This window comes from Aptenodytes patagonicus, chromosome 3, assembly GCF_965638725.1.
Source record: "Aptenodytes patagonicus chromosome 3, bAptPat1.pri.cur, whole genome shotgun sequence".
Classification (NCBI taxonomy): domain Eukaryota; kingdom Metazoa; phylum Chordata; class Aves; order Sphenisciformes; family Spheniscidae; genus Aptenodytes; species Aptenodytes patagonicus.
The window spans coordinates 116,998,622-117,142,787 of record NC_134951.1 but is presented as its reverse complement, the minus strand read 5'-3'; the positions used below and the strand labels follow the sequence as shown (position 1 = coordinate 117,142,787).

Genomic DNA, 144,166 nt, shown 5'->3' with positions numbered 1-144,166 from the left:
GGTGCACGGCGAGGGTCCTCCTGTCCCGGGCAGGATGGGCCAGGCCAACTGCTGCTGCGGCTCCAGGTGGGCTCTCCCTGGGGGTCGGGGAGAGGCGGGCTGGGCCGGGTGCCGCAGCAGTTGCCTTCCTCATTCCCGCCGCTCTCTGCTCTGCAGGGAGGCTCTCACCGATGCCGAGGCGGTGCTGAGCACGGACGTGCGGCTGAGCCGGGGCCGCAAGAGGAGCGAGAGGCGCCTTCTCCTCCTCCAGGAGGAGCTGGTCATCGCCAAGTTGCAGTAAGACCCCCAGAGCCCAGCTGCCTTTCCCCCAGCCCTGGCCCTGGGCCCAGGGCAGGGACAGCCTGGCACCAGCCCCAGGCCCCGGCACCTTGGTGCTGGATGCCCCTGTGTCCGTCCCAAGGGCAGGTGGGGGACAGGGCTCTGCCCGGGGGGACACCAAGGAGGCCACCTCCAGCTCTCTGCCTGCCTCTCCTCTCTGCAGACGTGGCGGCACCACCGTGCGCCCACAGCTCCGCCTGGCCCTGGATCAGCTGTGGGTGCTGAGCGGCGGGAAGGAGGCAGCGGGGGACGAAGAAGAGGAGGAGGAGGAGGAGGAGGAAGGCTGCGATGAGGGCAGGACCTCCATCATCCTCACCTGGCCCACCGGCTCCTGTGTTGCCACTTTCGGGTGAGTCGTGGTGCCACGTCCCACGGCAGGGCAGGAGAGGTTCCCAAGCCTGCCCAGGCCAGGCTGTGAATGGCCTCCGCCCTGCGTGCAGAGCCTGGGCAGGGAGCGGGCAGCACGCCGGCAGGGAGGGACAGGGCCATTTCCACGTCCGGCATGCCCTGGTCACCTTGTGGTCCCCAGAAGGGAAGGGCAAAAGCAGCTGCTCTGGCAGGGCAGAGGGAGCCAGGGCTTGGGCAGCGCCTCTGTCCTGCCCCAGGGGGCTTCGTCCTGCCCCTGTGTCCTTCCCCACGGGGCAGGGCTGTGCAGGCGCCCGCCTCTGCCCATGGGCTGCGGGGCAGCGGGGCCTGACGCTCTTTCTCTTCTCTTTCTGCAGCTCCCGGGCGCTGAAGGAGCTGTGGGTGGGCACACTGCTGGGGTAAGCCGGGGGGATGCTCCAGGCACAGCCGGATGGGGGATGACAGCTCCCCAGTGTGGGGAGAGGTGGCCCTGTGCCTGCGGGCAGCTCTCAGGCAGAGCTGCCTGAGAGGAGCGAAGAGGCAGCCTGGGGCTCACCCAGCTCTCTCCCTGTCCCTTCCCGCTGTACAGGACACCAGAAGGAGCAAAGACAGCCCGCGTGACCCGTCTCCCATCGATCAAGCCACTGGAGAAGGAGTTGAGCCGCCGCCATGCCGTGAGTGTCTCTCTGGCCTGGGCTCTGTCCCCCAGCACTGCTCCTCCAGCCGAGCAGCAGAGGCACGGCTGCTCACCTTCTTCCACTCCTTCCCTCTTGCCCAGTGGAGGACATTCAGCGCCCGGAGCCTGGAGAGGCTGATGGAGGGCCAGGCAGAGGTGAGAATGGCTGCCTTTCACCTGCCTCTGGCTGTGCCGGGGTGCCAGGGAGGTGCAGCGAGTGGGGTGAGCTTGTGCAGGAGGGAGGGAGGGAGGGTCCCGCGGTGCCACTCGGGGAGCGGAGAGGGTTGGGGAGCCAGCAGGAATGCCGGCACGTCCTCGCTGGCAGCGCTGGGAGGAAACCTGCCCCGCGGGGCAGAGAGCCCGCGAGGGCAGAGGCTCCCAGCTCTGCCGCGCTCAGGCTGCTGGTGCTGTGTGGCAGCTCGCCGGTGGCCCTTTGTGCGGCGGGGCTGCTCTCTAAATGCAGCCTGGTTCTTGCAGGATGGTCCCAAGCCAGGGCCTGCGACGGCCCCATCTAGCAACGGAGGGGGACTTTGCCGCTCACCAGGTGAGTTTTGGAGAGAAAGGCAACGTCCTGCAACCGGTTGAGCTGTGCTCACTTGTCCCTTGAGTGTCGCCATGCAGGTGTGGCACCGCAAGGGAGGACGTCCCCTGGAGAAGCAAGGACACCCGCTGGGCAGCGGCCGCTGGACGTGGTTCTGCGGGGACACGGAGCCTCTGCTGCTGCTCACGGCTTGGAGGAGGGCAGGGCGAGGGCTGGGCCAGGCTGTCCCGGTGGCACGCCGGCTCTCAGGAGCCTCCGAGCCCGAGCCGCTGAGCCGCAGCTGCTGGCTCCCTGCCCGTCCCGCCGCACTGCTCAGCACCGCGCTGCAGGCAGGGCAGGGCAGGCCAGGCCAGGGCAGGGCAGGGCAGGGCAGGCTCCGGGAGCGCTGGGCTGGCGGTCTCCATTGACAGGCTCTTGCTCTGTTTTCCTTTGCAGCAGGAGGGAGCAGCAGCAGGAGGAGGAGGAGGAGGAGGGGGCTGCCCTGGCCCTTTGCTCTGCGGCGGGGCCCGGCCGCTGCCCAGGCGCCAGGGCAGGCGGGCTCCGGCTGCAGCAGGGCGCTCTTTGGCCAGCCCCTGGCAGCCCTCTGCGGGGAGGACGGCACGCTGCCCCAGCCCATCGAGGTAAGCCAGCCTGGACAGGGGGTCCCCAGCCCTCCGGCTGCTCCAGAGGCAGCGTCCCCAGGGGCTGCGGGGATGGGGGATTGGGCTCTTCACCCCTGGCTCACGGTTCTAGTGCCGGCCCCTTGGCGGGGGACAGCAGCTGGTTCTTGGGCAGAGCGTTGGCCCTGGCCACCGCTGTCAGAAGGCAGCTCTTCAGCCAAGCAACTGTCTCCTGTGTCTCCTGCAGGAGCTGCTGGATATCCTGCACCAGCAAGGACCAACGACGGAGGGGATATTCCGCAGAGCTGCCAGCGGGACATCGCTCCGGGAGCTGAAGGAGGCCCTCAACAGCGGCATGGACGTCGACCTGGGAAGCCAGCCTGCGCTCCTGCTGGCCGTCATCTTGAAGGTGAGCGCTTCTGACCTGCAGCTGGAAGAGCTGCCGGCTGGGCTGGAGTGTTCCGAGGCTCACCTGGAGGCCTTGGCGTTGCAGGACTTCCTCCGAAGCATCCCCGCCAAGCTCCTTGTGACAGACCTCTACGAGGACTGGATGGCAGCGATGCAGAAGACCAGCAAGGAGGAGAAGATTGAAGAGCTGAAAGCGTGAGTGTGGGCAGCAGCCTGCCTGTTGAGCAGGAGCCCTGACCGCTGGCTGAGGGCACCTGGAAAGCTGCGCAACACAGCCGCTGGCTCCCACCTGCCCTCCTGGGTAAGCCTGGGGACGGCTGTGGGCAGCAGCTGCTTTATGAACCTTGTGCTCCTGTTCCCTCAGGGTGGCCGAGAAGTTGCCTGCAGCCAACCTCCTCCTGCTGAAGCGGCTGCTGTCCCTCCTCCAGCACATCGGCCACAACGCGTCCGCCAGCAGGATGAGCTGCAGCAACCTGGCCATCTGCGTGGGGCCTAACCTGCTGAGCCCGGCCAACGAGGACCTGCTCCCTCTGGAGGCCATGCTGGAGGTGGCTGAGAAGGTACGCTCTAGTGAGCAGCCGGCTGCAGCCTTCCCGGCCCCTCAGAGCGTGGCTGTTCAGAGGTCCCTGGCTGCCTCCTCTCTTGAGCAAATGCTGCTGGGGTGGGGTGGGCTGCCTGGAAGAGCAGCCCCACAGCCACAGCCTTCTGCGCAGAGGGAAGGGTCAGCAGTGGGAAAGGCTGCTTGACACCTTTTCAGCCACCTGCGCTGAAACCAAGGACGTGATGTGTGCAGGTGAAGGTGCTGGTGGAGTTTCTGATGGAGAACCACTGTGAAATCTTTGGGGAGGAGATGGCTGGCCTTTCCAGTCCCTCGGCTGCGGAGCGGCCAGCGCCCGTGGACAGATCCGCAGGTATGAGGAGGAGGGACTGAGGGTTGTCACAGCCTGAGCAGAATGCTGGCGCAGGGCTTCGGGTGGGCTTTGCTTTAGCTGTTGTCCGCTTCCAAGAAGTCACTTGGCTGCACGTGCTTTTGCTTTCCAGAGCTGCCTTTGGAAGAGCAACGTGGCCCTGCAGGCGGAGCAGAGGTGGAGCACCAGGCAAAAGCCCTCCTGGACGCACCACCCTCTCTGCTCCTCCTCCAGAAAGCAGCAGGGGCCGACACGGTGGCGGGATCGCAAAGGGCAGAGGTATGGCAGCTCCACAAACACTGGGACAACATGCCTCGTGGAGGAGGGTAGTTCCTCGTGAGCCCACGTAGCTGCTGTGCCTCTTCCTGGCATTCGAGCTCTTGTGGATTTGTGTGGGCTCTTTTTACCCCCCCCACCCCCCACCCCGGAAGGATCCATTGCAAGGAAAACTGGACAGGCTGTTTCTCAAATGCCTTAGGCACGTGCTTCATCAAGGGAAGTACCTACAAAATCCCTTTTCAAAAGCAAAGCCTCCCGCCGCAGAAGGTGGGATTGCACCAAAGGGATCTCCGCAGGCTCCCTGCTGCATGGCCCCCCCCAAATGAACCGAGTGTCACACAGCCGTGTGAACACTGTGTTCCAAAGTGAGGCCCTTGGAAGAAAGATCCAAAGGGATCTTCTCTGGAGAGCTAAGGTAGCAGTTTGGCAACCAGTCGCTTCCTCCTCCAGGGCGTCCCTTGCCACCTGCTAACGCCAACATTTCTCTCTTAGGCACCCGTTGCTTTGCCTCCAAGCACCCCAGAGACCACGGCAGCCTCCCTGGGATGCGCACGAGAACTACAGAGCCTTTCGGAGGAAAGAAGGTAACGTGAGTCAGCTTTGGTTCAGTCAAGAACTGCTTCCCGTGGGTCCTGGCTTTACCTATCTAACCGCACTGTGGGACGGAAAGGTTTGCAGGCTCCCCCCAGGAAACGGAAAACGGACGCAAGAAAAGAAAGAGCACAGAGGCCTGGGCAGAGGAGAGGGATTGCCAGCCAGAAAAGAAAAGAAGGAAGAGAGAGAGAGAAAGACGGGGCCTGAAAAAAAGCAGGAAGGTGCAGAAGGTCAGGAAGGCCAGGTGTGTACCAGGCTCTGCTGCCCATCTTTCCCGGCTCTGAAGACTGCTCCAAGTCAGTCCAACGCGCTGGCAAGGGACGGCGAGGGCCGGTGCTGCGCAGGGTTTGGAAACAGCTCCCCGGCAGCTCCGCAGGGGCTCCCCACGGAGCCCTGCTGCGTGGCACAGGGGCACTGTGCATCTCTGCACGCGCGCAGGTCTCTAAGGGCATCACCCATGGGGATAAGGCGCCCGAGCCACCCCGTAGTCAATGCCAGCACCAGCTCTCTCCTCTGGGCCATAAACAACTCCTCGTAAACGGTGTTCCCCAAAGAAAGGGGAACAAAATCCTGCCTCTCCCTGCCTTGATGGATTTACGCGAGCTTTCCGACTCTGTCGTTGCAGGTGCTGATTCCTTTTGAGCGGCTGAACCGCTGTGACTCCTGGGCCCCCACCGTTGCTGGCCACAATAAAAGGATCTTTTCTCTCTTCTGACTGCGTCTGCCATAGGATATTCTGGAGTGGGGAGCTGTTGTTTTGTGCTGAATCCTCGGGGAGGAGTTTGGGATCGTCCCTTGTCCCAGCATCCTTGCCAGCGGGCATCAGGCCTGAGTTCAGGTGCCTTAGGAGTGAAAGCAAAGCAGAGAGTCACGCAGGAGGGTGGAGGTTGGAAGGGACCTGTGGAGGTCATCTGGTCCAAGCCCTCTGCTCAAGCAGGCTCGCCTAGAGCAGGTTGCCCGGGACCGTGTCCCCTTGGGTGTTGAATATCTCCAAGGACAGAGACTCCACAAGGTCCCTGGGCAATATGTGACAGCGTTTGACCCTCCCGACCGTAAAATTTTTTTTCTCATGTGCAGCTGAAATATGACGTCTTATATTTTGTGCCTGTTACCTTTGGTCTATCAGTGCACGCTTGAGAGGAACCTGGGTCCCTCATTTTCATCCCCTCCCAGCAGGTTTTTATATATATTGAGAAGACACACTCCCCCCGCAAGCCTGCAGGTTTTCTCTTCCCCCAGCTGATGCATGCCAGCTTAGAAGCACCAGGGAAAATTGGGCTGTCTTGAGGCTCGTTGTCTTTTGTGTAATGTATGAGTCGGTGGTGAGTCCACTATCTTACATAGTGCCTGCAATGCTGCTCCCCTCTCTGGAAACGGCTCAGAAATGGAAACGAAACTACAGACCAGCTTGTGCATAAAGAATAAGCTAACTGGCCTAGACCTCTTCAGCTGGGAAAAAAATGGCTGAGGGAAGACATGCCAGGGATATGAAGAATGATGAATGGCAAGGAGAGGCCATAAAGGGACTGGCTTGCATTTCTGCTTCCAGCAAAAGACCCAGCTGTCTGACTCTAGGTCAGAGTGAACACAAAGAGGTGGTTCTTCATAGACCATGTAGTTAAATTATTTGCTGGTAGACACTGTAGAACTTAAATGGTGTACAATCACAGCTTTTCTTGTTAAAAATCCTTCCAGAAATAAGGAAGGTTACCTTCTTAAAGGTAACCACACCTGGGAACTGTGAGCCCCGTTCCTCCACCTGATTTGGGAGGACTACCCATCTTTCACTGTGCAACAGCCTGGAGCAACAGCTTTTTTCTCCTCCAAGCTTGGCAGCTCATACAACTGAAAATAGAAAATGTGCTCATGTTAAAATGTGAACATTTTAATTTATGCATCTGATTGATATTATGCTGTAATTAAATTATATTCCCATGGTGCGTATAACATTAGGGTTGTAGTAATACAAATAATTAGTAATTAACTCTAATCAGATCAGTTAGTAAATGGCAGATTCCAGATGAATAAGCTGGCCAACAATGTGTGTGGTGAGGAAAGCCAGGAAAAAATGAAGAAAAGCTAATTTGTGCTGATGGATAAGGGAAGAAATGAAAATAGCTGGAAATTAATTTCAAGAGAACTCCCCTGGCAAAGAAAACAAGAATGCAATCTTAAAAGATCATTTAGGCAATAGTCATCACCCTGCAGCTCAGTTCTTGGAAGATACTCCACTTTGACTTATGACACCTTGCCCTGAGTCCCTCCCAAATGCTCATGCCTCTCACTATGCTTTGGTGCCGAATTAAATGAAGGGCCAGTACAGCAGCATGCACAGAGTACCTTCAGCCAAAGGGACCTTCCTAAGCTGCCTCCCAGCTGACAAGCCCTTGATGATGACAAGTGATGATGGCACTTCAGTGCCTTCCTCAGCATGCCAGCAGGACCTTGGCATGGGAATTTGGGAATGGGTTCCTAACCTCCCACTAATCTCCAGGTAACTGCAGTGCTGCAGAGGCAACTTTGAGCTGCAGAAATGGCTGGAATAGGAAGGCCCAGGCATATGTGGTGGGAAGAGCAGTCTGAAAACGCACCTGGGCATGGGACTCAGGAAGGACTACAACACAGGTCATAGGAAATGAAAGTAAGTAATAATCTTGATGGTGCTGCAGATGCACCGAGCCCAACTTGAGCACACTAGAGTATGTCTCCCAAGGCTTCCTCTCTAGCCAGCAGAGAATCACAGCCCTCCAACACGTAACTCAGAGCATTAATCTCTTGCTCTGAATTGCCCTCAGGAGGCACTGTTTTCTCTCTATTAGCTACTGCAGGAGTCAGCAGAGACTAGCCCTCCTGGGCTGAAGCTGGTTGTCAGAAATCCCTTTCCATGAATGAGTCCAACAGAAGTTCAGTGTTCTGCTGCAGTACAGGCCCCAGAGATACAGACATAATCTTCATCTCAGCTCTAAGAGTGCTGAACTAGCTCCTGAGCAACATGAGAGCTTAGCAAATATTTGCAAGTGTTTGGAGTTCAGGGTCTGGCGAGATCCCAAAGGCAGGAAAAATGCTGCTGCCTGTTGACCTTGCAGAGCCACATCAGCTGAAGACATCGTGTCTAACCTTCAGAAGAAGATTGGTGTCAGGACTGGATGGGAGCCAGCGGCTTGGGCAGCCTGGGCTGCACACAGGGAGTGTGTGCCTTGGTGCCTGCAGCTTCTCTTCTGAGAACACCACTGTGGAGCTGCCCCGCTGTGTTCTCGGTGCTATGAGGCCCCAGCTCTGTCCAGCACAAGCCCCATCAACCAGCACTGAGGTTTGGTTTCTCTGAGCTTTTGTTTTTGCTCCAGATGTGTGGGAGCAGCCTCTGTGAGGGGATACCAGGGAATGAGAAGAGTAGATGAGGAGAAGGACATAACCAAAAGATTCAGCTTAGGGCCTTTTCCCCATACAGATCGCTCTCAGGCCCCTGCTGGCAGGGCTAGGTCCTCCACTTCAAACTTGGGGAGTCTTTAGGGTAGGGGAAATTTGTGGAAGCCATATGATAGCAAGCAAAGAGGCTCTGCCATTGCACACACTGGGGAGTCTTTCCCAGGCAGAAGTAAATACTCCTGGAGACATAGGTAGCAGAGGCCAAATCGTGGCAGGGGGAGCCTTCTCAGTGCTTCCCTCACACTGTTGCTGAATGGGTCAGCTGATGATACCTCAAGATGTGTTTTGGGTTGGAAGTAGCCTGATTCCCCCTTTACATCTTCCACTGACCGAGAAGCTCATCTTGTTGCTCTTTCTTTCCCTCCCTAGTCCCTGCCTGTCTCTCCACCAGGTGCAGGCTGAGCCTGGGCAATGTGGCTTGGCCCCACTGCCAGCTGTGCTGTCTTTGCTTCCCTTCCACAGTTTAATGCACAACACAAGGTGTTAGGGGACCGTCCTGCGGTCTGTGCCACGGTGGCACAGGGAAGGTAAAAGCAGCCAGGTCTGCCTTTGCAGCTGGCCATAGCAGAAACCCAGCTCCGTGACCCTCCTGAACAGGGGCACACAGCACACGCAGGATCTGACATAGATGATTCAGGACATTTGCTGCTTTCTTCTTGGTGCAACCGTGTCTGTGTTGGTTCAACATGTTTTACCTGTCCTCTTTCTGCCTGACTATATCAGGAGGGTATCTGTGCATCCGTCTGCTACAGTGTCTAACCATTCAGCTCCAGGATCATGATCTTCACTGCAGAAAAAGAGGATTATGTGAATCCAAGGATAGATTACTCAGTGCAGAGAGCTTAGTACAACTATTCTTCACGGGGCCAGGGAGAATTTATCTACAGACCAATGACGTATAAAAGATCTAGAAATGGGACTTCCTATGTGACAGGTAATACTACAAGCTGAACATCTGTTTCTGGCTCAAAACAGAGCAAAATATTGCATTTTCACAGTGCCTTCAAAAAACATAAACAACCAAAATATTTTTAACAATTTCAGTTTGGATCTGTCAAACAAAGTTTCAATTAAAAGAAAATTCAAGATGTGCTCTTGCCAGCTGGACTGCAGTTTGATCAGTATCAAATATTTTAGAGACAAATAATTTCAAAATAAAATAGTCTGTGTTCCATCTCAAAAAGGTCAGTGTGAAATATTCTGCCATTGTGAAAGGGGTTTGCTTTTTATTTTCTCAATTATAAAATGTCCTTGAAACCGACATCTTCCTGCAGCCAAGCTTTCCTTTTGATTAAGTGGCATTTTCTGATGGAAAATGTTCTAAGCAAACAAAATGATTAGAAAATGTGACCAGCTCTAATTGCTGCTGTGTGCCAAGAATATGCCAACAGGTCCTTTCTTGGAGGGCAGCAGGAAAAGGGAGGTTGCCTGGGCTTTTTTTAATTTGATGATTCAACAAGTCACTGGCTGCTTGAAAGTTACTGGTAAGAGTTCACAGACAAGGCTCCAGAAATGGTCAAATGGACTACTTAATCAAATGAAATAATAAAGGAAGGTGAGGACAGGTCGTAATGGGTAGACTCATTTCAGCTCCTTTCCAGAATCCTACAAAAATATGAATAAATGGGAGAAACAGATATATTTGTGTGTAGCATTTAGGGTGGGAGCAATGCTCTACAGGTCCATATAACATAATAGGCAGTGGTTTATCACAGTGTTTGCTGACACTCCAGAATGGAAAGGAGCCTTGCAAAAATGTGTATATGTGCATCGCTCCACCTGAACATGTAAAAGTTTATTGACCAATTTGCTGAACCAAGGACTGCCTGCATTTTCATGTCTGTCTCCTTTCTTGGTTAGAGAGGGTCTCCATAGCTTTGATGTAATGAGGGAAGTTGGTATAACAAGAATTTGCAGTACCCCAGTCTGCTACCAGACTCAATGTCAATCATTGTTCTCAAGGCTCAGGTCACCTAATTACTTTCAGATATGGCTTTTTCTACAGCTTCTACTTAACCGACTGTTTCCAGAAGTGCCACTGTTAGGTGTTATCTTAAAAGTTCTTTTCCTTTTGCATGCAAGCAAGTGTTCAGCCTTCATGAGATGTTTTGGGTTACTTATTTAATGGTTCAGTTTTGTGGGTTGCCATTGGCTACCAACAACATTTGTCTCTTGCATACCTGTGGCATGGGAGTTTCTTGGGGCTACTGAAGCCCATTGTCCCTGGGACCACTCCTCAGGGGCACAGGGGACTGGGACTTGGGATTCTCAGCCTTCGGACTGAAATCCAACAGGTCAACCCCTTCTGGCTTTCCAGTGTTTCACAGAGAAGAAACCAACAGTAGTGACAGAAAATTCCTGGAAGCATCCTTCCCAAAGGGATGCTGGTAGTCTTCTGCCTTAACCACACATGCCAGAAGATCGTGGGGAAAGAGAATGGTGCAGTAGTTCATACTCATTTTTCCTCAGGGATGGACCACCAAGCACTGGAATAAAAGTTTTGCTCCCATCCCTAATCTACACAAGGGTTGTAACCGTCACCCAGGGGATGGAGTGGGGCACACAGCAACTGGTGAGGTCCCAGAGACATGCCATGGGGTTTGGCTATGGGTGACCCAGGTGACAGGACACTGGCTCTAGGATGCTTCTCATCACGCCCAGATTGGCAGGTTAGCATCTGTGGCTGATGATATCCACTGTTCCTCAAAAGGGCTTGGGAGCAGGAGGGAAATACCCTTTTTAATGTGCCATGGGCCGAGGAATTTGTACCTTCCATGACAGCAACAGAGCACTGCACAGCTGGGGAACAGCCTACGACCTGCAGCCAACCCAAATGAAGACGCAACTAAAGAGAAGGAGGGAGGGATGTGCAGAGCCAGACCTTCATTGTGGGAGACAAGAGGAGAATTTTCTACCAACCTCAAGGGACTGTAACAAGTCTTTGCTGCAACACAGAAAGCTGTTGGATGGAGGCCAAGAGGAACAGGAAGGTCCTGCCCTACCTAAACATTGGGAATGGGGGAGATTTTTCTACAGACCATTTTATTTTAACCTCTCATGGGAGATTTTCTTGTTTAACTATCCAACTCTGCTAGTCACAGCTGGCGACACGCCCAAAACTGCTTCTTGTGGCCCAAGGAGGTGGTTGAGCACAATGCTGTGTGACCATATCCGTGCTTTAGAGACCTCTGAAAGACCCCCTTTGAGACCTGGTTGCTTACTGACTGTCCAGCAGTACTTTTGCATGCATGCTGCTTCCTTTATGTCAGTGTAGCAGTTGTACCTATGTCCCTTCTGGTCTCCAGGATGGCTCACTTCCTTGATGAGGCTGTTATTCTGTCATGGCTGTTAAGTTGCTCATAACCAAAGCACTTTAGTAATAATACAAGCTGTTGCTTCATGAATCTGTTTTTGAAAGAAAATCTATGTTAGCCTGCGTATTGGCTCATTTGAGCATTTATTTATTTATTGTGATCAGTCTTGCCTCTTGGTTATGTCTCAAATGAGTAGAGAATAATGAATATGCCAAGACTACAGTAGGTGTTCTTAAAATATAATGTATAAACCAATTATAGGACAGAATGAAGAAATGTGGCCCCAGTTCTAAATGTGAGTCAATCACAATCCCCAGGGTGCTCAAATTGTCCTTCAGTCTGGGGGAAATTTAAAGAGAAGAGTTACAACTTTTTCTGGAAAAGCATCTGCAAAAATGGTGGTCAACCTATGTGCTTTTTGTCTTTTGGCTTTGATTTGCACAGGGAAAATGTAGTTTCTGTGGGACATGCAGCAGGTTTGTGGAAGAGGTTGGGGGAGCAGGCAGTACATTGGAGGGCAGAGCTGCCTTTCAAAGGGACCTGGACAGGCTGGAGAAATGGATTGATATGAACATCATGAAGGTCAGTGAAAGCAAATGTGAAGTCCCACCTCTGGGACATAATGACCCAGTCTTGTGAAGTGTGTGAGGGAGTTAACCAGGAGTCAGCAGGTGCCCCTGCAAGACAGGAGGCCAAATGGCCGTATCCACAATAGTGTAGCTAGCAGTGTGAGGGGAGTGACTATAGTGATAATAGTGATTATAGTACCCTCTACTTGGAACTGGTGAGATCCCGCCCAGTCTGAGGCTCCCCAGTACAAGAGACAGAGGAATAAACTGGAGTGAGTCCAGTGGAGGCCACCAAGCTGGTTGGGGACTGAAGCACAGGGCATTTGTGGAGAGGCTGAGGAAACTGATCTGTTCAGCCAGAGGATGAGCAGGTGAAGGGTAGGTCTTATCACTGCCTATGGCTACCTAATAGGACAGTGCTGAGGAGATGGAGCTAGACTCTTCTCAGAGGTGCACAGTGGAAGGACAAGATGCAACAGAAACAACTTACATCAAGGGAAATTCTGATTAGATGTAAGGAAAACATTTTTCACCATGGGGGTGGTCAAACAGTGTGGGATCTCTGTCCCTGGAAATATTCAAAATTCAACTGGACAACCTGATCTATTTGGCCCTGCCTTGAACAGGAGTTTGGAGTGGAGACCTTCAAAAGTCCCTGTCAACCTGAGTTATTCTACGGTTCTGTATGCAGACCACCATCTCTAATTCCTAGAGATTTCAGATGACAGGATGACTCCAGAGAGTTGGTAGACAGCTCAGGTGAGCTGCCAGTCCCTGGAGGGCAGTACAGGTTCTATTTAGGCTTATCTAAACACATAGAGGAAATCCATGGCCAAGCTAGATCAAGCCATGGCTTCCTAGGGGCCAGGCCCTTTCTGCTGAAAAAATAGTGGGCAGCATGCTGCTAAAGATGTGTCAGTACCACTTCCATGCACGACCATCAGCTTGCCCCCACCCAGTGCTAGCAAAAGATGCATTGGGCAAAGGTGGCAGGGAGAAAAAAGCAGCAAACAGCTGACTCAAAAGCATATAGCAGGGAAGCAGCAAAGCCTAGCTCTCATGATCTGTTGTCCGTTTTGTAGATGATTATTGATCAGTATTGTTGGGTTTTTTCTGTTGAAATCCATTGCAGCATTCTCCTTGATGGAGAACAAGCCAACTGATGTCTCTGTGTCTTTCTGTTCGGTATCTTACATATACATATATGTGAGATAGGTATAGTATGTGTATGTATATGTGTATATATGTATGTATATGTATGCGTACATATATGGCACTGTCTAAGAAATGCTTTAAAGGCTTTACTAAAGCCTTTGACATCGTTTCCCACAGCATTCTCCTAGAGAAGCTGGTGGCTCATGACTTAGACAGGTGTACTCTTCATTGGGCAAAAAACTGGCTGGACGGCCGGACCCAAAGAGTTGTGGTGAATGGAGTTACATCCAGTTAGCGGCCGGTCACGAGCGGTGTTCCTCAGGGCTCAGTATTGGGGCCGGTCTTGTTCAATATCTTTATCAATGATCTGGACGAGGGCATCGAGTGCACCCTCAGTAAGTTTGCAGACGACACCAAGTTGGGCGGGAGTGTTGTTCTGTTTGAGGGTAAGAAGGCTCTGCAGGGGGACCTGGACAGGCTGGATCGATGGGCCGAGGCCAACTGTATGAGGTTCAACAAGGGTAAGTGCCAGGTCCTGCACTTCGGCCACAACAACCCCACGCAACGCTACAGGCTTGGGGAAGAGTGTCTGGAAAGCTGCCCAGCAGAAAAAGACCTGGGGGTGTTGGTCGACAGCCGGCTGAACATGAGCCGGCAGTGTGCCCAGGCGGCCAAGAAGGCCAATAGCATCCTGGCTTGAATCAGAAACAGTGTGGCCAGCAGGACTAGGGAAGGGATCGTGCCCCTGTACTCGGCACTGGTGAGGCCGCACCTCGAATACTGTGTTCAGTTTTGGGCCCCTCACTACAAGAAGGACGTTGAGGTGCTGGAGCGTGTCCAGAGAAGGGCAACGAAGCTGGTGAAGGGTTTGGAGAACAAGTCTTATGAGGAGCAGTTGAGGGAACTGGGGTTGTTTAGCCTGGAGAAAAGGAAGCTCAGGGGAGACCTCATCACTCTCTACAACTACCTGAAAGGAGGTTGTATCGAGGTGGGTGTCGGTCTCTTCTCCCAAGTAACAAGTGACAGGACAAGAAGAAATGGCCTCAAGTTGCACCAGGGAGGTTTAGATTGGATATTAGGAAAAATTTCTTGACCGAAATTGTTGTCAAGCATTGGAACAGGCTGCCCAGGGAAGTGGTTGAGTCCCCATCCCTGGAGGTATTTAAAAGACGTGTAGATGTGGTGCTTAGGGACATGGTTTAGTCATGGACTTGGCAATGCTAAGTTAATGGTTGGACTTGATGATCTTAAAGGACTTTTCCAACCTAAACGATTCTATGATTCTATGGCATGAGTCTGAAAGAGGGGGAACATCTCTTGAGTTTTCTGGAAGGACAAATTGAATCTGAGAGGTATGCAAATACCTTCCTGCTGGGAAGGGAAGGCTACTGTAACCCATCTGGTGCATCATTTCAGATGCCTTACCTTCGCACAAGCACAGTCTGTTATTGGTCAGAAAAGTCTGTAGAGGGAGGGGTTTGACCACAGAAAAATAGCCCACTGTAGAGTTATCAAGAGAAGGTGGCTTTTCTCCCCAGGCACATGGCATTGTGGTTGTGTGCAATCGTAGTTTGGATGTAGTAAATTACAGAGTCTCTCCTACCTACCACCTCATAAAATCTGTCTCCTAGAGGCCTTTCGCACCCCTCTGCTTCCTTCCACAGACAGCTCTACCCTGAAATAGCTAGAGCAGCCTGTCATAAGTACACTTGGACATGTCCAAGAAGCAAATTTAAATGTGATGGCACGAAGGACTAGCACCTACCTTCTGACCATTGAATGCAGCAGGGGCACCAGAGCTGGCTCATGATTGATAAATATGAGACATGTTGTCCTCACCATATCACCATAAACCACAACAGTGTTGGCAGCTCCTGCTTTCATTCCCTTGACATGGCTGTGATCCTGGTGTCTGCAACACTTAGTCCTGCCCATGATGTCTGAAGCAAAACCCAGTGTTCTGTGTTGCTCAAGAGAAGTCAGACCATGGGCTGTGGTGACCAGACTGCCGGAGGAACCATGCCGTGTTGGTAATGCAGCTGTGAGCAAAGCCACGCAGCTGCCAAAGAGCATCCTTTGTGCTGGACTGATACAGAAAGCAGAGCTGGTGCAGGATGTTGAAAAGGGCTGGGTTTGTTTACTTGAGAAAACTGCCACTGTTCTTCTCGTTCATCTCCATTTCTGCCTCTTGTCTTGGATTTGAAGTTGTCTGAGCCCAGGACTAGCTACTGCATCTTGCCCTGAAGAAACTAGGCATGTAACAAGGTCTCCTAGGTACAGCCCTTCTGCAGATATTCACCCTGTGGTCTTGTGTTGCTAACAAGCAAGTGTAACAAACTCTGAGACTAATGAAACCTGTTCTCCTGCAGACTGTGTGTATCATGGCCTGTTGTGCACTCTGACAGAAGCTCTACCACTGGTTGGGGCTTTTAGCAGCCTGAGTGTGGGTTCTCTGATGTCTAATACACAGTGCACTCTCTTTGTGCCCTTTCTCTGGGGGCAATGATTGAGTGCATCTCTTCTGTTGCACTGCTCCTTATTGTGAAGTTTATAGGCACTTAATTATATTAAAGGCGTCCACACCCTCTGTCAAGTTCCATTGAAAATGATTACTAAATTAAAAAGTCACCAAGTCACCAAGCCCACAGGTCCCTCAGGTTAGAAACACCCTCTGGCCAGCCATCTGATGCAGGAAGAAATTAAGGGGAGATTACGGAGGACCCACTGGTTGTTGGCTGTCTGTGAATTTCCTTTGCAGCTCACCAGGTGGCATTTCCCAAGCCGTGATGGGTGCATGGCAGCCAGCCCAGAGAAGGTGGTTGCCACTGCCACAGGCAGGCAGGCTGGTGTCTGCCCCCTATCTGTTCCAGCCTCGGTGTACAGTGATGCTCCCAAGCAGCCCCGCTATGCCTTCTTCTTGCCTCAGCAGGGAGCTCTTGCAAGCTAGCCATATGGTGGCTTGTTGCATGGAAGATGGGAGAAATTCATTTCAGACTGACAGAACAAAAAAAAATGCTCAAGGCTAGCAAGATTCCCAAATGAAGGCACCGAGAATCAATGTAGGTATCAGGGGGTTATGAAATCCCATCAGATGGCAGGTGTAATGTGTAATTAGTCCCTGACCCAGCACACTATTTGCTGAGAGTCTCTCTGTTCCCTTGAGCTCTGAGACTTTCACAAAGAGGATTTTTTTTCTTCCCTCTCAGTGAGTCTCCAGCACTCCCCATGCATCTTTTGAGGTTAATCCACAATGACATCCTACATTATACAATTAAGTTGGAGCCTTCCAACCCTGGACTTTACAGCTTGATATTTTTCCTTGTAGTAAATCTTAGCTATCGCTACAGCTTGTCATCTGGTAAAGATATCAGTGCCACTTCTTTGACACCTCCTGATTGAACCACTATGGGATGAAGATCTCACTTCAGAAAGGGAGGGAAGCAATGAGGCAGCTGTAGTCTTTGGGAAACTGGCTTCTCTCTTCTCTCTCTGGGATGGCAGAGCTCTTCTGTAAACTAAACAGGATCTCCCTGTGTCCAACCACAGGAGGGCAGAGCACGCTGCTACCCCAAAAGTGATGTTTATTAAAATACAAAGTTGCCTTTAAGCCTGGAGAGAGCATAAAAGGAGCAATGGCTTCTGAATAACAGGTAAGTTTAAGGGGCAAGTTCAACCTGAAATGAATGACAGGTACATTAACTCAGTTTCAAAATGCGGCTTTGGAAAAGGAAAGCACCCAGAGCAATTTTCTTAGTGTCCCTCTATAGATAAGTAAGCTTTCAAGGGTCTATCTTTACCTGTCAGTACTTCCTCCTGACTTCTTCCAATTCATCATTCACAGCAGATGTAGGATCTCTGTCTCTCCTTCCTGGTCACACAACCCTTCCTTTCCCAAAGGAGTGGTTACAAACAGAGAATAACCATCAGCAACAAGCAGCCAACAATGAATAATGATCATCTGCAGAGTGCTTTCTTAGTTCAACAATTGCTGACAACATTTCATAGCCAGTCTTGAATGGTATGGCTCTAAACAGCAGGAGTAATTGCTATAGCAATTTATGAAGATACTCCTCTATCTGACTGTGATTTCCCAATTCATACAGGTTTGTACACTGTGGCATCACTCAGAAATACCAGAGTCATCTGGGTAAGGCAGATGCACATACTGGTCTTTCTGCCAAATTTGCCTGAGCACACAATAGGAAGTTCATGCCAGATTTATTCTGGCTGGGGGAAAACAGGTGGGACCTGCTCTGACACAGAACTTATATGTGGAAAGATAACACAACAGCTTATTTTTTAATACATCTGAACCAGTGGTGTGCTTGTCAGCCCATGGTCTGTAGCAGTTTGGAGCTGGTACTCAGAAAGCAAAAGCTGGAGGTGTGGTTTCACACAGTTGCAGTGTGGGTCACACAGGCTGTTCTCCATGAATAAAAGGACATGAATCTCACATGGCTGCCCAGTTTCAGAGCTGTGTTTCCAGCTTAAGCAACAGAGACTTGTGATTTCATTTGCACACAGACCCTCCTCCCTTCTGCTGCTGAAAAAGGCTAAAAATCCCCCCATGTGTGTTTGAAAAGCTGTTTCCTGACTTTGCCAGCCTACCATTTTCATCAACATCAAACAACGTCACAGGCAGCCCAAGGCATCACTTTAACCTTTGGTTCTTGCTGTTCCTCTTGCTCTCAGGTATCTTATGAGAGCCTAAACCACATTTCTCTCAGCTCTTTCTAGCTGGGCCCATCAGGATGGCAGGACTTCACACATCTCCCAGGTTGATGCGGAAAGAGGTATTGGTATGCAGTAGAAAAATTTATTTCCACAGCTGGCATCTTCCAGGAGTATCACTGCAGATAGTGAGATATATAGCACATCCAAAATCAGGGTGAGCCTCTCTTTCTTCAGAGAGGCCATGGACGCATGCAAACCTGGAAGTGTTTGATGTTCCCTCTGTGTGTGTGTGTGAATGTGCACTGACTTCTTGTGAAACCATGTCTTTGCAAGGTCACCCCAGTCACCCGCTCTGCTCCTCCAGCTCTGTGAGGGTCAAGCCCCTCTCTGCCAGGATGGCCCCACTGGTGTGTTGCCCTGAGGCTGCTGGCCCAGGACACACCACAAACCTACAAGAAATTTTGTTTCAGGTGCACAGGTAAAGCAAAGATAGATCCTAAAGTCTGTCTCTGCAACAGTCTGCTTCAGTGTCTCAGATAGGTGGTAGTTTATAGCTGCCTCCTCAGTCCGGTATGGCGAGGTGATGTGGACAGTGTTTTGAGAACCAACGTTTAGAAAGGCAGCAGCTGAAATGGTGTATCAGCTCCTCACAGCCCACTGCAGACTGAGCAGAAGAAGATACTCTTGCAGGAAAAGAATCCTCTGAGGCAAATGCATCCTCCTGCAAGCTGTGAGACAGCACCAGCACACCCCATGTGGTCCTTCTCCAATGGTCCTTCTTGCTCTTCCACCAGCTGCCCCTGCTGAGGCGGTTCCTCTGCTTCAGCCACATCACAGCATGTGGCAACCCCAAAGCCTGAGCTGAGGAAACCCCAAGTCAGATGCTAACTCTGCAGCATTTCCTTCAAATTTATCTTTCCTTCATCAGAACCTTCCTGATGTTGAGGAGCAAACTTGTCCCACCCAGCTTCAGCTCAGCAGAAGCTCAGACTGTAGCACTGGTGTCAGTGGTACTTTCTAGTCTTAATGCCATAGATTTTTCTTTAGAGGATTATATCTGTTCTGCCAGCCAGAGATGCTGCAGTGGGCCATGCCAACATCACTTACCTTAAGAACAGGCAGGTCCCTGTTCAGCTCCTGGATGACCCACAGCCCTGGGTGAATACCCGTGCTGCAGATATTCAGCAAGCTGGACCCATACTAAGGCATGAAAGCTATCAATGGGAGCTTTATCCCCACTTTGGGCTGCAGTGAGGCCTAGGTCCACCTCCCCAGGACGCAAGACTCCTTTAAGTTCCCTGCTCACCCCCCTGGACTGCCATGCCAAGTGCCAGCCCCAAGTTGCATGGTGGGTTGCTCCAGCATGTGCAGCACAGAGGCACATCCTCAACTTTCAGCCAGGCAATGCTCTCAGGAGTGCTCTTGCTAGGCAGGTCTTTCCCACAGCGCTGCTCCTGTTTACTGTCCCTCAGGGGTTCCTGGAGACATGCAAGACTGCACTCCCCAGTTTGGGATGCTATTTTTAAGGCTAGGTGCAAAGGCTTCCAAGGCATTTTCAGACTGCCCATCTGGGAAGGTTTCTTCTAGCTCCAGAGCTGGCTTTTGCTTCTCAGGTCAATATTCAGCCTGTACAACCATCATCAAAAATCATAAGGCAGATCCCTCAACCACAAGATTGGTTCAAAAAATGACATTATTATTATCATTATTATTATTAGGCATGTATAATGACCTTGGAGTCTCCGTATTTGCTTTCTAATTTTTTGAACTCCCAGTTAAATTCAGATCGTGGCTAGGAAATATTAGTTCCTTTCTTTTTAAATGAAAAATCTGAGTTTCAATACCATATGCCCCAAAGTTCAGACTTTGAGAGAAAGAGCTAATTCCCCACAAATCATGCTGACATAATGGAAGAGCACGTTACATACAGCAATCCACTTCCTTGGCTGCGTGGTTCTTCAGGCTGATCTGTGTGTCAGGGGCAAAGCCCAGGAGCCCGTGGTGAAAGCCAAGTCCTAAACGAAATGTGTTACCTTGCCCAAATTAAAGCTCACTGGGCACCTGCGTGTTGCAAAAGCGAACATGTGCTCACAGGTCTCACTGCATCTCTCACACACTGCAGCATTCAGGGCCTTCACACAGCGGTAGGGTAGTGTCCTGGGAGTGCTAGCTTGAACCCCAATCATCACTCTCCTTTCTTGTGATGAGCCATACCCAAACACACGTAAATCTGAGTTATTTAGCAAATGGATTAGTTGTTGACATGTGGTGCTCAGCTTTGGGGTCTTGGATGGGGCTTATATGGCCCCCAAAGACTCCCAAGGTGGTGATGGATGAACAGGAGCCCATGCTACCCAGCCTGGATGTCATCCATGGGCTGAGTGAGACAAGAGCTCTGCTGGCAAAGCATGGGGCTTTTGCTGCAAGTTAATCCCTCCCACCGATATGTAGCTCCCAAGGACCTCCAGCCATGCACATCACCTACGCAGCTGACTAGCAGAGGAGTCACCATGTGGAAGGGCTGCGACTCTGCCCCATAACACTGCGAGACCTTGGCCTGGCTGCTGCAGAGCGTGAGGCAGAGGGAGATACCTACACCTGAATGTACAGGACCAGCCAGCTCTGCCGAAGCATGCCAGACCCTGAAGGGCTCCTGTGCTGTACCTCAGATGAGACAGCCATGGCAGTACTGCTAGGAGTGCAGCTGAGGGTGATGTGCCCCATTCTGCTGCACCTCTTTCCCCCCCCCAGTCTCCGTGCTTATTTTAGATTAAAAACAAATGGGAAAAGGTTCAGATGGAAATCTCTTCATTTAAGTTAAATAAATAATCAGTATTTCCAGTCCTTGTCTTTGCTTGTTAAATAAAGGCTTTCCTAGCCCTAGATAAGGGCTTTCCTAGCCTCAGACAAGGTTTTCTCTCACACATGGCATTACTGCATTATGAACTGAGGCAAAATAAGATCTTGACTGTGATATATGTTTGACATAAGTCCAGGCTTAGCATACATGACCTTCTTGTCATCCAAGTCTAGCAATACTTCACCCTTAAAAACAACCAAGAAAGAAATTTCCCGTTCTTCCTTAATGGGAAGAATAGTTTGAAATGGGGCGAATGTGAACCAAAGCAGTCACAACCACCTGATCTCCAGAGGGAAGTGCGGCAAGGACTGCAACACACATCCCAGGTTGGTTTTTAAAGCCATGACACACTGCTTTGGAGAGCCTGCTGTAAGCACCGGGGCTGGAAACCCTGTGCATCCTCCTGGAAGGATAAAGAGGCAGCAAACTGTGCCTTTGTCCCTCACCTACCCAAACCCAGGTACCACCCACTGGGGCAAATACAGCATGGGGATTCTAACTTGCCCACTCACTACTGCCTTGCTTCAAAGGGAAGGGGTCTCCATGGCAGTTGCTAGGAAAAAAAGTTGAAGGGGAAGAACCACAGAATTAACTTCACCTTAATAGGGCAACCTGGCCAAAGACCTGCATTTACTGGGCCCTCAGCTTTAGCGCGGGCTGAGAACAGATGAAGATGACTACGAGTACGTTGCTAGTCTCCAGGCTTAGTTTGAAGCCCAACAAATCAATGCAAAAGAAGAATTGTCAGTGACTGCAAAAGGCTTTGGGGTCCAGGTATAGTATGGGATGGTCCACACGGGTACTTCTCCGGGTAGCTGAACGCAGGGTACTGGGGTAATTTTCACTCAGTCTAACGCTTCACATCCGTCCAAAGAAAGTGTCACACGGAGCATCAGCAGCTGTATACCATGTGTTTTAATAAACTGTATAACTAGCAGAAAAATAGTTTTGGATGTGTTTATCCTCCTCCCCCCTAAAATAAAAAAACTCAAGTTAAAACCAGAATAGCGCCAACCCCAAAACAGAAGAAAAAAATTGTCCCGGAGCAAAGCTGACACACAATACAGAGTTGGAAAAAAAGGTCTTTGATGACATTATGTTTATAAAACACAAGGTAGTGAATAATAAAATGCTTATTGTTTTGATCAGTTTCTCTCTCTCTCTGTATATATATATATGTAGATACATATATATATGCTGATACACCCTTAGTGGGATGAAATGGTACATCTGTAAGACAAAAAAATAAAAGGGTGACTGTGGGGAAGGAGTAAAGAAGAAAAGAAATGTATTATTTCAGTCAGTGAAGTAAGGACAATGCTCAATTCCCTTACAATGTACCATTGCACTGCTTATCAAGGGACATGCTTGTCTCTCCATGGCTATGCTGTGTCCCTGGTCCATGGATGAGCTGTGAGCTTGTAATCTGAGTGGTCTCCTTCACTGCTCTGTGTATGAGCAGTACCTCAGAAATGTATGAAGCGTTCCTTCCCCTGGTTAATTCCCATGCTTTACCATGATTTTTAATTTAAAATTGATTAGTATTTCAGTTTGCATTTTTTCCCCCAGGTTTCTTGCATTGACTGCTGTGCAGGTCTCCACAGTAAGGCGGAGCAACCCAGATGAGCAATATGCCACAGGAATGTGCCATTATCACAATGTGACTGGATGGAGGAATTCATTTTACATCGGATCCCATGCTACTTTGACCTCACGCTCAGTCTGCGGAGCTATGTCATACAGTCACCTCAGCTGTTCTGCATTGGGTGGGCCTGTGGGCCACATCTTAATCCAAAAACAAGGATAGGAAAGAAAAAATATTTTTTATTTCCTTTTCTCCTTCCACGGAAACCTACCCACACAAGAAGAGTAGGCAATACCATTCTACGCTGAGGTCTCTGCTTCACTCTTAGGCAAATGAGTCCTGCATTCAAAAAAAAGAAAACATATTCTTCCTCCTGTTGTTATATTGCTCTTTCAGAGAACCAGCCACTGTCCATGCTTTCCCAGATCTCAGTGCCGTGCTTAACAAGCAAACTAAGCACAAGCTCATGCTGGCTGCAAAGTTCAGGTGACCAAGAAGATATTAAGAGAACAGCTCAGTTTGCCAGCTTCTTGTAAACACCATATTGCAAAGAAGGCAAAGGCAAAACACCCCTCTCCACACCTCCCCCAATTGCCTTCCTTGTGTTTTTTTTTTTTTTCTTTCTCTCTCTTTCTTTTCTCTTTATTTCTCTCCTCCTCTCTTTCTCTCCTTCTTTCTTTCTTGTATGGGGGTTCATGAAGAGAAGCAAGACTTGTGCATCACAAATGATGGAACTATCCCCACCTCAGCCAGCTTCCCACCCTACAATAATGCACAAGCCCATCTTATCCTGTACCTGCCCGCAGAAGGTGTTTGTTTGTCTCTTGATCTTTTGGAAAATCATGCAGTCTGATCTGCTGGGGAGTTCTGCAGTGCAGGCGCCAGGTGGCTGGTTCTCCCCCTTTCCTGAGGCTCATAAGTGATTGTTTTTGGACAGATAGGCAATAAGAGCCACGGCAACCCCAACGTAGATGCCAGTTCCGATTGTGATGGACAGGACAGCCAGGAAGAGTGCTCGCCGGGAGCTGGAGCTTGCATGGTGGAAGTCCCCCTTGGCTACTGCTTTGTTTGTCTGCAAGATATACAACAACAACAATGCAATATATTTATTTGTTTCATCTGGAAATGAAGATGTGATGCTCATTTCTTGGCTGAAACATGATCGTGGGGTATGACAGTAAACTGGTTGGAAATCAAATACTTTTTTAGTCGAATGAGGTTATTTGCACAATTAGGATGATGATGGACCCAATGGCATCTCAAGTGGTACTTTTAAGTGCCTTTAAGCTTAAACGTATCCTAGGATTTAATGCTATGCATCACGATGACTCCTGAGATGGCTCAGCCTCCCTTGAGAACATGGACAGATGGGCTGTGAGCCAAGGGTCTGCCCTGTCCCCTCCAGACACAGCTACAATTCTGCTTCTGTGAGGTGGCTGGATTCCAGCCTGGCTGGGAAAGGTAACAAGGGAAAAGCCCTTTAAACGTGCCACTTGCACAAAAACATTCTTCCAAGTCATCTGAAAAGGTCGATCTGTTCTTACCTGGACAAGGACAAGAGGGGCTGAATTTTCCCTTCCATTGCAGTGTTTTTGAGCATACTGACTAGGTGGAATGACTGGCCCAGGTTGACCACCACAGAGAGGCGAGACACCACCAGTTACCTTGCATCCACCTTAGGCCTGAGCTTCAGTGCAGGAGAAACACCTAGGAAACCAGAGCCAGCAGACACTCTTTCAGCCTTGATTCAGATGAACACTTACGCATACAAGCAGGGCAGCTCCCTTGATTATCAGAGGGATGACACACATGCTTAGTGGGGCCATTGGTGTTGGAGGTATGGTCTTCTCTCTTCGGGGTGGTGCATTCAGCTGGATGTGTCAGCTGGAGGAGGAGTTTCCATTTTGATGGTTTTAAAGTGGCTTTCGTGTCTCTTGCTATGGTTCCCAGCAGCTCAGAAGACTAATCCAAAGCTCTGGTAACTGTATCACATCTTCTATGTAGCTCTGAGTACCCAAGCAGATGCCTTGAATTCAACCTGATCAGCTGGCATTCCCAAAGTTATATGCAAGGCATTTATGCTTGAGCACAATGAACCTCACAAAGTTACAGCTTATTAGTACAGCTGTCAATAATGAACACAGAAAGCAGAATCGCAGCTGAGTGGGGATTGTCTCCTGTGATGATCCCACAGTCACACTGACATCAACGGGATGGCCACTGCAGAAATCTACATCTGGAGTTTGAGAAGTATTCAAGTATCTGTTCTTCTAACACACCTTCCAGGCACCTTCGAGCTCAGGAGCCAAGACAAAGCAAAATCCCTGCTCAAAACAGGCAAAGGAAAGCTAAAATTGGACAGGATTGATCTACCCATTGACAAGACCGCCTAATGCCATTTCAGTGGGTCTCAGTCTTGCAGCGTGATGGAAGGAGGACGACATTTTTATAGACCGTGGTGTGGTATCAGCAGGGTCACCCGACAGCCAGTAACAGATCTGTCACCTACAAGAAAGGTCTTGTAGAAGCATATGAGCTCCGTAAGTTCTGAGACAGCCTTTGTTCCCTTGTTACAATGAGTGAGGAATTCATAATGCTTTAATTGTATTTCTCCACAAATGCTCGATTTGCTGGGACACTTTCTGCTTCAGTGTCATCTGTTGCTCTATTTTTGTCTTTTTTTTACTACCTTGTTACCCAGAGCAATTTACAGCAGCCAAATGACAAGCTTCCACGCTGAAAAAAAGGCTTCTGGCCTTTCTGTCAATGACTTTATTAGGAGAACTGTCTCTTCTCATTCATCAACCTGATTTTTTAAGCATAATGCCTTATAAATGTTTCAGGCAGAAACAATGTCAAACAATACATATGAAAAGAGAGAGAGACTAGGCTGCAGGCTGGAGGAAAATTATAATTTCAAAACAGCAACATATAAACAACTCACAGGTTTACACCTAGTGTCATGTCCTTTAGTTTAGATGGGGAAGGCATCCTACTCACTTTGCAAAGGATGTCCGGCCAGACCTCTCAGCAGGGTGACCAGGGATTTCATGAGCTTCTTGTCTGGGACCTCCAAACACTCAAAAGAAGACCCCTTTCCAGAAGAATGCCAGGGGCTTTGGGGATCATGGAAATATTTCTTAGGGTCACTTAAAAGTCTTGGCAAGGAAAGCAGAGAAAGCTTTAGAAAGAATTGGTCATTCAGCTCTCCTCAAAGATTTTCTTCAAGCATCTGCTACCCATCACGGCTTTAATAAAAGGCTCGAACAGAGAGGCTTGTATTCACAGAAGTTAGGTCGGACTTGTCAGGTGAAGGTAAATGCACAGCACTGAAGCTATTTGAGCCTTTGAATAAACTGAGGTAAACAGTTTCAACCCCCAAAATGGAGGGAAAGTTTGAAAATGCTGGAACATTTCAATTTGACATTTCTGAAATGTCATGTTATGTCATGGAAAATTTTGCAACATTTTGGGCTGACCTCTTTTAAATGAAACTTTGTACAGTTTCAAAACAGTATTTTTTCACTTAAAAATAGATGGGAAACTCAAAGGGAAAAGAAACCATTAACCAAAATGTCAAATAACCTGTAAACCTGACAGTATATCTTGATTGAACTCAATAAAAGAGGTTGGATCTACCCAAAATGATGCGCTAAGTGACCCAAAGGGATTCAGAGGGCTGATTTGTCGAGCACTAATAGCCTTTTTTCTGATAGGATCTTCAACCTAGCGAAAAACCTGCTCACAAAGAACAGCTTTTTTTCTTGATGAGCTCTTTGAGGACAGCCCTGACCTTTGTGAAAGGATTGCACCTATGGTGAAAATCCAGTTTACCGCTAAAATTTTCAGCCCAGCCAAAACCAGATGTCTTGTATTAGCCACATGCTGCCATAGAGTCGCTGAATTTTGCAGCTCCTGTCATTATGATATAGCTTGATTTTGCTTGGGGAATAGGCACGCACTTTCACAGAAGTCCTAGTTTTCAACTAATTACCTAATCTGAGTGGGTTTTGTTCTTTTAACATAATGTTTAACCTTTGTGACTTAACAAAATCAAATCCTTCCTATATCAAATTCTGAATGCAGAGTGCATAGGTAAGGGCACATGGGAAGGACAACCTTATGTTCCTCCTTTAATACATTCAGAAAGGTTTCCATTGAGATGGAGAAATCACCAACATAGAAACCATCCTCCATTGGTGTAAGACTAGTCTGAAAGAATTTGCTTACCACTAAAAAAATTCTTTGTTGCTATTTTGTAATTAGCAAAACAATCCCATTACTCCCCAATGTCACTATATGCAAATTACAGCATTTATGCAGGTTTAAGCTAAACAGATCTGGAAAACAGTTATTACACAAAATGCAACTGAGGCCAATTTTAATAGGTTAGCATCTGGCAACTAATACACAGTTTTTCCTGAACTTTTTTTTAAACATGGATCAGGTCTTTGGTATCTCTGTGCGTTTTGAGGAATTCCCTTGGTTTTGGTACCCATCCAACAGCTTATGACCCAGACCCTTTGATGCCTGACACGGAGAAGTGATACTCTGTTTGCAGGTTTCCACACCAGGGATGCCTGTGCTCTAGCAAACTCCACGTGGGAAATGAGGACAAGAAATGTCTCATGTAGATCAGAGAGCCAAGTCAGACCCAGTCTCACCACCTTTTCCTTATTGTGGTAGAAAAGGTGAAAACAATGGTCATTAAACCTGAAAAGAAACCAAGACATCTAAATGCAGGCAGTGGTCAGGCTGTTCACTTGTCTTCACAGTGTCTGTGTCTTGGGTACTGCTAGCTGAAAGATAAAACTTGCCTACTTAGACAAGTCCAGTCCTCTACTTAGGACTGGCCATCTAAGCCCATGATCAAACACCACAGACAGAGAAGCAGATGCAGCGATTCAAGTCTCCAGAGCCAAAATAAGTGCAAGTACAGAGAGCGGTATCTGTCGCAGACCCTTCTTGGTAATTGCTGCCAGCCACAACACTGGGACCTCAGGCATCAAAACAAACTCAGCCTTCCTTTCCGACACGTTTTTGGGTCAAACGATAAATGTTTTCACAATGCCACTGTGGTTAAAATTGCTCAGAAAAAGAAAAAAAATCTATTTTAGCTAATTTAAAAAAAAAAAAAGTATTTCAGATAAAAATATTGAGTAAGGAAAATATCCCACCAAATTTTGGTTAAAAATGAGGTCACATTTATGGCGTGCTAGTCTGAGAACTAGTGCAAGGCAGGATGTGTTAGACTGGTGTGGTCTCCACTTTCACTAAACAGGCCCATCCTGGATGCCCACAGTGCCTGTAATGGACATGCTCTGTGCACCCCTGGGTGCCACAGGCACCCCAGTCTACTCAGAAGCCTGGCCTGAAATGACAAAGCCCTGCCTCCATCCAGGCATTTCTGCTCAATTAGAGGTGGGGATGGGGTAACGTGCACCACCAGGGCCTTTGCCAAGCCCCTGGGGCTGACGTGCCAAATGGTACAAAGGCACCGTTTGTCCAGTCATTCATACCCAGCCTGGAAATGGATTTCTGTGACCTCCTCTTAGCAGACTCAGCTCCGGCCTCACTAAAGCAATATTTGCTTTTGTTACTTCTATCCCCTGAAAAGCAAAGCCCCAGCTATGAATATTACTGTGCTGAATACTTAGCTGGTATTAATTGGTCCTTTGTGCTTGACTCTGAGGGTAATGCAGCCAGGACTGGTGCAAAAATGAAGATCCAAATGCCCTACTAACAAAGGGCTTGATTCACTACAGCCTCTTCAAGCTAAGTGCCTTAATTTAAGTAGTAAGGAATACAAACAGCTATTCTAATGGGCTTAAAAGTGGCTGCAGAAGTAAGCACTTTTCCTAATCAGAATTATGTTATCTGTGGAGTTTTACAGTACTTCTATCCATTCGTTTCTTCCCTTCCCTGGCAAGACTGTGGCTGGCAGCCAGATGATTGATGAACCAATTTAATACAGTCTTTGGGCAGCAGTGAAACCAACAGGTTTGATAAACAGAGCAGGGGACGAGTGCAAGACACGCGATGAATTATGAGTGGGGGATAATTAATCACATAGCACCAGGCAAGTTCCCTCACTGCACAGCCAGAAGATGAGATACTTTTCTTGCACAGGGTTTGTATCACTGGACTACCCCTGCCTCTTGATGTTCCTTTGGTCTGTCCCCTCTGGATGCCTAGACATGACTATCAACTTGCCAGCTACTGGCACAGGTTGTGATGAAGGCTGGGTACTCCAAAGCTGAAAACAGGGGCTTGAGCAAATACCAGCCCACAATCAATCCTCCCTTTAGAGGCTTTGGAAGTAAGCCAGGAAAGTGAGGAGGGGCGAGGGAAGAAGGGTTAAGGAGATCTGGAAGGTTTATCTTACTTTGTTTAACTAACAAAATGAATGCCTTGTTGTTTAGAAACACTTTCAAGGAACTTCCCTGGAGTTTCCACTTGAGCTTCTGCAAAACATATTCATCATGTCTCTGGGCTGCATGTTTTATAGGCTGAGAGAAGATGAATACTGCACCTCCACAGCTGCAAGGCCAAAAATTTCTGCTGCATCCCACAGTGGCTCATATATCATACTCACAAAATATGGTACGCTGTATCTGCAAACAAGAAACACATTGATCACAATTATTAATCCTGCCTCATCTCCCTGAGGCTGGAGAGCAGGAATGGCTCCATGTAGGAGGAGAAGAGTGTATCCTGACCCCTTTGGTCAGGTGATGGGAGGATTTCTTTTCACTTCATGAGAAGAAATGGGCAGCAGGGAGCAGGGATGCACAGCCTCCCTGCAGCCACTGGCCAGACCCTGAGTCTTACTTCTTCAAGTGGCATGCAAAAAATTGCCACAGAATGAGCAGTAACTCAGACAGAAAATGCTTCTGCTCCCGTATCTTCTCCTATCTCTCTTCTAGTCCAAAGCCCTGGCTATGGTTTTTAACTTGCCCAACTTGTACTTCTGCTGATCTCAAATTTCTGGGCAATATCGTCCACCTTCGGGCTCACACCACTTATTTTCACCGGCGGTGAGAAAAAGGCTCCAGAGTCTTTGCTAAGCATACAGATGGGAAAAGGGTGAACTCAGGATTTGCCTCTGAACCATGAATGACAGCAGGGAGGTGCCAGTCAGCAGGGGAAAGCATGGGGCTGGCAGACACCCAGCGCAGAGGTTGGGATGTGGCAGGAGAGTTTTCAGTCCTGATGAGAGCATCAAAGGGACTATGGAGTCCCGTCAAACACCTCCACAGGCAGAAATGGTGATCTAAATAAATGACAAATGGTTCTTTGCTCTGTCAGGCATTTGCAAATTCCATTATGCCCCTAGTATAACAGAAACTTCAGCCTGTGGCAACTTGCCTTTCAGGTACCGAAGAGCTCTTCTGGAGGTTTCCATCATTTCTGCTGGGAAGTTGGCCCAGGAAATGGACATGAGTCTCAACCAGCCATTCCCTGTCTGGAACGTACTGTGGAAACAGTGGGGAGCAGGTGTCACCTGAAATGCAGGCACTTCTCAACAGATACACAAATCTTCTACACTCAATGCTGGACTTAATCTCTACTGATGCTTAAGTTTCTTTTCCTCTTCAAAGGAAGGCATCCAACCTAGCCTTATCTAGCCTTCAGATTGCAGTGTCCAAAACCAATTGCTGTATCATCTTCAGGAAATTCCCATCCACACTCCAGTGTTGATGGGTAGAGAGTAGATAACTTGCTTGGGGTTGATGTCTTTCCTTCAGTGAGGGATCAATCCCACCCTCGAGCATTTTGAAGATAAAAAGCATAAGATCTTCACCATAACCTGCTCTCTCACTGTGCAGTGTTGAGATCCAGTTGAGATGGCTGATAAGGACCTTGAGACACTAAATGCCTAGCCCACATGGAACTTCCCCTGGGGCAATGCTGAGGTACTATGAGTACTTGGGTAGCAGTGACAAAAGGATGATACAGGGATGTCACCAGAGTTTCATTAAAACACAGAGAGGGGATAAACTGGCATATGCAGCTGCTGCTGCTGCTTTGCTCGAGGCTTTGCCAGATGTCCTAAGTGCTCTGCTGCACCTCAGAGTGACAGAACAAAACCCAGCGTGAAAACTTACCCCTGAAGGATTTCTTTCAACAATGAATCCTCATTCCAGTAAATAGGCTTGTGCCCTCAGTGGCCAGAGCATAGCACTGTGCAATGTGAGTGCATTACAGCAGACACTTGCTGCTTCCCGTCAGCAGCCCCTCTGACCTGCCTCACCCCCTTCCTTACCATGACTGTTCAGCAAGGCAATGAAACAAACAACAGGCTCATCACAGTGGAGGCAGGCATCACCTGTGTGCGGGCAGTGAAAAGGACAGGCTGGTGGCCATCCGGTGTCTGGAGCAGTCTCTTGTATTGCACTTCAAGGACAAGCGTAGTTTAACCAAATGTTACTCCCGCAAGCCCTTCAAGTGGCATTTCCTTCTTTGTGAGCGTCACCTTCTTTGCTCTGCAGCAGCACAGGAACTTCCAGCCTGGCCAAAATCCCACCAAGCTCCTGAACAGTGATGGGGCAGATGAAAACAAGTGGCCCAAGTAAAGGGATTTCTACTGCCACCGAATTAAATGATGCTGTGTTGATGGAAGGAGATGTACTGGGAACAATATTTATTCCTGTAAACCCATGAAAGGCTCAGGAGAGAGTGTGAAGGGGGAGAAGAGGGTGAAAATGGAGACCAGCATGAGTCTGCCTCTTCTGCATGATCTACTTTCATAACATCTGGGTTTGAGCCATTGGATCATTTTGGTATCAGTGTTTTCTGCTGGAATTTGAAAATATGACGTAGACAAGGACGTGATTCAGCCCCCGGCTGGTGCTGCCTGTGGCGTTTGATTGTGTATTCAAGTGCAGATAAAACTATAAATGTTCAAGTGAGATTTCAGCACTCAGAAAAACAAGAGCATAATAATGAGAACAGCAGGCATAAAAGGCCTGAATGAGCAGAATGCAGAGAGATGTTTTTAGACAAGCTCCACAGCAACAGCAGTTCACTTGATTGCACTTGAGAGAATGAGACCTCAGCCTGCGATATGAGGGCAATTCTGTTTTCCTGGCATATACAGGAATTTGGATGTTTATGGTAAAGAAGATGATTTCGCCCCTCCACTTTGCTTCCAGCTCTCCAGCAGATGTTGCTGTTTCGTGATGAAAGAGGAGAAAGGGAAAGGTGACATGTGGTGAAGCATAGTTTACACACACAGACATGTGCCCACACAGACTTACACACAGCTGACATGGGTTTGTGTCCACACACATAGACATATACATGATCTGCCCAGAGGTTGGATGCAGCTACCTAGGTACCACTTAAGTTTATCAACTAATTATTAGTGACCAATTCAGTCCCAAGGGGCTCCTTTATTTTTCCCATTTAGATGCTGTTTGTTTCTTCTTTGTTTGAAGACAGAGTTTAAAATGTGAGCATTACTCAGGAAGGGAAATCTGGAAGTGATTCCTAGTTTTCAGATTCCATTTTGTGAGCGGCAAGAAGTTGCCCTCAGCTCAGGGGACATCATGAGGTACGTTTTGCCCATGGTGCCCCTACCCCTGGTCGCAGGATCTGGATTGGGACTGATTGGACAGTGCCACAGATGAGTCTGCATTTCAGGACTGTCAGAGTCTCTTGATATTGCATCTGGTGTGTGTGGTCAGCAACAGAGGTCACCAAGAGGCTGCAGAGTCTCAATACTTGGAGATATTCAAAACTCCACTGGACATGGTCCTGTGCAACCTGCTCTACCTGACCCTGCTTGAGCAGGGAGGATGGTCTAGATGACCTCCAGAGGTCACTTCCAACCTCAACCGTTCTGTGATTTTGTGATGACTTGACAGTTGTACAAAGTTGTGCAAGGTGTTATTCAACTGTCAATTTGTTCATACACAAATATGCCTGGAGAAATGCCTCTCTTTTTCACAGGCAAAAGCAGGGCTTTTAAAGCCCTGTGATGACTTTGTTAGGGCTCTGCTGAAGGACCTGCTGGAGATACAGGTTTTGGAAAAAGCTGCATTCATATCTTTCTACCTCTATCTTGTTATGCAAGGTTGGTGTAGAGAGTGGATTCCCTCTGTCCACATCCAACCCTACTGCTCCGTGACCCTCCAACTCCATTTGTATTAAGATGCAGTGCGTGGTCCCAACCTGGGTAGTTGTGGATCTTAGACCTCACAGTTGGGACCTTTTCTGTCCATGAGGATGGCCACATGACCCCACACCAAGCCATGTGGGTATGTGTCTCATGTGGAGCGGTGGCATCAATCCCCAGCTACAAGTTGGGGGCTCATCATTTTGGCCCAATTTGCTATCCCTTGGGGTAGATGAGCAGGCCACTATGTGGTATCGTTGCAATTCAAAATGTCCACAGTACAAAGCAAGAGGAACATAGTGAGGCACCAGCTCTATGCCATTTGGCGTGACCTGTCTTTGTTTTGCTCTGGTTCCTTCTGTCTGCTTCTGGTCCTCTTCCTCATTTGTGATGGGAGGAAGACCATGTCAGTGGGTACTTTACATTCACTGCAGTGGCCCTGATCTCTCTTCCCTCCAACACAAGTCACGCAGCAGAGGAAAGGGTAGAAGATGCTACCCACTGTTGCCAGAGAGGATCTCAGCCCGGGACCCCCACCTCCTGCCCTGGGAACAGACAAGAAAGGGGTGGTGGGACAGGGAAGTGGTGGGGGTTTCTGCCTTGGGCACCCCGAGCCACACTTGGGGGAGGACAAGAATGGGGAAAGAGAGTCAGAGTCACTGCAGGTTTGAAAGTGTCTCTGGGGTGGTTTGTCCTCCTGACAGGAACAGATTTCATCAGAGAATGAGTTCCGCCAGTTCTGAACTCTCAATTTTCTCACCTGCAGGTGCCCCTATTTGAGTTGAAATCTCTGGGTTTTAAGTGAATTATACAATCTCCTATCTAATAGGTCATTAATGACTTTTTGAGGTAAGATTAAGAACTCTTGAGGTAAGATTCACCCTTGTTTGTTGATATCAGTAGCTTTCTCAGCTTTGTGTCAAAATCACCCATGATTTATCTGTATGTAATTTGTGTTACACTGTTCTTTATCTACTCCCAATTTCATGTCTTGAGGACATTCAGAGTAGCTCTTTCTGATCTGTTGTTGGCAGAGCCTGGCTTCCTTAGGACAGGCTTTTTTCCCAGCATGTGGGGTGGGTACCACATCAGTTATATGGAAGTGTCTCCCAAGGATTGTTCCTTGGGGTACCATTTGCCAGACCAGCCTGCAAACTCTGCAATCCTCTGATCCCCACCGATGCTGTGGTGGCATCTTTCTAGGCAGGAGACCCAACCCAAGCTATTTCTGAGAAATATTTTGTCATTTGATATGTTAACTAGAAGGGTAAGAAGTTATCAGGCACTGTGGACCATCTGACAGTGAACGTGAGGTAATTTACTCCTCTTTCTTCAAGAAGCATGTTTACCTTGAATGAGCTCAACTTTTTGATAGGGCACTTCGGGCACATCCATAAAGTCACCAGAGATCAAATGATGAATACTACCTCTTTCATGTGACAAGACCCTTTCTCCCCTTTCCATTCCTTCTACTTTCTTGAAGCCCACAAGAAACACAGCACTGGGAACAAAACCCGAAAAATGTATTTTTTCTTGTATCACTTCTTTGTTCTCTTTAAACCTTAATGCTCTTTTCTCCTCCTCTCCTGGAGAGGCAACATAAGTGATGCAACTGGCTTTAGCAGACAGACACAAGGGACCGTGTGACCAGAGGGGTGATTAATATGGAGCAAGAACCCTGCTGCTCCGAGGTGCTCCATGGATTGTGTTGAGTGGGATATGAGGAAAATGCCTGACAAGCACGTGCTGGGAGAAAGCTCTTCTTGGGTTCCCAGCACATTTAATCCAACAGAAAAAATCCTGGGGGCAACCAGGGTCACAGGCTGTGTGTGTTTTAAGATACCATCTCTTCAGTATGTCAGAAAGTTTAGTGGATTTGCTTTATAACTGGAGACAACAGCAAGTAATTAAGAGCCTGGTGATCTTGCAGCACTCTTGCAAGGAGAATAACTTTAGTGGGGACATACCCCTCTTAGAGTCCGGTCTGAATAAAGCATCAGGAGTTTGCCTTTAACTTCCATGTGGACAGGAATGGGGCCAAACTGAAGGAAAGTTTCCTGCCAATGCCAATAGGCCAGGTTCTCAGCCCTTTGGAGACACTGGAAGGATTCACGTTGATCCAATGTGGCTACAGAACAGGGCTCAAAATTACAGCGCTTCTGAGCTTGCAAGATCCTCTGGAGAGATATCTGTGTCTTTTACATACTTCTCATTGGCCGAGGATTTGCATCTGAATAGGTAGGCGGTAAGACTTGATATCAAGGAGACTCGGAAGTTTAGCCTTGCTCATGCTGGGGAGTGCTGCAGATGAGCAGAGACAAAGCGTACCGCTGCACGGAGCCTGGATCACTTGCCGACATTAACCAATGTCTCTCCAACCTCTCCATTCTTCACTCTGGTCCTTTGGTTTGATTTAAATTAAAGAATAATGCCCAGTTTTTATTCAGATTTTTACATCAGCCAAACCACCTTCATGTAAAAACAGGGAAATGGAGGCAGGGAGGGAGAAGTGAGGTGATCCTGCACGGAAAGGCAGAAGCTGCAGCAAACTCAGGCTTTTGAAAGGTATCCCGATGCCACTAAACTTCTTTTATTTTAACATTAATCAGAAAGAAATCTAACTAAATCGCAAAGGCTTCAGAGAGTGTCTACACAGAATATTTGCTGGTTTAATTGTATTGCTTTAAGAGGCAAATCAGTTTACACTCCCAGAGCTTTTTGTATCAGTCAGCTCTGCAATAAGTTAACTTCCAGAGTATGAAGGAGGCTGTTCTTCCCTGTGAAGAAAGACTTTGTTTTTGAAAGGAGGCAAGGAGCTTCGTTTAGGAGCCCCCAGAGGAAAGTGACTCTGAATTAATTTGGGGTCTGCTGTTAGAAGGGTGCATCTCACACAGCGGGAAACCCTGAAGGGACCCCCCCTTGCAGGAATGCCAGATAGCTTGTGTGCCTGTGCAGCTTGGATGGTGGGAGAGAGCTGCCCAGCATGAGGAATGGGATGGGCTAAGCATCCCCCACCTTCCCCCCCTGCTTATCTGGACAACGAATGGACCTCATCATCTACAGGAGCCCTACTGTTCTGCTTACCTGATGAGCAAAATTGGCCAATGGATTGAAAAGTTATCAGTGAGGGCTGATGGACAGATGGACAGGCAGACAGACAATTAAAAAGGCCACAAAAAAATAATACAAGCTGCAAATTTCCCTCATGTATGGGTTATGCATGTATGGTACCAGCAAGGAAATGCCTAGCCTTGATTTGCTGTTGATTGCATCGGGAATGCCCTCGCAGATGATAGAGCTGCAAGATAGCTAAATAGCAGCGAGCCGTAAATTCAATTCCTGCAAACCACTGATGGTTTGCTTTCCCAAGGGCAAGTAGGAAGTGCCAGGCATGGCCCTACAGAGCCCAGGGGGAAAAAGCTGGGTCCAAACTTCAGTCCCTTCTCTTTCTACCCGCCACCGTTCCCCGACACCAGCAGCAGCTCCCTACTTTCATAGTCAGCACTCTCCTGTCTCCTGACTTTGGCTCCAAGCCCAGAAGACAGCAGCAAACCCAGTGGGGTATCATGAAAGTCTTGTTTCAGGTGTCTCAAAGCTCTGGGATCCCCTATAAGCAGTGACAGAGAACAGCCCTGGGCAAAATTAACTCTTTCTGGCAGACACTTAGGTGTCTTGCTTTGATTTTAAAAATTTGATGTGTTACCTTTCTCTTCTGATTAAAATGATTAACATCTTCTCCCTACATAAAACAAAATGTCTTGGTTTGGTCAAGTAAAACATTTCATTTAATTGCATATACTTTTTTTTTTTTTTTTATGCTTGATTCCCTGAAATACGTTGAAGAAGAGCATAAAGGACTGTGTCATCTCCATATACTGCTACCTCTGACACTGGAGATGTGAAACTGGGGGGTTTTTTTGCCTTTTGAACTCAGCAGCAAAGTGTTTTCTTTCAAGGGACTGTCTCAAAGGAGAAATTCTATTAGAAGCTGTACTTCTGAATTCATCATTGAAATTTTACCAATGCACATATCATGGATATTATTTGGAATAACATCATGAAAGTATTACAGAAGTATATGCTTGCTCCGTTCTTAAAACCCTCTCTTCCTATCTGCTTACGGCACCACCGGAGACAGGTTATTGGGTTGGATGGACCCCTGGTCTGACTCAGAATTTTCATCTATTCTTAGGAGGGTTCAGCATTGTTGGTTTATAATGCAGGGTGATACGCTGAGTTAATCCATTATGCTAATATGCTATTCCTATATTTATTTAACAAAGGACTGTTGCTTTTGCTGACATAAAAATTGCACTTATTTAGTGTAAGAGCTAAAGTCACCACATTTTGATCAAAAAAACCTGTTTATTCTTGAAGTACACAAAAAGCACTGTGAACTACTGGCTCCCTTAAGCTTTCTCCTCAGATTTCTGTTCCCATTTTTACCGGAAACTTCTGAGCTGGTAACAAGTATGGAAATACAGCAGTGGATTTTTGCCTTTCTCAGATATAATTCTTTTAAAACAGAATTTAATTAATTTTCTCTCTCCTTCTCTTCTCTCCTCCATTTTTTTAAATGTTATCACTGCTTTTACAATAGGTTCTATATTTACACAGAAAAAAAATATTGACTGAAGTCTCACGAAAACTACAACTGTGACATTCCAGAAGATAGAAACTCAGGAGGAAGGTTTTAAAAGCTCTAGAGGAGAAGAAAAGAAGAAGGAGGACATCTTTTAATAATTTTAAAACCACTCAAACTGCATTCAAGATTAACCAGAGATACAGGCAAGGGACTGAGCACGAAAAGTGACATTTCTTTCTGACCAGGGGCAGAAAACAGTGTCAAACAATGTGTTGAACACAATGTGTGCTATCAGAATTTTTTTAAAATAATGTAAATTAATTTAAGCACTTTATATAGATAGTTTTTAAATATTTCACGTTGCTTTTGAGCTTTTCTTTGTTTTTTTTTCCTATATATATACATTAACCAAACCTTTCAGATGGAAAATCTCTTTCCAACTGAAAAAAGGGATTTGTTTTATTCTGCTTGAAAAATGTATTGCTATGGGATGCTCCAACCTTTTCAAAATGTTTTTGAAAACCTTCTGAGACAAGAAATTTCTCAAAACAGCTCTTTTCTGAAATGCATACTCTATATATATGCACACACAATCTTAACAAATCAACAAAACTTTGGTGCATAAATTCTCATCTGGCTCCAATATTGGTCATTATGCATTCAATTTTTAATTGTTTTTCAGTAACCAAGACATGTTGCTTCTTCATAAATGTGACCCTTTCTGAGAAAGCTGCTCCTCTTGTTGGGTCTGGGATAGCCTCAAGTGAACAAACTCCTGTGGAGTAGTGACCCTCCTGAGAAGAGATGGTCTGGACCTATGCAGCATTTTGCGCCTGCTGCTGGATGCAGACCTGAAGCTACCTTCGAAAACACCTAGAAGGGGGATACTAAGGAAATTATTCCTGGCTAGGCTGTTCATATTGTGGGAGAGACCTGGAAACTGCAGTTGGTAGGTGGTGTGATCACTGCAGTACAAAGAAGATATTCTCCATCCTTTGTGCCTAGCTCCCAAAACCGTCCATGGATGGGAAAAGAATGAATAAGGAGAAAAAAATGTGCTGTAAGACAGGCATCCTACCCAGACACCCACCAGCATCAACTAATGCCAACAACACTTCAGCACAGGCTGAAGAAACTGGGGGGCATGCTCATCTCTTGACTCAACTCCATACTCCGTAGAGGAGGACTCAACAAGATCTCATTTTTCACTACAGGGAAAGTTCATCAGCTGACCTGGAACAATTCATTTGTATTTGTCACCATTGCTGTTGGCTTGGAAATGGAAGGTCTAACCTTGTATTAAGCTGTCAACACCCTCAAATGACTGCTCTGTCTTTCCTATGACTCAGCGTCTGCAAGACAAGAACTCCATGTTCTCCAGCAGTAACACATCACAGTGTTGTCATGTCAGCAGATACCAGCCCCTAATCTCTTGTGTACAAAAGTCCTCTCTCCTACAACTATAGTACTCCCAGGCAGATGGTCCTGTGTTTCAATGGTGCAGGGCTTGCATGTGTGGGGAGTCTATCAAAGGGCTTTATCTCAGCCCTTGCTCTTCTCCTGTAGATGTCTTCCCCTTTGATCTCCTGTAACTCATTTCTGCTCCCCCTGTTGCCCTTCTGCTCCTAGTTCACCCTCTTTTTCTTCTATCCAAACAGCAACCCTGCCTTTGCGTTTTGTGGACATTATCTCCACCCTTTAAAAGGGTGCAGGCTGTCTGAAGGGTGGGAGGTGTGGTATGTTGCATTCTCATGCTGAGTGTTTCAGCAGGAAGAGAGCTCTCTGCAGAGCTGGGGCGTGGGTGTATAGAAGACATCCAGGAAGCAGCACTACCTTCCCAGGGGTGGGCAGCTGGAAGGAGCCCAGCAGCAGCCAGAGTGAGCTGGAAAGGCTTTGTTCATCCTTCTGCTGCACGGTGAGCAGGGCAGAAAGAGAGATCAGGGGAGCTCTCCAGAAAAGCTGCTGCTGAGGAGTGAGTCACCTGCCTGAGCAATAATAACAGCCTCTCCCAACCCAGTTTGCCTGCTGGCATCACAGAAAGACCAGCGAGCCCCCACACCTGCCGTGCCTTAAGCAAAGGATTAAGTGAGGGACCCCTGCAGGTCTTGCAGCACAGAGCTGCTGGTTTCACCTCCATGATGGCAAGAACATCCTGCTAATGTGCCTTCATCATGCCCGAGTCAGCTCTTATTCCTGCCCTCAGGAAGAAAGCAAACTGGCTTGAGACATGTATTCCCAAGGATTCTCTAGCTTTGGCACTCTCTCTTCATGCAGCATCTTACTAACGCCTGCAATAACCACCTTATAATATTGTTTTATTGCTGCAGGCTTGCTCCCTGAATCTCCTATTGCCATACTAAGAGAAAGGAGCAGGATGGAGCAGAGCTGCAGCAATTCTTACATTGGTGTGCTGGGACCACTTTATTTTTGATTCATGGGGCCCCCAGTCAGAGTATTTGCTGCTTTGATGATAACTGGTGGAAGGAAGAGGCCATCGCAAATGTCTCTTCTCCCTTTTAACAAACTGCTCCACAGGGGTAGGGCTCTTCCTCAGTGGAAACCCATTAGCACACAAACAAGTTCTGATTGTCCAACAGGGAGAGCACAGATTGCTAATAAGGATCCTTCTTAGTGGCTCTGAGGGGTCATCAACAACCTGGCCAAGTTTTTTAGTATCAAATTATTCCAGAGTGTACAAACAAGAACACAAAGTCTGCTTCTTCTCTCTTTCCCTCTCCTTCATTCTGTTGCATACATACAGCAAATATCTTGCTCCACGCGATTTAATTGGCATTGCTGTGTCTGCCAAAAGTAATGAAAAATGAAAATCAAAAGCTCCCCTCCCCAGCCAGTTGGCTTGTCTAGCAGCAGACGGGTCAAGCCTGAACAGCGGCTGCTGCAGACACCAGGTCCCTGTCAGCAGGAAGGTGGTGTATTTGTGTGCGTGTCCCTGTCTGCATGTCCTGCGCCGAGCAGGACCACTGTGGAGATGTAGGGAATGCACAAACACATTCACTGCGGGAGGATGCGACCAATATGCCACACTCTTTCTGTGAAGGGGGACAAAAGCCTCGGCAGGACGCCCTGGTTGAACAGCGGACTTGTTCTGTGAAATGCAAACCTCAGGAGTCAGAGCAGGCTCCCTTTGATTTGAAAGGACTTTGCTTCTTGCTCTCCAGTCCCCTCCCTTTAAGGTACTGGGAGCAGAGGGTACTACCCTGGGCATCTGGCAGGATGACAGCCGCTACGGAGAAAATCCCTTTCACATGTAAGTCCCTTTAGTTTGGCCACCTCATGTCCAGAACTACTCCATCACATACAGGCAGGCAGAGGAATGCTATAAGCCTGCCTTTGCTTTTACTGCAAAACCCAGCTGAAAACCCTTCATGCCTGTTAAATACAGGATGCCATTTTTCGTGGCAGGGATCAGCATGCCACACTACTACAGCATGAGCTGCCATCCATCAGCTGAGCTGCTGACAGTACACGAGTCCTGTCAGTGCCCTCTGCCTGTCCCAGCCTGCAATAACGAGTGCACAGGGACAACAGCCTGCAGCGCGGGCTGAGCTAATGGGCTTTACCTCAGCCTGGGGCAGGCTAGGAACCAGCGTGCCTTGGGATCTGACAGCTCATGGGCCACGTATCTTGAGTTTACTGGTGCCAGGGTCTTCCCAAGAGCTCAGCCAGCTGGGGACAGAGGGAGGGGTGCAGGCAATGCCAGACTGTTGTTAAAACCTGCCTCCTAGGTGGGTCCCTGAGTAAGAGTAGAGTAGTGAAAAAGATCTGGTCTGCCCCTGGGGACCAAGTCTTCAGAACGCACTCAGAGCCTTTGTGTGGTGAGGGGAGAGGAGGAGCAACAGACCCATCGCATTCATGCAGCAGCAGCTTTACACAAAAGGATATGGAGAGGACGGGCCACGTCCAGAGGTGGTAGCAAGTGAGCAGGGTGAAAGTCTGGATGCAGATATAAACTGGGTGGATGCTTAAACATCTTCCAGACTGCAACAGTGGAGCTACAGAAGGAGGGCTGTTCTAGTGAGGCACAAAGCCTATCCTGGTCTGGTATCTTTGTTGCATTTGTCCATCAGAAGATTTCAGCAGGAAGTCATTCACATGGGGAGGGGTTTGATAATTAATTATTTCAGAGCTCGCTCACTCTCTTCTCCTCCTCCCCCTTCTCTCTGTTTCATCTCTCTGCCCCACTGGGCTAATACATGCTTCATGATTGAAATACATCCTTTCTGAAAATATTCCACTAAAATATTCATGAACAACTGTTTTCATTATTTGCTCAGTGCTAAATGACTTCATGATAGCTATGCAGCCAGAGGTCTAAAGCAACCGTCTGCCATGGTGACCAGTGCTCCCCCACTGTCTCCTTCTGCTCCCTCTCTGTCTCTCTCTCACTTTTTCTAAGCTGTAAGCCCTTGGGGACAGGCTCATGTGTTTTTCTTATCATTTCCAAGGTGTTAGCTTTGATTTGTAGAGCACCTAGCACAATAGGGATCCTTGTCCTGGACAAGTGCTGGTGGCAGTAAAAAAGATACTGACGTTATCAAGAGCATCCTAGCAACACTAAGTTAGTTAATGGTCCACACTTTTCTCCTCCACTAGAAAACAGCACAAGGCCAGGCTCTAACCCTTTTTGGAACAGAATACAAATGTTACTACAGGGTGCTCTCTGAGCCTTTGTTCCCTTTCAATTCAGAGACGAGGTTCTCACAGTAGCAAGGATGCTAACCACAAAAACACTGAGTATCAGGTAAGATATATTGCACTTTTGCTTACATTTCTATCTCCCACTACAGAAAAGCTGTCTGCTGATGGAGGAAATATTTCTTTCTCGTATAAATATAGGTAAAGCTATTCCTGCTCAGTGGAGTTACCTTGTGGTTCCTCATGCAAACAGCAGCACCATATGCAAAACTTTCAGAGATGGGAGATCACTCTCGCAGGGCACAGCTCCACCACTCCTGATGGAAGTGAGTGCTACATGACTTTGTCCCTGACTCCCTCAACAAATGCCTCCGTGACATTTCAAACCTCCACCTGAAATGAATTTAAGACATGCTCTGTGGTGTCCGCATGCCAGAGGGAGAACAGCAGTTGAGAGAAGTATCCATTTGAAGGAACCCTTTCAGGGGATGTGAGCAAATACGTCCCACAGGCTGGTACTGGGCAGAAGGAGGGACTTCAAGTGTCCAGAGACATCTGGGATGATGGGGATGGACTGGAGTGCCAGGAAACTGGAGGTTTTGAAGCCAGAAGGCCTCCTGACATCTCTGGAAGGTGGTGTGGAACAGCCACAACTGTCTGCGATTTTGGCAGCCTTGGGCAGCAGGACAGATTGCTAGTGGTGTGCACACCACTAGAGATGCCTTGGTCTGTATTGGACTCCAGAGTGGGCTGGATGTGGCCCCTGCCTCTCCACTGTGCTGCCTCCCCTCTTGGGCAGGACCGCAGATTGAAATTTCCCTTCTGCAGTTCAGTGTTAGGTAACGTGGCAAAGAGCCCTGGGCAGGGGAAAGGGGATGTTGCGGAGACTGGTGACGGTAACCTGCAGAAAAAAATATTCTGTGTAGCTGTCTCTTCAGTGCCTAACACAAGGGGGTCCTAAGCCCAGCAGTGAGATACTAGTGAGGTCAGGTCCCTACTGCCAGCAGATGACTTTCATGTGCCCATACTTGGCCCAGGTACACAAGGATGATGAGGGGCCACCAGTTCATTTGAGGGGAAATGAACAATCACAGTCAAGCAGGGGCTGCCCCGCTCACCCCTGAGGAGGGAGATACGTGTCTGCGAATGTGGTTTCCCTGCACAGTGCAGGAGGAGCTGGGTAAAGGAGCACAGCATCGTGCTTTGGGGCACATCTTTGGAAGGAAGGGAACTTGGTCTCTCTCCCAGCGCTGTGTCCTGACTCAGACCCACCAAAACTCCTAGCTCAAGTTCTGTGGTGCTTTTAACTTGGGCTAGCTACTGGAGCTGCCGAACTATCCACGGGAGGCTGCTAACAACATTTCTATCGTTTCTTCTCCTGAGAAGGCCTGGGGGGCAATATGTTCCCCTAGTGGGAAAGACACACCTGGAGGTTCACCTTAGTGGAGCACAAAGGACTGAAGGAAGTGCTCTCCAGGCTCCTGGGAATGCAGACAGGAGACTCAGCCCCAGACAAGGCCAGGGATGTAGCAATGGGCATAAGTGATCAAGGTTCATACAATAATGTCTTCTGCTGGATGAAAAACTAGAGGAGATATTGGGCGTGCAGGATCTTCACGGGGAATGAGGGAACACGTGCATGGTTTGTGGATCAGCCAGGCAGCAAAGGTACATTGCTAAGCTGTTCACTGGGTGACGAGCGATGAACAGGGCACCTTTAACCCCACATACGTACCAAAGCAGGGGAGCTGCTTTCTGGCACATCTAGGTGGGCACTTCTCTGGCCATCAGCTGGACAGTGTGTGAACTGTGAACCAGCTGAGACACAGGCAGTGACATGGCTCCACAGAAAGAAAAACATCAGTACTGGAAATAGAAGAAGCTGTGTCACCAGGCTGGAATGAGTCCCCTTTCAAATGAGCCCTTCACTAGGGAGAAAGAGTGGTTTTATTATTTGCAAGCATGTGGCTTGGAGCAAAGCACCAGGTCACGACAGCAATCTTGAGTGTGTTTCAGTTGCGATCGCTGCTGTTGGAGCAATTAGGCTGAGTCACTTCAGTGCTCTTTAAAAATCATCTTGCTTTCTCTTTAACTTCATGTGAGAGAGAACCAAGCTTCTGGCCTTTGCCCACAGTAAGGAAAGTAATGAAAGGGATGTCTACAGCAATTTGAGGCTACTTTACTCTCTTCTTTCAGATTCCCATGCTTTTGGAGAGCCTTAAATTATTTCCAGAGGAAAACGCTGGCTTTCTGAAACACTGGAGTGCTAGTGCAAGGGTGTATCTTCTCAGACAGTCTTGCTTTGTTTCTCCCTCTCTCTTTGGTCCCTAAAGGTTTTGATTTTGCAGAAATGCCATTGGCAGGGTAGAGCAAGGGAGCTGTGCTTATTTGAGTGGAACAAGGCTGATTTACATTCATCATTGTGTTGCTTCCCTGCCTCTCATGCAGCAGCATCCTGACACCCCTATGACATTGTGGCCCTGCACACAAGTTGGATGGAGGGGTGAGAATTTACATCACCAGTCTCACAGTCTTTGAGGGATGGTTGCTCTTTGGTACTTGCCAGCAACAGGGCTTGTGAGGTCTACTGCCTGGCTCAAAGTGGGGTCCTGAGCTCAGGCCCTTTCCCCAAGATGTCCTGTTCAGTTCTGGCTTTTCTGGAGTCTGATCTGAAGCTAGGTGAAATGGATGGGACACTTCCCAGTGGCTTGAGAAACTTTAAACAGGTTCCTTAGAGAAGCCCTTTAAATCTGATTCCTTAGAGAAGCCCTTTAGATCTGAATTCCTTCGTAGGTTTGTGCCCATTCTGGGGCCAGCTCTTTTGATATCTCCCAGCTTCAGTCTGGAAAATCACTGTTAAATCTGCCTGGGGTGGCAGAGAGGAGCTGGCTGAGTGTACATAGGAAATGATGATGCTTCCACTCTTGAAGCTGTCCAGGATTACATGTTAATGAGAATGCCTTTGGTCTTCAGTATTAATGCTAATTTCTTCCTTCTTCAGTTCAGCTGCTCCTTTCTAACACTGGATTTCCTACTTCAGCAACTGCAAAGGCAGACTGACTAAGTCAATTACAGCCAAGAGTAGCACCCAATTTTCCCCTTTCTACTAAAGAAGTGCTTTCCTTTCATAGTAGCAAGGCCAATGTGAAGCTTACCCATAATTGAGCCTTGCTGGAAAGGTTATTCCAACAGGTTATCAACCTCTTTATGTCATAAGGATATTCACCTAGCGACAGCATTACTCATGCCCAAATTCTTTCTTTACTTCCATTAATATTTTACTGTGATATATTGTTGTGTTTGCATTTCCAATAAAAATTCTGACATTTTCAATGCCTTGTCCAAAGAACAGAGATGTTTGGGGGAATATCGGGGGCTGGGGAGGGGGGACCTGACACGTTTGCATGAACACCTCCACCTACTGAGTCCCACTGAGTACTTCTTCTGTGATGTACAGGCAGATGAGGTGGGACATGCACGTGGTATTGCCAAGGGTGGGAAGCAAGGTGGAGTGATGCCTACAGCAAAGCATAAAAGCTGAAATGCATCTCATGAGACTATGTGCCACGAGGTCCTGTTAGCACTTAGAAAACAAATATATATTTAAAAGGGAATGTAATGACTATAAAAAATTGGACATGGGCATTGCTGAAATTGAAATCCAAGCAAACAAGGGTATGAAGACATGTGCAAACCCAAAAGAGGTAGGTGACAGTAGTGATCTTTATGGCCCAGGGTCCCCCCCACTGGCATCCCTGTCCCTCTTGTACTAGGTACTCTGCAAAGCAGAGAGATTCTCACCCCTTGGAGCACTTCCTATCAACAGCCATGAGTTTAATTTTGCTGCAAGAAAGCCAGGAAGGAGTTCATGCCTGAACTTCCAAGGGCAGGAGCCATTTCACATTTGGAAGAAAGCCCTGGAGTTATCCAGATCTGATGCAAAGCTTGGTTTCTTTGTGATGCAAATGCAGGAGACCAGTAGCACACCCAACATGGCCTAATGGCAGGTGAAAGGTGAACCAGGTTTAGTGAGACAATTATAGAAGCTAATTTTCAAACAATGTGCACTGAAATGTGCCACTCTTGACCTTGAATAAAACATCCATATTCACATTCTGCATCAGTGCAAGTCTATGTGCTTATAATGTGGTTTAAGTTAAACAGGGAAAACTCCTGTAAGAAAATAAGCTACCCTCTCAGTCCTGCCATCTTAAAGCTGAGTGGCAAAACATAATTTTCCACATGTTGGAGAATGGGGATGGACTTGGAAAAAGCATCTGCACAATAGTTTATTGAAACATACTGAACAGCCAAAATATGGCCACTAATACCTGACAATATTTAAATATATGTTGTGGTTTAACCCCAGCCAGCAGCTAAGCTGAATATTTGCAAAATCAAGACTTGTTTATGTGTTTTATTAACTGTTACCACCATTCTGTGGCTGGCTGAAAGTTAAGACCATTTCTGCAGTTTTGACATACAGACCGATCACCGTGTAGAAACACCAGTTTTAAAAGCAGCATTTTTTAAGAAGAGAGCTCATGATTCAAATTATGGTGAGTGGATGGAATTTCAATAATTTATCTTTTTTTCCAGTTTTTACAAAATATGTGCATTTGTATCGTTGTGGTTTTCAAGGGTAGAAAGCATTTTAAACTTTTATTCATAGAGTATTGAATTCAGGCCAGCTACATGTAAGAGTAATGTTAGGAACATTCCTAGGTCTGTACCTTAATTAAGGGTCTCAGTTTTTATACTCACTTGCATTACATTGAAATTAATAATATATCTATGGAAAGATGTCACTGTTGGGCAGTGACATATATTGGGCAATAGCTTTAATAATACAGTTGGTTAATAATACATATTGGTTTCCTTCTTGAAAAGGATATAGTTATTTAAGTTGCAACTGCTGCTAAAACTTTTAATTATTCTAATTGCCTTATTAATTCCAGGCAAGCTCTCTTCTAGCTTATAAAGGGCCAAAGCACAATATGTACTTTTCTTTACATGCTACAGGAGCACAGGTGAGCAAGCAAGAAAGCTCTTGGAAGGGTTCCCCAGGGTCTAAGGATACACAATCTGCCAGCTTTCAACGTTTCTGCTATTAAAAGTAATGCTAAATTGCCTCAGTAATAACATTTTTTTTGCATGCCAGGTGCCACAAGATTGCTGAGGAATATAAAGCAAGTGGCATTTTTGGAAGATGCATGCCCTCCTCCTCTCTCGCCAAGTCAGGCTTTTCATCAGCTTCTGAGAGCAGGGCTGTATGACAGCTACAAAGTCATGCTTCAGCAACACAGTCTACCCATGTGGAGCCAGCCTGAGCGTCCAGGACATATGTCTGCAAACCAAAATCATGTGAAGGTCCTCCAAGGAAGTTCAGGGATATATAGGCTAGAAATCAAGGATGATATCCTGACGTAAGAAAGCAGAGTCTTCTTCTATTACCAAAAGTTCTACTTTTGAAATCAGATGGACGAGTTAATATGGTGGATGGGTCGTAGTTACTGCATTGGATCATGGGCTTTAACCCAAATATGTTTAAAACCTGTTGCCTTGCAGGCATGTGAAGCTTATTCTGCTGTATAGGGATACCTGTCTAGCTCTAAAGCAGAAAGATGGGGGACTGAAGAGCAGCCTGTTCATGACAACGTGGAAAATCTGTCAGAGAGATCTCTTCATTGCCAGTCCCTGAGTGGATCTGGGTTTCCCTGTTTCCATGTGCCAAACCTGGATATCGCTCCTTGCAAGAAAAGAGTGGAAAGGAGAGGTTGGAAATCTTGCCGACAGACATCCCACTAACTTGTTGGTTGGCTTGTGCTGTTTACTCCACTCTTCTGGGACAAACAGGGACTGGAGTTGAGTCTCTGGGAGGAGAAGAGCCACCAAGCAAGAAAAGTCAAGGATGTTCCCTGAAGACCAAGCCTGCTTTTATACCAATCATTCAGGAGGTCAATGATACTTCCCCTTCACATGCAGACAGTTAGGATAGCATTGATATTTTCATTTTACATGTAGCTGCTTATCTGGGAGTTGAACAGTGTCAAATGCAGAGAGGACAGAGGTGGGTAATTGCTTTTGCCAGTCAAGATTTTAGCGAAGGAGAGAAAGTGAAAGAGAAGGAGGGAGAGAAAGAGATAAATCAGTTTATGAACCGATTGGGGAAGTACTCTGTAATTACAAGAGACTGAAAAAAAATAAAAAGTCCTGCTGAAATTAAGGGCCCAGAATAAATAGCAGGAGAGTGCAAGCAGCTCTCTTTGGTGCTCCTTAACTTCTCTGGAATTTGAAATTTATTGTCATTTGTATGCTATACCCAAAAATCTCCTACCAGCAAATTCAAGAGAATGGGAAGGTCGTCATATCACACAGCGGACTGGCAAGAGCGCTTTGTTCCAGAGAAGCACTTGGTCAACTCTGACTTCTCTCTTGCCCTATGGCCACCTTCTCAAACCCATGGGAATGCCAGCACTGAGTCTGTCTCACCAGCACCAGTAGCCAGTGGCAGGGCTGTTACCCTCCCCTTGCCTTGTTCCTCCTTCATTGATGCATCTGAAGGCAGAGGAAAGAAAAGGAGAGTCATATGTGCAACTGGATAAGAGCACACAGACAAGCAGGGGGAACACACAGTGATGATGAACTGCTCTAAGAACTACCCATTGACCAGCAAGAGACTCAGGCACCTTCAAACAAGAGCAACAGCAGCCAGAAACCCAATGGTCTGCACCTGTCTGCATTAGAAAGTCCTTGTTAATGTTCTGGCACTGGAACTTGACTGTTCACACTTTTAGATAGTTAGAAAAGTCCTTGGTATGGTTTATGGTTGTGCCAGATATCAGTGTCCCAGACGATGCCTCTGCATGGTGAAGGAGTTAGAGCACAGCACAGCACAGGTCATCTTTGATGCAATGACCCTGATAGAAGGTAGGAGAGCAGAATGGGCATAGACCATTCCTGCCCACAGACTTCAGCGCCAGAGAACAGCCCATGGCACATTCAATTTATTAGCAAGGATGTAGTCAGTGTGGTCTAATACACTGGTTCCCTCTTCACTGAGTCACTGACCACCACCCATCCTCAGAGTTTCTGGGAAAGTGCCACGCCAGACTCAACAGTTTGGTCATCACTGGTCTCATGGGCAGAATGATCTGGGATACTGGACATGGCCTGCATACCAGGTTCAGCAACCACGTCACAGTTTTAAGTGTGGATAACTCCCTTCAGCTCTTCCTGTGCTTGACTGCTGAGACTGGGCCATGGGACATATCCAACCCTTGCTTGAATTAATTGCAAGGGGACATCTTGGGTGCATACAAACCTATGTGCACTTGGGCATACATATATATAAAATATCTGATGTAAATAAAATCACTGTAAATCGGATGCCAGCTTTGAAAAGAGTTCAAAACCCTTTGGATCAAGTTTTGAGTGAGGATCATTCTTGTTTTTAGGGAAGAAATTACAGTTTTCCTGCCATTGTCAGCTGATCTCTGTGTGTCAGATGATCTGAACGGGGGTGGCATTCGTGTTTTGCAAATGGGCCTGGGCTATTTACATGGAGCTGCAGCTCTTCCCACTGTTGTTAAGCTTCCTTTGAAACTTTATGAAACAGTTTTTTTACACCCGCCCACACAGAGAATGACACACTCCCAGGGCTGTTTGGGGAACTTAGCAACACACTTCTGCTGGGAAGCCACACAGGCAGCAGCAGCCAGATCTGAGACACCTCTCGCTGCCTGCACCAGCTCTTCCCCCCACCTTCCCTTAGACAACTGCAAGGACACTAATGCACCTTGTTAGGGGTCTTGCCTCAAAGAACAGGATCTATCTTTTGCATCAGTCATCTCAGAGTGCACTGCATGGAGGGAGGGGAAAGCAAAATCTTAGATCACACAGCAGAATCAAGAACAGCCTTGGGTCCCTTAGTCCCAGCCTTGAGCTGGGGTGGCCTGCTCTTGCTCTGACTGGTGTTTGAGCATAAACGGGTGGAAATGGCAGCTCCTCAGAGCAAGGATACTTGATAATGAGGCACAGCTGCAGCTGGGACAGGACACAAATGTGGTAAAGCACCAGCCTAAACTGCACTGGCGTTTGTCCATGTCTTTGGTGCGCAATGCTACCTACCTCTGCTTGCTGCAGAGGCACGTGGAGGGTTTCTCAAGCTCCTTCCATGCACACAGAGGTCAGGACAGGCTTCTGCAGGAGGGAAAGGGAGGTGGAGGGCCAGTGTGCGTCAAGTCTTTCAAGAGGTCTCGCAAAGTGTGATTCAAAAAACCTAAGATCCCCTATGTGCTTAAGCAACATTGGCAGCCACATACCAGCGAGGTCCCTATCATAGTCCCTGCTAAGGGAAAGCAATAGATGAGTCCTTGTGGGATAACAGAAAACCTACAGGAGGTTTGGGGAAGAGAAAGGCAGGAGAGGCAGGCAGACTTCGCAGGTGCACCAACCATAACAAACTTCACTCTTTCCCCAGGCCCTCTCCCAGGCTCTCCTCTGGCATCCCCTCACCTAGTCTGCACAGCTGGAGGAGTCAGTGCCTGCCTCTTCGAAGCAGCAATCTCGCAGAGACCACTGCCAGTGCTCCCCCTGTTTCCCCAGTGGTACAACAGAGATGTGCCATCTGTGGGGCAGACCTGGGGTGGCCCAAGGACAGGATACCTCCAGGCAAGTTTGATTCTGTGGTTCCATCTTACAAAACAAACCCCAAACGGTGTTCAGGCTGCTTTTTTGGTACCCGAGAACCCAAGTGAGCTCTCATTTCATATGCATTGATCTGAATCCTTGGACATCTCATCTCTAATGCTGCCAGGCTTGGAGGAGAGACCGCTCTTTGAGATACCAAAAAGCTGGAGATCACTGCTTACTCTTTCAGCAGTACTGCTGTCCCTCAGCAAGTCTGAACTGGGAACAACTAAGAGCTTGCATAACATGAAAGAACAGACACAACAAGTGAGGCAAGGCTCCCCTATACTGGGTCTCCAGCAGTGGGAAACAAGTGATGCCCTAGGAAGTGTAAAAGGGCAGGGCAAGGACATCATGCTATTTCCCCTAAACAGTCATCTAATCTTCAAGGAAGGTTGCCATGAAACAGGATTTAGAGATCTCAGATCCCTTTGTTCGTTTTGTTCCTTTATTCATTTCTTTTTGCACTGAAGATCTCAGCAGAAACATCAGCCTGGCTAATATAGTCACTGACAGATCTTAAATATTAATAAACATATCTGCCTTCTGTAATTTGAAGCAATGTTCCAGATAGGGGTGCTGCGAAAGCAGCTGTTTGCTTGCATGATCGGGTTGAAGAGCACATGCACGTCAAAGGGGGGATGTGCAGAATGCAGAATTTGCAAAAGAGGGTGATGAAAACAGCTATGACTGCTAGTGGAGCACACAGTCAAAGTGCTCCTGTTGTAAGTGGGTAAGTTGCAATAGAGGAAATAGCTGTCAGCTGGCATAGCCCCAACAGCCCAGAAAAACAGACCCCCGAGGGGGAATTTGTCATAGCCCTTTCTTCACCAGTAAACTTGCAAGGCAGAAGCCTAGATTTACAGAGCCAAACAGCAGGGCCTGGCTGGGAATTTTCTCTCAATGCGTTTTATGTTTGTTTGCCTGTATATGGAATCTGACAGAACATGGCTGCTGTCTGTGAAGATTTTCCTGGGGATGTGTAAAAAAGTGCCAAGAAAAGGAAAATACTTCAGTTTCAATACTCTGCTGCATTGCTGCTCCAAGGCAGCTGCAGTTTGCCTGCCAAATGTCTCCCTCTCATCTGAGGACCAGTGTCCCCACTGGGACTACCTCTCCACCATGATGCACCATGGCCAGGGAGCCCCAGGATGCTCCCGCAGGGAGTCCTGTCAACACTCAAGAACATGAATATAAAGCAGGATAGTAATTCTATATGGAGACATGTAGCCTTTTAGCTGCAAACTTGGGTTTTCTTTTGTTTTGCTTTGCCTAGTGCATTCTCACCAAAGCATTTTTTCTTGTTGTTGAACTCTTTTTTGCAGGGAGCTAAAAAAAATGAAAAAAACTCTGCTTTTAGATAAGCTGTCAAACCCTTTTTGATGGCCATAAATATATCAACACAGCCTGCTGATATGAATTGATAACTATTCTTAGTCATTCAGTATGGGTTTACTGAATATTAAGAAACCCACATGACGAACAGTTTACCTCCTGCTGGAGGAAACTACCTTTTATTTTCAGAGTATAGGGGGTTAATACAATAAAGCACCAAATGAGTAAATGTTACTCCAAAAATACACAGTCTTGAAGTCAGCAACCCTACAAAAGCAGTTAGCTCACCATCTAGGAAAGTTGCCAAAATAGTACATTATATACAGTTTCCATATGACATCAGACAAAGATGAACACTATACCTGAAAAGCAAGGGAATCGAACAAAGCCTGACTGTGTAGATGGCACAAAAAGCAGCTCACAGATAACAAGAATAATTCAGAAGGAACCAACCCAGAGTCCTAATCTGTTCCACTACTCAGAAACAGAGTATAGAACTTATGTTGAAAACTAAACCCTCGAGTCTTAAATGCATTTTTTTTATGGCAAATGGAGAACTGTCGCCTGGTAAGGCAGGGTCTTCAGATCTGCAAATTGATTCTTAATCATCAAACCCACCTCTTTCCCATCTCTTCATGAAAAGCACTGAAAGTTCAGAACTGGAATTTCATCCTAAGCAAATTTTTGAAGTCTGGAAAGACCTTTCAGGATGGAAAATTATTTTTTTTCTCCAGATGATGGAGAAACTAATGATGGGAGGAAACAGGCACCAGGTCTTTACAGCAAACTCTACCCTGGTCCTTGAAGAAATGAGCTACTTTTCAATCCCATCCACCTGCCCCTGTGGCTTGAAAGAGTGCTGGCATTATGCTTTCTAACAAAGTTGAGTGGTAATCTACAGGAGAGAAAGTAGTCGCGCACTCCAAGATTTGTAAATAGGCTAGTTCGGAAAAGGCTGCAAACGCACTAATTATCAAGTAGCCAGAAAACGAATTCAGGTCTGAGATAGATTGCTGCTGTGTGAAATTAAACATTATTAAGCTTTTTTTTGGCTAAAATTACTTACAGAGCACAGAGCAGAGGCATGTTAATAAATCAGTTCCAGTGTATATCAAACTGGCATCAGAAAGGATTTCAGCAAAACCTATGATAACCTTGTAGAAATCTTAAGCTCTGCCTATAAAAGCTGCAAAGCCATTCCTGGCTGTTTATCTAAACTGTTCTCCATCCTTTGCCCAGGTAAAGGGATATTGCATTTCCCCTTCTTTACTTCTAGAAAGCTTTTTCTAAAGCCGAACCGAGACCCACCTCACAGCAATCTAGGTCTGAGGTTTTTTAGCCATCCTGGAGTGGATGTGAAGAAGAATATATTCCTTCCCTGTTTGCATCTGCCTTTCACATACTTGGAGAGTGTTCCTGCATTTCTCCCTGTTGACCTCTTCTCCAGACTTCTTCTCTGCTCTGATCTGCAGCAGCAAGGAGTCTTAGCTGGCGTTCAGGAGCTGGTAACACTGCCACACACTGAAAATGTAGGCAACAGCAAGAAGGAAGGGCTGGCACAGGCAGAGATAATAATATGTATTATGCGGAATTTTATGTCAGGACCAGAAGGCTCTTTATTGCATGATTTTCTTCTTTACAGCTCCCAGCAGAGCAGCAAATGCATATATTAGACTGTAAACCTCTACAATGCAATCTATGTAAATCACAAATATAAAGCCATGAAATGTTCCCTCATGGTGATCCAACATCAGCATCATCAGCACTGTCAAAGCCAAGGGGGACCCATTATTGCCTTTGCTGGCATGCCTTCACTAGCAGAGATAACAGAAAGGACTTCTTTGCTTGGGTTGCACCCCACAACTCAGCCTAGACAGCCCCTGCTGGCTAAGGGACCAGCAGCTCATTTTGTTGCAGATATGCTGGCATGAAAGCTGACCCACAGAGACTGTGTAAACAAAGCCCCGCAAAGTCATCCCAAAAAGTTCCTCTGTTGTCTCCTTCTGGATGTACCTGGGAGCTGGAGGCTGAGCTAAGCCCTGGAAAGCAGGAACCCCCCCCAGTGCTCATATAATGGCTAGTCAGTGGTTCCTGCTTGGAGATTTCCTTGTGGTCAGGAGAAACTGAAAGGGAGTCAGTGAAAAGGATTTTCTGAGGATGGGACATAGCTAGTGGAAGGGACCAGGGGTATCTCTAGGCACAGCCATTCCCAACATAAGGAGACTTCCTCAAGAAATTTTAGAAGATAAACAAGGGAAGTGCTACAAGTGTTACCCTGGACTTGAAGAAGAATCACGCCATGACAAAATGGGTTTAGTGGTCCCAGAGGACTTGCCTTTCTTCCTAGCTGGGGTTTTGCACCAGAAATGAGTTCCCTGGTCCTAACCTGTACACAAACTGCCCAGCACTGCTGTGTCAACACCACCATGGAGCAGCAGCTGGTGGAGTTTGTCACTGCACCATTGGCTTCCCCTCTGAGGTGGCAGGTCATCATAACCCCATCTTGAGTTTTAGGGGGACCCTAAGGTGGCCTTCAGCCCATTTGTTGCCCATTTTCCCACCTGGGGCTTGAAAGGAGCTGTGAAGGAGGCAAAACAGAGGTACATAGACCATTGCATGGGAATGCTTGCAATCCAGGATGCAGGTGGCATTTTTCCAGCATTGGGGATGTTTGTGCCTCTTGCAGCACCTGCAGGGAAACTGCCCACAGACAGCTCTTCGTTTCACGCTTGCCTCTGAGGAAGCAGATTCACTTGCTGTGAAAGATGCTGTCTGAAGATGTTTCACTAGAGGAAAACTGGATTGTGAACCAATCAGGAGCCCTGGCTGCTGAAATGATCAGTGGCACATAATTTCATCTTAAGAGGCATTTGCCTCCTGAGGGCCATGTTAATGGAGTCTGACTGGGTGTTGATTTGGTTATCCTTCACTGCTAGGTATACAGATGTCATTTTCCACAGGCAGGCAGGCAGGCTGCATGTTAATGATCCTTCCTTGCGGGGGCTCCAAGGTAGCGAGCTCTCACAGAGAACCCTGACACAGACTGCTAATCAGAGAATTCAGGGCATCCCCATGGGGAAGGCTCAGTGGGAGGGCGGCTGTCCCAGTCACTCGTGCTACAGAGGGAAGGCTTAGCCCATGTCCACATGCTGCTGAGGCCACAGCAAAAGTGATCCTGGGAACTGAGGAGTGAACTCGTCAAGTGGCCTGAGAGCAGAACAGATGCAGATCATCAGAGATGTATTAGGCTTTCACATGTTGCCCTGTAGATAACAATTTCCAGTGGGTTCTCATGACGTTAGAGAACACATGCGGACAGAAAACAAGCGAGTTGAAAAGGTAACTGTCCAAATGGACGTGCTGGCATTTGCTGATGCAAAGCTCTATTGCCAGCTCCTGCAAAAATGCTCTGAGGACAGCAGCCAGAGGACCTAGGCTTGCAGTCAGTAGCGACAGCGTAGATGTCAGAACAGCAGTAATGAATGAGTAAGGAGGAGAGGCACTGGTGCCATGCACCTGCTGAATAAATATACCACTTGCCTGTACTGCACTTAGGAGCCCCAGATGTGAGTTGGTATGCCACAAGCCCATAGCCCTGAAGGATGGTCCCTGCCCCACAGAAAGGCAGTGGTCTGACATGCGTCCCTCACCCTTGTGTCAGGGGCATCAGGATCCAGGTATGCCAGGTTCTGTACAAAGGTGCAATAACAGACCCTTTCTCCTCCGCCAGCTTTTGTTTCGAGGCCTGCCTCTTATACTCTGGATTTCCAGCAGATCACCTTTCTTTCTAGCAGCCATATTTTTGACTGTTCAACCTGAGGCGTTTCCAGTTACAGATGCCCCCCATCAGGGATGCTCTAGGGCTTTATTGTTCCCAGCGAGTTCAACCAGTGGTTCATGAAAACCAGTAGCTCTGAAGAGTAATCCATTAAATCTAAAAGGAAGTCACGAGAAGTGACACATGACAAAGCAGTTGTGGGAAATGATGTAAGCAAGAAGAAATGGGGGGTTATCGGTAGGGGTGGAAACAAGCTCTTTCCCTGTGGAAGGACTCTTTCAGCCCAGAAAGGCGAGATCTGTTTCAGCCTCATTTGATGCCACGTGGCATTGACTTCATTTGCATTGACTTCACAGTCCCTGGTCTCAGACCCAGGATGATATACATAAATGACTAAAGAATATCTTAGTACTCCCCATTCTTTAAGAGAACATTGTGTCTGTCTGTAACGTGGTTTTCTTGTTTACCGTTCTAAATAACAACCCGGTGGTGGCAGACAGATGAGCACGATGAACTTAAAGGTCTTTGCCATGCCTAATGTCTATGATTTTATGAGTCATTTCAGTCAGAAAAAGAGGAGATGAAATGTTTGGAGCTAAAAAGACATGACATCATGGTTCTGTTTCCTTTCTTTGGAATTAGTAATAAACTGAATTATGCTCAGCCACTTATCATTAACAAAAAAACTTCAACTTGCTTTCTCCAAAATACGTTTCCCCTCTCTCCTAAATCAATTCACCAGAGAAAAGCAAGAGGCTTTCTCTTGTATACGCAAAGCAGAACAATTTGGTCTTTGAGCAAGTAATAAAATTTCAGGCATCACAAACGAATCAGCAATGTCTTGGCCATACGTACATCCAAACAGCAACTAAAATACTTAACTGCAGCCTTTAGCAGTGCTTTTCATTCTGGCTGCTTAGTTGAACATCCTGTCCTGCTGGGCTGTCTAAAATGCCCTGGTGAGATCCTCTTGGCATGGCTGTTCATGCCTTTCAGAGTACTGCTCTTGCTAGCCTATTTCATTTTAAGGTGAGAAGTCAGGATTTTCCTCAGCGGACTTTATGGCACAGTGAAACTCACAGTGACACATAATTTCACACGAAGTGGTATTCACCCGCAAAGGGGCCTGAGCTGGTTCAAGGACTCCACATCATTCACGAGCCTTTCATGGATAGGGGCTCATGCCCCTCCCCGCACGTGCCTCTCCTTTCTCCACTGCCTTGGGTAGCACAGGAGCCCTTCCTCCCAGCACAGCCCTCTCCCTCCTGACACCTCCTGACCTCAGCCCTGCTCCAGGTCTTTGCTGCAGAAAAGGAGGATCACAACCTGCCAAGAGAGATGGAAGGAGGAGCACTGCCCATCTTCTGCTTCTCCCACGCTCCGACGCTGGTTGAAGCACTGCCTGGTTACAAGAAGGGGTTTGAGACAAAGACACAGATGGCAACCAGCTATGAGCTGCAGTTTCATCTGTAAGTGCTAGCTGTGGCAGTACAGGGATATTGGAGTATAACTCACCTCCTTTTGAAAGCCTACCCCTTCACTTCTTACAGCTCAGTGACCCTTGAGACTTTACATGAGGAGAGAGGAGATGGAGCCTCCTAATGCAAGCACAGGTTGTGTTAGTTGACTTGCCCCTTTTATAGTGATTAAAAATGCTGGCAATGAGGAAAGAACTTCCCAGCTCGTGTCAAGGTTGCTGCTTTGATTTTTCTTCTCTGTTTGTCTCCCAAAACAGACTCCATAGTTCTGCTATGCACATGGTGCAGAGAATAAATAAAAATAGTTACTATATATAACACAGTATTTGCTTCAATAGCTGCAGGGCTGTAAAACCAACCCCAGAGATATCATACCTAAACATTACATCTTACCTGGGCTTCTTGTCTTCCCTACATTGCCAGAGCTTCCTAATCAAAATGGACAGAAATCCTTTCCCCACACATGGCCAGATTTTCCTTTTTCTCCTTAGAGAAGTCTCCCTTTGTCCTTGCTGCTTTGCACCACTAACACCAAAGCCCTTCACAGCGCTGTCCCTCATCCATTAGTTGTTGCACAGCCTGACCCCATCTCCTCCAGGTTTTCTACCACAAACTCTCCCACTCAAGCTAAAAAAGCGATTTGTTTTCAGGTGTTCACAAGCACAGGCTGAAAGTAAAAAACAGACACCAGACACCAAATTCTGCAAGGCACCATCTTAATCTACCTCCGTGGCCAAGTATGAGGATATTCTAAAATGGCAATATAGCAAGCAGGTCTCCTGTTTAAAGGAGTAGATGGCCATTTGCTCCTGCTGCTGAATAACTCTTCTGAACTATTAATGGCCAAGTGGGTTTCAGGTCTTATGATATGTGTCATCTTGTAAAAGTCCAGACTTTACAACTCACCTTATCTGTACCCCCTACACACAGGCATGCCTTCCTAAATCAGTTATCCATGTCTCCAGGAGACCTCATACTCCAAATATCATTTCTCCAGTCTCTGCAAAGGTAGAAGGGTAGGTACGTGTTGTGAGGGCTTTGAGTGTAGCAATGGGCTCTACAGTCAGGTGCTGTGGGACTGCTCCCTGTGATGATGAGGACACTGCCCTGCCTTACTGTCACCCCTGGCTCCCTGTTCCCCCTTCCCTTGTGGGGTGGCCCTGATCTTGCTGCTCCCTGATGCCTCTGAGCAAGGGAGATCACCAAGAAACTATTTTCATGGGATGAATGGAAATTTGTGTGGAAAAAAGGTATTATACAGCCTACCAAAGTTTTACCCTCAGATTTACCTATGCTTGTGGCAATAATTTGAGGTTATTCTCAGTGTTGATATTAGTATAGTTCCGTGCTCCATCTGGTCACCCGAAAATGGAGGCTCTGGGATCCCTAACCTGGATGCCCGAGAAAGACCTGAACTAGACAACGTTTCCATCTCTGTTCAGCAAAAGAAATACCAGGCAGGGTATCTAGTCGTCACCACTTGTAGTAGCACCACTGCCTTCAACCTCTCAATTCTCTCCTGATTAATGACGCAGTCACACAGTGCAAAAGCGGTGTTCCCAGCAACCCATGCAGTGGTACAGAGCCACGTCCCTGCAGGAGCAGGGAAAACACGCATCCTCCTGACTGTTACAACAAATGTCCCCAGACTGGACACCTAATAGGATAAGCAGCTCACATATTTGCCAGGGTTTACAAATGGTGGCATTTCTACATTTTATCTTTGATCCTCCACATAGCAATTGCTAGGAAGAATGATCTTACTTGCTTTGCTAACAGATGCAAGCACATACGGTGAAGACTCCAGGTTGGTGAGGTATGGGCTGGTAGATTAAAAGAGAAGCTGAACATACTGGAAGGGTGATTTAATGCCGACAATACTGTCACCACCCTGTGTTTATACTGGAGATAGCAGGTGATGCACATTCTGCCAAAGAGATTTCACAGAGGTTGTGATTTTCCTTTGCAGAGAGCTATGACAGCAATCTCTCAGATTAATTAGCAATTGCTGAAATATGTCACACTTGGTAGGAGGTAAATTATTTTGGCCTTATCAAATAATTTTCAAACATGCTGTTTCCTTTGTGGTCACAGAAACATTGCAGCCTCAAATCCGCAAGGGAGCTGTTACAGAGGGGGAAAAAAAGGTTTTGTGATAATAGCAGCACTCTGTAACGAAACAGTGAATGCAGGGAAACAGGAATCTCTGTTCCAGGTTTCACTGTGACATTGCTCACTGTGAGATTGTTCAGGTCTGGCTGACTTCCCAAAATGAGCGGAAGCAGCTATTTCTTCCAAATCACGTTATGACAAACAGCAAGAAAACATAATCTTCACACATATCCTATTTCAAAAGCAAAACAGAACCCCTGCAGCTCCAACTGGAGCTGCAAGTCTGATCTGCAACGTTGAGAGAAGTTCAGATTCCCACCGCTTGACCCTTTTTTTCCTAAAGACAACCTGAACTTATAGGCTTGATGCCAAATGGTGGCATCTTTAACATGTAAAGCTAGAAACCTCAGATATGACTCTGGTGCCTGCATCGGCAAGCTTGGCCTGTACAGAGGAGATGGTTGTTTCTCTTCCTTCCCACTGTTCACGCCCTTGGCTTTTTTAAGAACTAGCCTGGACTTCCAGTTGTTGCACTCCGACAAAGGACCTGTTCGAAGGCCTTGATGGCCTTTGCTGTGCGGAAACCTTCCTGAATCCCTACTAAACACCACACCGCCGACTGACTCTTTCCTGCCTCTTTTCTAGGGGGCCCCTCTCTGATGTGCCAGGTGACCAGAGAGAACAAAAGTCTCTCGTCTTCAGTGGGTTTGCTTTTGACCCTTTTGGCCTATGAAGTGGCTAATTAATACAAGGTTGCTTTTTCAATGCTGATGAATAACTCAGCAGCTTGAATCCCACTGGCTTTCAAGATGATCTCTGTTCCTGTGCTTCTCTGGGGTTTAAAGATAAGCAGGAAGGCCGCTGGCACCAAATGACAGGCGCTGGTCTCAGCACTCCAAGTGGCATACTTCCATCGGCGTGTCCTGCCATGTCTGCTCTTCACAGGGCTCCTCTGCTCCACAGGGCTGGTCTGCTCATTTCCCCTAAGAAAAACATCTTCCTGTGTGCAACACATCATCAAAGGCAGATTTATTTCCCCTCTGACACAGCCACACTCTGGTGTCCCCGTTTCAGCTCCTCCAGCACTGTCATTTATATGGTTCTCACCCATCACCCCAGCAGCATTCAGGACGGCACAAGAGGAAAGTGAGTTCAACCTACAGATTGGCAGTGGTATAACTGCACCCAGCAGGACGCTGTTTTCTCTTTCAAGCTAATTGTAGCAGAGCATGCCAGTATATTTGTGCTTCCTGCAGGACAGATTACTCCCTTCTACACATATCTGGGAAGATCTTTTCTGGTATAAAGGACATTGATACTAAGCCTGCATTACAGGGATGGGCTGCCTGAAGTATGCTGCTTTAATTAAAACAGTATAACTTCTGCTTGTAATTAATCCCTAATGGGTTTTGAAGATTGGATTGTTCATTTATCCTGGGCCACAGTAAATGGGAAATTTCCAATTCAAGGAACGCTGGACCCAAGGGGCAGAGAGAGCAACACCAAAGCGTTCAGAGCCTGACTGCAACGATAGCAACACAGGGAAAGCGAGGCTGTACCATGGCCAGAGTGTCTTAGTCATGGTCCCCTTCCAAAGTCATCCTGTAGATGCCCCTCCTTTTGTGCTCTGCAAATGAAGAGGAAGCAAGACTCAGGCTCAGCCCTTTTTGAGGCAAAGCTGTACCACAAGCCACCTCCGTGTCAAATCTAGCAGAGGCACAGGCAGCCTTCAGAGGTACTTACTGCTACTTTAAGTACTGACAGATAAAAGAAACGCAACTGAAACCTGTGCATTAAATGCATTAGAGGTCAAATCACCATATAAATCCAGGGGAGTACAGGTACTTCCAAGAGCAAGCAAGTGCTGTTATTGCAGTATTCCTACCACAGCTTGTTCCTGCTACCAGGAGGAACAATGTCCCCTCTCAGCGTATTGGCAAAACTGCTTGATGAGGTAAGGAACCTCCAGTAATAATGAACATTGCAGAAATTCACTGGTTTTACTCAACTCCCTTTTCTTGAATACTGGAAGTGGTCATCTGCCCAAGCATGGGGTGTCCTGGGTACCCAGTGGTTATGGACGCAAGGGATCCTAGAGAAAGGCATCATCTGCAGAGAGCTGCATCATCAGGAGATGCAGGAGTGCTCTTATAACCTTTCCAAGATGAAGGCCTTTCTGCTCCTGAGACCCTGGTTCCCTCAACGAAGGTGAGCCACTGTTTAGCCCCATTTAGACATAGTGTGTATGGAGCAAGGGCTGAGTTGGGTCTCATGTTCACACAGGAATACAGGAACCCTGAACTGAGACACTCATCCTATGCCACAATGAAAAGTTGCTCCTTGAGCTTACCTAATGCCACTTCATTCTTTGTTTTCAACATTTCTGCTAAGTAACTTTAAGAAATGTATGGAGAACATAAACCTCCACTTGCAGTTCATGAGCAAAAAACAGGCAAATAATGTTACCAATTCCCCAGGCTGAATCCAACGCCCTGAAATAAAAACTTTGAGATTCCTTGCTGTTAATAAAGAAATGAAGGGGAACTAATGCTGCTCATTCCTTTTCCAGCCAGAATGCATACATGTGCTGGAAACCTCTATGATGATCTGTTTTCCAATCAGCAGATATATAAAGTGTGTATTATGGTTTTGTTGTTATTCTACAACACAGAAGTTATTAGAAATGGGGGAGGGAGTCATAAGGCATCACTTTGACACAATTAGAATCAGAATATCTGAAGGCTTGAAACAAGGTTGACAGGTGGAAGAATGCTGAAGTGTTGACAGAACAAAGTGAGATACGGAAGAATAAAAGCCAATGCCCATGTGATTTAAATACTCATTATCATTATGGGAATACTGAAAACCCTGGGAAACAAGAAATTTGTGTTCACCACAATTTAGGAATAGCTCCTGAATGTCACAGGACAAGGTGGTCTTCATCAGGAAGGAAGGAAAGCTTTCAAATATAAGTGAGACATCCTGAAGACACGTCAGGAAAGGCTCAGATGATGCTCAGGGGAGTCCAGCTTAAGCTGAGCCAACCTGTCACAGCTGTTGTTCAAACTGAAACTAGGTGGATACACTGAAACTTTAGCAAAGACAATCTGTACAGTCTTTGGACCAATGCTGTGGCAAGGTCCCATAAGGTCACTGAAGTTACTGCTTTACAATAGCTTCTGTGTAAGTGCAAGCTCCTAATTAATTGCTTAATTAGTTGTAGTCTGTAGAAACCTGCTTAGAACAACGCCATCTGTGCGACAAGGTCAAGGAATGAGAACACATTCAGCACAATTACTGAGTGTGGTGTCTTGAATGAAATCCAGAAATCCCAGTCTGGGACAATTACTATTTAAATTAGTTCAAAGGCCCACATGTCTCTGGACACCAAATCCCATTTCTTGGGTTATCACACCCGGGAGGATTTGGAAGTTACTCTGTCTGCCATTATCAGCCCAAGGACCAGCTTAAGCCTTTGTAGCATGTCCTTGCCATAGCAAAGGGAAGTGCTGGGAGCAGCTACTAGGCTCTGAACCGTGGACAGGAAATTCTCCACCAACTTTTGGTCCCCATTGTGAAGAGAGGACGTGATTCCTTCCAGAGATCCCCCATCAGATGACTGAGCAACAAAAAGTCCAAATCCCAGCCAGAGGTGGCTCCCTGAACAGACCTGGGAAGAAAAGATTTGGTCTTTCCTGCTCCCACCATCACATTTCTACACCTCTTGCTAGAGACAGTAGCCGTAAGGAGAGGTCCCTCATGGTGATACACCTTATGATACTGGGATGGACACTAACATCCATTCGCCATCTTCGAGCCTGGGAATTCTGGGTAACAGATGGTTTGAATCGCATCCTTTCTCCTTGTCTTCATGATGGCAAAGTACTCACTCCAAGGAAGGCAGGATGAGGAACGTGGTCGAGCAGGGATTGCCAATTCCATCTCTCCAGCTCAATGCTGTGACCTCTCTTCTTTCATCCCTGGCCTCCCTCACCCTCTTGGAGGAAGCTGAGTCCCTCTGTGAACATGCATGGACTTGTATTCACCCAAGCAACCATGACTCTTTCACACTTCTTGGAAATAATACAAGAAATGCCAAGATGTGGAAATGTGATTCATAACTCATTGCTCATCGTGCCCCATAATGAGAGTATTTTAATACTAAACTGGCACAGGGGAAGGGAGAAGAAAAATTTTCACAATATGAAAAAGTTGGTGTTTTTCCCCCCAAGCACATAAAATACTTACATTAGTTTTATTACCAACAGAACATTAAGATCATGTGTCTTGATAGGTGCGTTTTAATGTCCTGCCTACCTCTGTGGATACAGCTGGAGGCAAAGCATCCAGCAAATGCTATTGTTTAGATTAGGAAACAGTGTTTGGGAACAATGCAATAATATTAGATAATTAACTTACCTTTCACTTCTTAGAGAAAGATTTCAGCCATTTTAGGCACAAATGAAACAAGGGCTGGAAACAGGGTACCACAGAGACTGGTAAGAGGTAGGGTAAAGACTGTTACAGATCGAGGCCAGAGCTATTGAAGGGAGAGAGTACCTGTATACCTGTATGTCCCTGGCAGCCCGAATTTCTAGTGACTGCCTCAGGGAAGCTGTTCCTGCTGGGCTCAATATTTTGTCCAGAGTCATGGGAACAAAGTGCAATCTCTTCATCTACTTTAATGGGACAGGTTTGGGTTTTTTTTGTTCATCTTGTTGGCTCTCAAGCTTTTTGGCTGGCACAGAGCTTAACTTTACAGAGGTCCCCCTGGACACTGCCACTAGCAACAGAAATCTGTCTTTTACTATGCTGCCTTCCAGGGTCCCATGATATGACTTCTTTATCTGTTTTAGTTTTCACTTGAAGAAAGCCTTGCACTCAGTGGGAAAGTCTATAGGCTCACTGCTGGGACAGCCATAACAACCATTTGCCCCGGAGGAAAACCTCAGCGCAGAACCACTGGGGAGGTGCATGCTGCTCAGGCACAACATCTGAAAACGGAGAGTCTTCTCCTTTCCTATCTCAGATATTGTATCAGTTTGTGCAACAGCTGTGTTCCTTTCCCAGGTTCTGCCTTGCAGTGGGTCCTGAGACTCATCTATTTTGATACAACAGATAATCCAGTATTTATTTTAGGCTGAAGAGCATAGTTGTTACTTATGAAAATGCAGTGCCCAGTTTTAGATACAAATTGCACAGCTGCAGGTAGGTCTTAGTCCCTTCCTTTTCAGCTGGTTCTTGCGGTTCATCCCAAAATAAATATATAAAAACTTATTTCTTTTCTGCTGCTGGGAAGTCAGTCAATTCAATGAGGAGTTACTATTGTCTGGCAGGCATCTTTGGGTGCCTAGATCACTAGACTCAAGTCTTCACTTCAAAGTGTTTTTCTGCAGCCCATTTGAAAGAGATACATAGATTGTAATTAGCAGTGATCAATTCACTTTCCTGTGCATCCAAACAAAGTAGTAATTCAGTAGCCCTCGCCAGAACAGCTGCTGAGAGATAGCAAGCTGTATATTCAAGATTAGAATATAGCCCTGGATCTCTGGTACATGATGTTGATCTCTGAGAAGAAGAAAAAAAATACCTGAGTATTCTGCAGATCGATAAAAGGTTAAGGTTAAGTCTTTGCTGTTGAAAACATCCGTTCATTTACGGCTGCATACATTAAACTTCAGATGTGCGTGCCTCCTTTCATTTGTTTTTGTTTTGGAAAAGGGTGCTGTCACAGTGCAAGATGAAAGAAAGGTCTATTATATAAACAGCACCCAAAGAACTACTCTAGACACACACTCTGTTCTCCTTGCCACAGGAGAATTCAAGGGAGATCATTTACCGCCTTGGATGTGAGGAGCTTCATCACGTCACCAGGCTTCTGAAGCAGCCACTGAAGCAGCATCCAAAGCTTTTTGGCTTTTCTGACAACTGAAGCAGACATTGGGATGGTCAGAACCAGGGGGGGACCATGTTCCATTCCCAGATCTGCAATGGTCTCTTCTTTTCTCATGCCTCTTTCAGCAGGGAGACCTACTAGGGAGGTGCAAAATCATGTGCCCTGGTTTTGCCCTTGGACTCGGAGCATGCTCCTTCTGTGTCCTCTCCTGGAATATAATCCGTCCTGGACACTCTACCTGTGCAGGTGTGAAAAATCAAGTATTTAGCTTGGACATGTGAGGATTACTAACAAAAGCCCCTCCATGTCCCTGCTAACAATTCCAGCTCCATGTCCCTGCTAACAATACTAACTCCATGTCCCTGCTAACAAAATCCATCCTTGCTGTCTAAGCTAAAAAAACACCAAAAAAACACTGCCGAAGACTAAAAAGTTGTTTAAACTTAGTGAGAATCGCCTAAACATCATGGGGCCTGAACCCCCTGATCAATTGCTGTGGAAGATTTATTACCCTACTCTTCAGATGCCTACACCAGACAGGTCTCTCAGTGATTTTGTGAATACTACAGACACACCAAGCTTAGTGGCAGGCGTGCAAGTAACCTGTTGAAGGTGCATTATTCTGCACTGAAACAATCCTCGCTGTCTCGTAAGCCTGTGAAATAATGAACCAATAGATGAGCAACAAAAAGTAACAGCAGGACGAAAAGAGGATGCCAGGAGGGAATAATGTTTTATACCCTTGGAGAATGACTATATTGATACGTCTCTGGGCTCTGGCTGGCTCAGCTTAATGTGCGAGGCATAGATGTCTGGCACAGAACAATTCACGTACAAAGTTTGCCATTGTGCAGGATGTTCTTGCTAATAAAAGAGACCCCTCATCTCCTCAAACATTTTGAGTTGGTCCCTCTTCTGTCCCAAAACTTCCTTGTAATTAAACACCTGCATAATGAATTAAACTCTCCAGGGAATGTTATTTGCGAGCTACCTTTCCAATTATTTAAAATTAGCTTAAGGGCTAAAGCAATCAGACCATTCATTAATCTAATCCCTTTTTGTAGCCGTAGTTCGTGACTTGGAAATGTGACCACAAGATCAAAAGGACAAAGAGGAATGAAGAGGAAATTATACAAGACACTTACAAAGTTCCCCGGCCCAAGACCTTACCCACAGCGCACTGAAATCAGCAGCTACTGACACACAACGCACTCTAAATGGCCATTTTCTTGTGTGCACAAACATCTCTCTTCTCAGGAGACGTCTACCCCGAAGGGAAAAGTCGGAACAAGCAAAGTCTACGCACACTCAAACCACTGGCTGGGAGCCAGCTCCCGCCTGGAAAGCAGAGAATTAGAGGTGCCGGTAGTTAATCAACCCCACTTCAGAGTGGCTATCACGGCCTGAGGCAGACCCTGGGGAATCAAAGGGCCACGAGACATCCTCTGCCACTCCATCCAGGACTAGGTTTTCCCTCTCCTCTGAAAGGAACAGAAGTTGCAAACCTTGAATATGCTGAACCATGTGACAAGCTTTTTGCAAAGCCAAGGGATGTCACCCAAATGTCCCTAATCAGGGGCCAGGGACATCCATTTCAGAGCTGCTCTTCCAAGAACAAGAGACCCAGCACTCTCACACAGCAACATATGTTCCTGGCTATCTCAGCAGGTAGTTTCTCTCTGTACCACGGTTGAGAACAGCAGCCATGTTATTTTATGCTGGCACAGGCTGTGCTGTTCAGTATTCACTACCATCCTCTGCCCAGCAAGTCTGCCATCTGCCTGATGGGAGCAAGGGGAGGAGTGTGGACAGGCAGCCAGCAGCAATGTTCTGCAGACCAGCCCTTGTGAATACAGCCTTGTCCGTGCCCTGTCCATGCACATGCTCTGCACGCCCCATGGGCTCTGCTGGCCTGGGGCATTAACCTCTGAGCATTTGCCTTTCATTCTGAGCCTGCACAGAGACACTCGGTGTCAAGGGAGAGCTCCAGCCCCACACAGAGCTGTCCTAGTTAGGACAGAGATTATCATACCAATCTATTTAGTGCCATAGCTGCAACCACCTGCCTCATGAACATGCCCACGTGTGAGCCACACTGGCAAAGAAAGCCCCTTGCAGTATTCATGCAATCTTACGTTTAATCCTTCTTAACAGGGGAAATCTCTAACCTGCCTTTCTTCAAGCAAGACCTACCTGGAGGATTAAGCTCGCCCTACCCAAGCTATTGCATCCCATGCCATGCTCCTAAACTAACTCTGGTCATCACAGCCTCTCTCCCACTCTCAGTCTCCCCATCCAACACAGCATATTTCCCTCTCCTTGATGCCCTTTATTCCTCCTCAGAAAGGCTGAGGGATCTTCACTCTCACTACTGGGCAGACTGGGTGCCTGAGCCCAGGTACTGGAGGGATCCACATTGCACAGATGTGTGTGTGTATATATATGTGTGTATATAGACAGATAGATATTCTTACTGGTGGACCTCCATCCTGCTCAGACAGAGAGGAGCAGGAGGAGGCTGCTGGTGCTGTCTGCATTTGTTGAGTGCTCTGAGTGTCTTTCTGTGATCTGTGTGGCCAGCCATGTATATATGTAGATACATGGTGTACACGGTGTATATGTGTGCTCTGTGTGTGTGTGCTTGCCACGAGTGCATCTTCAGCCTTGCTGCTGGTTGGACCTGGGGGCATTGAGCAGCAGCAGTATCGCCCCTCTCGGGCTGCTGGATCTGGCATGACATATTTTCCTCTGACAGACTTTACCTCTGTGTCTAATGAACGTGCATGGTCAGCAGTTTACTGGGCTTCTGTCCCAGTACTCATGCTGCTCAGCCCAGGGAGACCAGTGTACACAGCACTGCTCCCTCCCCCAGGGGCAGACCCACCTCCAGGTTACTATCAGTCGTGTCTACAGACCTGCCAAGGGCAGGATGCCTGGGTCACATGCAGGCAGCCCCTGCCCCAACCCCATGGGTAGACAAGGTAGACAAGGGGTGAAAGCCATTAGCTAAAAGCGACCAGCATAGGCCATGGTGCTCAGGCCTAGGCTCGAGTACAGAAGCAAGTCAAAGCACAAGATATGTATGTCTGAAGAGCCATATGCAAGTACAAGACAGCTGTCTTGTGGTAGCTAAAATTATAGTGTCATTCAATGATCTTGAAGTGCTTATCCTTGCAAGCGCTGTGTTTTAACAGGAGTGCGCACATATGCACTCAGAGAGACAGTTTGCAAGCAGAGTTGTATGAGCAGTTTGCAAGTAATGTTCACCCCGCATTTCCTCATATAAAACCTTGTTTTCAATGGTTTCAAACTCTGCCAAAATTCAGGCCTGAAATCTACCATGCCAGTCCTCCACAGCTATTTCTGTGTTACGATGTGGCTGGAAGAACTTGGCTCTTTCTTAAGGTGATCACTGAGCAACGGTCCCAGAGCATACAGCTCGTCCCAGCAAGAAGCTGAGCCCTGTGACACAAGAGCCATAGGCACCTAGAGGTGAAGTCATGTAAGCATGGACTGCCCCAGCATCGGTCGGGGGACCTGACCTTCTGTGTGAGTCCCTGGCTTAGCCCCCTCCTTGGTAAGACAGTTGTCAAGCCAGATCTTCCACACAGAAGTGAGCGGAGAGTTGGCATGTCAAGAAATAATAAATATTAACTAAACAGAATCTATATTCATCAGCTATTAAGACTGAAACGGGCTCAGAGGAACCCATAAGTCATGGTGTCTGCCATCTACCTTGCAGCTGGGACACAGCCCGGTGAGCGGTGGACCTCCCAGGGCCAGGGCTCTCACGCAAGGACAATGGCCGTACCGTTGGCCCTTGGCCACCTCAGCAAGACACTGGCACAGAGCTCTGCTGGGAATATTTCTGCCACAAAACTCCTTAGCAGCACCATGTGAGGAGGACCTCATTTTGACTTATTTTGACTCATTCCTGGCACAAGAGGGTTTAGTTGTCCGGAGGTTTTAGTCATAGCCTTTTACAGCTCAAAGACTACAAAGCTTCATCAGAAGGGTGCCTGCATGTGCCTGCACTCACATGCACACACAGAGCCAGACAAAGAACGCAGAGATTTGCTTTTTGATTGATCAACACAAACAGCTCAAAGCCTTGCGTGACCAATGGCAGAGATGGGGCTGGGTAGCCCCAGAACACACCCAGTACCCTACACCCAAGCTGCGTGACCCGAAGCAACAGCCCAGCTTCAACTCAGGGATTGTGTGATTTGGTATCCTGATCCAAGACACCAAAGAAAGGACTTTTTCATATTATATTTAAGGAGGTTAAAGCTCATCTTCTTTTGACAGTCAGGCCTTTTGTAGAAGTGTTGCTTCTTAGTCCAAGAAATGATGCAGTGCTGAAAAATCAGCAACCTCTCTTGAAAATGAAAAAGCCCGCTGTCTGCTTTGCTAGAGTTGCTTCAGCAATGCTGACCAGTGCGTCCTGCAAGTATGCAGCTTCGCCTGTTAACTGCACATGTAACAAGTAAAGAAAACTACTCCAGGTTTTAGGTTTTGCCTGTGCCTTTTCATCTCAGATACAAGGGAATGCAGCATCACCAGTACAGACATACGCTCATGGCTGTGCATGTCAACTTCTTTATAATCTGTTATGTTCTATTTTCTGATGGAGAAAAGTGGGGCAGAGAGGAAAAAAAAAACAGGTTGGGCTGGTAGAGCATGGAAAGGTCTTACCAGCACCACCAGCCAGTTTGGTGGAGTGTGGCAAATCACACCGCTGCTGCATCTCATGGTTTCCCCAGTTGAGATGGGGACTATGAGCCACATTTCTAATGAATAAACAACAGATAACACCTGACTGTTACTTCTCTGTCCTTTTCAGCAGTGGCTAGATGTCAAAATCTGATGCAGAAAAGCAAAGAAAGTGAAATACATTCACGTGTGCTGAGCACCTAATCCCTGGCCTCTGATAGAGGTTAAGTTCCTACTGTCTTCTCCCTCCCAGTGGGGACACAAACATTCCCTGTCTCTTCTCCCCGGTGACCACTGAAACGTGACAAAATACAGTTTTTTCAAAGCCTCTATCTCTGAAAACTGGATAGAAAGTAACCAACTGGTCCAGAAGTTATCATGAAGAAAGACAAGCTACTCCTTTGCCTGATCACGTATGCCTCCTGTCTGTATGAAAAATGGAGAAAATCCTTTTACCCAGTGCACAGTCCCTACTTTTCTTTAAAGACAATCCGAGCGATGGTATTTGGAGCTGTGCCCGCTCAAGCAATCCATGGGCTGGGGAAATAATTTCAGAGCCGTGCATCCCTCGATCACCGTGTGAGGGAGGTAATGACGGCACGGAGTGAGCACAGCAGATGAGAAGCGATTGCTCTCGTGCGCTTGGTCTGCTGCCTGGCAGATCTCACGTGCTGCCGGGGAGGAAAGCGGGTTTGGAGGCTATTTGAGCACCTAAGCATGCCGAGAAGTGTCCAGTGGGATTTTTCAGCTGCATGTCTATGCCAGCCTGACACAGCTCCATGGAGGTTGCACGGAAGCTGGATAGAGGTGTTGTACATACTCTTGTTTCTGTCTGGCCCAGCTGGCATGTCTCGGACGCTTTGATGGGGACTTACTGGGGGTGAAGGGCTCCACATGACCACCCACATTCCACAAGAGAACAGGTACAGAGTGAAGCTCATTCACACCAGCACAGACTTAGGTCTCTGATAATGAATTTCTTTTTACAAGAGGGAAAGAAATGTGTGCCACGGTATTGCTCTCTTTCCTAAAAATAAACGCAGGGATAAAAAGAGGATTCAGACAAAAAGACCTTGCAGGATTATCAGCCCCCACCAGGCAGAAATCCTGACAGGCCCCAATAAATCGTCTGATAGGTTTAATGGTAAACTTGACAAGACAAAAAGATTTTTTTTTAACTTCTTTCTCTGATTTAAGAAGCTTCAGATTTTCCTACAATCTACAAAGCTCAAGTCTTCTGTAAAAATGAAAACTGAGGTACCTGCATGACTCCAGAGGGTGGAGATTTACAAAAAAATAAACATAATGAGGTTTTTTTGATCAGACACTGTTTGTGGTGGAGAGTTTTATGGTGAAAGGCATACAACATTTACATTTTCCTCTGCAGAGGCTTCCCTGCAAACTGCACAAAAACCCCTCTGACTGAGCCCTTCAGACTCAGCTATAAGCTGTTAAGAAAGCAGCTAATGCAAAAAATTGCAAGCATAAAAACTCATATGCCCCGTTTGTAGAAAAGTGGAAAATTAGCCAATAAACAGTCTACTGTTAAAAATCAGAGTACTCAGAGATGTTATCCCTCCTGAGAGGTTATCCTAAAGCAGTGGCTTCTGGACAGGTCACCTGAATGTCTCATGTGTGCAAAGCCCCTGTAGCTTACCTGTGCAGCTCAGGTGAGAGGGGGACCTGGACACCACTTAGCATGATGCCAGTGTGACCAGGAGGACACCGTGTGCCTGTGAGGCAATGGGAGTCACATCCCGATCTCACGGTCCGAAGAAGCAAGCATGATGGAAGATGGGATACATGGGAAGAAAATGGCCCGGTCCTGACAGTGATTTACTGGTAGCTGAGAGAGCGAGCAGGACTGGGCAGCCACAAGCAGTAGATGTAAGTCTCTTGTGGGAAGGAAAACACAAATGAAAACAGAAGCAACTAAATGAGGAAGTATACAACACAGTGATGGCTTCAGGCTCTCTGTTTTACTGAGGGAAGATGAAAAGCAGCGACTCTCAGCATTGCTTCGGATAGGAAGATCACCAGGCGATGCCCTACTCATGAAAATCAGATATCCGAATGGAAAGGAACTGCTTTTGCTTTCAGAGTGCATTTCTGAATCCACTGCTCCTCCCTGCTGGCTCAGCTAAACCTGATGCACATCTTTGTTTCCACCATGCAGGCAGACCCTGCACAGCTGCATTGCTTCAATACAGATGGCCTCCAAGAAGCCCTAAGTTAGCAGCACATTGGCAAAGAGCCCTGGTGGAAAAACTAAAAGTCCCACACAGAGCAGAAATACTCCCTGCAAGGAAGCACATTGCTTTTATGGAGCACAGGGAAAAATAATCTTTCTATTTGTGAAGAGCATCTCTCAAACCTTACAGCATTGATCCTTGTATAATTCTTTTGCACCATGACATAGACATATGCAGCATTAAATGTACTGCCAGGTGCTGCAGGAATAAACTGAGAGCACCTGTCCCTTTGGACTGAGCTGCACTACAAATATATCTTCTGCAAATCAGGACGTCACCTGTAAATGCATTGCACACCTAAAGGAGACCAGGTTTTTAGAAAAGTTCACCACAAGTGCTAAATTCTGGCACAAAGAATTCATCCACCACCTTTGAAGTTCCTAAGTGTTACAACTTTTTCCCAGACTGGGCCTTTTTAGTAGGAGACTTTTGAAAACATGAAATTTTCAAGAGCTCAAGCAGCTGCAAAAAAAAGGTTTGAATGCCAGGGCCAAGTTTTGATCTTTAGTTATAGTTCTGACTTTTGATAAAGGACGGGGAATGTTGGACTACCCTTTTGTATTAACAAGAGATCTCAAATGCTATTCAGGAGTTTAAGTTAAAAGACCTATATAAATAGAAAACACATGCTAATAGGATGTAATGTTTTACTACCTCACATATAAAACATCATTCTGAATGGTTTATGCTCCAAAGTATGAGTTGATACGACTGCCGGTATTCGCTTAGCTAGGTGCAGGATTTCGGTGGTTTGTACCAGCTATTTTAGCCAGTTCTCAACCACAGAAGGTTTTGGCCTTAATTTGAGCTTCATTTTTCCACTGGAAAATGCCGATTTGTTGGACATGGGGTTTTGCAGAAGTGCCGGTTTCAGTGAAGGCTGGTGGTTTCTCAGGGCCGTGATGGACCTGCTGGAGGGGAAGGCAGGCAGCGAAGGTATCTGCCTGGGAACTCGGGGAGCGGACAGACTGACGTGCCTGTGCTGGACTGGGACGAGCAGGGACTTGAACATCTTTCTGCGAGAGATTTCGCAAAGGAGTTCTCAGCTGATTCAGCTGTTGGAGAGAGCTAAGAGGAGAGATGGGAGGAAAGGAGCATGCAGGGGTGGCATTATTATTATTACCATTTTTTAGTGGGGAGAGAAGAAAAAATTTCTACTTCCAATGCAAAAACAAAAAGCAGAAGTCAAAATTCCTCAGAAACACAGTCCATCCTCCAGCTGGATTTAGCCACAGCTTGCCTTGGTGAATCCAAGGGGTCAATTAACAAAGATTAATTTACTTCCTCTCAACCTAATAAAAGCAAAGCATCTGCCTGACCTTTCTTGCTAACAGCTCCTAGTTTTAGGCAGTCACATTCAGCAGTTCCCCGTCATTATGCTAAACCAAACAAACACCCAAGTTTCCATTTTCCAGGGCCTAAATCCTTCAGCACAATATCATAATCTTCCGCTGCCTTCATGTGAACTTTTCCACCTTCCTTATGCTCCTATCGAGGTAGTAGCATCTTACGGATTTATGCTGGCCCCTGGGATCAGTTCACAGCTATTGTGGATGCCCTGTCCTTCGTACACTGGCTCTCAGCAGTGTCTCTTTAGCTTCTCAGGCTTACTGCTTTTTAGTACTTAATTATGTTGTTTATTTTGCATTTATTGCACTGTGCTGTGCTTTCATTGCTTAGATAAAACTAGCTAGCAATCCCCAGGCCTCCTGAAGGAACGCTACCGCGGAAAATTAATGAATGCACTATTTTCCCCAGCACAGAGCGAACACACTGCTAATAGTGACAAACTCTCAACCCTTCCTCGGCTGCAGCATTGGTGAAAAATCCTGCCTAGTCCACGCATGTGAAGAGACATAGCCATTGAAACTGCTGACAAATAGCTCCGCCTGAAGGACCAAACGACAGGGTACTAAAGCACGTGCGGATCCCACCCAATGCTTTACTTTTTGCTGTCATCATCATCAGGCAAATCCGTTGACCCAAACTTGAGAAATCAATAGCACTCAAACAAGGAAACTTGTTATTTTCCACTGGACAAACTTTAATTGTCTCAGAGGCTTCCAAGTCCCATGACAGACACTTCATTTAAAGCAAAAAATAGTAGTGCTGTATCTCTTTCTTTGATATTGAAGACTAGGATTCTTCTGATGTGAAGTGCCTGCTCTGGCTTGACAAATACCCAGCACTGGTAGATGTTTAGAGCAGGCAGATTAGAAAGACAGGCGAGAGGGTGAATGATTTTGGTGCTGTGGAGTACAGACTGTAGTTTGCAACAGGCATTGCTACCACTAGCAGATAGAAATATAAGCGAACGTTTCCTTGCAGTCACTGATGAGACTTCCAGTGTGACTCCTCTTCTGTCACATTACATTACCTGCCATGCTGGGAAACTCAATAATTACTCTGCAGGCACTTATGAAGACATACTTGTTGAAACAAATGATGGGACATGAGGTGATTGTTAGGCGCAGGCTGGAAACCAACAAGCCCGTCTCATGAAGGAAATAAACCGAAACAGTGTCACTTCTCTGATAAAAAATATTTCCATATTAAAATTGGACAAGAAGAACAGACTGAGCAATTTTTCAGGGGGAAAGGAAATGGTTCCTGGAAAGCAAATTCGCTTCTGCAAAACAGAAATTATTTTTCTGCTCCTGGAAGGATATTACCTGGTTTGCTGTTCCAGATGATCAGCTTGGGAACCAATAAATCAGTTTTCCCAATGGGAAGTCCAAGTGTTTGAGATAGCAAGGGTGTTTTCCACTCAGAAGTCATGTCCACAGAAAATCCCTAGCTGGACATCATGTAACCTGACATGGAACCTGACCGTTGTCAACTAAAACCTAAAATATTTTGTAGACTCCCTCAATAAAATACCTCACAAGACAACCACCACTATCACAGAGATAAATCAAGGTGGGGAACACGCTACCCTGTTTAACCACCTCCCACTACCCTGGAGAATGTCTTGCCCATATTTGGGTCTTGGTGAACTTTCCTTGCTGGTGTGGGGTGATGGCTACTCCGTGGATGCAAAACTCTGAATTAGCAGGAGACATTTTAACATTACCTCATGAGACAGGTAAAAGGCAGCGATTCCCAATGGCCAGAAGCAGCAGAGCATGGAGAACACAGTGAGGCCAAGATGATCTCTTGGTGGCATCATCAGGAAATTGTCTTCGCTTTCGGTGTCACTTGAGTAATCGCTCTGGAATAGCAAGGGAGAGAGAAATGTAGAGGTGCTGGTTAATGATATAATTATATCTCCTCTATTGTGGGCCAAGGCTGTGATCATCTGCCCATAAAACTCTCCCCAGTTACACCAGGGCAATTCCTCAACATCAAGACAGGCCTCCAGCACTCATGGTAGAAGGCTTCTGGTGACCCACCCTGGGGTCCCTACCATGCAGGGGTCTCTAGACAGGGCCAGGTCTGGGGGCACTTGTACCCTATTCATCAGGGCCCATGCACCCATTCTGCTCTGCTGTGGCTCCACAGCAACAGCACCACAGGAGTTAGCCTGCCCTCCTGCAGTGTCCACACCAGCCGGTGGCATCCTTCAGAAGGACTTCAGGATTGGGACTGTGGCCGTGGCACATCTCCCTCCCTGCCCTGCTGAAAGGCTCACCAGGGCACTAACACCCTGTTTTAGCAGCACCCCGAAGGGAGGCTGAGAGACCCGAACCCTTATGTCTGCACCAAAATCAAACAGGAGAGAAGTGGGAGCACAGCTCAGAGGCAGGGTTATCTCTGCAAGTTGCAGGTTGGGACTGCAGCTGCCCTGTCAGCACCAACGCTTGGGGAAGCCACCCCAGCCAGCGTCACAAAGTCAGCTCTCTTTTTCTCTCCTACTGCATGCACAGCACTGGCTAGCAGGTGGCTTCCTTACGAACACCAGGGGAATCTCCATTCCCTGACTATGTCACAGCCTCCATCACTATTGCACGAACTTGAAAGCAAGAAATGAGAAAGTACAAGAGATTTTGGTAATCACTGCAGGGAGCTGAAAAGGGCCCATTTTACATGTTCATCTTTCATGAATGAAAGAAAGTGACTCTCTAGCCAGGGTGAACCTGGGTGGGTTGGCACTTCGGAAACATGTCACATATCTAATGCAGAAGGAGCTGTAAGCATTGGGTGCTCTGCATCTCCCAACTCAAATGCCAGTCTTCTGGAAGGTCACTGCTCAGGTGGCTGTGAGAATGTCAGCCAGACACTACCCAATGGGGACAAGGTGACAAATGTGGTGCAAACCTAAGCATAAGGAACCAAGGTAGCAAAAGCTGAAAGAGAAAAAAGCATGAGTTGCTCCAGCAGCAATGGGATGCTGCCAGATTTACAGTGTGTAGGCAGAACCACCTGCCCAGGCATGTTTCTTGGATGCCCCATGGTCAAGCTGCAGCAACCCTGACCTAGCAAAAGTTTCTTTCACGGTAATTACTAGGACTGGTCCACAGGGACCTGACTGCCCCACTGCTGAGCGAGTACAATTCTCCAGCAGAGCAGGAGTGGAAGAGATCCTGCTCTCTGATGACTTCCTCCTCGCCTGCAGGGAGTCCACATGCAACAACAGGCATGGAGGCTGTGGTTATTCCAGGCTTTGGAGTTACAGCTTTTGTGCAAGAAGGGCCCTGCAAAGCTTTTTAACTCACCCTGGGAGCACATCCAGCCTGAAACGAGGTGGCCAAAAATCTTCTCAAAAACCCCTTTTGTAGTTGCATGTCCTTCACTGATTGTAGGAGAAATGCTGTGCAAAATCTCACTGAAAGGAAGACATCTGTGTCACATTTAGAAACGTACCCTTTTGGGCATGGGTTTTGTGTCCCTCTTAGAAACTTAGCAGCCTTTTCAGGAGTTTTTGGCCTTTGGGCTAAAACAACTGCTAAAGTGACATTGCTCTACCAGTCAGCTCTAAGTGAGAAACTCCTGAACAGGCTGCTAAGCGTGCAAGACAGGAAAATGAACCCATGAGCAAGAAGGTAAGTTTCTAAACATGCCACTAGTGAGCCACAAGTCAGAAGAACCTAGGAAATGCTGGTAGCCTAATGATATTTGAAAGACTTAGCACTGGGAAAAGGGATTGCCTCTCAAACCGACCCATTTGGGGAACCCACCAGGTGACATGACCCATCGCTTGCTAACATGGAGAGTCTGCTTTGACAGATATTGCTGCCAAGCACCTGCCACAGACCAGAGGGGCCTGGGAGGGAGAGGTGGGGGGACCAGACAGGTCCCATGCACTGAGATTGTGTGGTGCATGTGAACACCAGCACGTAGAGCACCCCAGCCTGTGTCAGGAGTATTGGTGCCTCAGCAGAAGTGACAAAGCTCCATTTGGCAGAAACTCAATAAAATCCCACTTCTGAGGGGACACCTGCTGATGCTGGTGTACAGTGTTTGAGCTTGGTGACTTCCCTTTCTGCTTTAATTTTCAGAACAGGCCATTTAAGTAATTTTTAATACCAATAATCTTTCCTTTCAAGAGTCAGAGAAGAGAGGGGGAGGGAGGAAATCCACAACATCATTGCTGAAACAGTCTCTTGAAACAGTGCCCTTCCCTGAACTTCATGACAGGTAAGATACAAAAACAAAAATGCTTTTGATTTCCCAGTTCTTGGCTGAGTAGTGTGCTGGTATTGTATCTGTGGAGACTACCTGCTGATATTTCAAATTGCCTTTTCTTGCAGATGAAGGTGAAATGGGGCAAAGATTCTCTAGATAATTTTGATCACGTGGTGAACCAGAAAATTATCAGTTATGCTGCTTTCCAAAGGGACTAACCATTCTCAGGGTGGTGGCGTCAGGACATCTCAGAGAGCGCCCATGCCGACTGGAGAGGTGGCTGTTAGATTGCAAGAGGATAATTGCGGAAGTTTTCTTTCGTTATGCTAACATAAAAACCCTTACTGGGGAAGATTAAGTCAATATAGGCTCATACTAATTGAACAGTGGAGTTATGTTGTGAATGCCATTTTGATGGGCAAAGTCCCCATAGTACACATTGGATCAGATGACCTGTCAATCACCAAGAGTGACACAATAATTCTGATCAGAAAGCCCTGACCATGTAGTCCAGATATGAACCAGCAGGGGGGAAAAAAAAAAAAGTCATAAATCACAGAAAGAAATCCAACAGCAAAAGGTACCTCTTACCCCTTCCAGCTAAACACTCATTTCTCCAAGCAAACCTTCCTCCCTGATGTTGTCTCTCTTACAACACGATACCCAACACTGAGCTTACTGAGAGATCCTCCCTATCCAGAAACCTTTCTGACATTGGGAAGCTTTTGACAATGTGGCTACATAGCTGGCTGTCTTCACTTGTTCCTGGTTCTGCAAGAGCTGCACCCTGACATTGGAGGAGCTGGATGTTAGGGGTGCTGAGAAGTCAGAATTACTTTCACCAATTACAGTCGCTTTGGGTTAGCAGACTAATCCTGCATAATCACTGATATTCTTGTCCACAGCACTGCTCCTTTCATGTTTAAAGTCTCTTTATAAATTTACATGGAACTTTTCACAATTACATCATATTTCCACTAATCTGACTGAAAGCTTTTAATTCTTGCAGAAGTTAGGGAGTAGCATAACTAATTAATTTTGAAGGTTTGGGTGGTGAGCAAGACTGCACAGACAAACTTTTCTTTATTTAATGTTAAGCTAGATGAGTTTAAGCAATCTTAAATATCAAACTAATGTTTTTTCTTTCTACAGGAGTACCACCAGTGCATCCTCCAACCAAATAATAAGCAAGCAAAGGACAACTTGTGCAACGATTAAAAAAAAACATGTGGCAAAAAGCATCCCTTTCTTGGTTGAGATATTCTGTTCATCGGCAGAGCAAAGATCCCGAATAGTTACTCTCCTAACAACTCCCAGTTACTCCAGGCTTTTTGCTGAGGTGCTAAAGACACAATCGAGTTATCCTCTTTGAAAAGAGCTCTTCTATCCTGTCAGTCAGACGACACCACTGTCTTCATGATGCTAGAAAAATCTTAGGATGAAACAAGGTGAAATACATCCCGATGCAGCTGCAACCACCTAAGTGACAAGAGACAGGAGGATCATGGGGTGCCAAGGAACAGCAGCAGCAGCAGCTGACAGTCTCTTCAGGACGTTGAGGGATTCACTCCTTTTCAGACATGACATCTGGTTCCAGCAGTTTCCACTGCAATTGCACAACCACTTCTAACCACAACGCACAGAGAATATTTACAGAAGGCAGCGCCTTTCCACTGCAAGTCAGGCTCTGTCTTGGAGACACATCTTTGTGCTTTAACGTGAAAGATGTAATCTCACCAAGGTCCACAGACCTTCCCCTCGCCAAGTGAGCTGCACTCTCTGCAGCCCATGCGAGGTGCTGCTGTGAGAACAGATACCTGTGCAAATGGCCCTGTAGCAGAAATGACACATCTCTGAAATTACTGAGCACACAGTGGGGATTTCCTGCTTCCAATGGATCTTTTGTCTCAAAAGCAGTTATTACAATGACAGCAACCCTCCTCATCCTCGCTGATTACTGCTGCGTGTCCCTCACCAACACACTTGGAGTTCAGCTGAGAAGACAGCACAGGACAAAGCAATCTCAGCCTCAGTTTATCCACAAGCTGTTTTGTGGCTCTTATGAAGAAGAGATGACCTCAGGAGTGCAGGCAAGACTGGAGCTACCAGGAGATCAGGCCCCAGAGGACATCTCCCCTGAGCATGAATTCCTGCAGAAAGCACAGCGCCCTGCCTAAATGAATGTTGATTACAGTGAATGACAAAGAAAGCAAGCAGCTCCTCTCCTCTCCTCTCCTCTCCTCTCCTCTCCTCTCCTCTCCTCTCCTCTCCTCTCCTCTCCTCTCCTCTCCTCTCCTCTCCTCTCCTCTCCTCTCCTCTCCTCTCCTCTCCTCTCCTCTCCTCTCCTCTCCTCTCCTCTCCTCTCCTCTCCTCTCCTCTCCTCTCCTCTCCTCTCCTCTCCTCTCCTCTCCTCTCCTCTCCCCTCCCCTCCCCTCTCCCCTCCCCTCCCCTCCCCTCCCCTCCCCTCCCCCTCCCCTCCCCTCCCCCTCCCCTCCCCTCCCCTCCCCTCCCTTTCCCTTCCCTTCCCTTCCCTTACCTTACCTTACCTTCCCTCCCCTCCCCTCCCCTCCCCTCCCCTTTCCCCTTTGCCCTGCCCTGCCCTGCAGGAAAAGGACCTGAAGACAACGGCCTGTTTCCCCAGAGGACTAGGTGACACCATCAGAGAAAAGGCTTTCACTGGGTGAACCAGCTGGGATGCCCCCACACAAGCTCTTCGACTGTCTTATTTACGCAGATTTTTCAATGGTGCACATCTCTGCAGCCCTAAAATGCATTAGGTGCAAGCGATGTGGGCAGGATATAAACTGGATTTCTGCAGAAACTGTGGATGTGACAAAGGATGAAGAGGAGAAATGAACTTTGCTGGCTTAAGGGAGGTGTTACTTCCCAGACACAGAGTGCATGGGATTTTGCAGCAGCTGAAATTTGGGTGCTAGACAATCCAACAGGATGCCTTGACCTCTGTATTCAAGGGCACTGCTTCTGACACTTCCCAAATGACCTGTGCAAGAAGTCAGCCTTGAACGCAACGACAAACGTGGCCACCCTGGAGACTGATAGGATGAAGCTGAAACATCGATGAATTTTAGTCCATGAAATTCAACTAGCTGCTTCAGTTGATAGTAATGCTTCCTCAGCAAATGAGTGCAGAAGGGAGGGGAAAGAGAAGAGGATATGTAAGATGGGATACTGAATCACGTAGAGACTCTGTTCCTGAAAAGACCATGGCTTGGGAGCAGGAATCACCTGGCACAGAGCAAGGCTGTCTGTACACAGAGTTGAACGCAGGGTGCGCACTTTGGACTGTGTTTCACGAGGCAGTGACCCCAAGAAGGACCACTAGACCAGAGTGTTCAGTCAAGAGCAAGCTGAAAATAAACCTCCCCTGTGATGCACCACAGGAGGAACGAACGTGATCCACGGAGAGGGAAGAAAAGTTACAGTACTACAGACACATACATAATGGGTCCAGTTCTGGTACCACCATTTCCCAAGTATGTTGGAGAAATCAGGAATCAGAAGGCAGGTAAATGCATCATGCCACAGAAATCATCTATACAGGAAGAAAGTAGAGAAGCCAACTTCACTTATAAGATAAATTTAAGATGCAATTTCATCACAGTCTGTAAGTGCCTGCATGAGTAGATAATTTCTGATCTGAGACAGCTCTTTCATTTGGCAGAAAAGCAGAAGAAACCCCAGCGACTGAAAGCAGAACAGATGAAGAGCAGACACAAGGTGCAGATTTTTAAGAGAGATGGTGATGAACACTTCTGCAGGTGTAATGGATTTTCTATTACACAAAGCCCTTTCTTAAATCGAGACTAGCTATCCCTAAAAGCTATGTGCTTTACCTCAACCGAGACATTATGAGTGAACACAGGCTCTGCAGACAGCCTGCGACATACTGGAGGCTGGACTTGATGGTCACATAGTCCCTTCCAGTATTAAAATGCTAGGCACACTGGAGAAGTCAGACAACAAGGTCTGCTGTGAGCCACAGCTGTCAGCAACCTTTGATGGATGTTCAGGAGACAGCCCTTTTGGTATTACTCCTTTTTTCCTTCAAAGCAACCAATTCAGCAACACACACACACTGCGTACAAAACTAATTTCTGGTATGGCCCTGTGGGATCTGCTTCAAATCCAGATGATCCAGTGGTCTGTTTTTGACAAAGACCAACACATGATACGACTACAAGATAATATGTACTCTGTTTCCCTCACACAATGCCTGTTTCAGTAATGCAGTTAAACATGATGCCCTATTCTGACCAGCACTCTGCATCGCTTTGCTCTTCTGCAAGCAGTCTGAGTTCACCTAAATGCAGCAGACGTCGAAGGCAGCATGCTCAATGGTAGCCCTCCCACCAAGGGCTGTAGTTTATCACTGCTCTGCCTCAACACACTTACTCATCACTGAGCAGCGTCTGGCTGATGCTTACTTAAGAGGTGACGTCTCTAAAACCTGGCGCCATCATGGATTCTTCGTCCTGGTGATCTATTATTTATTTATTTTATTTTGCCTGTTTATTTCTTTCTTTCTATCATTTTGAGTTTTGCAGTTGCTCCCCTTCAATTTTAAAGATATTTAAATGATCCATAATCCACTAACCCTGTCCTCGTCCAGCTCCTCCTGTTTCCCCAACTCCCAGCCTAAATTGCCTTGTCAGTCGAGCAGCCAGCCTTGCAGAATGGGCTCACAGAGGTCTCTCCTTGCTTGGAAAGCTTTTCATATAGACCCTTGCAAAACCAAAACATACCAGGGGCAAAAAACCCTGGATGCAGCTATCCAAGCCCATTCTTCCTCCTGTCCCCCTGGATTTTGATCATCTCCCTTGTGATGTTTTCTAGACACCCACAGCCAGTCTGCCTATAGCTCATCAGTAACTTGCATTCAACACATTGCCACTGGAAGGGGATTACTACAGACAGCAGTAAACAGATCCATACTAAAACAGGCCAGCTGCTACAGTCTCCTAAATCACACTCTCTCTGGGAGAGCAGTAATCACAGCCATAAAGTAAATATCCCTAATCTTTGTGTGAGCAACAGGGGCTTCCAACAACCCTTTGAATTCATGGGGAAGGCACATGTGTATCGCGGCACACTCATGCCTTTGCAGGTGGGCCAGCAGCCACCACAGAGAAGTGTCTCTCAGCAGCTTACGCTGTCAGCTGTTGAGAAAGGTGAAGCTGCGGTGAATGCAATGCACTTCATCAGTGTTATTCTTTGTGGCATGGGGCATCACTGTGGGGCTCCCACTCAAGGAGAGGAAGACCTCCACCGTCTGCAGACACAAAGGTTCCTGCCAGGAGGAGCAGAGCAGGTGGTCCCTGCAGAGCAGATGGTCTCAACACTGCCCCTTGAGGACGATTAGGGAGATACCCCTCTTCACTGAGCCACTTCAGCAGGAAGAGCAGCAGCTCAAGCTGGGGCAGGTGGAGTGGCCCTTCACGATTGTCCTCTTTTTGCTTCAGAGCTGACAGTTTCCTTTGTGGTGCAGCCCTCAAAGAAGTGTGCCACACCCCCACCTTCTGCAAATGACAGCATGCAGCTCATCCAGAGCCCCTGCCACTTACGGGCTGGAGCCCAGGGACCTCACTGCATAGCGTCAGTCTGAAAACTCAGGGAAGTGATGATGAGAAAGGGAATCGCCCTGGGCCCTGGCTGCTATTAACAAGATTCATAGGAGGGCACTTGGAGACTGCTGAAGGTGACTTCCCAGCCATGTTCCCTTCACCTAGGGCTGGCTAATAAAGGTTAATATCCCTTGGCAGGGCTCAGCATCTCCAGACTCCAGTGGCTTCTCCTTTAAGGGAGAAAAATAAATCAAATGCAAATGAAGTGTAATCACGCTTGCAACCTGTTAATAGTGTGCCTGTGAAGGAATCCAGGGACATAAAGTGTGTCCTATGGGGTCAGACCAAAGGCCCACTGAGCCCCATGCTTGGCCTCTGACAGCAGCAGCAGGACATGACATAAACCTGGACACTTTGCAGTCCATCCCTTGTGCTCCCTCAGCACGCACAACTGTTGTGTAAGAGTTATTAGAAAGAAAAGCTTTGCCAATTCCTTTTAATACCTGTTTATGGATTCCTCATCCATGAATCTGTCTAATCCCTTTTGAACTTGCTGATCCGTCATAACCTCTTGTGGCAGTAAGTCACCAAGTGTTCACTACCCCATGTCTGAACAACGATTTTCTGTTATCTGTGTTAAGCCAATCTCTTACTAGCTCCCTCAAGTGTCCCCTGCTTCTAATATTGCAGGTTTGGCAAATGGTGGATCTGCATTCACCTCATCCTTCACTTTCATGATCTTGTGCAACCGGCTCATACACCCCTTGGCTACCTTCTCTACAAAATGGAGAGTCCCAACCTTTTTCACCACTCCTTGTAAGGAGGCTGCTACTTCCACTTGATCATTTTCTTTGCCCTTTTCTATCTCCACAGTGTCCTTAAGAAGTGGGGACCACAATCGCCCACCCCACTTAAGAAAGTGGATTGCACCAAGGTTTAATACAGTGGCAAAATGCTGCTGGCACTCCGTCTTGTTCTCAACACAGCTCTTTAAGATACCCAGCATTTTGTTGACTGACTGGCTTGCCCTGCACACTGTTCTGTGGGACTTCACAGCACTGACAATGATTTCTCCATGGTCTCTTTCTTGAGTTGTAGCTCACAGTTACAAGCTCAGCCTTCAGTTCACATGCATTAGATTATTCTTCCATAAATGTACTAGTTTCCATTTATTTACATTGAAATGCATCTGCCACCATTTTGCCAGTCAGTTTTGTGCAGTCCTTCCAGAGTTGTTCTCCACTGGCATGCCACCTGAGTACCCAAAAGAAACTAACACAATCCACAAACTTGGACAGGTCTAAGAGCCCAAATGCCTCCACATTTCCCTGTGACCTTATCCCATGTCCCTGTGTTCTTCTGAGCATGTGCCACGGGACAAAAGAAACCAAAATGACATTCCCAGATCCACAACACATCCCTAGGTGAGCTTGGGCAAGACATTTATTGCACCATTTTCTTCAGTTCCCCAGGTGCAGAATGGAGAAAATACTGTTTTCCCACCTCACAAGAGCACTGCTATGACCAGTGAATTCATTAGTGAAAACAAGATGCAAGACCCTGAAGAGAAATGGCCAAACAAGTACCTAAAGCATGCAAGACCTGCCTCGGATGTCATCTGCGCTACAGCCTCCCATGTCTGCACTAGACTGCCTCTTCGCCCATGCTGCAGAGCTCTCTGGAAGGGGAACCCCACCATGCTCAGCTCCCCAGGGGGGTGTCCAAACATGCTTTCTGGATACCTACTCCCAGGGGAGGCTGAGGACACAGCAGTTCAGGTCTTATCAGCGCAATGCAGGACCATCCAAGCCTGTGCAAGCTGGAAGCATTGAGAGAAAGCATGCATGTCGTGGGGCTCAACATGTGCATAAACCCCTCAAGGGCCTTCTCTTCACATTGCAGAAGAGATGTGGCCAGGAGGTGCTTGGGAACGTTGAGAAGAGGGGTTAGATGGAACAGGACATGGCTTAGGATCCACATTCTGTCTCTATACTTTCATGCTTACATCCAAGGGATGAGTTTCACAGAAGCATCCAGCAATTTGCCAGGGAAAAAAAGAAGGAAGGTTTAGCTTGAAAGCACTACATTTCCTTTCTTCTTTCACTCCCCAGAACATTCTATTTATTACATTTTCAGAGACTGTTTCAGATGCTGCTAGGAAAAAAAAAGGGTTTTAAGAGCGAGCTCAGATGTATTCTTTTATGCGACACATATGAATAATTCAATTTGCTGCCATCAATAGCTTGGGTTTCTCTAAATAAGCCATCTATCTAGGGGTTAGGAGGAAAACTAGCAGGAGTGTAATATGACAAATAATGTTTCTGGATAAAAGATGGCACTGCATTTACACATGAACTCTAACAAGAGGGTATTCCAGCTAGCAACTCATGCAATATTTCACTGCCACCACATTTGACAAGTTGTCTGTCCATTAGTTGTGGCGTAAAGAACTCATAAGATATTTATAAGCGTTCCAGAGATACCTAATAGGGAATCATTTGACTTCAGGGATGGGCACTGAAGAGAGAAGTTTAAAGCTTTGACAGAATGCGCAGCCTTCTGCTTTCATGCCTGGTAATTGCTGGAGCAAAGTGGGGCTGTATATGCTAATGAGAGCTGTTTCAGAAATGTTTTTCCGTCCAGACAATTATGATTTTCGTAGGCAGTCTGAATAACATTACACCAGGACTTGAGAAACACTGCTAGTTAAAAAAAAAAAAAAAAAAAAAAAGTTAAACATGGCCGTGTTGTTGCAGCGATGTGCAGGACCCCTGCTTAGGATGTCTCCTGCTTCTCTGCTACATCTCCCAGGTTCTGCAGAGTCCCCGGGCTTGGGGAGGGAAGAAGGTGCCTCCTTCTAGGCAACTTGTCAGAGACACTGCTGAGCTGGATAGACCCATCCTGAAGGGGATGACAGGTAACAGAGCAGCAACCCCTGCAGCCTGGCTGGGTCAGCTCTTCAAACCAAAACCAAATCACTGTCAGTCAAAATAGCTGTCTTTTTTCAGAAACTTTCTCTGTGGTGAAGTTTTCTGCAAGAGAACAACAACCTTTCTGGTTATCAAGAGCCTTCTCTTCAAAAACGAAACCCTGGCAGAAACACACTGACTAGCAGTAAAGCTATTTTCTGCATACGTCCACGGACTCCTGCAAGTATTGCATGGAGGGGATCACTACAAAGGGACGAGTTAGATTTTTCTGCATTTCTAAGAAACTAAATACCCAGTCCTGAAAACTCCTAGGCAGGCACTCTGCAATAAGACAGGCAGTGCCAGAGAGACGTGGGGGAAGACAAACGACTTGCAACCCCAGGGTTGTTCTGTCTCCCAGAAGGCATTTTACTGAGATGCTGCAGTTGGGAATCCACTTGCCTTGCCCTGACATGTGGAGAAAAGTGGTAGCCCTCAGTTTTCAAGAGACAACGGCTTTTCTGCGCAAAGCTCCCCTCTTTGCTAATGTTTGCAAAAAGGGGCTATTTTTAGAGTTTTCTCCCAGAAATAAGTGCCAAAGCAGATATGTTACAACAAAAAACCTTTACAAGAACTGAGCCCTGATCTGCTGTTATACTATGCAGCTCCCATCCCTCAATGAGCTGTGGCATGACAGTCAATGTGGCAAGATACTCACCAACGTGCTGTGCATCCTCAATGGCAGAATCGAATCCTTCAAGGCTCTCACAGTGGGGAAGCAAAACCTTGCACCTCTGCTGTATCACCCTCTCTCATTGTCCTCCTTTTAACTTCTGCTCCCAGTCCTGGTACTAACCCTTTCCACCCCACTTCAAGTCTATTAGTAATTTTAAAAAGCATTTGCTCCTTGTTAGTAACTGGTGGGAAAAAAAGCTTTCTAGTGGGCCAGACTCGTGCTGTGTGATTCAAGTGCTGTTTTTCTCATTTGGACAGATAGGCAAATTTTTATGTAGTTAACAATCTGGCATGGTTCATTCCCCTGCTCAGTGACTGCTGTCCTCAAATACTTTTCTTCCATTCCTGGAGTCTCAACATATGAAGCTACGTCTCTAATGAACCTCTGTATTAGCCAAGCCCAGGAGGCCCTCATGCATCTGGCCACATAGATACAGCACCTGTCCACATGGGAACCAGAAAAGCACAACACAGCAGTCACATTTTTTGCTGGTCTTGTGCTGTCAAATGCATCTCTCCTCTCCTTCCCAACTTTCTGCATGACCGGCTGCATCCGCAGAATTTGGATCTTCCTGGGATGGAAGTTACTCCCCATACTGAGACCCCTTGTGCTGAGTGCAGCTGCTCAGCAGGTTGGTCATTCAGGTCTGGTTCATGGAGAAGTGTGAAAATCACAGCGCTGCACTGGGTTGGCCAAGTAGCACAGCGATGGAGACTGATACTGGGCTAGAAGCAGAGGCTTCTAGCAATTCTAGCAATGCACATGTTTCAGTCAGGCAGGTCCTTCCCCAGACCTTGCCTCATTTTCTCCTCCCTTGCTCCATTCCCCTGGTGGAGGAGAAACCCCGACACCGAAGAGAGGAAGACGCATGGGTGTGTACTTCATGAATGTTGTCCTCTTCTGAGCACTTTGTATGTGTAGGTCAGGATGGCTGTCCGTACACCTCTCTGTTTATTAGCACAGTAACATCCTGCAGGGTTAAGTGAGGCTGGGAATCCGCGGTGCCAGATGCAGTACACCCATTTAAGAAGGGACGCGTATGACCTCAGGAGCCTACAGTCCAGAGAAATAGGTCAGAAAGAAGGAGGAGCCAGGGAAAATGATGCACACACTGTCACAGCGTGGTACCAAAATTTGCAAAGGCTCTCTCCTTTCTCCCCTTGAGATCTGGGGAGAGGAAGGATGAAGTCACTTTCCTCAGACCTTGTTTTACAGGTGGTTTTCTAGAACAAACGTTCTCTATGAAAAGCTGATCAAGCTCCTACAGTGCCACTTTGAAGAGAGACACAGATTGAGGCCCCGAGATTGCAAAGGTACCTTAAAAATCCCACCAAGAAAAGGGAAAAGATTTTTGGTATAAAACATTTTTCCTTGTCCTGTTTATTTTCCCAGCCTTTTTTAGCCTATTCTCCAACAGTTGGCTAAAGAAGGTCTTGCTGGATTTGGATTGACAAGAGGGAGACATTTTTTTTTTGCTGCCTAAATGTCAGGCCAGATATGTCAATAACACCATTAGGCAATTACATGCCTGCTGCAGTCACCTGCATCACTACTGCATGAGAGAAACTAGGGCAAAAAGGCAGCAACTAGGGATTTTGTTTTGATTAAGAAAACAAGACTTCCCACAGCCAATTTTGAAATGCTGTAGAAGGGTGTGATTTGAGCTAACACCCTCACATGCCTCAGAGAGAAACTTTTTGTCTCCCTGCGGAGGCATTGAATACTGCGTTACTGGCACACACTGGGAAAAACACCTCTCTTTTTTCCTACTTTATCAATACAGAGAGAAAAGAGAATAAAAGAGAAGTCAGGCTCTTGTTGGGTTGCCCCTGTGCTGATCACAGGGTGAGACACTGGTATTACAGGAGGTGAAAATAGAAGTTTTAGGACTTGTTAGGTCTCGGTGGAGAAAACCCCTGCAACAGAGAAACACGAGCAAATAGTCTCTCGATCTCAACTTGGACATTCGAGTTGAAGCTATGGCTTCGCTCCAGACAGCCAAACAGTCTTTGCTAGGTTAGGAGTCTATGACCAATGCTGGAGAAAGTTTTGGGATCAGCAGCATTATGCATACCCTCCATTCGCACACACACTGGCAAACACAAATCTGTGCCGCTCTTGGGCAGCTGGTTTCAGCCAAAACCAAAAAGGTTTTTTAAAGTAAAAAATGCATCATTTAAGAAAGAATGAAGTTGATTTCCATAGTCTGCCCCATTTGGAGAACAAAATGTATCTTACTTTACTGTGAGCAATCAGTGAAGCACGGGAACCTAAAAGAAAACATTGCATTTGGGATCTAATGAAGTGTTTCACTCCATCAGAAAAAAATCTTTTATTTCAGGGACATGGGATTCATTTCAGCTTGAAACCCAAAGACTTCTGATTTTGTGTGCATTCAGAGACAGAAATGTTTTGTGTTTGAGCCAGTATACAAAACAATCTGCTTTATGCCCAGCTCAAGTCAGGAGAAAGTAAGAGATGATGTTGGCCTGCAGAGTAAGACAACCTCCATGTACGTGGATAGATGCTCCTGGCCCTGACCTTACACAGCATTTAAGCCCATGGGTCTTCTTCAGTTTCCGACCAGCCCATGCAGAGGTAGGAGGGAAATGCTGACCTCCATTAGGACCAGTGGGATTTTTGCCATTAGTATCCACAGAGTTGGAACTTTACCCAACAAATAAAGATGAGCGATCGCTCACTGTCCTGGCCAGAGGAGAGTGTGATACAGCTGATCCCATGCAAACCAGCTTCCAAAGCAGCTGATCCCCTGCAGACCAGCTCTTGGAGGCTGTACACTTAACCCCAAATATGCCCTCCTCCCCCCAGCCTTCCCCACATATCCCAAATGACATCTGACCTCTAGCTCCTGGAAGTCCTCCTCTTCCTCCACATCATACGAGAGGGTGTGAATCTTGATGTCATCTGCTGAGAGATCGATGAACTTGCTGTCTGGGTACTCCAGGCTGTCTTTGGTGGGAGAGCGGTCCTCAATGAAGGTAGTTTCACAGCACTCCGAGCCAATGCTCTCACCCCACGAGCGCAGCACGTTCTCTGAGTAGAGGATGATGTTGGGCCGGTAGTGAGACTCCACTGTCTGCTGCAGCATGTTGGGGTCCAGGAGCTGCTGCACAGGGTCATTCCTGCCGTTCTCCAGGCAGCTCGGAGAGGAAAGGCTGCCCGCTCGGTGGCTCTGATACTGGGGGGTTGGGTACACAGAGACCAGACCATCTCGGCTCTCTGCCACTAAGTTCCTTGTATTAATTAAACCATTCCTTTTCCCAGCTTCAGCAATCTTATTGTGCATTAGCACGCTGTTCTGCTCAACCAAGCCATCCATACTGGGAGGTGTCTGAGGGAGTGGGATGGGTGGTCTTTATTTTGTTGTACCTTAGAGACAGGTCACACTGGGGCAGTGGCTCCCATTTTCCTGATGAAGAAAGGGAACAGATACCAAGGTGAGGACAAAGGCAATGAATAACATATCAAGGCACCCAAATCAGCTTGTCTTCGGTATCACCTCATGAGGAAATACAGCCCCACATATGCACACACCCTGCCCTAGCTCTCCAAATATATCCCACTTGGAGAGGCAAAAAACCCCACCCCAAGTCCATGGGGTGAACAGGAGCAGATGACAATGTGTGGTGACAGAGGACTTCCTGAGGTGTCTTGGTAATGGTGGGCCCTGTCAGAGAAGGGCTATGATGCCTCCTCCATCCTCCCACCGGTACGCCACTGTCCTTCCGGGGACAATGTCCCTTTCCTCTAAACACACTCTGATAAGAGAGATGGGGGGGAAAAAACAAAGATAAAAGATAAAAGAACTGTTTTCAGTTCTCAGAAATCTGCAATTGCGAAGGGCAGGCAGCTGGTGTGTTCAGCTGTCAGTCTCTGCAGCCACCCTTCACCCTTGGCAAGTGCTTTACTACCCTCTGAAAACGCAGCTGAAGGAAAAAAAGCAGGCAGCGCTCTTCAAATAGACTGAAAAAACACCACCTGAAGGCGAGGTCAGCTCTAACCCAGAGGAATTAAAACTCCTCTGGACAGGGTCTCAAATCCCCTGTGTTGCTGTGGGTGCCCTACTTCTTCCAATGCCTCTGGGGCTGTCCCGGGGCGACAGATTGAAGGGCTGTGATGGGGCTTGTCAGTGTGACCATCCCCATCCAGATTCACCTGGAAGACATGGAGGCACAGTTGCTTGAGCCCCAGGAGCTGGCTGTCTCCTTTTGCACAGGAACAACAGCTGTCCTCTGTCCCACCAGACCACCAGCCTGGCTCTGGTTTGTGTGGGTTGCACTAAGGCATGAGAAATCAAAGGGACAGTTCAGAAGGCTAAAAGTACTTTTTTTCCAGCCCAAACACTTTCTCACCAGGACACCAGTTTTGCTCAGGTGCAGACAAAGGAAAATGCTTTTTGTGTCTGCCACAGCAACAATGAGCTCAGGATTTTGTTTCTGGGCCTGACCACAGAAATCACAGAAATGCTCCTGGCTTCAAAGAGCTTCATATTAGATCCTCTAAGGCCAAATTATTAAAGTAGGATTACCTGTCCCCAGTGTGCTGCCTGGAGGAAAACAAGAATTACGCATACAAACACACATACATACATATTATTTTACTTGATGCTTTCTATTTCCCTTTTATATCAGAGATCCTCTAACAGAGCAATGGCTAGCAAAAAAGCCAAATTTTATTTCCTCTAAATAACTCCAGACTTCAAACATCTGCAGTCTCCCTTTTGGCTTGCAAGAGATATTTAAACTATTGCTAATAGCTGGTCTTCTGTTCTTACACTACAAACGAAGCAAGAAACTTGTTTAACATACAAGAGAGCCTAGCTAAGTATGCTGCAATGCTTGCATTACAGCACTTGGTTTAACACATAGAAAACCCATTTTATTGTGTTGTGAAATAGTTCAGTGCTTGTCCTAAGTGAACTGACAGGAAAGCTACACAAGTGAAAATACACCACAGTGGGATCCCGTGGAATTTACACTACACAGCTCTCAGCCCCAAACCTGGGGAACCTGCTGGCAAAATTAAACCAATTTGCAGATTAGCTTGGAAGCTTGGACTCAGTTTCACCAAAGGATTAGTCCCAAAGCACTCAATCCCTTTGCAGCAGATAAGACTAAGAGCCGGTGCGCTGCCTTTCCAAGGAAAACTCATTTCCATATGCAACCATGCCTGTGTTAAACGAACAGAGGATGTTACTGTTCCCGCTCCCGGCACGGTAACATCAGCCTGTGTCAGCACAGACGTATTGATGTGAGGTGGAGCTGCTTTTGGAAGAAGCAAGCGAAGTTCAGCAGGCGAGAGTGGGTGGGGAGGCCAATGTGTTGACATTTGCCTTAGGACTGGTGCTTGCAGAACAACAGTCTTCCATCCGCTGCTCCCCACTGAGCGCTGGCAACCTGCAAGACCTCCTGTGGGCTGCTAAGCTGTCCCAATTTTGCTGTTTAGGAGGCTTCAGAGGCTGGGTGGGACCCAGTCACAACCTCAGCCGGGGAACACCTGCTGCTTTACCCAGGTTGGGTGGGACCACTTGCTTAGGAGATCATTCTGCTGTGCCTCCAACAGCTTGCCCACAAACCTTCCCCTTCTTCCTCCCGCCCCTCCCACAGAAACAAAATGAAAGTACATCACCACAGGCAGAAGCTGAGAAAAACTCAGCAATTGAAGAGTAAGTTGTCAGGAGACTTTGCTCAGTTCGCCCTGAGCTAGCCTGAAAAATGTGCAAGGCTCCCTGACATGTGACACCAACCATCAACCCCACTGAAGCCAGAGAGACTTCACCCAAAACTGTAAACCATCTCACAAGCATTCGTAGCCCTGCCGTTTGTCCAAGCAAACTGAAATGGTCAGCAGAAATATGCCACAGATGTAGTAGAAATTGGAAGAAGATGCACAAATCAAACAGCTCCCCTCCCAGAAAAATGGATGAAGAGGTCAATAGTTGGCCACTGCATCAATGGCTGCAGCAAAGCTTGGGTCAGGACTCACACCTCTATGCGGTCACACCATTCCAACAAATGGGTATTGTCTGGCTTGAGCAGCACTCAGGAAAATGCCATTTTAAGGCAGCTTTATCGCATGCCTTTGAGCTGTGCTGTCAGATTCCCTTCACGTTGTCTCTGCACTTGCCTATCATCCAGATAATGCTTGGCTCTGGAAACGCAGGTCTCACTCCAGGCATTCCTCTGACAGCTGTACTGTCTTCATGGAAAATGCTCACTTTGAATGGGTGTAAATGAGGCTCTACAGGCACAGTGACACCGGAGGTAGCTGGTATGCAGACCGGTACATGTTCCTCATGCAGTTTTAGGTGGTCATCTTGAAACGGATGCATTATGAGAAAGGGTCACTCCCATCTCTTTAAAGTTGACTTGCATGGGGACACTCCAAAATCATGGGAAATGAAAACCATCATTCAGTTCTTCTCACACCCCTCAGCAACAAGAGGAGAAAAGTAAGCAGAAGCCACAAGGGAAAATGCTTCAGTATGCCTAAGTGACCTGAGACCCAGGAGCACTTCAGAACGTCACTAGGATGTCAGTGTCATCAGGAGTCAGGACTGCCCCACACCATCCCTTGCTCCTCAATGTTCATTAGCTTATGTGATGCAGGAGCCAGGCCCCTTTGGCTGATTCAAAGGAGGCCGGAGACTCAACATCATTTCAAAAGGTGATTTGGCTCCAAAGCATTTGGAGTGCTGACAGATAAGATTCTGCAAAAGACCTAAACTAGGACTGTTCACGACAGCTTTGGTACTCTGTGACTGATACCTCTACCATCCCAAGGAACTGAGAACAACTATGTTACAGGCTCAAGCATCCTCCCTAATCATCCACACCAGCAAAGTGTTAGCACACCCCATAGCCTGGCTTCAGCCTGTGCCCTCTCCCAGACAATACCCACGCTGCAGTAAGTGCCATGCATGCTCCTGAGAAGCCTAAAGGGGAAAACCACCTTGTTTTTGCAGGTAAGAGAGTTCAGCAGCATGGACATAGTCGATGTTGGACCATTCAGCCTATGGGTGACAGGATGGATCCTGGCATGCCTCACTTACTAGACAGGAGAGAGCCTGTGGTGTGGCTCAGTCCTACCATGGATCTGGCTGGTGCTTACCTGCCGTGCATTTAAACCGGCCTTGTAAACCAATCTTGCAGATTCTGAGTGACACTTTCCCCTTGGGATGGGGGAGGAGGGGAAGAAAACATCCAAAATGAGGCAAGGACAAGACAGGGAGCATCCTTCCTGCACACAGCTCCTCCAGTAAGAGGGCTAATACATTGCTGAAGACATCCTCCCCGGAGTCCCACACAGTAGTGCAGCTCGCATGCCTTGGGGAAGGTAGCAGAGAGAGATGCGGATGGCAGCAAGCAATCAAGGAAAATTGTTTAACCCTAGAGTAATTTCAATCTGTAGCTGGCTGGCTACCTTACCAGAGCCTGACCCAATGTTCTCAGCCCTGCAAGTGTATTGCTTAATGGTAAGGAGCTGGTGAGACTCTTATGCCTTTTCATTATAATATCTTAACAGAAATAATAATAATAATAATAATAATAATAATAATAATAATAATAATAATAATAATAATAAGGTGGCATTGATTTTTCTTTTCCAGCTGAAATTCCTGAGTGGCTGGTCATTAGGTTTAAATCAATAGCACCTTGATTGCCACTGCATTTTGATGCATAGCTGAAACAAGGTCAATTGCTGTCTAGGGAAACTGAGAAACAGTTGAGGTACCCAGGGATTCTTCATCAATAAAAAGGCAAGATTAAGAGCATTGTCAGCCACAAATGAAATTTCATGTCCTCATGGATAAAAGAGAACCTCTCCTGGGCTTTCCTCTTCCCAACCACTGGCTGAAGGGAGTTAAATCAGATTTTCAAGGCCTTTGTAACCTGCTGCTACCTCAGTGTTGGTGGGAGAATTAGACTCAAAGGCTGGACTTTGTTTTACCTACTGCAGATACCCGAGGATGTTTCTTGGGAGAAATTAATTGCAGTTATGCAAGGTGCACAGGACCGGTGGGCTCAGTCTCCCTTTGGAGTAACAATACCCCTGTAAAATACAGCGAAGACCCTCTCAGCTTAATACTAACCTCCAGATGAGTGAAGCAGGTGAAATGAGTCCCTCAGGTTCAGATGGAGGAGCAACAAGACAGTGGCACATGGCCATGAGTGATGCTTAGGGGCAAAAGGCAGCAAGTGCTTATGCAATGGCTCAGAGCCTGTATCCTCCTGCAGGGACTCCTTGGAGGTGGATTCAGTGACCATCCTTTCATTAAGGGCTTTGTCTGACCTGACCTGGGCCAGGCTCACATGTCTGCGATTCACAGGCAGGTCCTAAAATTAACATTGTTCCAGTTTCCAGGTCAAACTGCAGCCCAGAGGATCCCAGATGGCAGCGTGACCGAGCAGGTAACCTCTGATAGACCACCTGAGGCAACTGGAGGACCCCTTCTCTGCAGGGAACCAACACTCAAAGCGAAATGAGCCACTCTCATTACCTAGGACAGCAGTGAGGTTTCAAAATGATGCTGACAGGAAAATGAAACTTATCAGAGCCCTTTAAATAAGAGAGCTGCTCAGTCTGCTCCAAGATGCAGAGTTAATTTAACTGGTTTGATTCAGGTTTCATTTGTCTTCACACAGTTTGAATTTATCCCCACAAATCACTCACCGGTACTCAGGCTGACCAGAAATAATTCTGCATTTTCAGACTTGAGGCTGGAACCAAAAGGGAAAACCAAGTTCAAGCTATTGGCAAAGAGTAGATGAAACTTCAATCTAATTTTCACCTTGGGGATTTGACATTTTTACCCAGGTCTCTGGTATTAAAAGTGAAGCCGTTAATTATTATAACCTTCATTCTTTCCAATTTCTTGCATTTCTTGTTTTTTCTCTCTTTCTTATTTTAATAAGAAGCTGCAACCAGTGCCAAGATATTTAGTCTGCAATGCTGTGGTTTATTAAGCTATCACTTGTGTTACAGCAGAGCCCAGCTACGGTAGCTGCAATGAGAGCTACGCTCTGCTGGGTGTTCTGCAGATTCCTGCTATGATGACAGTGGCTGACAAACTAATTAAGCAAAGGGTGTGAGACAGAGAAATGCAAGCTGTAGAGAGGGCAAGGAGAGAACAGCTAAACGCTGTGCCCCAGGCTCTGGCAGACAAGGAGCAGAAGCCAGCTCTGCTACTGCCCACCGTCCCAAAACTCCTTCGCTCTTCTGTGACCCGGCTGTTGTCCTCCTGCCTCCATGGGGCTCTCCCCTTTGCACAACTCTAGCACAACCTCAGTGTGTTTCAGCCTTCTGGAGACCCCTGCCAGGTACCAAAAGTCCTGTGTGAACAAGCAATTCAGTTATCTCTGAAATACCAGGCTACAGTTGAAAAGCCCCAGCCCTTTCCTCACAACAGATCAGAAAGACATTCATCCAGGCAGACCAGACATCACCAGCCCAAAGGCCTGGTTTATTGGCAGGAAAACTTGGAGATGAAGGCAAGCCATGGTGAGGCTGAAGGCAGAGTCCCCATCCACTATCAAAGCTTATGGCCGTACCTGCTGCCGTTCCCTGCAGATCTTGCAGAGCATCAGCCAGGAGAAAGGGCTCAAAGAGCTCATGTGCCTCTGCATGGGGGTCTTGGATATAAGGGGAAATCTTTTCCCTGTGAAGACAGTCAAGCATTGGAAAAGGTTGCCCAGGGAGGTTGCGCAGTCTCCATCCTTGGACGTTTTTAAGACCCAACTGGATGAAGCTCTGAGCAATGTGGTGTGACCCCGTAGTTGACCCTGCTTTGAGCATGAGATTGGACTAGAGACCTCCTGAGGTTCCTTCAGCTTGAGTTACCCTATGATCCAGATCTCTCTGCTCCTAACAGATTCCCACCTGTCTCCCATGCTCCCAGCAAGACATTCACTGCTCCCACATCCTTCTGCCAACCCCTCAGGAACTCTAAACCTAACACCAGCGTGGCAAGAAGGGACAATAAACACCCTTTGCAGGGCTGTGCCACCAGCAGAAGCTGATGCAGCCTCACGACTACCAGATTCAACAAAGTGCTGCTGGGTTTGATGCTGGTTCCCCCACTGCCAGCACACAGAAAGCAGAGGGGAGAAAGCTTTCTTGAAGAGCAGGCAAGCCAAATGGTGAGAGCTGCAGCCTGATAAAAAACACATTGTAAGAGGTTTGGAGGCTGCAGGTTTCCTGGTGCAAGCTTTCAGGTATGAGGGAGTTTTTAATGCGTAATGCAATAGGCTTCAACATGGTTTAAGGTATTTCAAACCTCTAGAAACTGCAAGAACACGTATGGACCTTTTGCTTGAGAGAAATCACAGGCAATGTATGGATCTGGAGAGCTGATTACAAAGTGAAATATTTAAGGAAAGGAAGGAAAAAAACTTTGCCACTTGTATTTTTCTTCTTTGATTTAGCTGGGCTCATTAAAACAGGTTTTGTTTTAAGGGAACGCTGCTATTTCAGCAGCTGAAATTCCTTTTGACCTATTAAGTAAACTACAGGGAGTTTCATAAGGCAGTGCAACTAACTCACACTGGGAGAATTAGGAATGCATGCGTTAGTGATAGCTAAATGTTTAATTGCTAACAGTGGAAGTAAAAAGACCTCCATGCTATTTTAGTATTACCAAGATGCAGCAAATCCACTGTGAGACATGGGCCTGTCCTGCCCTGAAAAGGAGGGACTCAGAGTACAGTGAAATGCCCAAGGTCACACCAGACACAGTAACAGAGCTGGAAATAAAATCCAGGTCTCTTGATTGCCTGTCCAGAGGTATATTTAAATGTGGAAACAATTACCATATGCATATTAGATCTGCCTGAATAATTGATTGCTTGATTCAGTAGCTGAACCAAAGAATGGGGGGGAGAAAGGAGGAATTACCTTGTGCTGACCTAAAACATAAAATGTTATCCCTGCAACAAAATATTTCCTTTTGAGCAGATGGAAGCATCTTGCCTGAGCCAAAATGAAATGTAATGTTTCATTTATTTTTTTTTAATTGAATGAACTGGCTTTTAGTTCAATTTGCCTCAAGTTGCCTCCAATTAAAAAATGACACATTCAGGCTTTTGTAGCAATCCTCCTCCCCGCCTAATTTTGACAGCCTCAACTCTTTGTTGAGTTCAGTCCAAATTCACAACTTTTTTCATTTGATGACAAAACTGCACTTTCCAGCTAATAAATAACTGACCTGAATAACAGCACCTGGCTGTAATGTAAATAACCCTGCCTGTTGTGGAAGGCACCAATATAAAAACACCTTGCCATCTGCACAACTTACGGCAATTACTTTGCAAAGTACAAGCAGTCAAAAATCAGGCTCCATGCCTTTTTAAGCAAGAAATTCATTTCGCCAACACAATCGGGGAAAGCTCGGTGTCGGAAAGCTATTATCAGCTACCTAACTGCATCTGGACACATGAATGCTATGAATCAGCCTTGACCAAGTGGCTGGTGAGCTCAGCGCGAACCTATAAAACATCTGGATCCTGTCCTAACTCTGCATCTCCACATGAGCAAAGCCTTTTGTGCACATGCCTGACACATGCTTCTCTCATGCCTTCTCCTTCTCTCCTGGCTTGAAATATGTACCCTCCACTCTGACCCTGGCTATCCAGTAGCATGCACCGCAAAGGATGCCTTCGCACCAGCTTGTATCACTGGGTCCTTTGCAGCACTGCTGTTCAGAGCGTCCCCAATACCACAGAACAGGACCATTTGATGACCCCAAATGTATCCAACCTCATCATACCCCTCTGAGCCCCCCACCCGCATTTCAAACTGGGGGGATTGAGTCATGAGGAGTGATTCTTGCTTTAAAAGACGTATCTCTCCCAACAGAAGGCTAAGCTGACATTTCTTCTCCCTCCATCCATCCCAAAAAGCTGTTCGGTAAAACTCTCTGATTATGTCCAGCGCAATAAAACTAACCTTCACGACATAATAAATAGAGAGACACATAATGAAATAGCTCAGGTCACTACCTTCAGCAGTGTGGTCAGGCTGAAGGATCTGTTTGCCAACTCGAAGAGCAGAAAATTGTGCTGCCTTTCACTTCCGAAGCAAATGAATACAGCTGTTCTCTGGGGTGTATAATTGCATCCTTAATTGTTCAGAGTGCCCTCACTGAGAAAAACTTCTTCCAAAGTGAGTCCCACGACTCTCCTGCATGGAGTGGAGAGCACTCCTAGCCTCTGCCCAAGAGCTGCTCCCGCTTCTGGAGAAAACTTGATTCAGACCCACTTATCATGCCAAGTTTGGGGCCAGAACTATTGCTCTTGTGGATTTAACCATGACCCATGTTTTCCAGAATGAAAACTTATGCACAGCTGAACTGCTTGTTTCACTGCGTGTTTACTTGATAGACAAACCGCATTCTCAGGTGAAAAGATGCGATGCCTCAGTCTTCTTGGTCCCTATGCCACAGAGCCTGGATAGTTTCTGAGAGTCAATCTAGATTTAAAGGTCTAGGAAGGACTAAGTTACCACCAAAACCCTCTGCCTAATTTTAGTGATGCCTCGTGTTGCAACAGAATTAAAATTCTCCAGCTTAGAAGCAGCTACCTGATGCTCTGCCCTGCAGAAACCTGCAGCAAGGCAAAGTCCCTGCCACACACAACAGAGCATCTAAATGAACCCCGAGAGGCTCACACAGGAATATCAACAGCACAGCATCACCTGGCCTTCTTGCTCTGCCTGCAGGCTGACTCCAGTGCCTCTCTTTGACCTAAAATCCCTGTTTTAACCGTGTTTGTAACCAGGCTGGCCCACAGACAGAAAGACCCAGATGTGGCTCCAGGACTGGCCCTACTAATTCACTCAAGTCTTACTCCTGATGGGCAGCCAAGCCCCCATAGATCCTGATTCTTGTGTACACCATGCTCATCTGGCTCTACTCATGTTTCCACACTGCATGCAGGAAGCAAAGCAGGACAGGACATCTGCCTCACACTTGTTCTGCATGTAACACACCAATGTTATGCTCTAGGCTGGGATTTGAGATATTCCTGAAGCAGGAATGATAAATAAAGAGAGGACAGAACAGGAAGACAGCTTGGTGGTGCAGACTTGGTGCAAAATCAAGGTTTCCGTACCTCCTGCTCCAAGCAAAGCACCCCAAGGTTGTAAGTCACTTTGCTAGAAAAACACTTCTGTGATACTGTAAAATTGCTAGTGCCAGTTCATCAAGGCGAGGATGATTAGATTAAGCAGCCACTGCTGGGACAATAAAATCAGCCTTGCTTCATCAGTCTCTAGAAGAATTGCAGAGCCAGGAATACGCTGTGGGACAAAAGCTTTACAGAATAAGTGATTTAGACATAGCGAGACTGGTAGCTGGAGGCATATAGGGCAGGCAGGGAAACACTGAAAAGTAGCATCAGTGGGCGTAGATTGACCTTTACAGACCTTTCTTAGCCCCATACTCATCCCTCCCTGCAGAAATCAGAGTTGAAATGGACAATGGGGCCCATTAGACTCAGGGCATTGCCAGAGCCTGAAGAAAAATCCTATAACCTCTTCCCTCCGGGAGGAGAAGGTACATAGGACCTAGGAGATTTCTATATGGGAGGCACAGGCATTTGGCTGGCAGCATATCAACTCAACATTGCCTCTCTGATCTTGCAAGCCACATGCAGTGGGGAGAAGGGAGATAATTTTGTCGCAGAGAGCACAAGAATAGGAGCTGGAAGGTGGGTGGGTGGGTGGGTGGCGTGGAGACACCACGCACTGGGAGAGGACTGGATCAGCCATTGCATGTAGCTGGCAGCTGCTGTGGGAGATGTCCTGAAGAAGCATGCTGAGCACAGCTGTCCTGCGGGACCTGACACCAGGCTGGATGTTCCATGGGACCTAGGATGGGCAGGTCCCCCCTCAAGGAGCTGAACTCTTTGATTATGCCATGATTGTCTTCCGAGCAAATTATCCATTTGCAAGCACCATTTCAGAGATCTTCGTTCTCCCTGGGGATTTTTAAGGGGTCTGAGCACTCAGTCAAAGCACATAAACCCCATTAAACCTCTGCTCGAATTATGCCAACTTGATGTGAACAGTCAGTTTATTCTTCTTGTGCCCCAGTGAACTGAAGTCTCAGAGCTTAAGGACAGAAATACTTTACAGCCCAGATTTGGATGGATGGTTAATGAGGGAACCTCACACATTCAGGCTTTATATAGAAACATATACACAGATACACATCTACAGGAATGCCATGTATAAAACTGGGAGTGCTAAAGGCATGCATGGACTCACACCTCTCATGTACTGCACCACTATTTTAAAATGCAGTCTTTGCTGGTGCAATGAAAGTAACCAGAGTTTGTCACTCTTCTGATATTATGACACCAAATTCAAAAATTCAAAGCACAAAATCTTTTGATTCTTAGGTGCTACAAGTTGGACCAGCTCCACCCGACTCCTCAGGGTCACAGACACTTACATCTGAAAAGGAGCATTTTGCTGTGATCTTATTGCTCAAAGTAGTTTCCAACTTCTACTAGAAAAAGAGTATTCAGAAACATTGAATTTGATAGCCAGATGATGTGTATTCAGACCCGAGCAGATACACACACACGTACACACAGACACTATTCACATTTGTCAAAGCAAAGTCACTGAACATGCAGAGTATTCTCCTCCTCTTTAAGCCTCTGCAATGCTTTTCCATTTTTTCCCAATGGCACTGTACAAACAATAGCCTGTAAAATGTCGAGTCTTGAAAGTGAAGAAAACAAAATTTGGAAGTCCCAATATGTAATCTGCAATCTTAACAACCCCATAGGCAGTATTAAAAACTGTTCTGGACAGAAGCATTTATAGCTGTCTGCAGATACGAATTTACAGTATAGAGAAAGACAAAAAACCTTATCCAACTATGTTGCACCTTTTCTCTAATACTATCCTCAGAAGCGAAATCATTTTAAATTCAGAAAGCAGCCTTCATCGAGTTAAATGTTTTGTGGTAGTGCCTATATACACTAGTACTGCATTACATCTGCATTTGTATAACGAAGAGCCTTCCTGTGCATGTGAGATTTATTCCAGAGCTTATGGCACCAGTGGTGTGAGATGTCTGCTTGCCCACTTAATAAAAGGAAACGTCATTTAATTCCTACAAATGCATTTATCCTACGTACACCCTGTCATGACCTGTAGTTACCAAAGTGCCAATAAAATGTCACCTTGGCCAATAAAATCAGAAGTGGCTTATTCTTTGGAGCAAGGTAATTTGAAAGTAATATGGAGAGCATCTAAATGCAGCTACTTTGAAGATGATAGCTCATTAACTATAATTAAGAGCAAGTCATTTAAATACATGAATGTAGAAAAGTGCATTCTCTGCTCTGACTGCATTTTATAATATACAATAATCCCCCTGAAAGTACCAGTTAACTCATCTTCTCGGGTTTAAGAATATCAAAGCATATTTTAATTGTTGTTAATGCCCTGTTTACGAGGGATTAATGTCTAATTATTTGTGATTTGAATATTTAATCTCCCGGGAAAGTTTAGATCTTTTTTTGGCTTCTTTCTCTCTCATTACACACTGAGGCTGCAGCCTCCCCTCTAGTTATTTTCAAGACGCAGTTCAACAGATTGCTCTCCAGAGCAACTCCTGCCACTAGGTAGCTCCATGTTCTTATGGGGGGACAAAACCCACCACCACCGCCTAGTCCCATATAGACCCTTGCACCTCTCCTCCTGCAGCGCACTCTGGACCGGCGAGCGCTACCAGTCCTTTTCCAGGAAGGCTTGCACTCCTACAGTGCCAATTCCAGAAAGGTCTCAATGCATTTGCCAGCCTCTTCCTACCGAAGGGTTCTCCTTGATCCCTTGCTGGATGCTTTAGTGATACCCGTCCCAGCAGGATGGGGCAGGCAAGCATGGGGGACTTACCCAAGGTCACCCCTCTCTGCCATTGAATAGCTGGGACCACCCCTGTCTCCTTGCCTTAACCATCCCTCTCTCCGATTTAGCTGTCACTGCCCGCAAACTGAAGGATGGGAAGGAAAAGAAATTCAATCCGGCGCCTCTTGAGCAGGGTGGTGAGGGGAGAGGGCAGCTGTGGCTGCAAGGAGCCCAGCCTCCCTGCCGCCTGCCCCCCGGCTCAGGCTCTGAGCCGGAGCCTGCAAGGGGCCGTGCACCCCCGCACAGCCCCTCTCCCCCTTCCCGGGGCAGAGGCTGCCCTGGACTGGCAGGGTGGCCGGGTGCTGGGAGGGAAAGATGCTCTGCCACAGTGAGCTGGAGAGGATACCTCCTGGGAAAGGGAAGGGAAAAGGAGGACCCCACGCACAGTTCCCCTTCCAGTGCTCCCAATCCAAACCTTGCCACGGCACTGGAAAAGCCTGATCCCTCCCCTGACCCCCGCCAGGCGCGCCGTGCAAGACCGGGCATGCTAATTTCGGCTCACAGCAGAGCACCGGGGAAGCACCGCTGCGGGCGTCCCCCCCGCTGCCTGGCGGGGGCAGGATCCCCGCCGCCCCGGCCCGGGGGCGGCCCCAAGTCCCTGCGCTCCCCGGGGCTCCCCCCGGGGACTCTCCGCCGCGGCGGCTGCGGGAGCCGCGGTGCCCCCCGCCCCCGCTCCGTGCCCGGCGGCCCCTCTCCGGAGGATGGGGGCGGGGGGGGGAATTTGGTGCATCGCTCCCCGGAGGGGATGGGATGGGGGGGGGGGTCACTCACCTCCCTGCAAGGTGACCCGCAGCGCGATGCTCCCGCCGGGGGCTGCAGGAGGGGCGGCGGTGCTTGCGGGCCGGCGCGGCTCAGCGCCCGGGCGCGGCGCCCGGCAGCATCCCGGCGGCGGGGGCGGCGGCGGGGGACCGGGGCCGGGGGCCGGGCAGGGCGAGCGGCCGGCGGGGCTGCGCCGCCTGCACCGCCTGGCTGCACTGTGCGCTCAACTCGCGGGGAGGAGGAGGAGGAAGAGGAGGAGGGAGAGAGGGAGGGAGGCAGGCGGAGGGAGGCAGGAGAACCAGCCCTGCGTGGCAGCGCGGCCAACTTTCCTCCTGCAGCAGGACCAGCCTCACATCCCCTGGTGTGTACCCCCCCCCCCCGGGGGGGTACGGCAAAATCCTCCCCTCTCTGCCCCCCATCTCCTCCTCCTCCCTGGTCCTTCCTCCCAGCCAGGGGGTCTCCGCTGCTCCCCACCCACCGGAGCTTCAGCCTCCCTCCAGGGGGCACCGGCTCCGCTCGCCACCCCCTCCCTGGCGCCAGGCTGCCCCCCAGACCATGCCCTGCCGCAGAGGCACGGTACCGCTCCCCCAGCCACGCAGGCACCTGCGAGCACCAAGCGTGACTCCCCAAGGCGATGGGGAAACTCCAGCAGGTCTGAAGAACTTTTATTTTATTTGTGTGTTTTATTTTTTAGTGTAGCGATGAGCACGCCGGGCTGCATGCTGCAGCACTGAGGGGTGTTCCCTGCTTTCCTAATAACTACATAATACGGGTAAAGCAGGCTTCATTCATTCCTCTTCCCATCCCCAGCAGGCCTGCTAGCCAAGTCATTTGCCTAAAAGCTTCTCTGCCACCACTTCTTTCTAGATGCTTCAACATCTATGGCTCAAAATGCTGTTGGAAGATCACATGCCCAGTTTATATCGGTGCTTTCCTTTGCCGCTGCGGGGAGAGAGACATGAGGACTTGTAGCCCCAGTGCATAAAAATGCAACAATAGTTGCCTCCACCTTTCTCCCTGGGTTAAGGCTGTTTTCTCTCCCTGCTTGCTTATTGCTTGTTGTTATTCATACTCCCAAAATAACCCATGCCAAATCTTTGCTGAAGGAGAATGTTCAAGATTTAAAACACACATTAACTAACTTGAGCCTGTCTTGGGGACTTTCAGCGGAAAATCCCTCCAGACCCTCTTTCACAACATTTTAGTTCTCTTCCAAACTCTGTTTTCAGTATATCCTAGCGGTACTCGAAAACGATTTTTCTCTCCATCTGAATATCTGGTCCCTTGTTCATTCCTGACTTGCTCCAGACTTCAGGGAGGTTTTGTGTCTTACAGAAAACAGTTTCTTCCTTAATGTAATAGGCACTGGGAGAGAATAAATATGTAATCAGCAGAAAAAATAGCCCCAAATTATGATCACCCTGATTCTCCAAAGTGCTTTTCACCTTACCTTTGTTGGGAATAGAAGCCTGTAAACCACATTCGTTATGCCTTTACTAAGACTTACAGGAAAAACACTGTCTGTTCTGCTTGTACAGGAACAAAATTGTAGGGGGGCTGGCTTGCAACCAAATGACTTCTAGCTGCTACAGAGCAAATTCTTGTCATCAGGCGTTACTGCTACTGATTGGAGATATAGCTGGCTTGGATAGATGGTGAATTCCTGGTGAAATACAGTTTCTCAGTGACCACAAGTATTTGTGAAATAGGAGGAAATGTGGCAAGGTTTCCAAAAGGATTTGTTAGATTTTTTTCTTGGAAGAAAAAAATGGCATTTATACAGAATGGATTGGGGAAGAGATTTCTGGGTCATCAAGTCAAATTTTCTGGCTTCCAGGCAGCCACATCCTGTGAGCCTGTTTGTTTCATTCTGACACTTCCAAAATGAAGTGTTTTCCATGCTGTTATCAAGGTGAGGTTCAGTGACATCAGGGAAGTAATAATTTTCTCTAACACTGTTCCTCCACCTTCCCTATTCTTCCTGCACCAAACTAAGCACATTCTTCATTCAGTCTGGGAAGACCGTGGGCCCTTGTGTCCATAAGGAAATCAGGCCTCATTTGGTTTAGTAGAGTTTTGCAGCAGAACCAAGAAAATCTAAGTAGGGGAGCAATCACAATCCAACAACCACAGTGGCTGTAGCTGTTGCTACAGACCAGAGCACACTTCACCCTTGTTTCTTGTCAACTTCACTTGCCGAAAACCACCCAGGAAGGAGCTTACCAGCGTTCTAACTAGTGTCAATCATGCCACTTCCCTATTTGCACTAAGCTTGCCATAAATTGGCCTATTCCTGACGCTAGGAAGCTAATGACTATGCCTGGTTTGATTACGATAATTGCAGCTCTCATTGTCCACCTGGTACCCTGCCGATTTTTGGAGAAAGGTTTTCAAAGACCAATAGAAAGGGGCTCGTGGTGAGGTGAATTGCTGCAGACTAGTTTGTGATTTGGGGGTTTCTCCTCAGATCTAGCAGCATCACTGAGAGTCCTCTTCAATACCAGGTAAACATGCACAATGCATCCTTAATGCATTGTGCCAACGCATTTCGCAGCTTCTTGGTGAGAGCTGTGGGTGGGAACAAATTGGGGAGATTCATGCTGTGTGTCTAGCCGTGGTAACTAACCCTTTCTTTCTGTTTCTAAAGGCACTTTTCATCCCTCCAGGGCTGATGCAGATGCACCTCAGTACGAAAGTTTCTGTGTAGACAGAAGCGCAAAGCACTGCAGTGACAGAGAGCAGCATGAAGACATGTTTGAAAGAGGCAAGGGAGGGGAGGAGAAGTCCACCTCCCTTGGGTCTGATGACTGTTGGAGGCCCACTGCAGCTGCTTGCTGTTCTAAGTTTATGCCAGCAGCCTGCTAGGACAAACTACGTAGCAGCCAGAGACCCCTTCTTGCTTTGAGAACAGATATCTGAGTAATTGCTCCCCAGGGCCTCCGAGCAGGGCTCAGCTGTGGCCTGAGCTCCTGAGAAGCTACTGTTCAAAGACCTGATGAATAGTAAGAACAAGAATAATCCTTGCAAAGAGGAGGAGTGGAAGGCAAGGCCACCTAGAGTAGAGGGAGAGATGGGAGGGATGCAGGGCAACCCAGGTTGCCCTGGGAGCCTCCATGGGTCCTGCAGTCTCCTGCTGCTTGTGAGGAGCTAGGGATTTGAGAGCCATCAGGGCAGGATGTAAAGAGGAAATGCCACCTGGAAGCAGAAATTACCAGAGACTTACAAACAGCTTTTCCTGCAACAGAGGGTTTTGCAGAAGTTAAGGAAGGGATGAAACTTCACAGACATGTATCATTATAGCTCCAGGGAAATAATTTCACCGCGGGTTGCTCTGATCAGGGCTGTTACAAGGGCTTACACTGACCAAGCATTTGACCACTGGCTTCAGTGGAAGCACTCACTCTAAGTAACAGCACCTGGTTGGAGAGTCACACAGTCCTGATCGACTGCCTGCTCTTTGCTCCTCTGGATGCTCTGCGCCACTGTTAGCAGTCACTCTGTGAGAGCCCTGGGAGACAGAGCTGCTCTGAAAGCCTCCTGGCCAAAACCACCTAGGAGGCATCACAGTGTGGGAGCAGGAGAGAGTCCCCGTCTGGAAACCACATGTCAAATGCTGCAGGAAGTGAGGGCAAGCTTTGTGACAGCCACGAGGATTTGGGGAGCATCATTAGCTGGTACATCTGTTGATGTGCTAAAATGCTCATGGGAGCTGGTGGGAGAAATGTTAGGCTGTGGTCCTCAGCTGTCCAAAGTCTGAGGGTCTCCAGTGTGGTGTATGCTCTCGCAGGCCCAGGATACCCCGAGTAGGAAAGTGGAAAGACAGTGACCTGCAAGTGCATCCCTGGACTCTAGGAAGAGCAGCAGCACCACCTATCACCAGAGAAGGAAGAAGGAGAGAGGACAGAAAAAGTCCTGCTCCTTCTCACTGTTCACAGTACAAGACTGGAGCCCAGACCTTCTAGATGACCAAAGAGAAACTTCCTTCTTCCAGCAGAAGAATCTGGCTTAAATCTTTCCCTGCAAGCTTTCTGCTAAAGGCTCCTGCTGGCTCTGTGGATGGCTCCTTATTTGTCCATGATCTAGCATCCTTCACTGCAGAGGAAGCAAAGTGTCACATAATGACTCTAAAGCAACAGCTGAGTGGTAGACTGTCCCCTGAGGTCATCTCAAGCTCAACGGGAACAGACCTCAGTTAACATGGCAATGCTTGTCAGTTTAAGTGAGGTAGCCCAGTCGATGTGCTCAGCCTTAACAACTTGGGGGTGTGGTTGTGGAGTGATCTTGTTGTGGTGCAGAGCTAGCAGAGGGAGATGGAGGGGGTGGAAAGGAGGTTTCGGGACAGAAGGGCTGAGAGCTGGTATTTACAGTGCTAGTGAGCCAGGGGGAAAACAAACAAACAAACAAACAAAACAGGTCTACAAGACTGCAAAAATTGTTCATCTTTTAGAGGACACAACTGGGCTCTAGGACCCTTTGCTCCAAAGTGTGCGGGGCTTTTGGCTTGCAGGTTGGCACATAAGGGTTCTGTCTGTTGAAAATCCTGGCACCATAGGTACTGGTGTGGTATGAACCACATTTCGCTTGATTATAATTCAGAGTGATGGTACAGAGCAATCGGGAAGTAGCCCAAAATCTGTAAGCTCTTCCTGCCAAAGACAAGAAGACTCTTTCCATTTAATTGGATCAGACCCCAAAGGCGTAGCCAGGAGTGCTTTTAACTTTCTGAGAAAGAAAAAAGGGTTAGCTGAGATGGCTGAGCTGCGTGGGTGCTGAAGTTTGTGTTGATTTGTTTGCTGGTAGTTCTGGAACCAGAATAAAAATGAAAGCTTGGGTTAACCCAAGCTGAGCATTTTTTTCCTTATTCTGTATTTATGGCAAGTGGAAAAGTAAAACATATAATTTTTTGGCTGAGTGAACCATTTTGATTAGCTCAAAATCAAATGTTTCATTGCTTTGAACTGTTCTTTACTCTTATAAACTGATATGCACGCTTGCAACAGAGGAAGAATTTAAACGCAATCACTGCCTAACCTGCACAGAGAAAGTGTGGCTGCTAGATATCATCTGCTAGGAGGATGAAGTAAACAGGGTGTAGGACTTTACATCTGGTACTAAATTAATTTGGAAGGACCTGTTAGCAACAGTGAGACAGGACCATCTTTTTACATACACTAGCCCTCAGCCCAGTCTCTGGAAGGGGTTGTCTGTATCTCCTTTGCTCTAGACGAGTTACATGAATTCAGCTAAAGTGGCCCAGTTTCTACCCAGGAGCTGAGAGACTCAGAAGCTTGGAAAAAAAATTGCATTGCTTTTATTTTGCCATCTGTGCCTCGTCTCACTGCATGCAGTTCTCATGTTTGAACTCTTTGGGATTCTTCCAGGAAGCCTTACAGCAAGCGCTGGCGCCAATGTCTCCCTATTCATAAGGAAGCTCCTTGACCAGTATGGACAGCTCCAAGGGAGAGGGAACTGTCTAATTTCTGTGCTGCTTTGCATTGCTGGCCTTCCGAGGTAGCCAGGAAAGGCATAGGTTAGTGCTAATTGAGATGTGGCCATCTGTCAGACAGGAAACATGCCAAGGCCACCTTGTGGTTTTTTATAAGGGAAGGAACCAGTCTTTGGTGACAATATTTAGGTGCTACAGACCTTGAACAGAGTCAGACGGATATCTGAGATGATAAAGGTTCCCCTTGGATATGATTAGGAATCTCCTGAGTTGTTCAGCATCTCACATTAAATGCCTTTTTATCCACTGTGAAACTGCAGCATGACCGCTTTGTTTAAGTCAGACACTGCTTTGGAACTGAGTGCCATGAAAACTGACCCATTATTTGTCTTACAGTATTGCTCAGGCTCCCAGTATGTAGGGACATGTATATAAACATGGTAAGAGACAGCCCTTTCCCCAAAGATCTGATACTTTAAGTAGCCAGGACAGGAAAAGCGAGGGGTGCGGGGAGGCACCTAGTCCCACTGGAGGTCTCAGACTTAGATTTATATAGGCATGTTGATGTCTAACTGGGCAGACATTAGGTTAAATTAAATGAATTGCAGATTGTCACATTGGGTTGGTTCAGCCCCTTAAAGACAGATGCCCGGGCCTGTGGAGAAGCCCTGTGTCATCCAGGCAGTGTCAATGGACTCAGCACGAGACATCTGGGAGAGCTGTACCTCTCTGGAGCAGTGGCTGGAAGCAGGAGGATGCCCCAATAGTTAGGGAGCCGAGCTGAGCCCTCTGGGTCTGATTTCCACCTTGGCAATTCTGATTTAAGGAGTGCCAGGCCCTTTTCTTGCTGCCTGCAGCCTACGTATTGTGGGTGAAACCTCATAGCTTAGAAGCCTCAACAGCAGCTGTGCATGAAGGACATGATGGTTTCCAAATTCTCCGTCATCCTGCAGATTTAAACTAGTCAGTGCTTGTCCTGTAACATTAGGAAAGTGCTTTGGGGTTGGCAAGAAACAAATGAAAAAGCCTTTTTGTTTTTGCACTAACAGGCCATGAAAATAAAGAGAAGTTCAGATAACCACCTCCAGTCTCCTGCTGCAGTTCCCGTGGCAAAGACGCAGTCCCACTGCTCCTCAGGATGTCTGCCAAGAGCTTGCAGAGGACGAGACCTGTTAAGGCATGCAGGCAGATGACAGGACCTGGTTTCAGGTTTGGCTACCTGGACAGACCACGGGAAACTGCTGGACATGACGAGAGAAGATGCTGAACATGAGAAATACCGGAGTGAGAAGCTGATGAAAGTTACGGATAGCTCCATGAGAAATGATGAGGTTTCACAGGTGGGGAGGAGAATGACGCTGATATGAAAACTTGTGGAAGGGCAAACTTGAGGAGACAGGCCAAAATGATAGGACATTATGGTTAGTAAGTAGTGTAGTTGAGGAGAGATGGCTTGAATACTCCTTAATGAATGGTCCCACAAACATTTCACTAGATTCACTAAAGGAATTAATCTGTCTGGCTGATAAACACCTAGTTGCCAGGAATGCTCATCAAATTAACTGATGCCACCTTAAAATGCAGAGGGGAACATAAATTTATCTTTCTTATTAATTTTCACGTGCTTACCTGCCTTTTATATATGATGAGGGATTCTTGTCCCCTGGAGTAACTGTTAAAGAGAGAGGACAGGTTGTTCACAAAGAAAATGTCCTAACAAATACCCTAGAGGTGCTCTGGTGATTCCCTGCTTGCCCTGTGCAATGCAGGAAGCCTAGGAGGGACTCATCTGCATGCTGTGCTCAGAGTGCCGTAGCTCATGGCATGGCTCATGTGGCACCCTGCTCTGACTATGGAGATGCTTTTGAGGTGGGCATACTCCACTTGTCCTAACCTAGCCAGAGCTTTCAGGCTCAACGCACCTCGGGGTGGGTAGGGATGGGTGCAGGGAAGCTCTTCAGGAAGTCTGGACCCTCAAAGACCCCTATCATTCCAGGGAAAAAAGGGATGATCTTGAAAGAAAGGCAGCTTTTTGTTTCTTGTCCTTCCTGTCCATGGGAAGAGGTCTGGATCCCAAACTGCTTGTCCTTTTCACCTTGCTCATCAATGTCCCCAAAATCAGATCTCTTTTTCCCCACGACAGTGAGGGGATCACCTATAGCTTACGGTTCTCTGCTGGTCTCTTTGTATATCCTTATAGGCAAGCAGAGTTTTGAGATCCCTTCTCACAAAAGAGACCTATAGAGGAAAAGGAAGGCATTTTCCATGTAAACACAATATTAAAGATAGTCAGGGACAGATCAGGCCTTTGGTGTTCAAGGAAAATCTCCCGACTGAAATCAATGAAGGGTTGTGCTTCCAAATTAATTGCATGCTTCTGTCCTTAGCATCTGGGCATGGAATCAAAAGTGATGAGCCAACAAAGCAGCACTGAGCTGCTCCTGTGAACAGTCACCATCAATAATGAGAAATACTAGGAGAAGTACTCTTTGAAATTCAAATCACAAGAAGCATCATTTAAAAGGGAACTCAGGAGAAGCAGAAATACCATGCACCACACATTAATTGTCATGCATGTGACAAAATCCTCTGTATTGCTGTTACTTAGCAGCATTAAATTTATTCCCATATTATTAATGCCATACCTGGGATGAAGTAATTATACTGGCAGCCCATTTCTTCTGAACTAGAGGCCAGGTCTTCAGCTGGTGTAAATCAGAATAGTTCCACTGCAGAGGCTTGGATTTACAACCGGTTGGGGAGCTGAGCCGTTGTTTCTAAGAAGTGAGAGCTGAAAACGAAGTCAAAACCATCATCACTGTATGTTGTTCCTTCTGCCCCAGAGTAACGGTAAGCAGGGCTAAAGCCCCTGCTGACCTGGAACTGCTCCCAAAGCACACTGCAAGAAATCGGGAAACTGCTCCCAGCAGATTTAACAAATTAAATTTGGAAGGTTAAATATTTAATAACATGCTAGTGATTTCTTCCAAATGGGCACGCTTAGTCGCTGCTATATCCTATTCCTTTTATAACCAAACTCATCAGAAATACTCACAGATCTGTTTTGACAGAAATGCTATATTATGTGTGCAGGAAAAGAGCTGATGTAGAGTTCATCACCCTGTTCTCCCCTTTCAAGCCGTCTAGCCACAGCTGCCTTTTGCCCACCTTCCAGCCTGGCTCCCAACGTGCTCATACCTCCGCGACAGCAGGATGGCTCCACCTGCATCCACAGCACCTTTCACATCATGACCACAAATGGCAGGTCTGGCCCATGGACAGAAGAAGTGGTCAAGTGGATGACTGCAGTGAGAGCATGGCCCTTTCAAATTGTGGGTATCCTGATGCCAGACACATCATTATTCAGTGGGTGGCACCTTGCAGAGCACAAGAGATTTGGGGAAGCCAGAATCTCAGCTGGGCAATCTAAGGCCTGTTTGAAAAATCCACCGAAGCTGAAGGAAGGAGCTTACTGGGAGAAGGACCACATTTCTAGTATGTAGACTGTGCCTGCTCTTCTTGTACATGAAGAGAATAAAATATTCCTTTATGTGGGCACACGGAAGAAAAAGGGAGGTACGCTGATTAAGCCCCTCAGACAAGAGGGGAGCAGAAGAAGGTGGGTTTTGGCATATAATTAGGCTGATTTCTAACTACCATAGCTGACATAAAATGAAGATAAGAGGTGCCAAGGTTCCAAACAAAGAGAGGGAAGGGGTTCTCTCTACAATAGGTTGCAGATCTGTGGAGCATCTTACTGAAAGACACTGCGCATGAGACAGCTTCTGTGCGTGCAGGAGGAAATGGGGTAGGTTTATGGAAGAGGTTCAGTGAAGGATATTGAATAGATAAAGATTATGCCTGCTTTGGAAAAGCCTGGAGCTGCAAAGTGCTAGGGGCTAAGATAGGGTTTAGGAGAAGTATCACCATGTTTGCTATGTTCTTGTAGCTATCACTCTGCACCTGCTTTTGGCCACATTTGGAGAAAGACAGACCTTTGGTTTGATCCAGGATGGCTGTTCTTAAGTTTCTGTGGCATTCCAAACTGCCAGAGGTACTAGACATGCATCTTATTGTATGGGCGCAAAAAAAAGTGTGTGCATGTTCAACAGCTACCTCTTCCAGAAGACTTTTTTGGGCTTTTTTGCACTTCTAAGGTCGGATTTTCTGAGGGTTATGTACCCTTCTTTAGTCAAAGCTGAGTTTTATAGGCACCATCTGGCCCTTAATTAAAAATGGTAAAATTTTCCATTAAAATTGCTTTTCAGCAGAAATTGTTTGAGGATTTTGGTTTTTTGTGGGTTTGTTTTTTTTTTTTTTCTTTTCAGCAGGTGTTTGTTTTCCTTGAGAACTTTTGCTTTTAAAAGGAAAATTGAACATCTCTCCACAATGTTTAGGTGTTGCAACTTTTCACATCTTCATTAACGGAAAACTGCAGCATTCAAGGTTTGGGGCATATTTTTGGAAGAAATATCACAACTTCTGATTAAGAACCGTTCCATATTTCAGGAATGGAACATATTCTTCTGTTCTGAATATTGTGTACAATGAGATACTGATGCAAATGAAAAAATCTTTATTCAATTTAAAGATGTGTTCAAGGTAGGTTTTATCCTTGTTTAAAAAAAGGAAGCTGCCTTGGATATTTGTACAAGGTTTCCTGTTGATCTGAGTGGCACTGGTGCCCAAATCTCTTAAGACAGCTTTGAAATTCATTCCCAGGCATTTTGGCCTAAATAAAACAAACAGAATTCTCTTAATCTTATTGCTCCTTAATGTACTAGGAAAAACTTGCCCTGGATTTGCCTTCCATGCATCCACTTCAAAATAGCAGCTTCTTCCCACATTCATGGGGCTAACCAATTAAAGCTACTTGGATGGATAACCCAATACTTTAGAACTCCGAATGTGTTGCTTTTTGGTGCTAGATCACTGACTATCTTTTTCTTTTTTTTTCTTCTGCTACTGACAAAATACCAATACGTTATACCAGCTTTTATGGGTGTCTTGTAAATTTTTATTTGCTTGATTAATGCAGATTCTTTCTTACAAAATAACTTGTCTCCATTAAATGCCTCTTGCCTGCAAGCAGTTAATCCACCAGCTTTATCCACCTTTTGCAATCTACCTGTTCTATAAATTACTGGAATCACTGTGTCGTGGTTTAACCTTAGCCGGCAACTAAGCACCACACAGCCACTCGCTCACTCCCCCCTGGTGGGATGGGGGAGAGAATTGGAAGGGTAGAAGTGAGAAAACTCGTGGGTTGAGATAAAGACAGTTTAATAGGTAAAGCAAAAGCTGCGCACACAAGCAAAGCAAAACCAGGAATTCATTCACTACTTCCCATGGGCAGGCAGGTGTTCAGCATCTCCAGGAAAGCAGGGCTCCATCACGCGTAATGGTTACTTGGGAAGACAAACACCATCACTCCGAATGTCCCCCCCTTCCTTCTTCTTCCCCCAGCTTTATATGCTGAGCATGATGTCACATGGTATGGAATACCCCTTGGGCCAGTTTGGGTCAGCTGTCCTGGCTGTGCCCCCTCCCAGCTTCTTGTGCACCTCCAGCCTTCTCAGTCGGTAGAGCATGGGAAGCTGAAAAGTCCTTGACTAGTGTAAACACTACTTAGCAACAACTAAAACATTGGTGTGTTACCAACTTTGTTCTCCTCCTAAATCCAAAACACAGCACTGTACCAGCTACTAGGAAGAAAATTAACTCTATCCCTGCCAAAACCAGGACAATATCCACCCCTTATTCTATACCATCTACATCATGCTCAAGTCCCATATTTTCCAGTACAACCTCATTAACCACCCGCCCGCTTTCCATCCTTTGATATAACACACAGATATCATTCCCTTAGTCTATGGACCACCCTTGTGGAATGTCTGTAAAATGTCCATAAATGTCCACGAAATATCCATTGAGTTCATTTAGTCCATGACTTCGGGCTCTGTCTGTGATGGTGGTCACTCAGGCCAGGAGAGGTGGTGTGTTGCGTGGAGTTACTGGGCACCAAAGCCAGCTCAGGTCGAGTCACTGCTGCACTTGCACTGCTTCTTGTAAGGCTTGTCCTCCATTGGTTTAGGTGGTTCCTGCTATAGTAATTCCTATAACACACAACTCAAATCCTGGGTTACAACAGTTTAAAGGTATTTCCATTACAATCTCCACCTCTCATCCCTTTGGACCAGACCATAGGGTTTAACATTGCAATGAAGTCCTCCCCTTGCCCCTGCTCCGGCTTGGACTTATCCACAGACTGCAGTCCCTTAGGGTAGTACCTGCTCCAAGTGGAGCCTTATCTATGAGCCACAGTCTCTCCAGGGGTACACCTGCTGCAGCATAGACTTATCCACAGTCACTTTGAGATGCACCTGTTCCAGCATGGCTTTCTCCATGGGCCACAATGCCTTCAGAGATATACCTGCTCCAGCGTGGCCTTACTCACAGCCACAGTCCCTTCAGAAATAAACCTGCTGTAGCACAAACGTAACTGTGGCCACAGACACTTCGAGGTATACCTGCTCTGGCATGGGCTTATCCACGGCCACAGATGCTTTGAGGTGTCCTGCTCCCTTATGGACTCATCCACAGGTCACAGTCCCTTCGACTCGAGTTCACACTGGAGTTCCAGCCTGTGCAGTACAGCAGCACAGAAACAGCAGTGATGCCCTGGCCATCTGCCAGCCCAGACACATCGCCGTTGCTGTTATCAAAATGTTCCCAGGCACAGTACAATATGATGATAAGCAGTACAGCAGTACAGCAAGCAGCGAAAGCAAAAAGCAGCCACTAACGAGCACTAGACTCTAATATACAGTAAGGCAAGCAAACCCCATGGCAAGAACAGGAGCCTGCCAATTAATAGCTAAACAGCTGTAACAGGTATAAATTCGATCTAGCACATTCCAATCAAATCTGTCATTATCTCGAACCCTTCAAGCCCCACGTTGAGTGCCAAAAAGGACTGTTGTGGTTTAACCTCAGCCGGCAACTAAGCACCACACAGCTGCTCGCTCACTCCCCCCCGGTGGGATGGGGGAGAGAATCAGAAGGGTAAAAGTGAGAAAACTCGTGGGTTGAGATAAAGACAGTTTAATAGGTAAAGCAAAAGCTGCGCATGCAAGCAAAGCAAAACAAGGAATTCATTTCCTACTTCCCATCGGCAGGCAGGTGTTCAACCATCTCCAGGAAAGCAGGGCTCCATCACGCGTAACGGTTACTTGGGAAGACAAACGCCATCACTCCTAACATCCCCCTCTTCCTTCTTCTTCCCCCAGCTTTATATGCTGAGCATGACGTCACATGGTATGGAATACCCCTTTGGCCAGTTTGGGTCAGCTGTCCTGGCTGTGCCCCCTCCCAGCTTCTTGTGCACCTCCAGCCTTCTCAGTCGGTAGAGCATGGGAAGCTGAAAAGTCCTTGGCTAGTGTAAACACTACCTAGCAACAACTAAAACATCGGTGTGTTATCAAAATTATTCTCACCCTAAATCCAAAACACAGCACTGTACCAGCTACTAGGAAGAAAATTAACTCTATCCCTGCTGAAACCAGGACACACTGGAACAGTGACACTCCTCTTTCTTACATTTCTGTGTAACACTTACCAGAAGGGAGGCAGAGAGAGTTTAAGCTTTGGGATTTATAGCAGTCATTGCTTCATAAATAATGAATCATAATAATATACAAACACTGACTTTTTTCCTTTTTTTAGTCCAAAAATCTTCTTTACTCCAGGGAAATGCAGAGCAGGGTCCCATAGGGAAATTTTCTACTGATCAGCAAGAGGAAAACTTACAGCTGACTATGCTGAGCATACAAAATGCAGAAATCACAGAATCATAGAATAGTTTGGGTTGGAAGGGACCTCTAAAGGTCACCTAGTCCAACCCCCTTGCAATGAGCAGGGACATCTTCAGCTAGATCAGGTTGCTCAGGGCCCCGTCCAACCTGACCTGGAATGTTTCCAGGGATGGGGCATCCACCACCTCTCGGAGCAACCTGTGCCAGTGCTTCACCACCCTCAGCATAAAAAATTTCTTCCTTATATCTAGTCTGAATCTATCCCCCTTTAGTTTAAAGCCATTCCCCCTTGTCCTGTCACAACGGGCCCTGCTAAAAAGTTTGCCGCAATCTTTTTTATAAGCCCCCTTTAAGTACTGATAGGCTGCAATAAGGTCTCCCCGAAGCCTTCTCTTCTCTAGGTTGAACATCCCCAACTCTTTCAGCCTTTCTTCATAGGAGAGGTGTTCCATCCCCCTGATCATTTTCGTGGCCCTCTTCTGGACCCGCTGCAACAGGTCCGTGTCTTTCTTATGCTGAGGGCTCCAGAGCTGGACGCAGTACTCCAGGTGGGGTCTCATCAGAGCAGAGCAGAGGGGCAGAATTACCTCCCTCGACCTGCTGGCCACGCTTCTTTTGATGCAGTCCAGGATACGGTTGGCCTTCTGGGCTGCAAGCACACATTGCTGGCTCATGTCCAGCTTTTCATCCACCAGTACCCCCAAGTCCTTCTCGGCAGGGCTGCTCTCAATCCCTTCATCCCCCAGCCTGTATTGATACTGGGAGTTGCCCGGACCCAGGTGCAGGACCTTGCACTTGCCCTTGTTAAACCTCATGAGGTTCACATGGGCCCACTTCTCCAGCTTGTCCAGGTCCCTCTGGATGGCATCCCATCCCTCTGGCATGTCGACCGCACCACTCAGCTTGGTGTCATCTGCAAACTTGCTGAGGGTGCACTCGATCCCACTGTCTGTGTCATTGATGAAGATATTAAACAGTACTGGTCTCAATACAGACCCCTGTGGGACACCATGCATCACCAATCTCCATCTGGACATTGAGCCATTGACCACTACCCTCTGGATGCGACCATCTAACCAATTCCTCACCCACCGGACAGTCCACCCATCAAATCCATACCTCTCCAGCTTAGAGAGAAGGATGTTGTGAGGGACCATGTCAAAGGCCTTACAGAGGCCCAGATAGATGACATCTGTAGCCCTTCCCATGTCCACTGATGTAGTTACTCCATCATAGAAGGCCACTAGGTTAGTCAGGCAGGACTTGCCCTTGGTGAAGCCATGCTGGCTGTCTCGAATCACCTCACTGTCCTCCCTGTGCCTCAGCATAGCTTCCAGGAGGATCTGTTCCATGATCTTCCCAGGCACGGAGGTGAGACTGAGCGACCTGTAGTTCCCCAGGTCTTCCTTTTTTCCCTTTTTAAAAATGGGGGTTATGTTTCCCCTTTTCCAGTCAGTTTCCAGTTCCAAATCAGCACAGTCTGCTCAAGGCAGTTGACAAAGCAGAGTTACTGAATCCAAATTGGTATGTACAACTGCAGCTCTAACCTCAGAGCTGGTCAGTCGAAGCTTCCTGGGGCGTGCTAGTGCTATCATTTGAAGCTATTGTAAGTTCCAACTACAACACACCTACAGGTAAGTCAAGGAAGAAAACATTTGCACTTCATGTAAAACAGCTTCAGCTGGTGTGAATTGGCATGGCTGGTAAGATTAAACTGATTTTCATCAGGCAATACCCTGAGGATGCTGTGGCCCATGACCCTATCCTAACACTACTTTTTGAAAAGCATAAAACATAAGAACAATTGGCTTTACATTTACACAGAAAACAGATGTATATTCTCATTGTTCTGTATGCCAAAAGACTTGGATGCAGACTGCAGAGTCTGTGATTTCAGGTGGTTTAGTAAGGGTTTATGTTTTGTCCATCTTTCTTCTCTGTCTGAACACCTCCTCTCCCATCATTATCATGACTTCATGTCTTTCTGGAGGCACCCAAGGAATTTCAGTGGGATATTTCTCTGGGATGCACTGAAAACCAAACTGGCTCATTTTTAGGCCCAGTTAAAAAGGTGGGATGAGAAGGTACTCAAACATCTTGCGAAAATCCTGAGGAAATCCTTATTTATCACCCCTGTGAACATCTGAAGCTTCAAGGAAAATGTTCACTGAAAGGGCAAATTTTAAAAATGCTGAGGCGTTCACACTTTGATGGAGTGTGTGCCTTTGGTGTGTGTGAGAGGGCCTTTCTCCTTCCAGTACTGCTTTGCTGCTAGAGAATGTCATGCCTTGGCTTCTTCAAACACAGATTTTCTAAGTGTCTCAAGTACCAGCTGGAGTTTTCTCCAAAAATCAATCACTAGCACTCCTTGCTGGTAAGGACACAATCCTTCTCCCATTGAGGGCAGTGGTAGAGCAGGATCATGAATCTCTTTAATTCCCTTGGACCTGGGCGTCTGCAGTTTGCTCCACAATGACCCTTGAGTATAGTTTTGTTCCAAATGTAATCATCAGGGAAGACAAATTGTTGGCTGCTTGATATAACCAAGATAGAGAGAGGTAACCACAAGGCCTCTGCCACTGGTTAGAACATCTCTTTGGGCTGGTGCTACTGGTGAGCTTCAGAGATTTGAAAGCAGGGCTGGATGCACATAAGTGCGCATCATCCAGAAAAGTGAGCTGCTCTCTGATCAACCCTTCAAACTCGTCAAGTCTTGCTGTTTGGTTTGCAATCTGGGTTAAGTACAGTCGTGCTGCTTTATAACCGGCAGTAACTTCTGTAGTGCGTCTCCAGCCTAATCCAGTTGCTCCTCTGGCATTTCAGTGTCTTGGATCCACATAATCACACTGGGAGGATAACATCTGATAGATCTTCATGTGTGATGCCCAGATGCAATCTATGCTCTATATACCTTTCACTGGGACTCTGGCCATAGCGATCATTCAGAGCCTGTCTGGCAGACATTTGCCCAGGAAACATCGCTTGAGGCCAACATAAGTATTTTCCCAAATGGAACCTCAGCAAGTTGTGCATGATTTTTCTTGTGCACCAACTTTCGAACCTTGGTCTGAGTTCAAGAAAGAGACCAAGTGAGACACAGCTGTGTGTGGTCACAAAACATTTGTGTGTGGATTCCAGATGCTATGCCAACTTGCCAGAGAAATCTACATCATTTGCATCTTTTATGAGATCATACTGACACTGACAATTCTTGGGCTACTTGATACCTGTTCTAAAACCCAGGCCATGGCTGTAAAGAGTATCCCCAAGTCAAAGACGCACCCTGCCTGTGTTCCTGTTGTGATGATGAACCCAAAGGGAAATCTTCTTCCTGTCTTGCTGTTGTATCCACATGAAGGTCATGCATCACATACAGCAGGTTATTTAAGCTGCCGCTGCCTTGTGCACTGCCTCTCTGCCTGTGGAATCGAAAGCAAGTTTCCTATCTGTGAAGACAGCATGTAAAGGGCAGCTGAGTTGCTGGTGTCTCTCTGCCAATAGCTGTAGGACATACAGCACGCATGGCTGATCAACCAGCAGTGAAACTGGATTGTTCTCAGTGGTGTTTACGAGTCAGCAGCAGCTGAATTTTGACCAGGAGAAAGTGGGCATTGCTTTCCCGGGAGCAGACAAGGCTGCGATTGGAGGACAGCTGCTGCAGTCTCAGAGCAGACCTTTGCCTTTGGCAGTGATCTCATAGCACCCCCCCTTCCTTCCGCTGGGGTCTTGCCAGATCCCTTGCCTCTCCAAAGCAGCTCAGAAAGTGTGACTGTGACTGATTCAACAGCGTAGGCTTGTAGCTCTGCTGAAACAGAGTCACACTCCGTTGTTCAACAAAACTGAAGTTTCTGTAACGTAACCTTTCCCACCAGTGGATACATCTCTGTCACTTCTGTAGTGAAGGAGATTTGTTATGTGCGAGATGTACTCAGTCCATCTTCAGATGCCACTTCAACATGAGAGTGGAGATAACCATCTGGCCTATGGACTGATATGGAGCCACTGCCAACAAATGACAGAGGTAGCTATTGTCTACAAGTCAGCTGAAAGACATGATGAACATGAATGCTATGAAGCAGCCTTTTGTAGAAAACTTCTCTGCTTCACTTAGCTTTTGCTTTATAGTCTTTGTGGAAACTTGATTTCAGCCCTAGCTTTGTCATTGTGGGGTTTTGTTCTAATGCATTGGTCAACCATAGCTATTTCATGGGCTTATGGAGCCTCGTGAGTTCATCTGCAGAAGTTAACATTAGGACACAGCATTGTGTTCTGGAACATCACAGCATGAAGTACAAGGGCTGGTACACACTCCCTGAATGGGATAATTTTTACGTCTTCTGAGCCCCCAAGGTGAGCAGGTATTTATATCAATGTTTGCTTCAAGAAGATCTATTTATAATGCCAGGGCCATGAAAGATACAAGTTTTGTTGATGTCCCACTGGTGATCACTGTCCCACATCATGATCCTTCTCCATCGGGCTGTAATTCAGCAGCTATATCTCCACCAGGGCAAGTCTACCTTTCTGAGAGGAAACATGTGGTAAGAAACCTGTGCAGGAAATGCAGGAGAGCAGATGCTCCATGCAGTTGACGCTCCTTCTTCAAGCTGTTGCCCAATGCTTTTACAGTGGAGTAAACATGGACCACAAATTCCACCTCCTGGGTAGCAGCTCAGGGCAGGGATGTCCAGGATGAGCCATGGCCTCAGTTAGGTTATAAAAGCTGTACTTGCTTCCACCAGCTCTGTGCGGAAAATGTGCATTAGACACTGAGTGCAACAAGGAATAAGTGTGTAAGTAAGAGGCAATATCCGATCCCACTGACCCTGCCTGTTTGCCAGGTGCTTTGCCTTTTCCACGACCCCTTTGTGATTCCCCCCAGACCGCAGCCATGGAGCTGAAAGGAAGCAATGGCAAACCTGAGCTGCCTCCTCACCCTGCAGCTTGCCGCTGGTGTTACTGGAATTTGCAATAATGGGGACCCCTGCATGGGAGGTAAATGTGAATCACACTGGTTAAAGCGCAGAAGTTAATGCAAACTTCACCAAGGGAGGTAAAATAATTTACAACTGTATATTTCAATCTTTCCAGCCCTTGGCTGAAGTCAGAATTTCAAAGAATCGTATAATCATAGAATAGTTTGGGTTGGAAGGGACCTCTAAAGGTCATCTAGTCCAACCCCCCTGCCGTGGGCAGGGACATCTTCAACTAGATCAGGTTGCTCAGAGCAGCCTGACCTGGAATGTTTCCAGGGATGGGGCATCCACCACCTCTCTGGGCAACCTGTGCCAGTGCTTCACCACCCTCAGCGTAAAAAATTTCTTCCTTATATCTAGTCTGAATCTACCCTCCTTTAGGGTAGGTTTATTCAGAGCTTTTTATTTCCTCAGGAAGGAAGTGTAAAAATCACCTCAGTGCTAACACAGACCTGATGTGTGCAGATGGGCTTTGCAGGAGCCCCAGGTCCAGCTGAGATGCCGCTGCATTCTGCCAGTGGACAGCAGGAGGGAAGGTATTACTCCAGGAATTAATTTGGCCCCTGAGCAGACTGTAGGATGCTGGCACCAGCCTGTTCCAGGCTGAGACATGATTTCCACTGAGACACTGAGAGCTGTAGCTCCCAGGGGACCCTATATTCGGGCCCAGCAAGCATACAGGCACACAGAGAAGCAGTGGTTACAGCATTGTAACCGCAGTCACAGGAGTTCGGCATGGGTATGAACTTGTCCTCACTGCTCGACAAAGTCAAGCTGAATGCTGAGGTTGAGAGTCCAGTTGGTCACTGGAGTCGGGACAGTCCTGGCTGAGGATGGGAGGCTGTGTCAAAGTGGTGGCTTGCTCTTCCTCACCCTTCCTCCAGGTCCTGTGTCTGTCCCAGGATGGCTGCCGAGCAGGGGCAAGCGGAAACATGCAGCCGAGTGCTAAATGTTTTATGCTATTGCCTGATCGATTTTAAACTGTGCTTACTTGGCAACACGCCTCTCAGGATTTGTTACATAAGATTAGAGATGTTTTTTCCTAATGCGGCACTGTGGATGTAAACCCGTTATGCGCCAGTAACCGCTTAAGAGCCTGTCTTTAAAACTGGAGCTGCAGCAGCGTTTGCCCCACACACCTCCAGCTCTGCCTCTCCATCCCCATGGCCCATGATGGGACGGCGGTGTGGCACACACTGTCCGCAGCAGTAAATCACCGCGGTGTGCAGTGGCCAAGTCTCAACTGTTCAGCTGCTGTCCTTCCCCTCCAAGACTGGCTTGAGCAAGTACAGGGAAGGGACATCTGTGTTACGTGTGTTTATGTTAGTGGCCTCTTAATATCTTCTCAGGTATTTCCCCACTTCAGGGAGCTGGTGCTCACTTGCTTTTCAAGTGGCAGGTGCTCTAGTCCACTAGGACCATTACAGGGTGGGAAAAAGCATTGCAGGACTCCTCTTGGGATGGAAGAGACCTGCTGTTGCAGGAGTCTTCAAAATTACCTTCACATGTGCTGAGGAGTGTTTCAAACCTCTGCGTGCTCAAAATGTTGTTCAGCTGGGAAAAAAGTCCAGGTGGCGAAGAAAAAGCAAACATCCCTTTTCAATACCACGAAACTAGCAGTAAATTTTGCTTAGTTATCTACAATGGTTACACATATTTTTTTAATTAAAAAGGGAAGGAGAGAAACAAAACTATGTAACCATGATGAGACTGGTTGTAGTCTTGCCAGATTTTCAGAAGTAACGTCTGAGGAAGCTCGGAAAGGAGGAAGGATGGCGTAGCAAACATGACTGAGTTGCAAACAGCAGCTTTGTTGTGTGAGGTGGGAAGAGCTCATTTCTTCCAGAAAATAATGTGCTTTTTATTGTACTTCACAGTCCATTCATAATGTGAAGGACCAACTATTACACCCAACAGTGTGTGCCAGCATCTCAGCTGTGATGGATGGCAGAATCCATCAGTCAGGCCTTGAGGAACAGACGTTTGCTCTTCTCAGCATCCCACTAGGAGAAGTGCCCTGGCCAGACAGAGGTGTTGGCAGACTTCAGTCCTTTGCACAGCTGCAAGGAAGAAACAACCCCAGCTTCCCCAGCTCCTGCAGCCTACAGCAGTTCTCTCAGGTTTCTCTCTCCAGGAAGTCTCATTTGTGGTAGGTTGAAACCTGGAGCTACTGAAGGCAGAGGAAGTTTTGCTGCTGACCTGCCCATCTGCCTTTTGCCATTATTAGCCTGCCTGTACACTGAGGGTCACTTCAAAGAACAAATGTTTCCTGCTGGTGATGTGAGATTGCCTTTAATTTGTGCCATGTATCAGGACTGGAGTTTGAAGTTCCCTGGCACACTTTCCATTTGTAATTGGCTGTTATCTCTAAGGGGAGCCTAACTGGGAAGTTGCAATCTGATGACACTATCTACAGGGAGAAGAGGAAGGGCCAACTCATTTTCTCTTGGTGAGAGAGGTTTGGCTGTTTGGGAGATGCTGTGGAACATAAGGAGGCTTCTTAAACTTTTCTCATTAGCTCATTTCAGTAATTGAGACTGGTGCTGGCTGCATGCTTAAGCAGACCATCAATCTCAGCTCTGTATTGCCACCAAATCTCTTACAAAAGGGGAGAAGATGGGCTAGGCTGGCATAGTAAATCTGCCTAGAAACAAAAATGGGAGCTTCTGCTTCTTGCACATACTGAGACATGCCTTGTGAGTGCAGTGGGAAGACTTGATGACTGGACGTGATCTACGTGTGTTGATGTGCACTCCCCAACCCTCTCGTGAATAGTGCAGCTAGCTGAAGAGTGCTTCTGGGCCCCTTTTCAGCCTTGCTCTATTAGGATTTGAGGCAGATGATGAGTCTGTTCTGCCTTACTGCCTCCAGGAAAGCAAGAGAAACTCTCTCCTGCATGATCCCATTACCACTTGGGTTGTTATCAGGAAGCCTGACGGAGCAGTGGAAGCAGTCACAAGAGCAGAAAAGACAATTGTTTAAAAATCATACGTTACCCACATGGGTACCTTCAGGGTCTAAAAAGCAGTGAGATCAAGATTGGAACTGTTATTTCTTCTTTCTTTCATCCCCACTCTGTGTTCTTTAAGCACTGAAGAGTTTCTTTCTTCAGTGCATCATTAGATTAAGGGTCAGCTTCATGGGACTGCAGTTGTAAATCTGGTTAAGAAGCAACACTCTAAATAAGGAGCATTGGGAGCGAGTCTTACCCATGTCAGGCAGTATTTTCTGAGTTGTGTCAGTATGGGAAGCAGGGCTCGGCAAAACGTATCTGTTGAAACTTTTCACTAGGCAGAAAAGTCATTTTTTGACAAGATGAAAACTCCCCCCCATATTTGTGTTACTTTTTTTTTTTTACATCATATGCTGTATTCAGCAGTCAATATTTTCAGTGATTTCCAAATCAGTTCCTTGTAACATTTGCTCTTTGTGGGGCTCATTCTTTCAGCTCTCTTGGTCTCCAGCTTGTGTCTGAGGGTTAAGGGACAGCAGAGTCTTCGGCACTTCTTTGGGAGGTGATTACCCTTGTGCAAAAAAGTGTTGCTTAGAAGTGACAGGGACCCCCGCATAAAAAGAGCTAATATTTAAAACAACTAGGTTGTACTGACTGGACGATCTGGTGATGCCTTCTGCTCCCCAGGGATCGTGTCAGAGATCTGGCTGAGCCATGTCTGTCTGTGTGTAGCAGTCCACTGAGGAGAAACCAGGATGTCTCTTCAGGCCCTGCAGGCATGGGGACAGCAACTTCTGTGCAGCCCAAAACCTGCTGTGAATTATCCTCCAGGTACCAAGGTGGGTTTGGCTTGACTCCCTCAGTACCAGCCTAGGAAGGCTCTTCCAGCTGTGCTCTGATTCCTGGTCCTCCCAGCCTTTGGAGAGACTTGGAGGAGGAGGAAGGAAAACCATTAGCTTATACCTATGAACTGTTCCTTTCAGTTTTTTTAGACAGACACTATCAGTTATTTTAGTATTAAGGATTAACAGTATTTTGAAAAGCTAAACAGACAAAAGAAAGCATCTGGAATAAAAATGTCTCCAAAGGATGCCTTTTGCATGCTTTCCACAAAGACAGTGGAGTTTGTACTTAGCTGCAGGACCTGGCTGGCATTGCCTCCAGCAGCAACCGCCCCAGGTAGATGCCTGGAGCAAGAGCTACCTGACTGACAGGAGTGACCAGGACAGCTGGAGAGGGTGCTGTGACTGCCGGCGCTGGCTGGCTGCGGCACCCGTCCGGCAGACCGAGCTGAGCTGAGCCACCGGCCGAGGCAGCGGCAGGCACTGGCATGGCTGGCAGGTGAGGCACAGAGGTGGTGGGTGAGGTTGAAGTGAGTGACCGAGTGTCCAACCTGAGTGGCAGCTGCCCACTGAAGGCTTCGGCTGAGCAGGGAGCCCATGAGAACAAAGCTGGTGTCTGAAGTGAGCCAGTGCCTTGGGGTAAGCAGTGTCCTCTGAAATAGTCCCTGCACATTTTTATAGATCAACTATTTTCATTGAGTATGAAGAGGTCATTTACTTTTCTTTTTTTTTTTTATATTTTAGACAAAAGATCTTCAAGGAAAAGTAGCCTGTGTGCAACACTCCTGGTACGTGCCCAGTCCACCCTGTACATCAGCAGGCCACCAGCGCATGAGTGGGGTGCGTGCTCGACATGACTAATGGCAGGAGAAAACAGATGTGCCCAACTGGAACAAAACCCTGAGGTCCCTGATGGAGGCAACTCGCTCACACAGTGGCTGTGGCATCTAATTGATTCCCCTGCCTGACCTGAGTCACGGGGAGACAACCAAGGGTTATTTCAGCTGAGTGAGGTGACCCACGCTGGAGGTGTGTGACTGGGGTGACCTAGCTGAGAGGCTGCTTGCATGAATAAACTGACCCTATGTCCTGGCTTCGGCTGGGATAGAGTTAATTTTCTTCCTAGTAGCTGGTACAGTGCTGTGTTTTGGATTTAGTATGAGAATAATGTTGATAAAACACCAATGTTTTAGTTGTTGCTAAGCAGTGCTTACACCAGTCAAGGACTTTTCAGCTTCCCATGCTCTACCGACTGAGAAGGCTGGAGGTGCACAAGAAGCTGGGAGGGGGCACAGCCAGGACAGCTGACCCCAACTGGCCAAAAGGATATTCCGTACCATATGACGTCATGCTCAGTATATAAACTGGGGAAAGCTGGCCGGGGTGGCTGCTGCTCGGAGACTGGCTGGGCATCGGTCAGCAGGTGGTGAGCAATTGCATTGTACATCACTTGCTTTGTATATTCTATTATTATTATTATTATTATTATATTTTATTTCAATTATTAAACTGTTCTTATCTCAACCCACAAGTTTTCTCACTTTTACTCTTCCGATTCTCTCCCTCATCCCAGCAGGGTCGGGGGGAGAGTGAGGGAGCGGCTGTGTGGTGCTCAGTTGTCAGCTGAGGTTAAACCACGACAGTCCCTTTTGGAGCCCAACGTGGGGCATGAAGGGTTTGAGATAACAATAGATTAAGCAGAGCGCATTAAGAAATTTATATCTGTTAACAGTTGCAGGTCACAATATTTATTCATCTGTTCTCGATATTAGTTTATCTGATCTGCATCATGCTCTTTTTTTTTGCTGTACATGTTAAAGATTAGTGTTGGGTTTTGCAGTTTGCTGTGATTAGTGATGTTTTGCCTGGGAGGTTTGTTATTAAAACACTGGCCTTGAGCTTAATCTGGTATTTGAGCTTTGTACTGAAGCCATTACTGTACTTCGGGTACCACTTCATGGAGACAATTAGCAATTATAGTTCTTCCTCTGAGAGGTTTTTTATGGAGGAAATACAGAATGGCAGCGTCGCTACCTTCTTCTATGACATTTCCTCCTTCGTTAGAGTAACTTTTCAGTATCTTGAACATCCTTGGGTAGTTAAGATACTTCTATTGGTATCTCTTGGGAATATTGTTTCAATTTTGTCTAAGGTTAATAAGCAATTTAAGAATATCATCCAGAGATCTGCCCCAAGGCTGGATAGTTATGAGTGGCAGGGTATGTGGGATAGGATGGGCAAGTACCTAGGCCAGTGGGCACCCCCAGTGTTTTGGAACTTCACCCCTGAACAAATGCAGAATCCTGAAAATTTAGTAGAATATTTGGAAAAAGTATGCTGTCACCCTGGCAACTCCAGAGAGACACAGATAACTGCAACGTGCTGGGGCCTGGCCCATGCCTACCGAGCCCTGTTCAACACCATTCAGTACCCTCAAGGGGAAGAGAAGGTCTCTGGATCTGATGGTAAAACGACAGGCCCTGCGGCCACTCTAACCCCCATGACAGGCACTGCAGCCACTCAGACCCCGGCGACATGCTCTGCGGCCACTCCAACCCCAGCGACAGGCCCTGTGGCTGAACCAAAGAACCAGCCTGTGCCGATATCAGTCACCCCTGTACACAAGAAGAAATCTTGGAAGCGGAAGTCGGCTCGTTTAGTAAGGGAGGAAGTAAAAGGGAGCCGAAGGAAGAAGTGTACGAGGCAGACTACCCCAGAGTAGGGCTATCACAAGAACAACAGGAGGAGAGCCGTCCACAGCCCAGGGAGGAAGAAGAGGAAGAACTCATAAACGAGGCAGTGACCACCCGATCTCTATCCCTGAGTGAGCTGCGAGATATATGAAAAGATTTCAGCTGTCGTCCAGGCGAGCATATTGTCACCTGGCTGCTCTGGTGCTGAGATAATGGGACCAGTAGCCTGGAATTAGAGGGTAAAGAAGCCAAGCAGCTGGGATCCTGTCCTGGTTTCAGCAGGGATAGAGTTAATTTTCTTCCTAGTAGCTGGTACAGTGCTGTGTTTTGGATTTAGGGTGAGAACAATGTTGATAACACACTGATGTTTTAGTTGTTGCTGAGCAGTGCTTACACTAGTCAAGGACTTTTCAGCTTCCCATGCCCTACCGACTGAGAAGGCTGGAGGTGCACAAGAAGCTGGGAGGGGGCACAGCCAGGACAGCTGACCCAAACTGGCCAAAGGGACATTCCATACCATGTGACGTCATGCTCAGTACATAAACTGGGGAAAGCTGGTCGGGGGGGCCGCTGCTCAGGGACTGGCTGGGCATCGGTCGACAGGTGGTGAGCAATTGCATTGCACATCACTTGCTTTATATATTCTTTTTTTTTTTTTTTTAATTTCAATTATTGAACTGTTCTTATCTCAACCCATGAGTTTTCTCACTTTTACTCTTCCAATTCTCTCCCCCATCCCACCGGGGTCAGGGGGGGAGTAAGCAAGTGGCTGTGTGGTGCTCAGTTGCCAGCTGTTGTTGCCACAACACCTTATCAGCCCTGCTGAGCTGGTCACTGACATCATCTGAGACAATAAGAAAATCCAGCACCATTTTTTATACCCAAAGAAAGAACCAGTCAAAATTCAGTGGCCCGTATTGGATATTTCTGAATACATTGAAAACATTATTTTATTACTCTATTTTTATTATTTATTTATGATATCACCAGAACCACTTGCACCCAAAAGTTCAAAATGTACTGAAAGTACTGAACTATTCACTCCGATGTACTCTGACTGCATGAACCAGCCTCATCCCAGAGTAAGGGGCAAAACATATTTGCTATAGTGCAGAGTGGAAGTAGTAAACAGAAGAACAAGTGGGATATGTCAGACAAAAGTCGACAAAGCATCATGTCAAATATATTTGTGTTCTTGGGAGGACTCTGGATAACAGGGAGTCTTACCTAGTCTATGTTTCTTAAAAAATGTAGTAGGCAAGGTCCCTCTACAAAGATCCCTCATAAAACCCATCAGGGAAAAACTGGGTCAAGCATGTTACAGATTCACAACCAGCTCAAGGTAGGGAGTGAGGGTCTGTTTTCACAGTGCAAGGAGATTACTGAAGATGTCTCCCCTTCTTCTCGTTGACCTGTGCTACCCATCATATTCATAAGGGACATGAGGAAGAACACGAGTAGGGGAATTGCCAAGACTGCAGATGATACAGAATTACCTAGGATGGTGATTGCGATTAAGTGAAAAGTGGCAGAAGGGTCCCTTGAGTAAGTGGTTTGCAAAATGGCAAAGGAAATTCGATGTCAACTGGAAAGAAATGATAACATGGGAAAGTAATCCTTACAATATATGTTTACTGGCACTAATGGTGCACTAGCTATTAACACTCACAATGCAGAGTGGAAGTTACTCTGAATAGTATGGTTGTCTGAAAATACAGGAGAGGTACATGGATACATCTGCATTGCTTTCTCCATGACCTGGATTAGTGTACTTCAGTCTGCTTCAGCCCCAAGTAAGGGTGGTGGGGTCTGTACCAGGGTCTGGGAGCAGGGCAGTGAGCTCAAATTTGCACGCTCTGCTCTAGCTGGGGAGAGAGGTGTACAAGTTTTTGCTCGGGTGTTTGGCTTTTTTTTTTTCCACCCAAGATGATGAACCAACTCAGTCTATTGTGGGAGAAGATATTGAGAATAGTGGATCAGACTGCACATCTCTGCTTTGCTCCCTTGCTTCTCTCTGCCTCTCCACTTTCAGCAGGGCTTTTCTCAGCTGTCCTGCTCCTGCGCTATTCACTAGTGAGGGCCCACTACACCCCTCTTCTGCACCAATCTGCAGAGATTATAAACTGTCTCATCCTTCCAATGCTGAGACTTGGCCTCTTCAGCCTCAGCTGTCACCCCATATGTTTTAGTTCTACAAGTTCTTGGCTTGATCTTTGATATGTTATGAAGGAAGAAGCCTTCCAAAACAGGGAGGTACCCAGCATGATAAGCACGTTTTGTCTGTAACACTGCACACTGGATGACACTTGGTTTTGAGAAGTTGAGCCAAGAAGAGATAAAGTTTGAGCATTAGAAAGAAGGACCAAAAATTAATTAAGAAATTGCTTTGCTTCCTCCTGCTGCTCTGATGTCTTTTGCTGATTTCTAACTCCCTTGTCTTCAGCATCCAGATCCTCAGAGGAAACACAATGGCTAAGACACAGCTAACTTACACCAAGACAATGCCCTGAAAGTGCTACTACCTTCCTCAACATCAGATGCCCCCCCTGTCCATCAGTCTTGTATTTTGAAGGACCTGTGGTCTTCCAATAAAGCCAAATTCCAATTTACACAATGTTTTGACTCCCCAGCACAAAATCCCAGGACACTACAGTCTTGCCTTTATGGACATCCTTGCACCTGCTAAAATTGTTCAGATTTGCCCATTGTTTCTTACAATCCCGTGTGCCCCATGGAACAGGTTCTTCAAAAGGCAAAGAAAAGCCCAGGGTCAGGCAGCATCCTGCCTTTTACCAAAACCTTTCTTTTATGTGGGGGCCTCGTATACACCTCATGAACAGTGACAAATGAAACATCCCATCTTACAGTTTGGCTTTTATTTTCATTTAATTTACTTGTGATCCTACAGCTTCTCTTTTATTTCTGGTCCTTATTTCTTGCAGAGCATCCCGAGTACATCAGTTTTGTCAGTATGGCCTGCTCACGTATCTCACACTCTGCCAATCATCTTTGCCCTAAAGAATCTCATGTTCACAGCCTGTTTCTTGTGGTACCAATAAAAAAACCTCTCCATCCTTCCTTTGAGAAGTTATTAATGGTTTTCCACCTTGTCCTTAAGAATTAAGGAAAAAAAGAAAAGAAAAAAATACAAGTTCTTATGACATTCTCTTTTTCCAACAGTTCTTCACTATGTAACTCATTTGTTGTCTTTCTGATATATCCCTCCAGCTGGATTATGCTTCTTCACCAAAGTTTTGGCCTGTCAGTTCTCTGCTGTTTATATAGTTATCATTAAATGTTCCTGTCATATCTTAACCTTGCTGGTTTTTTCTCTTCATCTTTCCCAGCAATATGTAACCTGTTCTCGCTTGAGTACATGGTCATTAGCATACACAGCATGGCTGCTGCTGTTGTTATTCTCATTATTACCATAATGGCTGGGGCCAGAAGAGAGAAGCAGCTTTAGGCATTGTACAAACACAGACAATCCCTGACACAAAGAAAAAGCTCTAGCGTTGTTCAAAATAATTCTGAAATCATTCCTGCGAGTATCCTACTCCCCCTTTAAAATATTCATTTTTACCCATCAGAAAGCTACTACCAAATGCGATGTGTTCAGCCCTCCATTTTTTTGAGAGTTGACTATTTTGCATTAGCTCTTTCTCACCACCTCTTTCCAGCCAGTTTTAGTGACCACATTGCAGCTACAGCAGGTGAATCCCAAGACTTCACTTGCCAGAGGTTTCCTATGTGCTTTGAGGACTCCAGCCATGTATTAAGTACTGCAATAACAACATACGTTGTGGTTAGGTTCCCAGCTTTTTGAGAAACCTAGCCTTCATTTCATAGTTGTACAGTCATCTGTCCCCCTTGTCCACTCCCTGCGCAAAAAAATAGCCATGCTGGATTGGCTTTTGTTTTATCAACATTTTGGTCTTGAGATCAGATCTTCACCTTGGAAATGCGTTTACTCCCAGCCAGACACCACTGGCCAGTGCTGTGCAATAAATCAGCAAGTTGAAGTCATGCACTCATTTTGCTCGATCCACTGCCAGCAGAGGGACATAGCACTGAGCCCCAGTGAGCAGGATAGAGTTTGCATTTTGACGTAGTGCCAGCACTCATCTGCATAGGAGATCAAAGGCAGTGGCTGAAACATAGAAACAGCTTGTAAACAGTCGGGCTGTGCTCATTAATACTGATTGATTATATTGTTTTCTTTCTGCTTAATTCATTTGGGAGGTTGTCTATATTGAGCCATCCTATAGAAGTGTGGATGGGCCACTGTGGCATAGAGGAGCATGCTTTTGAGCCTTGATGGTAAGATAACATTGGGCTGGCACCCAGGGCAGATGTGAAAGCAGCATCAACAGGCCGCAACAGTGTAAGCAATAAAACATGAAATATGGATGGAGCATGATTTCTAAGCTTGGTGTTAGAGGGCAGAAGTGCAAGTGAGAGCTCCCTGGCTCTCAGAGAGACGGGCACTGGACCAGGATCTCCTGGTCCTTCTGTTGGCAGGAGTTTGGTACCTCCATGCCTGACCACATCCTGGCCTCATCCTCCCTCTGCAACACATCACCCACCTACAGAGCAGGCCAAGGAAGTCTTTACATTGTAGGAGCAGGAGGAGAAAAGGCACTGAGCTACATACAGCCTGGGAGGGAAGCAGGACACCATCCCATCCTAACAAGAGGGCTGGAGGGCTGTATCGACAGCACACAACAAGACATGCTTGGGATACTGGTGAGTTTAGATTGGATATTAGGAAAAAATTCCTCACCAAAGGGGTTGTCAAACATTGGAACAGGCTTCCCAGGGAAGTGGTTGAGTCACCATCCCTGGAGGTATTTAAAAGACGTGTAGATGTGGCACTTAGGGACATGGTTTAGTGGTGGACTTGGCAGTGTTAGGTTTACGGTTGGAGTTGATGATTTTAAGCGTCTTTTCCAACCTAAATGATTCTATGATTCTATGATAGTGGACATTCAGGAAGGTCCCCAGCCTGTTCGGTCCCCTGGTAACTCTTCTGGGAGGTTACTGCAGTAATGCTGTTTGGGTTTATTGTCTTGCATTATAATATTTCTTTGACTGGGGGTGGAAGAAAGGGAAGGACACCAGGGTGGGGAAACCTTAGGATGTGGACTTTCCAAAACCTGGGCTCTGTCCCTAGTTGGGGAGGTATTCTCTGGCCAAGACGTTGCTTTTCACATCTGTAGAATGGCGATAAAACTCCCAGCTGGTAGTGGAAGGCTTAATTGATTAATATGTGGAAGACACTATATTAATGCAATGTTATCATCCCTGGAAAATAAAGAAATGCTAAAATTAGCGTAGTACATTTTGACAGAGCTTTTGTTATTTTCTTTTTATGTTCAGTTCCTTTGAGTCTGTCTTTTCCCTTGTTAGGAAATCCTAATTAACATTTTCATTTCATTACTGGGTCCAGCTTTTGGTACCCTGTAGGCAGCCACTAATCATTGAGCCCCCAAATGAGATGAAGGCTTCTTGGTGCGAGGAGCACTACAGATATAGAGGGAACAGACCCTGCTCTCAGTATTCTGGATGGAGGCAGTGGAGGGGAACTGAGCTGCGTATAGTCAGACTGAATACAGGTTGACAGTGGAGGGGAACTGACCTGCGTATAGTCAGACTGAATACAGGTTGACAGGAGTCCACTTTCCCATCCCCTATCACAATACATATACCTGTCTGGTGGAGAAGAAGCAAAAATGTAAATGCAAACACACTTTCACTTGGGGTCTGGCACGGAAACAGCTAAAAGATCCCAGCCGAAAGCTATCTGTAGTATAATTAGAACAAGAGCTGTTGGGGAAAAGAACTTTTCGTGACTGTGGCAAGGCAGAGCTCTAGGATCCCCACCATAAAGAAAGGCACAGGCTTTCTGAGATAGTTTTGCCAGCTTTTTAATACTATCAATTTGGACCAAAGTTCTTAAACTGTTTTGGCTTTCTATTGAAGCAACCCTGGGGCTGAAAAAGTGCGCTGAGCTCTGTGCCCCCAAACCTCTGGATGCCCACCTCCACAGGTTCCCATATTGGTGTGGCTGACAGAGAGGCTGTATGGAGGCGGGGAAGGACCAGACTGAGGAAATTTGACCTCCAGGTGCTCCTCCGTGAAAAACGAGAACAACCAGCTGTATGGGCTCAACACAAACCATCAAGCTCTGTATCCTGCCTCCAACAGTGCTGACATTTGGTGTTCATGAGAGGGTATAGATGGGCCAAATATAGAACTATACTTGCCCAACACATTAATTTTATATAAAACATTTCTGAAGGTCTGTGTGTAAAAGGTTGCAGTTGGGAGAGGAGGTGTTTGGGAAACAGGGCTGGAGGAGGAGATGGAAGGGGAACAAGAAAATAAGGAACACGAGGAAGGGGAGGAACAGAAACAGGAACAGGAGGAGCAGGAGGAATACCTTCTCCTCCTGCCAGGTTGATTTCCATGTCCCTTCTCCCCAGATAGGCTGCAGGTATGCGGCACTCCTAGCACCTTGCTAACACTGCCTGCATCACTAACAGGCTTGAACTTAAGGTAACGGGCTTGAAATTTAGGAGGCTGAACATGTGGCCTGGCTCCCCTCCTCTAGCTGGGAAGGCAAGTCCAGCATGATGGGATGGAGATATCAGTTAAGTCTAAATGAATAAGGCTAGAACAGAGACTCAAGCTCTGTTCATCAGCATTAGCACTTTCCCTGTCATGGCTTTGACGTATTCCCAAGCGGCAGCATGAGGGAGGAAAAGGGAATTTAGCAGTACGGACAGGGACTGCGCAGTGCCACTTACACTTTGGGCATGGCCCCTGCTTATTTACAGTGAAGACGTAGCCCTAGGGGCTCCCAGGAGCATAAAGATGGTAAGACTCAGAAGACAGTCTTTATTGCAGCATTTGAGACAACCTCTCCCAAATTTATTTCAGCAAGTGCCTCCTCACTTCAAAGTGCCAAACAGCTTTGGGCAAGACCTGAGACAAAGGAGGTTCGGGGGTGTGAGGTTCCTTCTCTTCCTTTTCTTCTCAACATTGCAAAATGACAGTGTCGGTAATGAAAGCTGTTAGCATTTGCATGAATGACCTGACTGTCTTCATCAGACAGACAACACCACAAAAGTTTTAACAATACCATTAATAATTATACGTGGGCTGACTTATATGGGAGCCTCCCACCTCGCATGCTCTCTGCCAAAGGAGCTATGTGAAGCAGGCTTATCTGCATATGAATTAATCGTGGTGTGAATCTCTGTGGATGAGCTTTGTTCTGCACATGGTAGCGCACACTAGCTGCATATTGAAAGGCTAAAAACTTTGCTCCCTCCCCTCCAAACTCCTGCAACTCACTTGGTGATACGGGAGGATATTAATGCAGTGCTCAGCTGTCACCTGGTACTCCTGACACATCTGAGGACTCCTACCACAGTACAGAACTCCTCGGGGAGGGGATGGATAGATGGATGAATGGGTAGATAAAAATGATCAGGGAATCTGTAATTCACATGTTTGTTCATGATTTGAAGCAGGGTTCTCATTTTTCTTGCTTTGTTCTCTGCTAGACATTTGTAAAGATACTGAATTCTTTCTGAAAATGAAACCTGCTTTGACATTTCTGAAAGCTCCCTCTTTCAGAGCTTGTTCTGTTTCTTGGCTTTTACTGGCAACCACAACTATGGTACAAGTGAACAAACACCCACAGATCTATAGATATCTCCAGTGACCTGAGCTTTAAGTCTAAAAGCCCTTTGGATTGAATATAAATGCTTTTGCCTTATCCCAAAATTGGCTTCTGCCAGAAAAACAGAAGATGAAGTGGTTGTCCAAGCCCAGGTGCATCTTATAGTGATGATATAAATTAGTTTCTAGCACTCATCTGACTCTAATAACCACTGAAGCTCAAACTGAAGCTGAGTGCAGTCTACATGAATCAGATGGCGTATTTCTCAGACCCTAACTCTGCAATGGCAAACAACAATGCTTTGCTCATTGCCTTTAGCTGTGTAACACCCAGTACCAAGTTAGACAAACTGAGCAGGAGAACAGTTGTTCCAGCCCAAGTCAGTTGTCCAGGCTCTCAGAATTTGGCTTGATTCTGATTTTCCCTCAACTCAGGGGTGAAACCAGCTAAACCGCTCAGTTCTTCCAGAGCATAAATCCAGTAACAGAGTGGAGAACACCTCTGCAATTGCAGTGTCGGTTTTGAAAAGCAGCAATTATTCTGGTGGTTTTTCCTTTTTCTGCTTGTGTGTTTTATTTGTTGTTTATCTGGGTTTTGCTTTGTTTTCTAATTGCTTTCTATTAGCATAGCTAGGGATTTCCATTGGGTAGTACGTTGCAGCTGATGATCACTATGTATGTTATAAATGCTGCTGGCTGGATTTCTGGGATTGTCAGTTTGTGTTATTTCATGTATAACTGCTGTTTCCCAGGTTTGATAGCAAAACAGTAGGGGTAGTTCTGCTGTGAAGCTTGTGAGCTGTCTGAGTTCATGGATAAGTAAGTGCATTAAGCATGTGGCTCTTTGCATTACAGCAATAGCCCCATGTACTGAAGAGCACATTACTTTCACTCTAGGCTTGCACTACAGGTGGTTTCTCAGAGTGATAGCCAGATACCTTTGAGCTACTGCTCTCAAATAGAGCCTAGCTTTCCAAAACTGGAGCATGGACTGGTTTCTGGAGTGTGATTTTCACCCTTTACCCTCAGAGCTGGTCTTAACCCCTGTGGCAATGTTTGCTTTGACTTTGATATGTGCAGGATCAAACTCAGAAGCAAGACAAAGAAAAAAAGAAAAAAAAAAGAAAAAAAAACGTTTAGCCCATCTTTTGCATAGAAGAGCCTTCTAGCACACCTCCCTCCCAATAGCCTGGGTGTTTTAAGAGAGGGATGAACTGTAGTAGAACTGAGTGAATTGAAGGGAAGTGAATGTGGGTTTTACCAGCCTCTGGCAGTGGAAGGCTCTGCATATTTATTGATTACAGTGTGCTCTACATCCTGGGAGGGGGTATTCAGAGCTAATGGTGGGTGTATTTGTTATGTCTGGTTCAGAAATCAGAATGAATAAATGATAAGCAGTGGAATGCAATTGGACTGCTAACAAGTTATTTTGACTTGCTTAGATGCGAGAGAAGGAGGGAGGGAGGGAACCAAGCTGGGCTGTGAGCTCTGCATGGGTACAGAGGGGCTGAGGACTCAGTGAAGAGCAGGCTGGACCTTGTCACCAGACCTGTTAGCAGGTCACCAAGCAGCTGGCCAAATAGATATCCTTGCAAATCATGCATATAGTCTCAATCCTTCGGAGAGCAGATACACTTGGGGGGTTGGCCTGATGGGGATGCAGAGCTGAGCGGCCTCCAAGCATGTCCAACCATGGTGTCCTCACACCACGCTCAGTTATCCTTGCTGAATACAAGTTGTGCATTAAAGTAAGAGGGCAACAAAGGGGAAGGGAGACCTTTGCCTTTTAGAAATTACCTAAGCTATCCCAGCTTAGCTCTCCTGAGTTCACTGTTTCCTTGTAAATATATTTGTCTGTGTTCTTACTGAGGGTGCTTCTGGAGCCATCCTCAAGACAGTGCTTGCCTCCTTGGTAGACAGTGAGTCCACAGTCATGGTTTAGGTGGAGGCTGAAGGCAGGTGTTCGGTGCCCAAAGAGCCCCTCAGATCTGATGATATCCTACATGGCACAGCCATGTCTTGCTGGTGGCTCCTCTTGCAAACGTCCACTGCAGTCTTTCCAGTGCTTCTCAGCGGTCACCAACCTTGCTAAGCAGAAAAGTGCAGTAGCTTGGCCACTGCTCAAGCCTAGGTGAGTGAAAACCTGGAGAGTCCATCATCATGTCAGTGATGACTTCCCATTGAGCTTTAGCCTCAGAAAGAAAGCTGAAAACCTTTACCCTTACCTACTTCCATTCCTCTAGCGTGAGTGCCTTTGGCGTGTCTCCTCCCTGCCTGAACACAGGACCAAGATTTGTTGGACATTTTACTGACTTCGTGTTCCATGTAGACTTACTTCAGCATTGTTATTTGTCAGTGTAATGAATAAGTAAGACTCTGGACCCATGGGAAGCCTTGGTAATTATTTTTACTACTTTTTGTTTGGTTTGTTTTGGCATCTTTTCCCCAGGAAAAGAAATTGTAAATCATCTGTCAATACAGGAAAGTTGGAAAGGGGTCCAAATTTTTTTTTTTTTTTGCTAGTTTGCCTAACATGAAGGAAAAAAGCCCTTCCATTTGGATCATAGACACAATGGCTAGTCTTTCATTCTGCTGTGGAAGGATTTGCTTGGGGAATACAAAATATTGTACACCTACTGCTTGTGATAAATTTAATCCTTTCCCCAGCAGCAACATTAGGAGCCTAATTTGGATTTACAACAAAGCCTAGATAGCAATTATTTTACTGCAGCAGCATAAAGAGCTCCTCGTGTGAATGAGAATCAGGCCCAGTGTGCCTCCATAGATATCAGAGGACACTTGTGAGAACTAAGAATTTCATTCACTTACTTAAATCTTCATTTTCTTAAGGATGTGTGGTGTTGTTCTTGTCACATCTGAAGTTGGAAGGAAGACCCCCAAAACACTTCAACCCCAAATCAGTGACTGGGAAAGTGAGTTGAGGTTTCTAGAGTCCTAAGACTCTTTCAGGGTGTAGGAGGCAGTGACTTTTCTCCATGTCTACTGAGGGTAGACTGGAAGAAAGCGTATCGGGGTATTTAAGCCAGACAGAGTATATGGGGGCATGAGAATTCATCGAAAGAGGAGGTCCCAGGGCACTTCAATGGAGCTGGCAGGACAAAGTTCTCATGGGATGGTCCAGATAGATTGGATTTTCCCTCAGAGCAGGGGGAAGGAGTAGACCATTTCTTGGGGCCTCCTGGAGCCTGATATTTCCATTTTTCTGAGATTCTGTTTCTTAGCTAACTACTGTAGCATCCTTCCTCATCCTCAACAAACCTTCCTTCCCCTAAATCTGGTCTGGTGTCCTTCACCCTCTGCAGGTCCCAGTGGTCTCCAGGCACAACCTGGGCTGCGCAAGGGCTGGGCTTCTGTCCCTCCACCCATCTCGCAGGGGCTTTGGGACCTTCACTCCTGTTGCCATGGATCCAATCTCCGCTTTCCTCTCCTTCATACAAGAAAGGCTCTCACCTCCAGGGAACAGGGACCATCACTCAGGGGACAGGCCCAGGACTGCCTGATGAAGATGCCTGAACTGGAAACAGTCTTGCTGTAGGCTGGGACTCAGTGTATCTCAGCTTAGCAAACAGGCAAGAATATCCAGTCCCATAAAGATGTCCTGTGTCATGGTTTTGCTATGTAAGAGTAGGATCCTGACATGATATTTAATTATGAGACCTCAAATATTTTGTTTGAGAACACAAAATTTTGTTCCCAGTCCCAAAAACCTAATCTGGAGGTGCTCCAAATGCATTGGACACACCTTATCTTCAATCAGGATCCCTGCCCCACACCCAGCTGCCTTTAGTGGATCCCTGAGACAAGGTCGGTGGGGAAACTGCAGCTTCCAGGAGAAAATGAACTTTTTTGAAATGTACAGTGACATCTCCATGTGATGTGTCAGCTTCTTTCTAATATGTGGAAAACCCCACAGGCCAGCATGCTTGAAAACTCTGTTGTGACGAAAAGCAGCATAGAAAACCTGGGCCATGTTTACAGGCTGACAACAGCATGCACCAGGACACCACCTGAGCTGATGGTTTGAATCACTTGCAGATCAACTTTTGCAGCCTGTCAAACTGGCCATAAGCACCTCCTGCCTCCTAGGAAGGAGAGATATAATGCATGTTGACCTCCAGGCTACATTAGGCAGGAGTGGAGACGTGCTCACAACTGGTTGTTGCTGCTGTTTGCAACAAGCCCCTCAGCTAGATGGTCAAGTGCTACAAAGGCTCTGCCCCTGTCCTTACCTACCATCTCTGACTTGGGGAACCCCCTTGCCCCACTGGTGAAAAACCAGCTTGCGCTTTGTTACCTCCCTGATCCTACCTGTGGCAGGCTCCAGTGACTGCAGTGATAATCCTGCCTGTTAGTCTGAGCTCAAGGAGTCATACAGTTGACTGAGAGCCATGGATTTTACTTCTTTTCGGCATTACACTTCTAGCTTGTTTGGCTGCAGGCAGTGGTTTGACAAAAAAGCCCTAAGGAGAATGAGAAGATACCAACATTTGTTCTGTCTTTCAAACTCCTGTTTTTCAGCTAATTGAATTTTGGAGAGCTGACTTCTGGGGTTTCAGCTCCTGAGGGTAGTAACTTCATGAAAGTCTCTGCAGCTTGTTTGTCAGCCAATGTCCTTCAGTAGAGCTCCCGCCAAGGTAGAGTGATGAAAGGCAGCGCCGAGGGACAGCCCGACTCCGAGCCCCAAAGCATCCTGGAAGTCACCTTTCTCATTGAGGAAAGGTCTTGGGAGAAAGGGATTTCATGCAGTGAGCCAGAGATACCCAGATAAGGCACTGCAAGGTCAGCATGGGCTTGGTGCTAAGTTGCAGACCCGCAGAAGGCAGCAGACCTCTGTTCTTGTCAGCAGTTTAATAAGGGCTGATGGTTTCACCTGCCATCAAGCACCAGACTTTTTTACTTGCAGTCTTTCTCATTCTCTCTGGAAAAGAAAAAACCAAACCAACCCACACCTCCCTCCCTCTGTTATAATTGCTTCATATAGGATATTTTCTGCTTTGACTTTGTACCATTTTTGCCAGTAACTCACAGAAAGTGAGTCACTCTGAGCAAGCTGGAGACAGGCCAAGGGCAGGCTGGGAAAGGGATGTGAATGCTTTTTTCCCTGCTGTGGCAGATCCCTTAGGCTGTGCCGCCGACGGGTAAGTGCTGCTCTTGGCTCTTGCGCGAGGCCATATGGTGGGAAGGAGGTGGGAAAAGCCTTCCTCATCCAAAGAGAAGTCCTCTTCTGTTGTGTGCGCTCAGGGGGTGGTTCCCATGCGTGCTGCAGCTTTCCTCTCCTCCAAGATGAGCCAGAGGGCCAGGGCTTGGCTGCAGGGATGCTCTAGATGGGAGAAAAACAGTTCTCCCACTAGAAGTTCAGTTTGAAAAGTCCCTGGGACAAAAGGGGCAGGTGGATGCCTGAAGGCTTGAGTTTAAATGGCCACCAGTTTCTGCTGGTTTAAGCGCATCAGTCTTGTAGACCGGCAGATATAAACTTGCTGACCTCCGAAGTAAAAGGGAGCTGCTGCATTTTGCAGGAGAGACTGGGTTTAGTCCTACAAGGAGACAGCAGCAGGCTGTGCATCTGGCTTTATGGCCCGTCATCTGCAGCAGGGCACGGGGAGGGATAAGGCAGGGCAGTCCATCTCCTTCTGCACTGGAAGCATTTTATGCTCACCGTGTGCTGGGTTGCTGCGTGAGCCAGGGCAGGATCAAGCCCTGAGCTCTGCACTGCTGTGCTGGGAGTAGCTGGGCTCCGAGGAGGTGCTGGAGGCAAGATTTGTCAGGAGAGGTAATATTTTTTATGGGAGCAATTCACAGAGGTGGATAAAAGGGACAAGCTTTAAAGCTCCCAGGTCCTTCTTCACGTCTAAAATAGGAGCAGCAAAAAACAAGCCAGGGAACTGAAATTCATAACTCTGGACACTAAACATCATGGGCTCTATAGAGATATTCGTTTTATGGCACTTTATAATTCTTATCCCCTCCTCTCAGCTAACAGCTTCTTGTTCCACCAGCAGTAAATTACCTACCGCTCTTGTTTTCTCTCTCCCTCTCTCTTTCCCAGAGGACTGAATGACTTTTTTACCTCTCTTCATGCTAAAAATGTCCCTCCCCCACTTACTGGGTACCAACTACCTTTTCTCACCCAAAGTGTCACCAAGTTAATTAATCAAATTAAACCCTGAGCAGTTGTCCTCAGTTTGTATTTAGTGCTGCAGCTCGCACGTATATCCCAGACCCAAAGACAGGTGTGTGTGCCCGAAAAGCAGCTCGTTTCACACTGAATACATCAATTGCTTTAATAAAAGGTACTATGCTTAAATTGACTTGGTGCTGCCAAATAAAGTAGGCGTGATTCCTGTGGGTGTGGTGAATTGGCAGTTGTATTGGGAGCTTTTTCTGGTGTACAGAGCTGCTGTACAATGTTTGGGCTGTGGACTTTTTCTAGGGGCGATTTCTCTAACCCCTGGGTGGCTGTGGGTTAGTCCTGCATTGCCAATGGCATGTGCATGGGGGCTCATTTCCAAACTTGGACACTTTGAACCGCAAAATTTAACACCCACTGCTGTGTTAAATTTTAATGGATCCACCCCATTATCACTTCAGGGGCTTAATCACTGGGCACAGGCAAACGAAATGCAGAGCATCCCTCGGCTCTTCCCACTGATGAGCCTGGGAATGGCAGAGGGAGACTCAGGTCTGAGCCAGCCCCCAGCCTGTCTGGAAGGATCTCTTTCTCTTTGTTAGGCATCTAGAGTTTAAGTAGTGTGAATCTGGGCCTCACAATTACTAAAAATAGGGCTGGTTACATAGGCAAGCGAATGCTAGGGGATTGTTGGAGCCTTTTCCATCAAAGGAACAGCAACAGTGATGTCTCCCAGCCTCCAGCCCTAGCCAACAGCCCCCCAGGCCAGCCAGGCATCCCAGGATGCCTCCTGCTCCTTGTGAGGATACACCTTTCACAGGATATGGCAGCAAAACATGACCTAGTATTTGCAAATGTGATCAAATACCTCAGATAAAACACTCCTCTGCAGCTTTTGCAGAAGTATAACAGCTGTGGGTACTGAGCAGCCTCTGCGATGGGTGCCTGGCTCCCTGGGTGGCTCTGTCAGAGTCAGTAACCTCGGTACCAAGGCTGGATGAGGCAAGGACCCTGCCAGACCTCTGAGTCCATGGACTCCCTCAGGGGGGAGAGAGGATGGGTGAGAGGAGCAGGTAGAAATGAATCATGTTAAACAATGAAAATGAACATTTTGGGGGCCAAGAGGGGCTGGGCAACTGTACAACCATTGCTACATCTCACGATACTGATACGAGCCCATGGGCAACACCCAGCACGTCTCCCAGTACATCCACGATTGTACTTTCCACGAGGGCCATAGCCAAGAGCTGGCTTCAGCCAAATGAGGGGTTGCCTCTGAGTTTTTCTTGGCCCTGGTAATAGCTGTTTTGCCAAATGCAGTGAATATAAGCTGAAGACAGAGGAAGTTTGCGAAAGCACTTTTGTGACATGATTTCTGCATCATGTTAAAACAGTAGAGGTGATTTCTCTGCAAGGAAAGACCTCTGGAGGAACAACACATCACAGTTTCAAGCAGTCCCTCCAAGTCAATCTGTTTCTCTTCCTATCCCTTTTACCCCTTGCTCTGCACAGCTTCTGGTTGTAGCCAGTTCTGGAATACCTTTGCAAAAGTGTTTCAGGGAGATGTCAGCCACAGCTGGATGGCAGTTGTTTTGGACAAGCTCGTTCAGCTGCCAGGGGATGCCAGTCAGGGGTGGCAATATTAAGTGTGAATTTGGTGAAAAGATTAAACCAGAAAATGGGGAAAGAAATAGGGCAGCCAGAACTGTTAGTTTGAACACTTCTTTTAAGAGATCTGTTTTGATTTTTCCCTTCAAAACAACCTTTTAAGGACAAATTTAGCTCTGTGTGTTTAAAATAAATAAAAAGCAATTAAATTAAAGAGTCACCATCTCATTTCAGTTAAATCAAATATTTCTGCTCACTGAAAATATTTGAGGAAGCCTGAAGTTTCATTTCAGACAACTTAAAAATATTTCTACAATTATTATTATTTTGGTTCAGCTACTGAACTGAAAAATGATTTATTTGCACAGCTCTGATTAAGGCAGAGAGAAACTTATTTAAGCACTTTGATTAATTATGCCTCTATTCCCAGCTGAGCAGAAGTGGGAATTCCAAGTCAAAGGAAAGTATTTCTTCTCTTTTCTTCATTACTTTGGTAAATGCCTTTGAATATGCATGTATTCCCTTCCACTACGGTAGGGCTTCTGCATGCTGCTAGGAGCCGCTTCATGACATTAGAGTCATTTACTTTTTGTTTGTACCATGCCTATTGTGGCAGGGGCTGAAGTAATTTGTTTCCAGG

The 144,166-nt window shown here is 46.9% G+C and overlaps 1 protein-coding gene across 3 annotated transcripts; it reads right to left on the bottom strand.

Moving 5' to 3' along the window:
- Positions 1 to 22,473: 22,473 nt before the first annotated feature.
- On the bottom strand, positions 22,474 to 110,453 carry SYNDIG1 (synapse differentiation inducing 1). 3 transcript variants are annotated; one of them, XR_012995045.1, is made up of 5 exons: positions 103,370 to 103,426; positions 89,520 to 90,089; positions 74,941 to 75,078; positions 23,048 to 23,323; positions 22,474 to 22,590 (listed from the first exon to the last, which is right to left on the bottom strand). XR_012995045.1 is itself a non-coding variant. In XM_076334818.1 (4 exons), the coding sequence occupies exons 2-4, from the start codon at positions 89,997 to 89,999 to the stop codon at positions 23,165 to 23,167; spliced, it is 777 nt and encodes a 258-aa protein (XP_076190933.1). In that variant the 5' UTR covers positions 90,000 to 90,089; positions 110,433 to 110,453; the 3' UTR covers positions 22,474 to 23,164. The 3 variants fall into 3 exon arrangements, 2 of the variants coding, with proteins under 2 accessions (XP_076190933.1, XP_076190932.1); XM_076334818.1 differs by lacking the exon at positions 103,370 to 103,426 and adding an exon at positions 110,433 to 110,453 and having other exon boundaries at positions 22,474 to 23,323; XM_076334817.1 differs by having other exon boundaries at positions 22,474 to 23,323.
- Between the last annotated feature and the right edge of the window lie 33,713 nt (positions 110,454 to 144,166).

Excerpts from the sequence above, each read along its gene's own strand:
- SYNDIG1 (XM_076334818.1), bottom strand. The coding sequence starts at position 89,999 with ATGGATGGCTTGGTTGAGCAGAACAGCGTGCTAATGCACAATAAGATT. Across the intron at positions 75,079-89,519 it reads AGGACTTCCAGGAGCTAGAG|AGCGATTACTCAAGTGACAC; the intron begins GTCAGATGTCAT and ends TTGCTATTCCAG. Across the intron at positions 23,324-74,940 it reads CCTTTTACCTGTCTCATGAG|ACAAACAAAGCAGTAGCCAA; the intron begins GTAATGTTAAAA and ends TATATCTTGCAG.